Source organism: Pyrus communis, chromosome 12, assembly GCF_041283825.1.
Source record: "Pyrus communis isolate YQ-2024b chromosome 12, ASM4128382v1, whole genome shotgun sequence".
Taxonomy (NCBI): domain Eukaryota; kingdom Viridiplantae; phylum Streptophyta; class Magnoliopsida; order Rosales; family Rosaceae; genus Pyrus; species Pyrus communis.
In genome coordinates this window covers 9806691-9946131 of record NC_142576.1, presented here as the reverse complement: position 1 = coordinate 9946131, position 139441 = coordinate 9806691, and the positions used below count along the sequence as shown (strand labels likewise).

General features: G+C 37.4%; 15 protein-coding genes, 2 long non-coding RNA genes and 1 pseudogene across 58 annotated transcripts in view; 10 read left to right on the top strand and 8 right to left on the bottom strand.

The window, feature by feature from the left end:
* LOC137744359 (putative protein phosphatase 2C 79) overlaps nucleotides 1–6741 on the bottom strand; it is an 8518-nt gene extending 1777 nt beyond the window's left edge. For 2 of the 3 annotated variants that reach the window (XR_015954059.1, XM_088681095.1), the window contains exon 1: nucleotides 84–992. Coding sequence is in view for 1 of the 3 variants with exons in the window: in XM_088681095.1 (XP_088537221.1) it covers nucleotides 84–86 (3 nt within the window). In the remaining 2 variants the exon portion in view is untranslated. Of the gene's footprint in view, nucleotides 1–83; nucleotides 993–6622 lie in introns of those variants that run through there. The other variant, XM_088681094.1, reaches the window with a different exon arrangement.
* Nucleotides 6742–9286: 2545 nt separating this feature from the next.
* On the bottom strand, nucleotides 9287–11549 carry LOC137745021 (NADPH-dependent diflavin oxidoreductase 1 pseudogene; annotated as a pseudogene).
* Nucleotides 11550–12125: 576 nt separating this feature from the next.
* On the bottom strand, nucleotides 12126–13958 carry LOC137745022 (lipid phosphate phosphatase gamma). The gene is made up of 2 exons (XM_068484874.2): nucleotides 13127–13958; nucleotides 12126–12344 (listed from the first exon to the last, which is right to left on the bottom strand). Exon 1 carries the CDS (start codon nucleotides 13812–13814, stop codon nucleotides 13146–13148), a length of 669 nt encoding a protein of 222 aa, XP_068340975.1. The 5' UTR covers nucleotides 13815–13958; the 3' UTR covers nucleotides 12126–12344; nucleotides 13127–13145.
* A 4014-nt stretch (nucleotides 13959–17972) lies between these two features.
* Nucleotides 17973–19066, top strand: LOC137744358 (uncharacterized). The gene is made up of 4 exons (XM_088680907.1): nucleotides 17973–18192; nucleotides 18269–18411; nucleotides 18504–18653; nucleotides 18794–19066. Exons 1-4 carry the CDS (start codon nucleotides 17973–17975, stop codon nucleotides 19064–19066), a joined length of 786 nt encoding a protein of 261 aa, XP_088537033.1.
* A 13239-nt stretch (nucleotides 19067–32305) lies between these two features.
* On the top strand, nucleotides 32306–37040 carry LOC137745254 (importin subunit alpha-9). The gene is made up of 11 exons (XM_068485173.2): nucleotides 32306–32640; nucleotides 33037–33256; nucleotides 33426–33579; nucleotides 33922–34024; nucleotides 34318–34502; nucleotides 34795–34874; nucleotides 35013–35163; nucleotides 35814–35895; nucleotides 35992–36050; nucleotides 36133–36447; nucleotides 36723–37040. Exons 1-11 carry the CDS (start codon nucleotides 32589–32591, stop codon nucleotides 36885–36887), a joined length of 1566 nt encoding a protein of 521 aa, XP_068341274.2. The 5' UTR covers nucleotides 32306–32588; the 3' UTR covers nucleotides 36888–37040.
* A 915-nt stretch (nucleotides 37041–37955) lies between these two features.
* On the top strand, nucleotides 37956–42189 carry LOC137745576 (DEAD-box ATP-dependent RNA helicase 57). 2 transcript variants are annotated; one of them, XM_088681651.1, is made up of 12 exons: nucleotides 37956–38170; nucleotides 38256–38400; nucleotides 38494–38609; nucleotides 38704–38795; nucleotides 38945–39041; nucleotides 39207–39287; nucleotides 39370–39602; nucleotides 39813–40007; nucleotides 40109–40199; nucleotides 40589–40711; nucleotides 41194–41344; nucleotides 41773–42189. In XM_088681651.1, exons 1-12 carry the CDS (start codon nucleotides 38090–38092, stop codon nucleotides 41979–41981), a joined length of 1614 nt encoding a protein of 537 aa, XP_088537777.1. In that variant the 5' UTR covers nucleotides 37956–38089; the 3' UTR covers nucleotides 41982–42189. The 2 variants fall into 2 exon arrangements, with proteins under 2 accessions (XP_088537777.1, XP_088537778.1); XM_088681652.1 differs by having other exon boundaries at nucleotides 37962–38170; nucleotides 38259–38400.
* Nucleotides 42022–45403, bottom strand: LOC137745574 (pentatricopeptide repeat-containing protein At3g53360, mitochondrial-like). The gene has a single exon (XM_068485546.2). It carries the CDS (start codon nucleotides 45221–45223, stop codon nucleotides 42947–42949), a length of 2277 nt encoding a protein of 758 aa, XP_068341647.2. The 5' UTR covers nucleotides 45224–45403; the 3' UTR covers nucleotides 42022–42946.
* Nucleotides 45404–46537: 1134 nt separating this feature from the next.
* Nucleotides 46538–52117, bottom strand: LOC148692314 (uncharacterized). 10 transcript variants are annotated; one of them, XR_015953907.1, is made up of 10 exons: nucleotides 51706–52117; nucleotides 51449–51571; nucleotides 51185–51323; nucleotides 50979–51056; nucleotides 50366–50484; nucleotides 49925–50039; nucleotides 49115–49188; nucleotides 48668–48760; nucleotides 48163–48188; nucleotides 46538–46569 (listed from the first exon to the last, which is right to left on the bottom strand). It is a non-coding gene; the product is annotated as an uncharacterized LOC148692314 (long non-coding RNA). The 10 variants fall into 10 exon arrangements; XR_015953902.1 differs by lacking the exon at nucleotides 46538–46569 and adding an exon at nucleotides 46581–47842; XR_015953903.1 differs by lacking the exon at nucleotides 46538–46569 and adding an exon at nucleotides 50192–50228 and having other exon boundaries at nucleotides 48019–48188.
* A 2379-nt stretch (nucleotides 52118–54496) lies between these two features.
* Nucleotides 54497–57474, top strand: LOC137744357 (beta-1,4-xylosyltransferase IRX9). The gene is made up of 3 exons (XM_068484190.2): nucleotides 54497–55693; nucleotides 56499–56727; nucleotides 57086–57474. The coding sequence occupies exons 1-3, from the start codon at nucleotides 54969–54971 to the stop codon at nucleotides 57233–57235; spliced, it is 1104 nt and encodes a 367-aa protein (XP_068340291.2). The 5' UTR covers nucleotides 54497–54968; the 3' UTR covers nucleotides 57236–57474.
* Nucleotides 57475–68129: 10655 nt separating this feature from the next.
* LOC137744978 (protein IQ-DOMAIN 2) lies at nucleotides 68130–72013 on the top strand. Its single transcript, XM_068484816.2, has 6 exons — nucleotides 68130–68432; nucleotides 68998–69095; nucleotides 69187–69522; nucleotides 69653–69874; nucleotides 70285–70404; nucleotides 71013–72013. Exons 2-6 carry the CDS (start codon nucleotides 69024–69026, stop codon nucleotides 71709–71711), a joined length of 1449 nt encoding a protein of 482 aa, XP_068340917.1. The 5' UTR covers nucleotides 68130–68432; nucleotides 68998–69023; the 3' UTR covers nucleotides 71712–72013.
* A 1236-nt stretch (nucleotides 72014–73249) lies between these two features.
* Nucleotides 73250–77782, top strand: LOC137745959 (mitochondrial import inner membrane translocase subunit TIM14-3). The gene is made up of 4 exons (XM_068485990.2): nucleotides 73250–73404; nucleotides 74031–74209; nucleotides 75594–77220; nucleotides 77406–77782. The coding sequence occupies exons 1-3, from the start codon at nucleotides 73402–73404 to the stop codon at nucleotides 75748–75750; spliced, it is 339 nt and encodes a 112-aa protein (XP_068342091.2). The 5' UTR covers nucleotides 73250–73401; the 3' UTR covers nucleotides 75751–77220; nucleotides 77406–77782.
* Nucleotides 77783–87244: 9462 nt separating this feature from the next.
* Nucleotides 87245–91801, bottom strand: LOC137745800 (uncharacterized). 3 transcript variants are annotated; one of them, XM_088680988.1, is made up of 8 exons: nucleotides 91563–91757; nucleotides 91372–91413; nucleotides 90793–91202; nucleotides 89600–89791; nucleotides 89209–89448; nucleotides 88803–89020; nucleotides 88254–88502; nucleotides 87245–87993 (listed from the first exon to the last, which is right to left on the bottom strand). In XM_088680988.1, exons 3-8 carry the CDS (start codon nucleotides 91196–91198, stop codon nucleotides 87751–87753), a joined length of 1548 nt encoding a protein of 515 aa, XP_088537114.1. In that variant the 5' UTR covers nucleotides 91199–91202; nucleotides 91372–91413; nucleotides 91563–91757; the 3' UTR covers nucleotides 87245–87750. The 3 variants fall into 3 exon arrangements, with proteins under 3 accessions (XP_088537114.1, XP_068341914.2, XP_088537113.1); XM_068485813.2 differs by lacking the exon at nucleotides 91372–91413 and having other exon boundaries at nucleotides 91563–91801; XM_088680987.1 differs by lacking the exon at nucleotides 91372–91413 and having other exon boundaries at nucleotides 91548–91757.
* Nucleotides 91802–95568: 3767 nt separating this feature from the next.
* Nucleotides 95569–110428, top strand: POP4 (ribonuclease P family protein). Of its 16 annotated transcripts, none has more exons than XM_088681022.1 (19): nucleotides 95569–96079; nucleotides 96155–96220; nucleotides 97230–97291; nucleotides 97440–97504; nucleotides 97834–98048; nucleotides 98471–98557; nucleotides 98887–98936; nucleotides 100135–100166; nucleotides 100317–100443; nucleotides 101407–101501; nucleotides 102712–102942; nucleotides 103049–103084; nucleotides 103189–103265; nucleotides 103339–103607; nucleotides 103912–103980; nucleotides 104124–104182; nucleotides 104643–104744; nucleotides 104919–105025; nucleotides 105172–105531. In XM_088681022.1, exons 11-18 carry the CDS (start codon nucleotides 102714–102716, stop codon nucleotides 105014–105016), a joined length of 939 nt encoding a protein of 312 aa, XP_088537148.1. In that variant the 5' UTR covers nucleotides 95569–96079; nucleotides 96155–96220; nucleotides 97230–97291; nucleotides 97440–97504; nucleotides 97834–98048; nucleotides 98471–98557; nucleotides 98887–98936; nucleotides 100135–100166; nucleotides 100317–100443; nucleotides 101407–101501; nucleotides 102712–102713; the 3' UTR covers nucleotides 105017–105025; nucleotides 105172–105531. The 16 variants fall into 16 exon arrangements, 14 of the variants coding, with proteins under 14 accessions (XP_088537148.1, XP_088537146.1, XP_088537149.1 ...); XM_088681020.1 differs by having other exon boundaries at nucleotides 102699–102942; XM_088681023.1 differs by lacking the exon at nucleotides 101407–101501 and having other exon boundaries at nucleotides 102699–102942; nucleotides 105177–105531.
* A 678-nt stretch (nucleotides 110429–111106) lies between these two features.
* Nucleotides 111107–111848, top strand: LOC137744210 (low temperature-induced protein lt101.2-like). The gene is made up of 2 exons (XM_068484073.2): nucleotides 111107–111236; nucleotides 111658–111848. Exons 1-2 carry the CDS (start codon nucleotides 111162–111164, stop codon nucleotides 111748–111750), a joined length of 168 nt encoding a protein of 55 aa, XP_068340174.1. The 5' UTR covers nucleotides 111107–111161; the 3' UTR covers nucleotides 111751–111848.
* A 4405-nt stretch (nucleotides 111849–116253) lies between these two features.
* On the top strand, nucleotides 116254–120960 carry LOC137745846 (interactor of constitutive active ROPs 2, chloroplastic). Of its 12 annotated transcripts, none has more exons than XM_068485876.2 (4): nucleotides 116254–116552; nucleotides 117915–117998; nucleotides 118711–118882; nucleotides 119011–120960. In XM_068485876.2, the coding sequence occupies exons 2-4, from the start codon at nucleotides 117970–117972 to the stop codon at nucleotides 120667–120669; spliced, it is 1860 nt and encodes a 619-aa protein (XP_068341977.2). In that variant the 5' UTR covers nucleotides 116254–116552; nucleotides 117915–117969; the 3' UTR covers nucleotides 120670–120960. The 12 variants fall into 12 exon arrangements, with proteins under 12 accessions (XP_068341977.2, XP_068341976.2, XP_088537749.1 ...); XM_068485875.2 differs by having other exon boundaries at nucleotides 117885–117998; XM_088681623.1 differs by having other exon boundaries at nucleotides 117871–117998.
* Nucleotides 120961–122924: 1964 nt separating this feature from the next.
* LOC137746001 (uncharacterized) lies at nucleotides 122925–127687 on the bottom strand. 2 transcript variants are annotated; one of them, XM_068486043.2, is made up of 8 exons: nucleotides 127045–127687; nucleotides 126334–126531; nucleotides 125957–126220; nucleotides 125500–125534; nucleotides 125327–125419; nucleotides 124884–125037; nucleotides 124136–124770; nucleotides 122925–123886 (listed from the first exon to the last, which is right to left on the bottom strand). In XM_068486043.2, exons 1-8 carry the CDS (start codon nucleotides 127175–127177, stop codon nucleotides 123308–123310), a joined length of 2091 nt encoding a protein of 696 aa, XP_068342144.2. In that variant the 5' UTR covers nucleotides 127178–127687; the 3' UTR covers nucleotides 122925–123307. The 2 variants fall into 2 exon arrangements, with proteins under 2 accessions (XP_068342144.2, XP_088537334.1); XM_088681208.1 differs by having other exon boundaries at nucleotides 126334–126528; nucleotides 127045–127310.
* Nucleotides 127688–128660: 973 nt separating this feature from the next.
* LOC137745095 (PWWP domain-containing protein 5) lies at nucleotides 128661–132093 on the bottom strand. Its single transcript, XM_068484971.2, has 2 exons — nucleotides 131938–132093; nucleotides 128661–131827 (listed from the first exon to the last, which is right to left on the bottom strand). Exon 2 carries the CDS (start codon nucleotides 131795–131797, stop codon nucleotides 128981–128983), a length of 2817 nt encoding a protein of 938 aa, XP_068341072.2. The 5' UTR covers nucleotides 131798–131827; nucleotides 131938–132093; the 3' UTR covers nucleotides 128661–128980.
* Nucleotides 132094–134939: 2846 nt separating this feature from the next.
* Nucleotides 134940–136905, top strand: LOC148692313 (uncharacterized). Its single transcript, XR_015954361.1, has 2 exons — nucleotides 134940–136443; nucleotides 136617–136905. It is a non-coding gene; the product is annotated as an uncharacterized LOC148692313 (long non-coding RNA).
* The last annotated feature ends 2536 nt before the right edge of the window (nucleotides 136906–139441 follow it).

Here is a 139441-nt window from a genome sequence, read left to right as displayed (position 1 = left end):
TTAAACAAAAGAACATATATACGTAAAATGCACTGCCACATTGCGACCTGCAAATGTTCAAATCTACTGGGGTGGGAGACTACCATCTCTACTTTCTTGCAAGGTGGTTTACTTGGGATTGTAACTGCCACAGCTGCAAAAGCACATTACTCAGTACAGAGCGAAAATCGCACTTGACTCCACTTTTTGACAAACTCTGGAAAAAATTCACAAAAAAAAAAAACAGAAAGGGTCTCTTCCTATCCTCCTCTGTCAACAAACTATCCTCATCAATCAGACCATCATCTTCCAACTCAATTTTTGGCAAATCCGCCTACATAAAAAGAAGAGACCAAATTAAAATGAAATCGACTAATTAGCAGCTACCACGATTGGACATGTTCAACAAATCCATGATCAACGCTAACGCACAAATTAATTCAAGCATTATCTCTAAGAATCAAACTCAAATTCGTGGTTGATGAAATTGCAATCAATCGAACACAGCCGTCGTAGTTCCACGAACTTGCAAGAATCAAAGATCTCAAACAAAGACCTCAAGACCGACGGAAAACATCGGTGATACTAGAGTAATTATATTATAGAATGCAAGATAAGAACAGAGAAGAGCAAAACCCTAACCAAACTTCGAAGATTACCGCAATCAATGCGACACTACAACTCAAAAATAATACAATGCAGCATCATATTTTAGCAACGAAACGCAAATGTCAGCGATGAATCAACAGCAGCAGCACACATTTAAAGCAAAGATCAAATTCAGTGACGAATCAATTCAAGATCGCAAGTACAGAAACTCAAATTTCAGCGACAAATCAACTCAAGATCGCAAGAACCGAAACGCAATTTCAGCGGCAAATATCGAAAAGGAAAGATCAAAGAGAAAAGAAAGAAAACGAAGCTATTAACAAATGAAATCAATCACCAACTTTAACAATTGAAGAAGAAAAGAGTATACGAAGAAAGCTTGTAGAAGAAGAAGACTCGAAATCTTTATATCTATTTTATTAACACTGAATGAATCTTGAAAATATAGAGAGGGAAAAAGTCTTATATATCTGCTTCTAAAACTACTAGGCTTCTCACATAAGCTAACATAAAAGCTATGCTGATGTGGCAATTGCTGACATGTCACATATACTCAATATCCCCCCTCAATCGTAACTGGGAAGTCCCAGTTTGAGATTGCCAGCATGTCGAAGAAAATCAGGACCATGTAAGCCTTTAGTTAGAACATCTGCAACCTGATCTTTGGTAGAAACATATTGAACTATCAAATCACCCCATTGGACACGTTCACGAATGAAATGAAAATCTGTTTCTAAATGTTTAATTCTGGAATGCTGCACTGGATTTAAACTAAGGGCAATTGCTGACTGGTTGTCACAATATAATAGAGGAGGATTAGGCAGAACAACACACAAATCCTTTAAAATCAACCTGAGCCAAGCAATATCAACAGCTGCATGAGCTAAAGCCTTGTATTCAGCTTCTGTGGAACTCCGAGAAACTGAATGTTGTTTCTTAGACTGCCAGGACACAGAATTAGCACCCAAGAAAATGACATAACCAGTAATGGACCTCCGTGTATTAACATCAGCTGCCCAATCAGAATCATTATAACCCTTGATGTGCATATCAGTTCCAGAAGTAAAAGTCAAGCCACGGGTCATAGTCCCCTGAAGAAATTGTAATATTCGCTTAACCAAACCAAAATGAACATCTGTTGGAGCACTCATGAATTGACAGACATTGTTAACAGCAAAAGCTATATCCGGTCTGGTAAATGTCAAATACTGTAAAGCTCCAACAAGACTGCGAAAGAGTGTAGGACTAATAATTCCCCTTCAGCAACCAGGACAGAGTTATGTGGCTGACAGGGTGTAGAACAAGGCCTACAATTGTCCATACCAGCCTTATGTATCAGATCTGTGATATACTTTTCTTGATTCACAAAGATATCACCATTAGATTTATAGTGGATTTGTAAACCTAGAAAGTATGTAAGCTGACCCAAATCCTTAAGATCAAACACCCCAGCCAAATCATCTATCACAGATTGAATGAAAACTGAATTTGAACCTGTGATGATAATATCATCAACATAAAGTAATAGAATGACTACATTTGTATTCACTTCTTTAACAAACATGCTGGAATCTGTGAGGGACATTTGAAAACCAAGAACAGTCAAATAGCTTGTGAATTTGGCATTCCATGCCCGTGGAGCTTGCTTTAATCCATATAAAGACTTGACAAGTTTACATACATGTGAAGGAAACTCAAAGTCGACGAAACCTTGAGGTTGTTTCATATATACCTCCTCATGTAATTCCCCATGTAAGAAAGCGTTCTTAACATCAAGTTGCCTAAGAGACCAACGATTTGTAGCTGCCAAAGCAAGAATAATCCTCATGGTGGTATGTCGAACCACAGGACTAAAGGTTTATGTGTAATCTAAACCTTTTTCTTGACTAAAACCTTGGGCTACTAATCTAGCTTTATATCTAGAAATAGTCCCATCAGGATTTCGTTTGATTTTATATACCCACTTGCAGCCAATAATGTTCTTATCAAAAGGAGAAGGAACAAAAGTCCATGTACCTTGATCTTGTAAAGCATCAAACTCCTCTTGCATTGCTTTCTGCCATTGAGGAATTTGAGAAGCAATTTTGAAAGTTGAAGGCTCAGAGACATCGACAATGTCTGCAAGAAATGTAAACCCTCCAAAAAAATGATTACTGTCATGTAATTCCAAGGATTGAATGTGAGGAAACATTGTAGCAAGAGCACTATAATCTTTCTGGGTTATAGTACCAGTCTTTAACCTTGTCTGAATACCATGAGGAACAGAGGCAGGTGACAAAGCTGCAGAACCCAAAGGAACAGTCGCTGATACCACCACTTCCAACCGTCGAGCAGAATGGACAGGCACCACATGGGAATGTGAAAGAGTAGCATCTAAAGGGGAATCCTGTACATTGTGTTCAGAAGAAGATTGACTGGAAGTTGGAGTACCAACCGATGTAGGAGAGGGTGCAGAGACATGTGGAATATCAGTACTAGAAGAGGCAGGTCCTTGTCTCGAAGAAGAAGAGACTAAATTCACAACAATAGGCCGTGTAGACGCATTGGTATTATTGACAGGCCCAGAATTGTCACACTGTGAAGAAACTGAAGTACTAGCAAAAGGAAAACAATCCTTATCATGAATGACATGCCTAGATATTAAAAGCTTGCCTGTAACACGATTGTAACAGATAACACCTTTGTATCCAAAACAATAGCCCAAAAATACACATTGAGAAGATCGAGGTTGAAGCTTATGAGCATTGTAAGGTCTAAGATAAGGATATATAGCTGAACCAAAAATTCTTATAGAAGAGATGTCAGGTGTCTTGTGGGACAAAATGCTAAAATGAGACTTCATCCCAAGAATGTTAGCTGGCATTCGATTAATCAGAAACACAACATGCGCAACAGCATGATACCAGAACTTGAGAGGCAATTTTGCAGCAGTCATCATAGTAAGAGCAGTCTCGACAACATGCTTATGCTTCCTTTCCACTAAACCATTTTGTTGTGGGGTGTAAGGGCAAGAAATAAAGTGTAGGATACCATGAGTATGAAGATAGGCCTTAAAAACATTACTCAAGAACTCCCCACCACCATCAGTTTGAAGAACTTTGATCTTAATATTAAATTGATTCTCAACATAAGCACAAAATCGAACAAAAAGACCAAAAGTTTCTGATTTATTCATTAAAGGGAATATCCATACAAATCGAGTAGCCTCATCTACAAAGGACACATAGTATCGAAAACCCTTAAGAGAAGTAACAGGTGAAGGTCCCCAGATATCACAATGCACTTTATGAAATGGAATATCAACTCTATCTATCTTTTCTGAAAAGGGCAATTTACTCATCTTGCCACTAAGACAATCAGAAGAAACATGAGTAGTTACATCACTAGCTACTAAAACCTGAGAACTTTGTAACATGGCTGCGAGAATGTCATTAGAAGGGTGGCCCAACCGGTGATGCCACAATGAAGACTTAACAGCTTTTCCCAATAATGCAGAAGAACAAAGAACACCTGGAGTCAGTAGCTTGGGGAACACATGTACAGGAATCCGAAACAATTCATTATTGCTACTCTTTCCTTGGTAAAGTACCACCCCTGTGGCCTTGTCCTGCACAAAGAAGTTTAAATCATCACAGATAAACCAACTGTGATTATCTTTGCACAACTGTTTTACAGAAAGAAGATTAACAGTCAACATGGGAACATGTAAAACATTACGAAGATAAAGATTATTAGGTAGATTTTGAATAGTCACAGTGCCAATATTGTGAACATCCAAACCTGTACCATTCCCAACAACAATCTTCTTATCTCCATTATAAGGAACAACAGATTCTAATAGATTAATATCAGGACTCATATGATCGGAAGCCCCAGTGTCCATTATCCAACACTCACCCTCAGAAGCAGATTGTGGAGGTAAATCAGGAACATTTGACGACATAGGAACTCCAGGAATGTCAAAAAACATATTAGACTGTGAAGCCTGAGTCATAAAGGCAGGAGCTGGTGAAAAACCTGAAGAATAAGACTGCGCAGAAGTGTTGCCTGGAAGACCATAAGGAATATGATATGCAGGAGAAGGCCCCGAATGAGGATACTGAAAGATAGAGCTTAAATCCTGATAAGCATAATTGGCACTGAGAGAATGAGGTGGAGGAGCCCCTTGATAGGAAAAGTTTCCCCTGTGTCTACAGTCAACTGCAATGTGACCCCTTTTTCCACAAATCTGGCACTCCTGAAGTGGTTGAGTATTGTTATTTCGATACAAACAAGTGACTGCAGTATGTCCTTTCCTTGAGCAAATCTGACACTCAGGAATAACCTCTTGCCTATTTGATGTATTGCCAAACCAAACATTGCCATTTTTAAAACCATTAAACTTGGATTTAAAACCCCCTGAACCTCTGCCTTTATACCCTGTAGTATTGCCATAAGACCGATTGCCTTGACCACCAAAAGTGTTCCCATTGGGTGGAAAATTATTTCCATGAGGCCCATTAGACGTTTGAGAAAAACCAGATTGTTGAGAAAAACCAGTAGGTTGTGAGAAACTAGGAGACTGAGAAAACCCAACACTGGAAGAACCAGGAGCAACAAAACCATATCCATAATTTTGAGGAAACTGAACTGCAGACCCTGAAGCACTAGAAGAACCAGAAGAACTCGCCATAGGATTACATGTAGGCAAACCAGCATTACCATACATTGCAACCATAGTATGAACAAGAGACTGCATCCGAGTCTCAAGATTCTTTTCAGCCCCTAACAATTGTGCCCGAAATTCCTTCAGTGTAATTGGTGTTTCTCTTGCTAGAATTACTGTTCGAATCATGTCAAAATCAGGTGGAAGACCGGTCAACGCCGCTATAACAATATCATGATCTGAGACTTTCTCACCAGCAGCAACAAGTTTATCTTTAATGACCTTTAACCGCAACAAAAACTTGTCTACACTATCACTACCTTTCTGAATAGTGTGCAACTCAGCCTTCAAATGATTAATACTAGCACTAGAAACAGCCATATATCTGTCTTGTAATGCAACCCAAGCCTCATGAGAAGTTTTACAACCAACTACATGCTCCATAGCATCATCACTAAGTGTAGCAATGAGAAGACTTAACAAAGCCATATCGGCCTTAATCCAATCTTTGTAGGCATTATTAATTTCCTTGGTAACACCTAACTCAGGAGTCAAAACATATTTAGGAGGGCAAACAGAATCACCAGTGAAGTGATCAAACAAATCATACCCACGAAGTACAGAACAAAACTGAAAGTTCCATTTGATGAAATTATCATCATTCAATTTGATAGTCAACATCCCTAAAAGACTCTCCAACTTCACCGATTCAGACATGATGTGGTAGGAAAGAGACAATTACAGAAAGACCCAGATGGAACCAAAATAACCCAGATGAAAAACTTTACAAAAATATCTTGAAATCGGAAAATTCTTCAATCAAAACTGTCAGATCTTGATGAACACAATGGTTATCGACCTTAATTCATCAAACGGCATCGGCCTTCAGAACAAATTATTATCAACTCAAAAACACTATCATCATCAAACGAAACAAGTTTGGCATCGGCCTTCATCATTACAGAAATCAAGATTGTAACAAACAGAACTATGATACTGATTCCAAAAAAAAATACCCAGAAATTCACCTTCACAAAATTCTTGAAACAGCAAAGACCAGAGAAAACCTCGAGAAACGGAGCAGCGGAAATCCGTCCAAGATCAATTGCGCGAGCAAAAAAGGCTCTGAGATACCATATTAACAAATGAAATCAATCACCAACTTTAACAATTGAAGAAGAAAAGAGTATACGAAGAAAGCTTGTAGAAGAAGAAGACTCGAAATCTTTAAATCTATTTTATTAACACTGAATGAATCTTGAAAATACAGAGAGGGAAAAAGTCTTATATATCTGCTTCTAAAACTACTAGGCTTCTCACATAAGCTAACATAAAAGCTATGATGATGTGGCAATTGCTGACATGTCACATATACTCAATAGGACTCACAGGTTTGATCGAAGCCGGATTTGCCATGACTTCAAGCTCTCTTCTCCAAGCTACTTTTTATCGTGAATTTATTTTCCGGTTCCGACTCTCTGATTTGTGAATTGCGGTGTGGGCTTCTGCTTTTGTTATTACTTGGCGGCTTGGCGCCCAATTATTTATTTATGCTTTTTTAAAATGTACTGCACGAAAAAAATCAAAAAAAATCAAAAAATCAAAAAATCAAAAATCAAATCAAAAAATCAAAAACAAAGAAAAAATAGAAAAGAAATTTCCAAATGTTTTCAATTAACAAAGAATGTGTAAGATTCAGATGACAACTTATTAGTGATTAATTCCTTATACTAGTACACACGCTATTTTTAGCCACTTACAAGTTTATGTTCTTCTCATTAGATTGGTTTGACACCATAGCACTAAGATGGAAAGCCTGGTAGGAAGTCAGAATAAGTCGCCCGAGCCCTAGCCCACCCTTACTAAGAGTTTGAATTGCTCCGTAGGGGGATAGTAGGGCAAATGAATCATATGTTCCTGTACAAATTTTGATTAAGATGCTTTGATCAATTGTTAACTCAGCATTTTTCTATTTATTTAATATATCAAATTCGTCTTTGACCAGAATTGAACATAAGATCTCTTACTTACAAATAAAAAGGAACACGACTAAACCGTATGACTAAGTAGAATTTTGTGGCTTTATTAAAATTATTAATTTGGCTTTATTAAAAATATTATTAACTAATTCCTCATTATCTCTAAAAAAAAATGAGTAATGAAGTCATTAATGCTTTCATAAGAAAATTCATTAGTGTGTTAAAATTTTATGTACCATATAAAAAAAAAAACTGTTGAAAACTTGTGGTATAGTTGAAAATAAACGTACCGATCATTTTGTTACGTTCAGATTCTAATGTACCAATAAAAAAAATATGCTAGAAATCCAAATGTATCGTAAAATCAAATATACGCTTATTAAACGTACAAATATAATTCAACGTACCTCCAATAAAGTTATAGAAGATATAAAATGTTTAATCAAATTCTTAAAATGAACAGATGTTTAATCAACAAAATGAAAAATGAAGCATCTATATCAAAATGCCTCCATTTTAAAGAAACACGCCCCTAAATGGTAATAAGTGTCAATGAGTAAAAAGATATGCAATATTACAAATAAAATTTTAAGATGAACTAAAATATTTCTCTAAAGTTGTTTGGGACAATACTTTAGTTTTTAAAGTTGATGTCACATCTTTGAGTTTGCAGGTACATATACTTCATCAACATTGACACCTTTTTGTTGAAGCCAAAATGTTTCTAACTTCTCAAGTACGCTTACAACTTCAGGCTTGAAACTTTTGTTATTTCCATGTTGTAATCCTCACGAATCCTATTTAAGAATTACAACATTCAATAAAGATAAAAGAGTCTATAACCAATATTTTTAACTACACCTTTTCTATGAGTTATAAAATTGATTTGCTCCCAACTTGATTTACTTTAGAAATTTTACTGTAGATAATTTATAATAATGACGAACAACAATGTTGATATGCCTCACCTTAAGTTACAATAATGATTAAACAAGTGCATGTGTTAGTAAAAGGTAACATCGCCACATAACGTTCCATGTGTATTTGAGAAATTACTCCAGTTTTGCAAGCTGCCCATGTAGGTACGTTATGTATTTTATTTATTTTACAATTTTTTTCCTTAGTATATAAAATTTTGCACTTCAAATTTTATTCTTTTTAATTATTTTTTATTTTTACAAACCTTTAGAATTTAGTTAAGGGAGAGCATTTTATGGGTTTTAGAAAGCTCATCCAAGAGACAAGTATTAGTGTAAGGTAACAATATATATGTGTGTGGAATTCAATATTTTGTGGCAGACTCATTGTATGACCCAACTCAATCTTCTGTCATTTCTTTATAGTGGAATACCGTTATAATTTAAAAAAAAACAAAAAACAAAAAACAAAAAAAACAAAAAATAAAAACAAAAAAATAAAAAATAAAAAAAAAACAAAAAAAACAAAGGACTAAGGTTAGAGTGGGAAGGAGAAAGAAAGGGTAATATTGGAAAAACAAGTACATGAGGAAATAAGGATGAGAGTGTAAATTGGGCCCATCAATTTTTTTCAACTTACAAATATATTCTTGTTTGGAGGAATGTGATTAGATAAATAGGTCATACAATGGTCACTATGCTCAAAAGTATAATGTCTTTGCTATTTATAAGATCTCTCAGTTACGAATAAAAAAAATATCATTAAACTTTAGTACGTACTTTACCATTGTATTGATAAAACTAATATTTAGCTTTAATCCATACATTTGATTAACTTTTTTTTTTCTTTAGAGAACATTTTCATGTTTATTTAACCATCTAATACGTTTTAAGATGATTGTAATCTTTTGATTCAACTGGTTCATTCAATCAGTTGTAGCAAGCGATTTATTCATAGTTTAGCACTCATATTATAAATCAATTAAGATTAGAGTCATTTAGTTAATCAACGGTAGCAAATAAATATACGACTCATAATAAATCATGTTAATCATAAGGATTAAGTTAACTTTTAACCAAAAAATGAAAATCACAACTTTATTCAATAGTTGTAAGGAAAATGTGATACTATAGTACTCCTGCCAACGGATGACAAATTCAAAGGAAAACTAATGAAAATGGCTTGAAAACTTTGAGTTTTAATAATAAGGACAAAATAAAGGGTAAAGTGAATAGTACCATGATTGACTTTTTAGTGTAAAAATATGATTTTTCGTTAAAGTGAACAGTACCTTGTGCTTTCATTAAAATTCCCCAACTTCAAAGCTAGTGACAGTGGCAGCGATGCTCAACTAACTCCATGCTTCGACATGGTATTTGCCAGCAGCTTGTATATCTTTAAGACATCTCGCTGCTGATTCCTGTGGAAGCCCACTCTCTTTAGCAATAATTTCCTCGAATGTAGATAATACATCTGCCGGCATTTTTGTAGCCGAACCGGCAACGTAGATAGCAGCTCCTCCATGCCTCAACAAATCATACACCCTTTTGCTATGTTCCCGCATCCTATGTTGCACATAGACCTTGTTATGTGACTGGCCGTCCCTTGAGAAGGCAACATAAAACCCTCCACCCTTTGCTTCCGAAAGAATCCCACCATTTTCGGAATGAGATAACCAAAAGTCTTTGTATAAAAAATCCTTGTCTTTGTTTCTGCAGCCAAGGAAGAACATCACTGGAGCAGTTCTTGTACTATTCAAACTTTGTATGGCTCTTTCTTCCACAAATCCACGAAAAGGTGCACACCCGGTTCCAGGCCCGATGAGAATGAGAGGAAGAGATGGCAGTGGGGGAGGAAGGGAACCTTTTCGAAACCACACTGGTACATGAACTTCTTGTTTGGCATCAAGCTTTGCTAGCCAGTTTGAGCAAAGACCAGCTCGATTGCGTCCAAGGGGTGATCTCCATGAAGCGACAGTCACTGTTAAGTGAACTTGATTCGGGTGAGCTGAAGGGGATGAAGAGATGGAGAAAGCTCTTGGTTTCAAAGGAGGAACCACCTGTACCAGCCATTCAAAGGGGATTTGAACGGAGGGAAACTTCTTCAATACATCGTTTACTGTCATCCGTTCCTTATGAATGTATTTGTGTAGAACGCTTCTCCCTTCAGGTGACACTAAATGTTCAAGTATTCCCTTTTCATGTTCATCTGTTGCAAACATACGCATTACCTCAAAGAAATAGGGTCGAGGAGAAGCAGATGCAACATCCATTGTCAATTCAACAAAGGCTTTCAATTTGATGGCGGTAATACTACAAGTACCAGGAAGCTGGTTCTCCGTGTCCAAAGGATGGACGGTGATGAATGATTCAGGGTCCACATTACAACGAAGTATGAAATCATCTATTGCAGCAGGGTTTTGACAGGGAACAACCTCAAGGAGGTCACCGACATCGTATTCAATAGCAGGCGAAACAAATTCAAATTCCAAGTGATGCACCTCTTTGTCATCTTTACTGCCTGATGATTTAGTCAGTGGTTCATTTTTCACCAATTTGAGAAAGCAGTCGGGCTTATTCTCGTCATGAGATGAGAACTTTCCTGGAGACATTTTGCGAGCCCTTTCAATGTGCAACAACGCGGCCTGATGATTCAAGTCTGAAGTGGCGCAGAATTGTGAATCCAATTTGTCGATTTCATGATACAGAATCCGAATTTTCGGTCGAGCCTCCTTAACCTTGTCATCTGGTATAGAAAATTCTGGGCCATTTGGGAAGTAGTAGTTGGGATGGATTTCATTCAACATATTCCACAAAGATGTCATCCAAGGATCCAAAACAGCTTCGTACCCTGATGGGTGCTGCTCATCTCCTAAACCTCTTTCGACAATAGGGGTTGCCCCAAGCTGCAAAAGTCTTCTGTCAAGCCTTTTTGCAACATAATTAAACTTCTGGTAACCGGAATCACCCAATCCGAAAACAGCATAGTGAAGTCCTTGAAGCCATTGCCCGCTTAGGCTTCGCCGCAGAAGAAAATTCCAAAATCCCTTCATGGTGTCAGGAGTAACCCCCTGGCCTGTGGTTGAAACAACAAAAATTACTACAGTTCTGCTGCCCCCCTCCTTCTCTTGAGCTAAGCAACCAGCGTCGTTTTGGTCCATGGAAAGGAGGTGGACCGGGCAGCAGCCTCTGCGCTCGGCTTCACGACCCACCCGCTCAGCGGCCTCTACAGCGTTTCCGGTTTGAGTTGCGTAGAGTATGAGCAGTTTCTTCGGTGTCTCCTCCATGCCTAATGAGATAGGGCCGGCTGGAATTCGATGGGTACGTACGTGGATGAAGATAGCTGCTGCGCAGAAGGGTAATATTTATAGGGAAACCGCTAATTACAAGTTTCTTAGATTACCCCCTTGTTTTTCTTTGACGTGTTACACAAGGTTTCTTTTTTTCGTCTCCTTATATTGGTGGGATTCCAACTTTGACGCAAACTATGTCAAGGTAAATCAACCTATTCCAAGAGAATATAATGACCTCAAGACTGACCTGAGCAAGATTTACTCAAATCCCTCTGAGCAAGGAGTATCCGCGACGCACCATGGAAGTTTTCGCAGTTTGGATTGGAGTTATGCTTTCAACAGACTCGTGTCCATAACCTCAGAATGTGGCTTCTGCTCCACTTGCAAAACCCGACACTTGCAAACGTTTGTGCCTATTCGACATGATGGTTCATCTAAAACAAATGTCTATGTCGGCATTTGTGCCTATCTGAGCAATTGTGGCAGTAGATCGTGCACAGGGCATGCCTACCAGACTACCAGTTATGTAAAGATTTATGCAAAGAAAACAAACCATGCAAATAGGACCGCTGATTAGTGACATATTGTAGTTGAGCCTACAAGTTACCATAAAGCATTCACAAATTCACGAGCCACGCAATTGGAAAAGTGTGCTTAGCAATTTACGCAAAATTATATTGAATATGTTTGCTGAACAAACATGTAAACAATTGTCAATATAAAGTAACTAATAATCTCAAACTTTCCTATTACAGAAGAGCAGTGTAAATACGATCCGTCCAACTGGCTTCTAGTATAATTATTTTTAGAATTGAGCGATACCAAGTATAATTATTTTTCAAATTGAGCGATACCAAGTGAATAATATCTCATCCATACAAGCAAAGTCCAAATAATTGGATGGAAATCTTGAGCAACCTACCTGGAAAACAAGAAAAGAAGAGCATTTAAATACTAAGTTACAAATAATTTTAAGCTCTAAATATGCATTTCATGCCAGCTTTGCGGCTAGGCACCCTCGGAACTAAAGGGCTAAAGGATTAAGCTCATAAACAAAGCAATGCAACAAGACATATCAACCATCATCAGGGGTGTTCTCTGAAGCTCATCTATAAAAAAAACCCAGGTTCGACATGCACTGAGATATGATGTCACGATTTCTATAGGAGATTACATATAATTACTTAGTGTATTGTCATAACTTCCTTTCATAAAGACCGCTTTCCCATATACACTTCTGTTTCCAACTTCCTCAGGACTCTAACAATCTCCCTTGAGACTTATTTCGTCATGAATAACACCAAAACCGACTAAGTTTACAGTTGAAATTTTAACAGCACAACGAAGCCACACAAATCCAAGCTCAGTCCATGACTCCATAGCTACAACCAAATGAAAGAAGCCTACAATATCCCTGTTCCCTTTCCTCTATTCAACAATCAACAAGAATATTCCTTCCCTAATGTACTCGATCACTGCTCAATCAACTAATCAATCATAAAAGCAACACTAAACTACGACAAAGTATTGACATTCCATTCGACAATCAAAAAGCAACACTAAACTACGATAAAGTATTGACATTCCATTCGATCATAGCTCACCGAAACATATACCAAACGAACATGAGTAGCATCTCAAGTATAACTTCAACAGCTCAATTCAGGAATAAAAAACAAATGGAAAGGTTTGCATCGCACGTACCTGAATGCACTTTCATCAATCAGATACTCTTGGCAGCCAGTTTGCCCCTCGCCTCTCGCGCATTATCATACTCAAACTTCAACACATTGGGTATATGAGAAGTGTCCTTAATATAAAAATACCTCCCAAACCAGCTCTCTTCGATCATCGGAAAGCTCGGGTAAAGCACAGAATTCACAACCCAGAACCACACCGCCCCCAGAAAAACTCCGAGGGCCGAGCCCGCGAACACCTGAGCTACCGTGTGGTAACCCAAATAAACCCTCGAATACATGGTCAGCAGAGCTAAAACCCATGGCGGAAAAATCACAGCCCACTTGTTCGTCGTGTCCGAGAGCCCAATCCCTTTGTAAGTCAGGAGAGTAAAGTAGGTGGCAAAGAAGAACATGTACTGCGAGTGACTCGAGGGCCATCCGTGTGAGTCGCACATCTCGAGCAGGGCGCAGGTTTCCGGCCGAGCTTGCTGGAAGAAATCCTTGATGAGTTCGTTGATGACCTGGGAGATTAAGAGGCCGACGGCAAAGAACATGCCTTGGAGCTCACGACGGAAGAAGAAGTGGCAGACGAAGCCGCCGAGGCTGATGAATACTGGGATTAGGGAAATCCAAGCGAGGAAGTGACCCAGTGGGTCGCCTCTCTGGTACCGGACGTGGGTCAGCGTCACGGCTTTGAGAGACGGCTCAGCCATGGCGGAGACGCCGGGAGAGGCGGAGGATTTCTGGGTTTTGGGTTCCGGATTGAATCCGAGGTTATGGGGGTTGGGGATTGAGAAATGGCGGCTCGCCGGATCTGAATTGGAGTGAATCTGAGCGGGAGATGTGGGGAGTTGAGAACTGGGATCGGAATTGAGTTGGGAAAGTGGGGATTGGAGAATTGTTGACGACTGAAGATAATTGGCTTTTGATTTGGATATGTTGTGCTTGTTTCTCCAGAAAGCTGAAGAAACCGTTGACGCTCAAAGTTCTTTCTTTTATCTTATGATTCGACATATAAAGGAGTATCCATTTTGGCGAAGCTTTCGGCATCCCAAAAGATTGATTATATTCACACTAGGCCTGGTAATTTCTGACACGACCCGATAACTCGACACGACACGACACGAAATTAACAGGTGTTTGGGTCGACACGATAACGAATCGGGTCTTATCGGGTAACCCGATAAGCACCTGTTAAGATAACGGGTTGGGTCGGGTATACACGTGGGTAAACACGATACACGATAAGCAGAATATTATTTTTATAATTTTATAACCCTAAAAAAATACTGTAATAATTATATACATTAATTTTACAATTTTATACCCCTAAAAACTATAATAAATATATATATATATATATATATTAAATTAACTATAAAATTTATAATAATTATAATAATTATATATACTATAATAATTATACCCCCAAAATATTAAGTCTATCTATACTAATTATATATATATATATATATATATTAAATTTTATAAAAACTATAATGCATATTAATTAATAATTTAATATGCATGATCAATGCATTTGCCAACTTGCCGCCCTTTTTGAAAAAACAAATGGAGAGAAAATGAAAATGTTAAGAAAAGTTGAAAATAAAACAAAAAAGTGAGGGAATTAGGGAAAGATGTTGGAGGGAAAAGTGAAAATGATAAGAAAAAGTTGAAAATGAAACAAAAAAGAGAGGGAAAAATGAAAATTAATATAAGTGGTGAGAAATTTTTTTTTTTTTTTTTTAAGTTATTAACTTTTTATCACACACATAACTGTCATGACATATCTCACTATTTTTATAATGAACACGTGACACGTGATGTATGTACTATTCCATGTACCAGTCAATTATAATTTATACGTACAAAATAAATAGATTTAAATCTACTTAATAAATATATATATACACACACACACACGGAACTTGATTGATGGCATACGAATTCTCCAAAACTAATTTCAACGATCCAAACCGTCAAAATTGTTTGTATATGCTTGGAGATCACATCAGCAAAAAATCACAAAAAAAAACATTCAAAGATCAAGTAACGGGACAAAGCTTTTCAACGGTTATAAACGAAAAATCACGATTTAACGGTTATTTTAACTCCGATTTTGATGATTTTTTATAACTACACTCCTTGACCCTATATGAATACAATGAATGAATTCGATCTTCAATTTAAAATATTTACACAAGTGGATACCACAAAATCTTATGTTATACTTAATAAAAGTATAAATAAACTCTAAGTGTTAGTCAATCTATCGTTTTACGAATTCTCCAAAACTAATTTCAACGATCTAAACCGTCAAAATTGTTTGTATATGCTTGGAGATCACATTAGCAAAAAATCACAAAAAAAAAACATTCAGAGATCAAGTAACGGGACAAAGCTTTTCGACGGTTATGAACGAAAAATCAAGATTTAACGGTTATTTTAACTCCGATTTTGATGATTTTTTATAACTACACTCCTTGACCCTATATGAATACAATGAATGAATTCGATCTTCAATTTAAAATATTTACACAAGTGGATACCACAAAATCTTATGTTATACTTAATAAAAGTATAAATAAACTCTAAGTGTTAGTCAATCTATCGTTTTACGAATTCTCCAAAACTAATTTCAACGATCCAAACCGTCAAAATTGTTTGTATATGCTTGGAGATCACATCAGCAAAAAATCACAAAAAAAAAACATTCAAAGATCAAGTAACGGGACAAAGCTTTTCAACGGTTATAAACGAAAAATCACGATTTAACAGTTATTTTAACTCCGATTTTGATGATTTTTTATAACTACGCTCCTTGACCCTATATGAATACAATGAATGAATTCGATCTTCAATTTAAAATATTTACACAAGTGGATACCACAAAATCTTATGTTATACTTAATAAAAGTATAAATAAACTCTAAGTGTTAGTCAATCTATCGTTTTACGAATTCTCCAAAACTAATTTCAACGATCCAAACCGTCAAAATTGTTTGTATATGCTTGGAGATCACATCAGCAAAAAATCATAAAAAAAAAACATTCAAAGATCAAGTAACAGGTCAAAGCTTTTCAACGGTTATAAACGAAAAATCACGATTTAACGGTTATTTTAACTTCGATTTTGATGATTTTTTATAACTACACTCCTTGACCCTATATGAATACAATGAATGAATTCGATCTTCAATTTAAAATATTTACACAAGTGGATACCACAAAATCTTATGTTATACTTAATAAAAGTATAAATAAACTCTAAGTGTTAGTCAATCTATCGTTTTACGAATTCTCCAAAACTAATTTCAACGATCCAAACTGTCAAAATTGTTTGTATATGCTTGGAGATCACATCAGCAAAAAATCACAAAAAAAAAACATTCAGAGATCAAGTAACGGGACAAAGCTTTTCGACGGTTATAAACGAAAAATAAAGATTTAACGGTTATTTTAACTCCGATTTTGATGATTTTTTATAACTACACTCCTTGACCCTATATGAATACAATGAATGAATTCGATCTTCAATTTAAATTTAAAATATTTGTAATAGATTAGTAGTGTATGTATTATTTTTTTTATTAGGCTTTCATTTTCAAGTGTAGATATAGTACTTGAACGAGAAATGTTTTAATGTTTTCAAGTAATATTTATGTTGCAATGTGTGGTATGTGCAAATTGTAAAAAAATATATTTTTTTCTTAACGGGTCATAACGGGTCGGGTCACTTTACCCGTTGGGTAAAGTGACACGACCTGTTAAGGACCCGTTAAGATAACGGGTGTGACACGACACGACCCGTTAAGATAACAGGTGTTACACGAAAACGACACGAACACGACAGACACGACCCGTTTGCCAGGCCTAATTCACACCCTAAATTACTTTTCTCACATTTTTTTTTAATTTTTTTAATATTTTTTACACACCACTGATCCTTGATAGAAAAAATATTACAAAATTAAATAGTGTGGGGGAAGTAATTTGAGGTGTGTGATAGAATTTTAAGTTTGAATCCTATGCCTCTTCACTTGTAAATAAGAGGTCTTAGGTTCGATTTATGTCAAAAACGAGTTTGAAACATATTATTACTAGCCCATTGTGAGCCTAAGTCCACCCCACCCCCTTATACCATTTCCAACCCTTGGCCTAAAACCTAAAATTTTTAGCCTAGAAACAGCTTTTTTGCTCCAATTCTTTAGGTCTAAAATTTTAGTCCCAAATTATTAAATAATGAACTTAGGCTAATTTTTTTAATTAACTTTAAAAAAAAATTAAGTAGAGTATCGTAAATTAATTTTATGAACATTTTAATCTAAAAATATTTAAATTCCGATAAATATTGAAAAATCACTAAATCACTAAATTAATACATGAAACTCATGAAACACTACGGAAGAATATGAAGATCATGATAGAGATGTATAAACACAAAATACATGAAACACATAAGACACACAGAACACATGTGAAGCATATACAAAACACATGTGAAGGACATACACGAACACACCAAAAATATGAAACACACGACACACACGAACACACATACCAAATACATACAAAACACATGAAACGCATGAAATACAAACCTACACACATGAAACTCAAACCTTCAATCATCCTCTATATAAGCATATGTTGAATATCTAACCCTCACAAAACATATTCACCAATCTTCCAACTTTCAAAGTGTTTTTGTTTCCTAAAAATCATCAATATCTCATTAATGGGTGATAGAAGAAGGTGTAGCTTGGCAATGCAAATGGCACAATACCAAGCAAGCCGTGCAACTGCAGATGCAGAGATGAACAACGAAGAAGCTAAATTTGCAAACTCGCTTATGTTATATGAGTACCATGCCGAATCTAGCTATCGTGGTTCTGTCACAGCATTCATTTGTGCAGCATGATAGAGAAGAGTGTCATGACCAGATGATGAAAGATTATTTCATCGAATGTCTAAGATATTTTTCTCATGATTTTTGGAGGCGATTTCAGATGAGGAGAAAGCTTTTTGAAGACATCTTGAATGCAGTTGTCCATCATGACCCCTACTTTTGCAAGGAAGCTAGATATCGTAAGCCGACAAAGTGTATCACCTCATCAGAAGCTCACATCTGCATTCTGGATGCTAGTTAATGGGTGTTCTGCAGACTCAACTGACGAGTATTGCCGACTTGCGGAGAGTACTGCTATTGAGAACCTGAAGCGCTTCTGTAAGACAATTGAAGCCATATATGGAACCACATACCTTCGCAAGCCAAATCGTGAAGACTTGATGAGGTTTCTACGGAAGGCAGACAAAAGAGGCTTCCCTAGCATGATAGGAAGTCTCGATTATATGCATTGGGAGTGGAAAATTTGTCTTACTGCGCTGGCCGATTTAAGGGTCGTCGCAACAAGCCAACCATCGTGCTCAAGGCTGTGGTGTCTTATGACACATGGATCTGGCATGCATTTTTCGACACTCCTAGATCAAATAACGATATCAATGTTCTTTGGTCTTCTCCTCTGTTTGATGATGTTGTCAATGGATGGGTACTAGAATAGAGGTACAAAGCAAATGGTAATAGGCATGCGCTAGGTTACTACTTAACTAATGTATTTATCCTAGTTGGTCTACCTTTGTGAAAAGTTATTGTCATCCCGATAGTGCAAAGATAAAATTATTTTCACAGAGACAAGAGTCTTACAGGAAAGATGTGGAGAGAGCGTTCGAGATCTTACAAGCTCAATGGGCCATTGTTAGATGGGCTACACACTTGTGGAATGTGAAAGACCTCCATTCAATCATGATGACGTGTATAATTTTGCACAACATGATTGTGAAAGATGAGTATGTCGAAATTGAGGAAGTTTCTGACGAAGATGTGGATGATGACCAACCAGCATATGCTAGAGTTATGGCAAGAGATGTTGAATATCTCGCTGCAACCACATACGAGACTTAACAAGATAGGGTCACACTAAGTGAGTATATGAGACATTTAAATAGAATTCAAGCTTCTCAAGGTCATGACACACTTCGCAAGGATTTGGTTGAGCATATATGGCACGAGAAGGAGAACGTTGGTGATGGATAATCTTAAGTGTATTAATGTGTTATGTTATGTAATAATTTTGCATGTACTATGTTGGTATTTTCTAGTAATAAATTGAAGTGTCTTCTTGTGACAAGTCTTTTCACTAGTACGTTGTCAAAATTATTGAAGGCCGTTTGAATTATTGAAGGCATTTATTGTACATCAAGGTGTGCAACAATAAGTACAATAATTATTGAAGGTATCTATATTAATAGAAAAAATAATTAATAAGTCATAAACTTAATACAAACAACGTTTAATAAACCACATAAACTTAATACAAAGGACAATTAATAAACCACATAAACTTAAAAAAAAAGATAATTAATAAATCACATAAACTTAATACAATTGAAAATTCATAAACTACATAAACTTAATAATGATATCCACCATCTTGACTTGGTGGTGGACTTGGGATGTAGCCTTAAGGTGAATCATCATCTTAAAATATACTCCTTGTGGCATACCTTCGCAAAATTTCATTTTGCTTACCACGTAAGAACTTCTTCCTCTCTGGAGTGTATTTGTTGAGGTCTTCCATCATGAAATTAATTTCGAACATCTCTTGATCCCTATCCCCTTCGTGCATCATAGCCACATGCATTCGGGCCGCTTCTTCCTCCCGAAAGCTATGGCTTTCAATCAATCTTACAAATCCGGTAGCAATTTGTTCACTAATGGGATATTGGGACTTCCCTTTTCTTTTTGCTTCCTTTTGCTTATCTTTTCCCGGGGGCCTTGTAAAAGAAGAAGTTGGGCTCATTTGTTCGACACCTTCATTCACACCTTCATTGACATCATTTGTCGATGCGACTTCATGTTGAAATAATCTTCCCCATTGTTGGTCCGCATCGGTTCCCCACCTCGGAGAATCCTTGAGAACGTCCCAAGCATGATGCAACTTAAAAGTTTGTCCTTTTGGTGTTACTTTTGTCTTGTAAATTGCCATTACTTTGTCACCCTATACAAAAAATACATAAAAACAATTAGCTGCAAAATAATATTATGTATATGACAAATAAAATATCAACAAAGAAACTCACAATTTTTGCGGCGCTTCTTCCACTAGCCATGTCAACCACAACTCTCTCCAAGCTTCCCTTCCATAAAGTGCACACTTTGTTGATGACCTTCCACCGATTGTAAATAGCCCCACCTTCCCTTCGACTAGCGTTGGAGTTTTCATGGAACTTATCAACAATTGTACCCCACAAAACCTTCTTATTTTGATTCGTGTCAATGGCACCATCTTCGCTAATAGAAATCTATGCCAAACATAAACCAACATCTTCTTCACAGGTCCAATTACGACCTCTAACATGCTCTTTTGCCATCTTGAAAAATTTGGAAATGGGAAGAAATGGTAGAAAGAAAAAATGGAAGAATTGTAGGAGAAAAGCTTTTGTGTGGATGTTTGAACAAATACATAGGTATTTAGAGAGTTTTGGGTGAATTTTGAGTTAAATAATTTTTTTTAATTATTTTAGCCGTTGGATTTAAATGCAGTTAGAACTCTTTTTTTACCAATAGATTTGATTATATTCGATATCAGCCGTTGGATTAAAAAATATATATATAAAACTTAAAAAAAAAGTTTGAATCTAGGTCATTGGATGAACCAACGGCCCATTTAAATCTAATTGTTGGATCACAAATATAGCCATTAGGGGTTTCGACCGGGCTGACACGCGGAGGACAAGCCCAAGTGGGTAGGGTCCCGTTGGGATTGTCTCTGGCGCGTTTTGCGCGTTGTGCAAGTAGGCACTTGGCATGTGGGCTTCACAGCTCATTTACATGCGCACTAGTGGGGCCCACGTCGAATCCTAGGCTAAAAGCTAGGCGGAATTTGGGTTTCTTTTAGGTTTTAGGTCCAAGTTTCAAGTTGGCTTGGGTTGGATTTGGAAAGGGGAATAAAAAGCTAAAATTTAGCTTTTAGCCTAGGGCTGGAGACAGCCTTAGTATTGATAATATCGTTTGTTAAAAATAATAATAATAATAATAATAATAAAGAATACCAGGTACGCTGCATATGCAGGGCCGGGATCCCTACCTGGTAAAGAGTAGAAACTAGAGAGGGAGAGGCCCAAGCGATTAAGCCAGTATAGACCCTAGGAGGCTTAGACACGACCCAATGAAAATACATAATACTAGGGCTTCATGCTTGTAAAATAAGAGATACGTTTATTATCAAAGGAAAACTAATGAAAAGGGTTAAAAATAAATCATCTAGTAACTTTATTTAAAACGCTAGCAAAAAGCTCTCTAGGTTTCTTGTAAACCCTAGGAGGGCTATTGGCGATTATCAAAAATTTTAGGGTTTTGTGGTTTTTTTTTCTGGCTGCTATTTCACAGTGAGGCGGCATAGGGAGGTGTGCGACTTCTGGCTAATTCATGGTGTGGGGATATCTTGTGCAATTCTTTGTATGGTGTTTCCAATTTTGCATACGCAGTTGGGGCTGGGTCACAAACAGCTTGTTATCAATGGAGGACATGGTGTCGAAATTTGCAAGCAAGTTTGCTATTATGGAGGAAGAATAGAAGGTGATTGTGATTGATAAAAAAAATGAGGTTTCAGCATTGAAGTCCTCGAGAGTGTTCCTTGTGGGAAGGGTGTTTTCCTCTAAACTGGTGAATAAGGAAGGTTTTAAGCAACAGATGAAGAACCTTTGGCGCCCTAAAATGAATGTGGTTCTGACTGATTTAGATTTGCCTTTAGATTCAATTCCATGCAGGAGCGTACCACCATTCTACGAGGAGGACCTTCGTTGTATAATAAGTAGTATCTACTGGTACTTGGTAAGGCAGATAATCTGGCATATCCTGCTAGGATCTCGCTATATTTCTAAGAATTTTGGATACAGTTTAAGGGTTTGCCTCTCTGTTATATGACTCGCCCAACGGGGAAGTTCTTGGGGAACCTGTTGGGAGAGTATGTTCTTAAGGACCAAAGTCGCAAAAAGGAGTAGTTTGGCAGCATTCTTAGAGTCCGGGTGCGAATGGATGTGAGGAAGTCGTTATGACGATATGTGAATGTACAACTGGATGCCACAATGATGAATATTGATGCTCGTTATGAGAAACTATCGTTAACTTGCTTTATCTACGGTTTGATGGATCATGTAGAGGACCAATGTGAGCGATATGACGGTAAACAAGTGGACGATAGGGCTAAACCTTATGGTAGATGGTTCCAAAATGATGTGTTTGAGAAAGATTACAGACGCCCTACAGGGAAAAGGTTTGGGCTCGATTCTGATGGTGGTTGGGTGATGAAAGCGCCGCTATTGAAGGATTTGGATGACCCCATGGATGAGGTAGCGGTGGAACCCTTATTGTGTAGGGAAATTGGTCAGGAAGGGAACCAAATACCTGATCTTAATGAAATTTATAATGATAACGATTGTTTAGCTAATATTATGGAATTACTACCATATATGCTGAGGGAACATGCTTGGACCCAACCTAAGCATAGCTTGTATTACTGAGAGTATTGAGACAATTGCACCACAGTCATTACTCTTGTTTAGGGCCAAGATTACACCAAGTGTGGGGGATAATGGAGCAGCTCAGGAAGTGAACGAGGCTTTTTTAAGGAATTTAGCACTTTCTTTGTCATGAGATGGTCTTAGAGATATGGCTCGCATAGATAGTAGTGTTGCAAGGAGTGATTATCCCTTTCTATAAGGTTTGATCCCTTCAACTTGGCACCGTTCATTTTTGGGCTTGGTGCTGAACATGGTCATCGTCCCACAAGAAGTGTGCTTCGCAGGAAAAAAAGTAGGAAGTCAAAACCACAACCTTTTATCCTTCCGGAGCTTGGAAAACGAGGCATGCATGAGAAAGATAAGCTGGGGAATTTACTGGTAAAGAAATGTGCTACTTCGGTATCGATGAGTTCTACAGTGGCGGTGGCTGATGGAGATCAGCCTGGCTAAGCCCAATGAGTTATATTAGTTAGAATTGTCGAGGGTTTGGGACCTTTCGGGCAATTCGGGCGCTTAAGAGACTTGATTTCTTTAAAGATCCCATGGTGATTTTTCTGTGCGAAACTAAAAGCTTGAAGGAGCATATGGAGAGATTAAAATCACAATTAAAGTTTGATTGCGTTTACAGTTCCGAGTTCGGGAAGGTTGGGGGGTTTATGTTCTATGTGGACAACGGAAGCTAATCTTTCGTTAAGATCTTATTCTCTTAATTATATTGATTTGGAGGTTAGAGAGGTAGGAGATCTGAATCACTGGAGAATCATTTTCTTTTATGGTTTTTCGACGGAGGCGAATAGACACAAATCTTGGAGTTTGCTTCAAAGGCTGCGGGATAATTCGAACATGCCCTGGTGTTGCATTGAGGACTTTAATGAGGTTTTGTGTGCCAAAAAGCAGGAAGGGGGTGATATTCGAAGTGAACGACAAATGGATGGTTTTCATAATGCCCTCACAAGTTGCCAACTACAAGATTTGGGGTTTCTTGGTAATAAGTTCACTTGGGTTATAACCAAGTGTGGGGGAATAAAAGTTCGATTAGACAGAGTGTTAGCAACGCAGAGTTGGGTTGATTTTTTTCCATATTTCAAAGTCAACCATTTAAAGCCTACCTCGTCAGATCATATACCAATTATGTTGGATTAGATTCAAAGGAGAAGAGTTAATTTTAAAAAGACATTTTGATATGAAGAAAGGTGGTCTATGAAAGATGGTTGTGCGGCTACGATACAACAAAGGTGGGTGTCGAAATTCTAGGGCTCACCTATGTTTTGAGTCACAGAGAAGATTAAGGCAACGCGAATCCAATTGGCTAACTAGGCAAAAACCATGAAACGTTCAATTCTTGGGGAGATTTCAGAAACAGAAGACAAGTTGAATTCGTTAATTGGACAACCTTTTACCGAGATAACTATAGCCCAAAGGCATGAGTTATATACATAGTTGCATTCTTTACTTGCACAAGAAGAATCATTTTGGTCTCAGCGGTCTAAGGAAAATTGGCTAAAGCTTGGTGATCAAAACACTAAGTTCTTTCATCAAAAGTCAAATCGACGACAAAGGAGAAATGGATTACAGGGGTTGTTTGATCAAGCTGAGATTTGGCATGAAGATAAAATAGGTATGAAGGCTCTTATTGTGGAGTATTTTACGAAATTATTTGACTCTCAGGGCGCGATGGAAATTTTAAGGGTTGTGACTCCTAAGGTTTCGGCAGAAATGAATCAATAACTCCTTTGGCAAGTTTCAAATGATGAAATTAAGTCTGCATTATTCCAAATGCATCCGACTAAGGCTCGAGGACTTGACGGTATGTCACCTGGTTTCTATCAAAAGTATTGGGAGATTATAGGACAGAATGTCTGTGATGGGGTCAGGTATCTTCTTTCTTCTGGCATATGCTTAGAAAAATTAACTATACCCATGTCACTTTAATCCCTAAGAAACTTGATCCTACCTCAATGACTCAACTTCGGCCGATTAGTCTTTGTAATGTGATTTGCAAGATTTGTTCCAAGGTTCTTACTAATAGGCTGAAGGTCATCTTGTCGGTTATTGTTTCACCCTCACAAAGTGCTTTTATTTCTTATAATTGTTTGGTAGCTTCAGAGATTGCACATTATATGCATAGAAAGAACAATGGGTGTAATGGGGGTGATGACATTGAAGTTGGATATAAGTAAAGCTTATGATCGTATTGAATGGAGTTTTCTGGAGCAAATGATGAGGAGGCTGGGATTTGCTGAGGAATGGATACACTGGATAATGATGTGTGTTACTACAGTGGAGGAACATGGCACGAACGAATCCGCCCCTTAGTCGCTGTCTTAATCCTTTCCATTTCATCAGAATAAATCTGGATTACTTCTAAGATCATAAGTTTTTGGTCTAGTATATTAGTTTGGATAAAATATGGAATTGGAATGCAATTATCATCGATGATGTTTCATTTATATGGTAACTACCAATATAAATGAAAAGTGATGATAACAAACCGCATTCCATTGATTAGTGTCAACGTATAATTGATTAGTCAACTAGAAGAATCAATCCATGACGACTAAGATGAATGAAATAGTGCGTTATGACAACTTGTGGCGTAAAGCTTCTCACATACGCCCTGTGATTGATTACGACATTACTAACATGGTTATAGTATCTTTGGGATCCTGATACGAAACCTACTTGGAGTTTCCAAATGACTTACATGTACTTATTCAAATAGTTGTAGACCACAGTAACACCCTTTCAGTTCTGATGAGGCCTTCACTTTGCGGATGTAGAACTATCCGGGAGGATATGGTATACCCATCTAAGAGAATATTTGATCAGTTAGGGATATATGCCGTTGCGTGTACAAAATTCGAAATTGCTAAAGTTGAGAAAATTGACTTGCACCTAAAGTCAAACTTTAAGATGAATGATCACGGGAGAACTTGACATTACCTTGTCCTGAAGTTTCGAGCTAGTTTTAATGGTATTCTAGTCCACCACTCGAACTAAACCCAGAAGGTGTTATGTCTGAGTATGCCCTGATCGTCTGTACGCTAGATGCAAATGAGACCTTTATGGAAGATATGGAGCATAAGGTTCTATATTGGAACATGACGCAACCATATCTAAGTATAATTGGCGTTTGCTGTACTTAGCTCAATGCACTAGGTCAAACATCTTATGTGCTGATAATCTTTTGGCATAAAGCAGCACTACGCCTACACGTAACCACTAAATTTGGTGTTAAAGACATTTTTCCGTTACTACGGATTTTGGCTTATCTATCCCTATGCATTTCAGAATAAATCACACCCCCTTAATCTTAGGAATGATGTTTACCTTATAGGCTTCACTGAATCAGACTATTTATATGATCGCACAAGGTGCATTCTCGAATGGTTATGTCTTTACCATTAAGGAACACCACAATATCTTGGAGGTCAACCAGATAGACATTTTGCTGCGAAACCTTTGAATCATTCCAAGACTCACTGTATCTCATCACGTAAGAGATATGGTCGAGAACTCTTGTTGAGCATATTCAAACTCCTTGCGATTATCATCTATCGTTGAGCCCCAATAACGATCCATAAAGACAATGTCGTATGTATCGACCAAATCATGATACATCTAACAAGTCAACGCCAAGCATATTGTGTCTATATCAGCATGAGCATCAGAAGATTGAAGTCAAGCAGTCCGATCACAGACAACCTTGCCGACCTTTACACGTCATCACTGTCAAAGTCTACCTTCCAGAAGCTTGTTCGAGGAATTGGTATGCGTAACTTTCTCATTTGCAATGCTTGTAGTTTCATTTGGAAGTTCTGTCAAACTCAAGGGGAGTATTCAGAAGTATACTCACTTGACCTTAATGTACTTTTTTTCCCTATGCTTAGGAGCATTTTCCCCATTGGGTTTTTGCTACCTGACTAGGTTTTGACGAGGCACTCATCCTAGGTTGGTCATACCCTTGTGTACGTTCTACTTGTGTCCCGAAGACATATAGTTTTGACTGAATGCAACTTCTCACTTTTCTCCTTTGACTATGGACTTTTGTCCCACCTTGGGTTTTGCCATAACAAGGTTTTGTGAGTTTAACTACCCATGCATTCTTCCGTTTGTTTTGAGACTCACATTCGCTACTTGTGCCTACTAGACGAGACGATTTCATCAACTACTTCTACATTTGCCTAAAGATCTGATGCGTCATCTACTTGCGTATTTGCACACTCAAGGATGAGTGTTGTGACATATGTTCTAATACATATTGTGATTGTGTAAATCCTAAGCAGAGATAGATTAGGAATCCTTTAGGATCTAAAAGATCCTTCCTAATAGACTTTGTATTACTTGAAGAGCAAGTTTCTCTTTTCCTTATTACTATAAATAAAGGCACAAAGACTGGAGAATTAACACACTAATTCCTCAAGTCTATTCTCCACTCTCTTTCTTTCTATGCCACACCTCACAGTTAAATATAGGCCACAACATGCGAGAATTTTTTCCTCGTGAATTTATATCGCAAGAAGGCCGAAGAGGATAACTAAATAAAACAAAAAAGAATTCAATTAAAAGATAATCTCAAGAAGGCTGAAAAATCTAACTTACCCACTCAAGAAGTTTGACTCTAAGCTCAAGAGTTGATGATTAATTTAATATGCTCATCCAGGTATAACGAGAAAAAAAAAATGGTCACCAAACAATAACACAAATGGGCATAACAGAAATGAACTCGAGGCTAGGATGTGTTGTTCTTTATTCATCACGGGTTATGCTAATCACTCACAGTCATGTATGGTATTGTAGAAATTGGCGTTGGCCACCATGGGAGCACAACTAGTGATTGTTGTACGGATTGCAAATGTAGCCATCACGTTGATATTGCTCACTATCACAACACAAAACTATGTCATTATAGGTGGCTAGCTCTCATGAGATTAACTTGGATACAAAGTGATTAATTAACTTCAAATGAATCTAGGGATCGATGTGGTGCCTTGCTTTTTGTCCCTGTGATTATAAAGTTCGAGTCTAATTAAGCTATAGTCAAGTATGGATGCTGCAATTACATTTATAAAACCATTAGGTAAAATTATACAAAACAATGTTAGTTGAGTTCGTATGCAAAAACCCCTTTTGTTTGTTTCTACATTCCTATCCAGAAAGAATGAATTGAGTTTGTATAGGCATTTTCTACTACTTTGTTTTGTGTTGTTTTAGATGCTGCTATTGAAATAGCTCATCTAGCTATATTTTCTACTACTTTGTTCATTTCATAAAGTATTCAATCAGGTTTAACAACAACTACCCAATATTTAGGAAATCCTTTCCCCGAACCCATACGTGTTTAGGTCTTACTGTAACATGTTTTGTTTGGAAATATGCATACCTATATTTTTCCACCGCGGCATGCATTTCGTGTCATTGCTCACCACCCTACTTCTACTTGTCTAGATGTGATCCAAGCGAGTTCAAGTGCTTGAAGAGCATATCTACCGAAGCAAACACGATTACCTCAATAAGATATTCCTTTCATTCTTCCTCTGTGTTGTTTATCATAATGGTAGAGGAATCATTACTGCAGGGTATAGAGGGGGAGGTCATAAGCGTCTATACTGTTAAATCAATTTTCGAGAAATGAAAATACATATATGGTAGAATCGTAACTATAAATACGACCTGAATCGATATGCATACATTTGTCTCATACATTATGGGGATGGTGAGAAAAGATCTTTACTTAATATCAAGCATGTTGGTATTAGATAAAAAGTTACTCCAATAATTTGTCTATCTTCAACGCCCTTTAATTTGCAGAAATTAGTCACTTCAACAGTCTTCGATGGTTATAGGGGTATCCAAAAAATGAATGAGATGGATGTTTGTTGCCCCAACCATTCTTGTTAGTCCCGATCCTAATAAGGAAAAGGGATAATTTATAACAAAGTTTTCGTGTGTTGATTCCTAGGAGTAGTGCTTCTTCCCCTATGCCCTTTATTGGTGGAGACCTAACCCATATGTGTAACCTTCTGCTCAATACTCTAGAATCGACAATTGAAGCATCTGAGGCTGCATTAATCGAGGATACACAACATAAGGGTTTGCTTTATTTACAAACTTCACCTTCAACAAGCGTAGATTTATTTCAATAATTTTTTTTCCTATCCCGAATAATGTTGTCTTTCTCTTAAGAATGTGAGCAGTAAAAATAGAAAAGAAAATAAATAAAAAATAATAATCAAATTGCACCATCTCTGTAATAGCTGAATGCCTCTTTTTTCTCCCGAAGTTGTCTGAATTATTCGTCTTATTGGAAATTTCCAGATGAAAAAAAAAATCCATTTATAAATCAGTATATTTTTTTTATTCTATTGAGTATATTCTATTTAGAAACAGGGAAATTCATAATGAAAATAATACAAAAATAATACAAATAAAATAATTAGTCTATCTATAAGAAAGAGGATATCATATGAAAAATGTAACCCATTCTTTCTTTTCCTTGGGTAATTGGCCATCCGCCGGAAGTTTTGGTTTAATACCGATATTTTAGCAACAAATCCAATAAATCTAAGCGTAATGCTTGGTGTGTTGATTTTTTTTTGGAAAGGGAGTGTGTGCGAGTTGCTTATTTCAAGAATGGGCTAGATACGACCAACTGTATTTTTTTGTTATAACTCAACAAAAAAGGTGCATGATTCCGCGAATTTCTTATGCAAAAAAAAAAAAATTTGAAGAACCATAGCATTTCACGATTCATAGGTAAATCTACTTTGATTCTCTATCAACTAATAATGTAAACCATTAGCAGGGTTAAAGCTAAACCATTTGAAGTTCAGATGTAGCATGGTAATCTTTCTACTACTATATTAGTTAATAAGTTAAGACAGAAATGGTTTTAAAACAAATAGTTGGAATTTTTTTCGATATAAAACACTCATGTCGATAAAATGATTTGAATCTGTTATTTAATTGGAATGACCCAATATATCTAACAAGTTGCACTATACGTTAATCCACAATGCATCTTCCTCTCCAAGACCTTCGAAAAGGTACTCTTGGAACACCAATAGGCATTAAATAAAAGAAAAATTAAGTACTATATCTCACTTTAATGTGAAAGCGTAGTAATGGATTTAGGGTGCGTTTGTTGCACCGGACTATTTTGAATTGGACTAACTTCCGGGCCTAACCTAGACTGGCTTAAACTAGACTAAGCTGGACTGATTTAGTGAAGTGTTTGGCATAATGTTGGACTAAAAAATAGAATAATAATAAAATCTAATATTAGAGTCTGGATGCTCTTTGTGAGGATCCAGGGAACCGTGAATCGTGTCTGTTCATCGTACATCGTGCGGTCAGAAATTATTTTAAATATTTTTATTTAAAAATAAATATAAACAGTACTTAACAAAAATTTACCACACAATGTACGATGAACAGACACGATTCACAGATCCCCATGATCCTTACCAAAAGGATCCAGAAAGGATCATGTTGGCTAATATTATATCATTCAATTCATATTTTATTAATATTTTATTCTAATTCTAGAAAACTCTTTGTTTCCTCAATTTTCTCAGTCCCCTTATTCCTTTTTCTCTACCCTCTCCCTCTCTGCCTCCTATCTCAAGTCACAGAAAAGGAAGAAACTTACTCTAATTCTCCTGCACTTGAGCTTCAAGAATGACCTAAAGTCTTGAGCGATTTTTTTTTCTTTATTTTTTGTTTTTTTGTCAATTCACTGTTATCTTCCCCGGGCCCCAGATCTGGCCGACCCAGACTCTTCTTGGAGCTGAAGCCTCGCAATTTAAGACCTGTTAAGGGAGTTGGTGTGTTGAGTAGACGATTCAACGGAAGAAGGTGCTAAAGTTCAGGCTTTCCCAATGTATGTGTGGTAGGCACGTGGTGATTCAAAGGCAGAGTCATCGAGCTTCTTTTTGGGAAAATGAAACCCGTTTTTCGGTGGAGTTGGCGAAGGGAAGCAAACAAGCGACAGAGGAACGAAGCAGGTCTTAGCTAGTCCCATGATTTTTGGGGACTCTAGCTAAGAACCTCTAGTGACGTTGCTAGTACCAGCGAATCCGGGCTAATCTCATTAATCTTAGCCCACATGATAACAAACACAAGACTAGACTAAAGGCTAGTCCAGTCCAGTCTAGTGAAACCTAGTGAAGCAAAACAAACGGGCCTTTAGTGTCCTACTAATATTGGCCTTTATCACATTTTATCCATAGATTGATTAAGTTCATAAAAAAAATAAAGAAGACAAAATGAATAAAGGAAAATTATTACAAATAAGTCTTTTGAATGATGAACAAATATATGTGTGTGTGTGTGTGTGTGTGTGTGTGTGTGTATGCACTCACTCATATAAAATGGTATCAACTCCCTTACCATTGCGTATTGGTACTTATTGGGTGTAGAATAGATCTGCTTCTTTTTGTTCCTACAAACAAAATAATTTCATTATTACAAAAAGTAATTGAAAAGAATCAAACAAATCAAACAAATATTAATTATTTCCCCAAGATAATCCACTAAAAAGAGGGTCCACAACATAGTTTTTTTTCCAATGCAATAAAGTTACATTGTATCTATTTTTCATTGATAAATGGGTATTTCCATAGGTTTGCCTTAACACACAGGGTTATGACTCGTTTGGAAGTGCTTTTAAATAGCTGAAAGTGCTTTTAGAGAAAATGTTTTTGTGTTCCAAAAACACTTTAAGTGCTTTCTGCAAGAAGCACCAGTTATGTGCTTCTTCCAAGAAGCATTTTAAGTGCTTTTCCAGGATTTACTTGCATTTTTACTAAGAATTGGTTACAAAAACATTTTTACCAAAAACGCTTTCAATTATTTTAAAAACACATCCAAACGATCTCTTAATTAGCAATGGATTCAATGTCCGAAACTAAAACCGAAACCGACCAAAGGGGGATATGTATTTTTACATGGGCAACAATAAATTACTATGCTCTAAGAGTAACTACACCGGTTTGTCAAAAGGCAGGGCAAGGGCGGCTCAATTGCCTAAAACCCACAAACCCTTGCTCTTGTCATTTCTAAACACATGGACTTGCACAAACCACAAAAAAATTATAAAAAAATTATAAAAAAAAGGAGAAAAAAAGGAAAAGACAAATACAAAAACCTATTTAGACTTTAGAATAAATAGTAAGGACAATTCTCATGTCTTGCCCTTACCCACCTAAGAGCAACTCTAGCCCACTCCCATCCCCTGGTAATGGGCTACAAAATCCCTTCAACCCCCCCTTCCAAAACCCCAAAAAAAAGCCCCTCCAGCCGTGATGCGACATCATAGTGATGTCAGCTACTATTAAAAAATTATAAAAAATTAATTAAAAATACAAAAAAATAAACTAATTATAAAATATTAAAAAATTAATTAAAAATACAAAAAATTATAATTTTTTTCCATAAATATCTAACCATTTTCTTTTACCTTACACCATATTTCAATATTTTCAAATACTATCAAATTAATCTTTTATTATTATCTGAAATTAAAAATAAAATTATTTTTTATTATTTTATAAAAAATAATATTTTAATACAAATCATCTGTCTATTAAATTTAGTGAAAGGATGCACTTGAACAACTAGTGTTCATTAAAGGTAATTCCGGTTTTTTTTTAATTTGAAAATGATCACGGTTAATTTGAGGTGGTTGAATTGCTTATAGCCGATGAAGACTTTATGGAGTGGAATTGCTCTAAAACGGGTCAATTTGCTACACATCGGTGGTTTTTTTATTCTGACATCGGAATGACGGCGTTTCGGCAACGTCATCACCTCCTAAATACAATTTAAAACCCTCCTTTCGTAATTCGTACATTGCTCTGCTCCTAGGGTTAAAGCTAGTTTCGGAACTCTCTATCTCTCTAATGGCGGATGAGAGTATGGCTTCCCATAGAAGAGACCCTATCAAGTCCTCGGGTGAGTTCTTTAACGCTATTGGGTTGCTCATAAATTAAGGAAATAGATTGGAAAATCAAACTTTCATGGAATTTATGTTGAATTCTGTATTGGGTCTCTGTGGTTTGTGGGTTCGGTTCAATTCAGTGTTTGATTCTTTAATTTTCCCACCTTTTTTTCTCGGCATCCAAACGGAAAATCAAGCAATTAAATGTTAAGGAAGAACAAAGAGGGGATTAGTTAAATTGGGTTCTGTTCTTTGAGGTCCTAAACCTCTTAACAATTAATTAGATACATCAATTTTGAACTTTTTATCATTGGTCTTGCGAGCGAGCGGACTACTTGTAATTTTTGTTAATTTTGTTGGAGCTGTATTTAGTTGTTCTGTGTACAATGCTGATTGTGTGGAAAATTTAGTTGCCACTGTTGCGGGACAGCGAAGGCGGCAGCAAGCAGCTTCTGTAGGAAAGGAAAGAAGAGAGTTGCTAGTGCGTGCGAAGCGCTTGTGCAGAGTGGGGATTAGCGGAGATGGTGATGATACGGTTGAGAGTGAAATGATCATTGATGAAGAGCAATCCATCTTGGAGGCTCAAACTTCTTCAGCAGTGGAAGGGTTGAAGTCTGCGGTTGCATATCAGTATGTGAATTTAATTTGTCTGCATAAATACTGTGAGAATTTTAGAGGAACATCAGGCTCAATTTTGTGAAAACATGAAACACTTCATTGAAAGATATGAAACATGAAACCGTTCAATGGTTTCTTCAAAGCAACCCATTAAACACCATTGTCGTTGTGTACTTTGTAGGGGAAAAGGTGCATTGGAAAAGAGGGTGAGTGCCCTTCGTGAACTCAGACGCTTACTGTCAAGATCAGAATTCCCTCCTGTTGAAGCTGCCCTTAAAGCTGGAGTAATACCTTTATTAGTGCAATGTCTTTCATTTGGCTCTCAAGACGAGCAGGTTGAGCCAACTTTTCGTATAATATGGTTTCATTTGGTATTATTCTAATTTGTATATTTAGCATAGACTTGATAAGTAGTGCTTGTATGGAACTTTATTTCAAGGAAAAAGGGGAAAGAAGGAACTTTTATGTTATTTTCTGTTAGGTTCCATAGTAATTAGCAGCTTTCAGAACTTCTGGTTTCTAAAAACCCATCAGACACACCTATGGAGTTTGGTCACTAAAGTATCATACGCCAGGGAATGTTTTCAGAAATAATTTGGAATTAAGAAACTTCTTGAGTAAGAATTAAGGATATATTCTGCCTCTTTCACCTTTTTTTTTTTTTTAATATAATGCAGTTGCTTGAGGCGGCTTGGTGCCTCACGAACATAGCAGCAGGGAAACCTGAGGAAACAAAAGCTTTGTTGCCCGCTTTACCATTGCTTATTGCTCATCTTGGAGGTTGGTAATGTCTTGTGTGCTCCTTTTAGATCGCAATAGCAATTACTTTCTCCTGTTTAATTTTCTTTATCTTCGCTGATATGTTATATCAAAATTTTTGGCTCTATACTTTGCATAGACTTTGCATGTGTAATGTGATATTGGTGTCGGTAGTGCTTGTAAGGTACCACCTAACCTTTTGAAGTACCACTTCAAAGTGAGACATTGGCATGCAATACTTAGTGCAGAATTTTAAGCTGTCTGATCAGATGGCTGCTTTTCATATTGCATCTATAGTTGCACGTCTTTTGCAGAAAAAAGTTCCCTGCCTGTTGCTGAGCAATGTGCATGGGCATTGGGAAACGTTGCTGGTGAAGGGGAAGAGCTGAGAAGTATTTTGCTATCTCAAGGTGCATTACTACCTCTTGCAAGAATGATGCTTCCAAACAAGGGTTCAACTGTGCGAACAGCTGCTTGGGCACTATCAAACCTAATCAAGGTGCTAAAATATTCACCTCATGAACAATTTTATAGCACCATGCCATTTTCTTCACAATTCGAGCTCTTTTTGGACTTCTGTGGCCTCTTTGCCCCATTTCTGAGTAACCATTCTTACCTGGAAATTAGTGTGACATTCAGGGCCCCTTGCTTTTGCACCAATATTGTGTGTTTTTCTTTTCGTTTTTCACTTTGTTTTCGTTTGGTTCTTGGTAACGTACCACCATCAATGTGGACTTACACATCATCTTTGAGAAGAACTTATAACATAACCTCAGTTGCTAAATATGCAGGGACCTAATCCAAAGGCTGCAACGGAGCTCATTAGAGTTGATGGGGTATTGGATGCACTTATTCGACACTTGAGAAAAGCGTAAGTTGTGGTTCTTCAATCTAAGTAGATTACATTTACCCTATAGTTAATTCTGGTCATCATGATTTCTTGTCATTAAAATTTTGGACTGCCTTTCCTTATGATGATAGTGTACCATAAACTTGTTCTTGAATTCAGAGATGATGAGTTAGCAACTGAAGTAGCATGGGTGGTTGTGTATCTCTCAGCCCTTTCAAATCTTGCCACCAGTATGCTAGTGAAGAGTGATGTCCTTCAACTGCTTGTGGAGAGATTGGCAACATCCAATAGTTTGCAGTTGCTTATTCCGGTAAGGTGGAATTTAAAAGTATACATAAGCTCTTTATTGACCTTCTCTTTCTTTCAATAATGGCTCATGGAGCAACTATATGTATCAAATTGAAAGTTATAACAATTTACCTTTTTGATTGTTTTATTTGATTAATGGCTGTACTAGTTCCAGTCATTATCGCTATGCTTTATTTGTTATCTGTATGGATGTACTTGTTCCCACTGCAGAAACCTACCCTCTGGCTATTTCTCTTGAAATTTTGTACCACATGCGATTTTTATGTCAAGTGCCAATATCCCCTACCCTGCCCTAAGCCAAAAGAAAAACCAGATTCTATGTGTTTCTTGACCTATAAGATGCATCTAGATTTATCCTGATGATGAAATCGAGCTGAACATCAAATACTACATGTTTGTATATACCCTTCTATCTTTCTTATTGACAAGGGAATTTAGAGAAGTATGACACGGTTCCATTGTTGAGCAAAAACTGTGATCCCTTAGTTATCGTGTATCATATCTTCAGAGTTCACGTGATATATGATGTACCATCTTAAGTTGATCCATTTATGAGGAGATGGCATTGTAAAAGTTTTTTAGAGTACATGGATTTGAGATGCTTTAATATTTCTAGTATATGGATCGTACTGACAATTGGGTTCCATCTAGGTGCTAAGAAGTTTAGGTAACCTTATAGCTGGTGATTCACAGACAACCCAAGCTCTTATCGTTCCTGGGCATGAAATCACAGGCTAGTCCATTACCCCTTTGATGGGAAACTGTTAACTGTTCTGAACACGTATTTATAAGACAAGTTCATTTATATGTATAATGATGAAATTTTCAGGAAACATAATTGAAGTCCTGGTGAAATGTTTGAATAGTGAGCACCGGGTCCTGAAGAAGGTATATAAGCTTGTCATTAATGTTATGAGATAGATCTTTTACTCACCCATGCTCATTCAAAGTTCAACTTACATTAATGTAGGAAGCAGCTTGGGTGCTATCTAATATAGCGGCTGGTTCTGTAGAGCACAAGCAGTTAATATATTCAAGTGACGCAGTGCCAGTGCTATTACGCCTCCTTTCCACAGCCCCATTTGATATAAGAAAGGAAGTAGCATATGTACTAGGCAACCTCTGTGTTCTTCCTATTTCACCTACAGAATGTGATGGAAAACCGAACTTTATTCTGGAGCACTTGGTTTCACTTGTTGGTCGAGGATGCCTTGCTGGTTTCATTGATTTGGTTAACTCTGCTGATATTGAAGCTGCAAGACTCGGACTACAATTCACGGAACTGGTAAGCAAACATCTATGAAACATTGGCTTCCCACTATACGATTCACTTTTGGAGGAGTTTACAGAATATGGTTCAGAGTAAAATTGGTTACGCGACTACTGAATGATTCATTAGGTACATTTGTTTTCATAAATTGGTATGAAATGGTGTACCGTAAATGAAAGTTTGCCACTCCTGAGTGAGTAATGAAAATCCTTGACAACTTAACCACAATATAAATCCTCTATCTTAGAAAAGAAGACAAGTGGTGGTTCTTATATTGCTAGTTCATGCAGGTTTTGAGAGGGATGCCGAACGGTGAGGGCCCAAAGCTTGTTGAGAAAGAAAATGGGATCGAAGCGATGGAAAGATTTCAGTTTCATGAAAACGAGGACTTGCGAAATATGGCGAATAGTCTGGTGGATAAGTACTTTGGGGAGGACTATGGGCTAGATGAATAGGCAGACTGATGCATGGGGTTTCCAACGATTCTTATCTTGCATCTTTCCATGCTTGTATGCCATGGATGATGAATTGTTGTAATAAATGTAAAGTTTTGATGATGAAGTGGTTTCTCTTTAAATATGAGGAAAACGAGTACAATTTATGATTTATCCTTTGATTTTAGAGATTCCAAAATTTTCTCACACGATTGAAGAAATTCTTACAATTTTGTCCACAGAAATTCTTATTGCTCCCAAAGAAAATGATAATCATACACATTGTGGTCTATTTTTCGTCACGTAGTCTAAATTTTCTAAGACTTGAAAGTCACTCATCCAAACATAACTTAGTCCAAAAATTATGTAAAAAATAATAATATCACGAATCCATCCCTACACACACATATATATACATATTTAATTCATATATTATTTTAATTGTCGTATACTTGCCGTCTCGTGTCCGTGCAACATAACCGTTCCAACCAAAAAAATTAGAAATTCTGGTTTAAGTCAATAAATATTTTCATATTTCAACAATGGTTAATGATCATTTTATTTTCCAGAATAGACTAATTGAAATAATTTTTTAATTTTTTTTGGAAAACGACTAATTGAAATAATTATCCTCTTCAACCAGGGTTGTTTCCTTCAACTAAGGTTAATAAAACAATTTTCTTTCCAACTAAAGTCAATACCCCTTCTTAATACACACACACACACACACACACACACACACACACACATATATATATATATATATATATCTTTATAACTTGACTCAACTCTAACATTCAAATAAATTACTCCTATTACTCAGTACTACTGTCTAGTAGTATTCCTTTTCACTTGTAAGTGAGAGGTTTTACGTTTGAATTTCGTGGTTGGCGAATTCGATATCAAATTAGGTTACCCATTTTACAACTTAGCCAAACTTCCTGCTTCTCTTAGTGTAAAATATATCAATGTACCGAAAAAATTGAAATAAATTACCCCTAATTAAAATTACGTTAATGCAATTTAAAGTAAATTTAGGGGCAGAGATATCATTTTCAAAACGTTAAAGGATGTCCGTGTAATTGACAAAAACAGCGATTAATGTTGGCACTCGCGGGGAAGAGCAAAGCCGAGGGTTTAACGAGCGACTCATAAACCCGCAAATTGTAACAGAGCTTTCGCTTCACCTTGGCCAATTCGCCGCCTTTCACCCGCCGCCAATCATGGAAGAAGGCACTTCATTTTTGTTCGCCGGCGTCAACTTCAACCGGAAAAAGTTCTCCAGGGACTTCTCCAGATTCCAGGTCTGATTCTTTTTTCTCAGAAAAGCATATCACAGTGTCGATTTTTCTATTATTTTGTTGAATTAAATTTTCAAATTTGATTCAGAAGAAGAACATAGAGAGCGAGAAAGTGGTAGAAGATTCTAGCTTGTTCGGAATTACGGAATCTGCAATGGAGCAAGTGGCGGCGGAGGAGGAGGAGGTGCAAGCGGTGCCAGTTAAGAAGAGGAAGCGGAAGGGGGAGGTTTCTGGTAATTTCATTGCTCTCGGTGTTGAATTTGTATGCAGTTGAAACCCTGAGATTTATTTTTGCTAATGATTTGTTTGATTTTGTGATGGAATAGTGGAGGGGATTAGTGTCTTTAAGACCTCAAAAATGGCGAAGGCAGCGAAAGCGGAGAAAGAGAAGCCTGGAAATGAACTATCCGAGCAGAAGAAGGAGTTAAATAGGCAACTTGAGGTTTTGCTTCTAGTTCCTTCATATTTTTCGTGTTCGTTAATTTCCTTGTGCTTAAATTAAAGTTCAAGGATTTATACTTTTCATTGTGATTCAGCGGGATTCGCTGCTGCGAAAGAAGTATAACATTCATGTGAACGGGAATAACATCCCTTCGCCGCTTGATAGTTTTGCGGACTTAACCTCTAGGTATATTCCTTATTTTCTTTTCATTTTAGTGTTTCTTAGGTAGGATATCTATGAATGCTGAATAGATTTTCTAAGCTTTCTCGCTTATAAGCTTGATATTGCGAATGATAATATGATTGAAATGAGAGCTAATCTTTTGTTATTTTTAGATATGGGTGCGAGCCATATTTACTTCAGAATTTGGCGGAACTTGGATTTAAAGAACCAACGCCAATCCAAAGGCAGGCTATTCCAGTCCTCTTATCTGTATGGTCTCTTACCGATGCTATCTGCTACTCTTGTAAAGTTTACGTTGTTTTGTAAGAGATCACCTGGTTATTATAAGGCTTCAGTTTCAGCAGTACTTCAGCATGGGTTGACATGTGGTTTTGAAAGATGTTCTCATCAACTTTGTCATCGTTTTTATTTTAGGGTCGGGAATGCTTTGCTTGTGCTCCGACTGGATCTGGAAAAACCCTTGCTTTTGTTTGTCCCATGCTAATGAAACTTAAGGTATTGCTCATGCATTCAACTGTTTCTTTCTGCAAATGTTGATGGCTGAGCTTTTCTGATGAAAATTTTCCCATATAACCAGAATACATCTAAGGATGGCATCCGAGCTGTTATTCTGTGTCCTACACGAGAATTAGCTGCTCAGACAACCAGAGAGTGCAAAAAGATGGCAAAAGGAAATAAATTCTACATCAAATTAATGACTAAAGACCTGGCAAGAAATGCAGATTTTTCAAAAATACGCTGTGATATACTCATTTCTACTCCACTTCGGTTACGGTTGGCTATCCGGAAAAAGAAGGTTGATTTAAGCAGGTGTGTTCATCTTTTGTTCATAGAAACTCAAAGAGGCTGGTAGAAACAAGAAATCAATGTGTACAAATGAGATTTTGGGGCAAAATGATCATTTTCAAAATGGCTCAAGAAGTGAATTTGATGAATAACAAGACTAGTTAGTCTTTGAAGCACTACACAAACTTCAGATACATTGATTATGTTTCCTCTTAAATATTTTGTGTTATACAGGGTTGAGTATCTGGTATTGGATGAGTCTGATAAGCTATTTGAGCTTGGCTTGTTAAAGCAGATTGACTCTGTGGTCAAAGCATGTTCAAACCCTTCAATTATTCGCTCCTTGTTTAGTGCTACTTTACCTGATTTCGTTGAGGAGCTTGCCCGCACTATAATGCATGATGCTGTTCGAGTTATCATTGGCAGGAAGTGAGTTTGACTTTATCTTGTTGAAAATCATGGAGTGGCTCCCTTGACTTGCATCAGTGGTTCCATTGATTTGCATCTTTTCTTCATATGTTTTCATACAGAAATACTGCTTCTGAGACTATCAAGCAAAAATTGGTCTTTGCTGGAAGTGAAGAGGGGAAGCTGTTAGCACTTCGTCAAGGCTTTAAGGAGGTATGATAGAGGCAACATTTTACTTTTAAGAACCTCTTCTAAATAACTGCTTCAGGATCCAGTTCAATGATGATATGAAATACAAGTCCTCATTGTGTATCAAATGGTATTCTAAGGGCACCTCATACAGTTTTGTACCTAGTTTTAATTGAATAAGGCTATTATCTAGTGTACGTCCTTGCAAATTTGAAAAAGCTAAAAGATCTAGATAACGACCAAACGAGGAATTTTGTGTAGAAGTTAACCAAATGTTACTGAATAACCACCAATTATTAGATCATTTAATCCGCATACTTGACATATATCTTTTATCAGTTTAACATTCCAGACTTTCACCTGGATCAGTTTTATTTGACCAATTTCTTGTTATTGTTTTATATTGTTAGTAGAGTCTGAATCCACCAGTGTTGATCTTTGTACAAAGCAAGGAGCGAGCTAAGGAACTCTACGGAGAACTGTTGTTTGAGAACATAAGAGTTGGTGCCATACATTCTGATATGTTCCAAGCACAGGTAATTTATTCCCACTGTTATCAGAGGATCAGCCTTAATCCTATGGCTTGGCATAAGTGTATAATTAAGGAATTATCAGAGGATCAGCCTGAATCCTATGGCTCGGCATAAGTGTATAATTAAGGAATTATCAGAGGAGCAGCCTTAATCCTATGGCTCGGCATAAGTGTATAATTAAGGAAAGAAAACCTTAACTGATGTTAAGACCTGATTATGCACTTGTTTTCATGGTATCGTGAAAAAGACTGGGCCTGAATATCTGTGTATCCCGAGGAGGTTTGCATGAAAATAAGAAAGAACTGGAATTTTGACATTTTCTTTCTAGCATTTTCATTTTACATTGGAATTCCATTACTAGTACTTGGGCCTATGTAATGTTTAGTCACTTGTAACTGTATATCATGCTCGATTTCTCATGTTACATACGTTATACTTGAACAATTTTTCCATCTCCTTTATACTAATTATAAATTGGAATACAGCGAGAAAATGCTGTAGATGACTTCAGAGCTGGGAAAACATGGGTTTTAATTGCCACTGATGTTATTGCTCGGGGTATGGATTTCAAAGGTGTCAACTGTGTAATTAATTATGATTTTCCAGATTCTGCAGCTGCGTACATTCACAGGATTGGTATGTCTCCCCATCCCTATGATTGTAATCTATGTACATGAAATATGGAATGTGTTAAATTTTCAACGGTCGGTAGTTTCTTTCAGAAAAGAATTCTATAGAAGACATATCATATATGGTTTATGAGAATGTATTAATAGAAAATTTGGTAGATGATTAATTTGGAAAGCTATCGAACAAATATGATACTTTTTGGGTTTGTTCCGTAAGACTTATTTGTTGGTTCAACCATCACTTCATAATTTGTAGAATTTATATATCAAATTGAAGTACTTCTCTTGTTTTATGTGGTAGTCACTTGATTGTGTCACTTTTTCCCGAGACAAGCAGTGCAAGGCTACTTCACGTTATTGCTACAACTATTTGAATTTGTTTTTGGGGAATTATTTTACGGTGCCACTGAATCTGTTAGTAATTTTTCTGTGAAGGTCGGTGCGGACGAGCAGGGAGGAGTGGAGAAGCTATTACTTTCTACACAGAGGAAGATATTCCATATCTTCGGAATATAGCTAATGTGATGTCAACATCAGGTTGTGAAGTTCCGTCTTGGATCATGGCCTTGCGCAAACAGAAGTGGAAAAAGCACCGACCCCGAAGAGAATCGATATCAACCCAACCGAAAGATGAGAAAGAGTGAAGCAATTGTCATATCGTCGACCGGATTTTGCAATTTTGAATTGGAAGTCCTCAAAGCAACCATTTGTTATGGATCAATTATATTTACAAACTGAAGAGTTTGGGATGCTGTACGGATCGAAATGTACAAGATATTTACAAATTGATGTCGAAAACAAATTCACATCTATTTCATTCAATTTATGAAACAACTCAAAGCTCCTTTATCATGAGTATAGCCATCAATAAGCTGTTCATAATTTAGTAACCCAGTTTGAACGTTCGGAATGCGAGGGAAAATGACGACTTGCATCCATCTGAATGGTCCAAGTTAGTTTCAGAAGTCCATAACTGTGAATGTATGCCCCTGCCGTCTAAAACTTGACAAGAAAACATCCTCCTTTGAAGGTAGCTTGTCCTTTGGGTGCAAGTACCCAACACGAGCGAAAATTGTCAATTCAACAGCTGTAGAAGAACCAATACCAGCGAAAATTGTCGATTCAACCGGGCAAAAGAATGCAAGTCTTTGTGGACTTGTAACTCTAATGATAACTTTACCTGCTGGAGTTCAAATCCGGTCACCTCATCAAGTATCGTTTTGCAGTTCATAGTTTTATGCCTTCAACTTTGCGAACGAGAAAAGTTTTCCTCTTGATATGCAGACTTAGAGTAGACATTGTATGGTTGAAACTTGAAACTGCTGCTGCGTACTACCCTGGTGCTGCAGGTCTGACCGCTGCCTTCTTATCCAACTGCTTCAGTCAATGTTAAGGGTCTTAACGCTCTCTACTGCTGTGCAGCCTTAACCAGTCCCTAAGGTGAGGGCTGTGCCGCCCTGCCTTTCAATCGAAATGCAGTTTAGCATTTCTTGGGGTCTTAGATCACGACTGACTGATGCTATCTTTTTTAGACTAGGAACGTTCAGAAGATCCTGGTATCCACTTCCTCTTGTTCCGGAAACAATAATTCGACGTTGTTACTTAAAGCCTATGCCTGAAGTGGGTCATAACCATCATCCAGCATCTGCAGCCACAACTCCTCTAGCATTGCATATATTTTACCTCTCTCAGGATGCAGGCAATCTTCAACAAAAAATACATGGGCCCTATCCTTAACCTCAATCCAGCTCTGCCCTGGGACTTTCCTGACGTCCCTTTCTCTCATCAAGTTCCTCAACCTGGCAACATCATCCCAATTGCCAGAAGAAGCATGGATGTTGCAAAGCAGCACGAGAGCAGCAGAATGGGAAGGATCTAATTTTAGTATATTCTCTGCTGCCTGTTTTCCAATCTCAATGTTCCCACGGGTTCTGCAGGCAGCAAGTAGAGTCATCCATACCAGAACGTCAGGTTCAAATGCCATTTGCTTGATGAATGCCTCTGCTTCATGTAAGCATCCGGAACGAGCAAGTAAGTCAACCATACAAGAACAATGCTCTATCGTCGGTACAATCCCATGCTCGGATTCCATGGTTTTATATAATTTCCATCCTTCTTCTACCAGTCCAATATGACTGCAAGCAGTAAGGACACCCACCAGTGTAACTTCATTGGGTTTTATGCCCAATTCCGTCATTCTTTTGAAAAGGTCAAGAGCTTCCTCTCCATATCCAAACTGAGCATAACCCACGATTAAACTACTCCACGAGACAACATCTGGATCCTCCATCCAGCCGAAGAGCTTTTGCGCACTTCCAATTGATCCACACTTTGTATACATGTCAATTAATCCATTGCTGACAGTAACATCAAGCACAATCCCACTTTTTACAGTAAAGCAATGAATCTGATTCCCAACCTCTAGAGATGATATATTTGCACATGCTCCAATCAAATTACCCAAAGTAATATGATCAGGCGTAGTTTCAGAAATACGCATTAAATTTAGTAATCTGAAAACCTCCCCGGCCTGATTGTGCTGCATGCACGCACTAATAATAGCATTCCAAGTAACTAAATCAGCGTCATTTCTCATATCTTCAAACACAAGGAATGCATCATAGAGATTTGAACACTTAGCATACATGGTTAGCAAACTGTTGCATACAATAACGGTAAAATCAAAGGCCCTCTTGATAATGTAGGAGTGGATCTGCTCACCCTGATAGAGTGTTGAAGGGCTTGTGCAAGCAGTTAGTATGGGGAGAACACTAACTTCGTCGGGGATCAGTCCCTTATGCCGCATCTGAGAAAAGAATGATAATGCTTCATTCGAATCTCCAGCATTCGAAAACCCGGAAATAATTGCATTCCAGGACACTAAATCGGGCCTGTCTATCTGATAAAACACTGTTCTTGCAGATTCCAATTGCCCACATTTTGCATACATGTCACAAAGGGAGCATCCAGCAAAGATGTCTCTCCCCAAACCAAATTTTATGCACATCCCATGCATCTGCTTTCCATATTCAGGTTCAAGAAGGCCGCCACACGCACTGAAAGCACTCCCAAATATAAACTCATTCGGCCGGTAAGCACCCTGAAAGAGCATGTCTTTGAAGTGATCCAAAGCTTCTTTTTCATAACCAAGCTGGGAAAACCCTGCAATCATCGAACCCCAAGAAATCAAGTCCTTTGTCGGAACACGAGAAAAGACATCAAAAGCATCTGCAATCAGACCGAACTTCGCGTACATTGAAGTAAGGGCATTCTGTGCTATAGGGTGAGAACCAGTTTCTGATTTAACAACATGGGCATGCAGCTGTCTCCCCAGCAGTTCATTCCGCAAACCCGAACAAGCTTTTAGGACACTTCCAAAGGTGAAGTGATCAGGAACACAACCTGCCCTCAGCATTTGGAAATACAATTCAATGGCTTTATCCTCTTGACTATTCTGAGAGTACCCAGAAATCAGTGAAGTCCAAGAAACAACATTTCTTTCAGGCATTGCATCGAAAACCTTGCGTGCTTCCGCGAACGACCCACATTTTCCATACATGTTGAGAACATGATTCTGAAAAACAATGTCCGGCTGGTAATTGGATGCCAAAATATGGCCATGGATTCTCCGGCCGTATTCGAGAGACCTCAACGACGAGCAAGCATAAATCAAATTTGTGTAAGTGCTGGGAAATATTGGGAAGTTCGTTTGACCTTGTAAAAACTCAAATGCTTCAATGGCTTCTCTGTAAAGCTTTTGCTTGCACAAGGAGATTATGTAGTTGTTGCTAAACTGTTCGTTGTTGAAGTCTGGTAAAAGAGATGGAGGTTGACTTGGTTGACTCTTATGGAATGTCAACGGTAGTGGGGATTTTAATCTTTTCATCGTGGTCAGAGGAGAGAGATTTCTCCCGTTTGTTTTTGGCTTATGATGTTCGTTCGTCTCATCTGCCGCTCTTTTGTTTGAAAGAACAATGATTTTCGCACATCACTCAAACTCAGGAAGGATTTTAGAATAAAGGAATTATTTCCATTCAAGTATGCCTTCTCATATGTTACATCATAATACTATTAGAGCAACTCCACCCAAAAAAACCAAGTTGGGCAAGAGTCCATTCAATCCACCCATATAAATAGCAATTGACTGTAATGAATAGTGATTGACAAAGTGCATCTCCACCCCTAAATTAGTTAGCCTAATCAATTCCTATTAAAATGTTATTAATTTTTGTTATAAAATAATAATTCTATCTTTAATTTCTGACATTTTCTTTATTTATAAAAAAAAAAAATTATTAATTTCTGACATTTTATTTATTATTTTTTTTTAAAGTTTTTTGGTTGAAAAACCTGAACCTTAATCTGAAAATTGAACATTGTGCCACGTCACTAGCCATTAGGTTTGAATTTCAAAAAAATTTTACCCTTGGAAATCCAACCGCCACGCATCCCCACACCTAGTATCCTGTAGTGGGCCTGCATGGCGGCCCCCCCCTCTGCGAGCTGTCGGCAATGCGCACCCACACGAGCATGTTTTCCAACGTGTCTGACGCAAAAAAAAAGGAGTTCACATGGCTGAGGTCAACCAGACGTCAGATGGCCCAATTTCTTGCTCAATCCATTATGTGTTAGGCTCAAAGCTGACCTCTACTTTGGCCAGCCTATTAGGTGGGGTGGAGTGGGTTTTTGGTGGGCTAGGCTGGAAAAGTGGACTTTGGGTCAGCTCATTTGGTAGAGGTGGACTTGCTCTTAAATGATTCATCTTTGTCTAGTCTTGTCATAATCTACTATGCTTCTACACGTTTCCATCTAATCTATTGTTGGGTCAGTATTGATACTTAAGCTCTTTCAAGTCATCATATCTTCTCCATGAATTTTGTTCATCCCAAAACAAAAGCTCGTGTTCATGATGCCATGTGTCGTGCAGGTATACATTTTGGGCATTATTTACTCCGTAGATACGGGCAAGCCATTTGTCTGAGAATGAGGCACAAAATCCATCGTTCTGGATTATCATGGTGGTGATTATGTAAAACTATCAGGATTGGAAGAATGATATGGCTCTAGAATTCACTTCGCCGACATTGATGACTGTTGGGCAAGTAATTTGTTATCCGTCTTCTAAAATTTCGAAAAAAAATGAAAAGAAAAGAGATTTACTACCCTTGCGTGACTTTCCTAAATGCCAAATTAGAGTTGTACAAGAAAGTTAGCCCGCGCGATGCTGCGGGTCTAAAACAATGTTAAACATATAAAATATATTAAAATATATTTACTTCTATATCAAAACATATTTACATCTTTATGATACATGTTTGTACAATATATTACAACACTCTAAGGCTCATGTATTTAGTTCTAGTGATTCATACTTCCTCAGCAAATCAACCATTTGTTCTTTACCAATGTCCAAGGCCTGTTATGGAGAAGGCAAAATGGAGTTATATATGTCAATGGGGCTACCAACACGTAACATAAATTTAGTTACGATAGTATATTAAATTTAAAAGCTAGAAATTAGAATATAGCTAAATCATGTAGAAAGTCGTAACAATAATAATAATAATTTAGACGACACACATGAAACTGGAGTGGCCTTAATGCATTTATATCGAATTCAAAATAGAAGAAAATTCAATTAGGCTGGAATGGAAAATTTTAAGCTTCTAACATAATAAATTCGCCGGCACATATTGCTCATTTGATATGTGGTATGATAAAACTCTAAAACTTATCGAAATTTACACAATCATACTTGGCACTCGTCAGTTTTCACCTTTACAAATGCAGAGCAGCACTACATTCCAAAGTTAATTTCAATAGGAAATACTACTCTCCAATGATTTTTCCAATCAAAGGAAAAGAAGTCTCCAATGATTAGGTGATGTGACTCAATCGACAAAGTCAAGCAGAGATCGCCACCTAACTATTCCAAAGCTAAAATTTCAAGTGGAAATCTATATAATGATTTGATGAGATGACTCAAATGTGAGAACCAAGCAGAGAGCACCGAAAAATAAACCTCAGTAATCGAGCAACAAAATCACAAACCAAGGGATGCAGCTATTAGGATGTACTCGGTTATCTTTTAAGAATATGTAACCTACTACCTAAAGCCTATAATGTTACATCACCAACAGTCATAGATAAGAACCAAAATCAGCACCATAATCCAAAACACATGATTTTATCAAGCAAAGAGAGGGAAACATTTTCACCATAACAAAATCAAAGGCCAACAACCAATCAAAATAACACCACACAAACACCAAAAGTTGCACAAATTCCACACAAAAATGTAAACTTGTACGGAAATTACTACGACTTGAACAAAATTCAAGCTACCCATCAACAACTAACAGAAATACCAATATTTCCAACAACGAAAAAACAAAAAAAAAAAAAACAAAAAAAATTTAGTAATGGATTAAAACTAACATGTAATATAGAACTTCTGTGCTTTACTTTCTTATTGGTCCAAGGCTCGAGAAAAGTATTTCATGAGCTGCCAAAAAAAAAGTCAAGAAAATGAATATAGTTGTTCTATATCATCCTATTGAAACCATTAAAATAGTTTTTACATTATGTGAAGCAAATTATATGAAAGTAAAATTCAATTGAAATGTCAATTAACGGATGATCTAAATTGTTCATATATTAAATCATCATATAAGCGGAGGACCTTTTTACCACAACTTGATCCACACTGTTAGCAACTGAAACAGTTTGATTCTTTATAAACAAAAGGAAAAGGAAAAGAGAAAGACAATCAGCATTTGAAATCAAACGATCAGATTGAGATACAAAAACTTAATACGTGCTTACCCCCTCCTCTTGACTTTCAACTCCCCCTGCATATTTAAAAAAAAAAAAATATAGATTAAATTAAATAAAAACAATTCAATAAAACTAATCACAAATTTCATTTGAGTAATCATCAAAATCGAGAGTGTATATAGGTGAATTATGGACAATTTACTATGGCTCAGTCAAGTAAGGACCAATTGTAAAAAGTAACATGAAGTCAAAGTGTAATGAAAAAAAAAAAAGAAGAGGAAATAAAGATGGTAATATTATCACAAAAACAGCAACAAGAGACCTTAATTAATTAAGGTGGCTTATTTTAGTGAGCAAAGAATAGCTAACAATTAACAAAGCATGGATTTATTTGAGAAAAAAACACAGGATGAAATAACATTCTCTTTTCAAAAGAATATAAAAATACTACCAGGGATTCAAAAATATTAGTTAACGCAAACAAACAGCAACAAAAGCCATTAGACATAAGGTAAAGTTCCAAAAACTTGATCCAAGAAAAAGAATCATTTACCTCTACGGCTCTAACCATGTGACGGGGAACTTCCTCTTTCCCATTTAAATGGTGGATTGAATACCAAACATGCTTCTTTCCAAAGAGAAGTGCCTGATGAAGATGAAAAAAAATATAATTCAGATTACATCAAAAGAAGTAATAAAGTGGATAAGAATGGCAAAGCATGAAAATTGAACACCATGAATTACTGACACGATTAAATTTTCTATCTTCAACTCTGCGACTAATTTGATATAGCACAACAATTAACCGTTTGAAAGAATTGTGTAAAACATTATTGATTTTCTGAATTTAGTAGACATACAATATCTCTTTGCTTCAGTAGTTGAAAAGAGAAATGGAGAAAGCGTGAATGTGTATATAAAAAGTTGAACCTTATGGGAGACGAAGAAATAACTTTACGGCTAGCAAACTATTAGAAATCCTATTTTCAAACTCACTTACAATATCAACAATGCCAGCATTTGCCTACTCTCTCCCTTTGCGTTAGGATGTATAAGTTTGTCTTAAATAAAACCCTGTAAGAAAGGGAAAGTCGAAGAAAGTTTAGGGAAGTTAAAATGAAAGCTACAATATGCACAAAACGTAACTATTAGTAATAATAACCAATGTAATCAAACATAAATAAAATGGTATGCTACAGTTTTATCCTTTTTCATACAATTCTGAGGTTTGAGTCTTATGAAATGGCAAGTTTGATACAAATTATTAATGAGGGAATGGATAGTTTTATTCTCTTTCATAAAAGTCACATTCAAAACTAAAATTCAATGCCAAAAACCAATACCACCATGATTCAAAGAACCTCAATCTACTATCTTTAACAATTGAAACTATATTGCATGATGTTAAATCTTTAGTCTTAATTTGAAGACTGAAAATAAAATACTTTGAAGCTACATTGATTAGTATTAAGCTTAGCCTCAAATATTCTAATGGCTCCTTTTTATAAAGAGATTATCATCAAAGCATTGCTGCTCAACACCCAAATCATCAAATGTGAGACAAAACAAATTCTAATGTTTAAAAGGAATTCCACAAAATAAATAATGTCTTTATCAAATCTTTAATTCATTACAGCAAAACCCAAAAATCTAGAAAGTTTTAACTCATGAGCAAGGTCAAGGCAGCAAAACCCAACAAACCCAAAATATTCAAATAAATCCCACACAAAAAAAATCCATTTGAAAAAACCTACAAACAAAATAATTCACTACTTTTTCATACGAATTTGAACGGAGCTATAGAACATACCAATTTGAAGCAAGAAACCTCGGTGAAAATAGTCGAGGAAGCCATGTCGATCTCAAGAAGCAGAGAAAATTAGGGATTTTTTCCTAGCTCCAAATCATCCTTGGACGCCGTTACTCTTTTCAAACAAAAAACAACCAAATTGGGGATTTTTTCAGTAAAGAAAAAAGAGAAAATTAAAAGAATGATCCTTTAATGTACACATGCATTAAAGATGTATTGCTCCGATAAAGATAATGAAGAAGATTGATCCTTTAATGTTAAGCTTACTGCTTGTGGAAGATCTCCTTAAGAATTCTGCCACCAACTTTAACCATATAAGAAAATATGGTTGGACAGAGTTTCATAAGAAAAAAAGTCAGGAAAGTGAATTTGTAAGGAGCTCAAAGGCATTCGATTTGGTCATTTACATACAGCAATAGCAAAAAATACAAAAAACTATACCATCTCGCTTTGATCATCTCCTGCAGGTTCTGAAAGACCACTTGGTTCGCTAGGTGGCCAGGCACAATGAGAATCTGGAACTGGTGGAGGGCATGGAACGATCTTCTTCCCTTTCCCTGCTGCAGACAAACATCAAAACCCACAACCAAGTTCACTAAAAATGCACAGAAAAAATACAACTACCAAACTCACAAATTTAATCGAAGTACTCTACAAAATCTAGACGAAAAAAAATACTAAATCTCAGATAAAAATATCAAAAAAACCCATAAGTTTAATGACGGATCCTCCAAAAATCTGAAATTTAGACGAAATTTTTTACAAAAGCATGAAAAATTATTAACATTCAATTATATCAAATCACAATGGGGAATTAATTTGGTTTGTTTTAATTAGAGTATGAAAAATTTACTATAATTCAATTGTGCAAATTTACACTTCTAAACACATAATATTCAAATAAAGAAAAATTTGAATAAAAAGGTACTGACATTTCAACGCCCATAGCTTGGATAAAATGGAATTCTTAGAAATTCATGGAAAATCCTTAATGAAATACTTCCAAAAGACGAAAAGCATATAATTTTAAACAGAAAAAAAGTACGAAAAGTGCCTTAACAAATCGATAAAGCTGGATGATCACAGCATCTTCTCTTTCCTTTATCCTCATACTCTCTACCCGCGTTCATGCCTGTACAATGCTCAAATACAACCTAAATTAATTCAAAGGAAATATGCACAACCCCAGCGAAATTAATGAATTCAAATAATTATTCGCTTCCTCTGCACAACTCAAATTAATTCGAAGCTTTTTCATACCTCAGGGAAGAGCACCGTCTCTCAATTTGGGTTGTGCAGATTGGTAAAAGTGATTGGGGAGGAATAGCAGAAGAGTCCACTGTCTCTCAAGCTCTTCCCTCTGAAGAACGGTAAGAGAAACTCACATTTACCATTCCACCTATTCCCATTAAAAAAATTAAAATTAAAATTTTGAAGAAAAAACTCAACAGAAAATCACTAATTTGTTCAATAAATTTGGAATCCTTTGTTATTTTGCTGAAGAAAAAAAGGTGGAAACTTTACCTGAGGAACTGAAAGAAGTTGTGATGAGAGCAAGGCAGATGGTGCTGGAGAAACTATGGAGGGAAAAAAATCAAAACCGATAGGATTGAATAAATCAGTCGGAAAACTCAGGATGTGATCAACCTGTCGTTGCCGAGTTGTATCCACACAAAAACCAAACAAATTAATCCCAAAACCCGAACATTCCAAATCCCAAATCCCAATCTCAAAAACAAACAATCATACAAAAAAATCGTCAATTAGATTCGATAGCATACCATTTCCTCAAGATCGGTTGGAGACCAGAAAACCATACATTTTCTGGGCTTGAAATTATATTCGAACCGACACCAGATGCATTGGTTTTCAACGATAAGGCGGAAGCAAAAGCAGAGAAAAAGGAGATGAGTAACGTGACACGCGTCCCGCTCAACACGCGTCACTATGCTAAGCATGCCAGGTGATAGAATCATTACTGTAGAAAGAAGTCTCGTGAAGAGCCACTTGTGTTTCTGAGGCAGGAGTCGAGAGACATCTATTGGACGCAGAGGGCCAAAACCGTCATTTTACTGTGTAAAAGACCAAAAAAGCAAGATTTGAAGAGCAACTGAAGGGTAAAATTGGAAGAACACTGGCGAATGAACAGTAAAAAGGACACAAAGGGAATTAATTGATAAGTTAGGCGTTTAGTATATATATAATTTCTTGTCAAGGCTTCAGCCTTTTCATGTTCGAGCTGCTCCTATACATACCGGTAAGTGTCACATGGTTGGGTTTCATATAAATATTTTTGACCTCAAGTACAAAAGAAAGTGGATGGCGTTATAGGCGTGAGCGGAGGTTGCAAGGACTAAGAGAGATGAGATGTAGGAGGGAGGCTGAGAGAGATGAGGAGGCCAGGATTCTGGTGTTAGATTCATCATATATGGTCCTGTTCGATTTTTTGGTAGAAAAAATGGAGAACCAAATAATTTTAAGCTAAAATTGACCACTCCTAAGAGAAAACTAATGAAAATGGCCTCATCACAAAACTAATTTTTAATGAAAACTCTTGATGAACTTTTATTAATAATAATGATAATAGACGGTTGCAATATTGTCATTTTCTGAAGTTTTGTGGCACTGATGACTGTTTCTTAAGAAACAGTTATGAATAAATAACTGTCATCAAATTTCAACTTGTTTATAATATTGTCATTGTTCTAAACTTTAACTTATTTATGATGCTGTCATTACCTCCAAATTAATTTTCACTTATTTATGATATTGCAATCACCCGCTGTTTTTGGCCTTATTATTTAACAAAATTTAATTAAGTGCTTTTCACTAAAAATTAGTTTTGTGAAGCGCTTTTGAAGAAAGTTGACGTTCTACAACAAAATAAATTAGCAATATGGAGAGTAACCTAACTTACTCTTAATTGTTCGTACAAGGTATCTCCTCCTATCAATGTGAGACTGATTATCAACACATTTTCATTAAAAATATTTAAATAAAAAATTAATTACATCTATGTGTAACATCCCACATTGCCTAGGGGAGTGAATCTTGTAAGCCTTATATGTATATTCTCATATCTACTTAGCATGAGGTCTTTTGGAAGCTCACAGGCTTCGGGTTCCATCGGAACTTCGAAGTTAAGTGAGTTTGCGCGAGAGCATTCCCAGGATGGGTAACTTACTGAGAAGTTCTTGTGTGAGTTCCCAGAAACAAAACCGTGAGGGTGTGGTAGGGACCCACAGTAGAGTCGAACTCGAGATGTGATGGGGGCCCAAACCGGAATATGACATATGCCTTCTGAAATTTAATTTAAATCTCACTCAGAAAAACATTCACTCTTTCAAATTTTAAATATATCTTCCAAAAGTTTATTAACCACCAAAAAAAAAAAATTTCCAGTTGGAAGCCTTTTCAATGGTACTCAATGTGTAGTGACATCAATGTTTGTTGCCTTGGACCAAAATATAAGGAATGAGATGATGTGTCAGTTTAATGGCTCCTTCAAGTATCAGGAACGGGGTACGTGGTAGAATTTTCATATCTAATTTTAAGCTTAATAAGAGGCACTTGAGCAATTGAGTTTTGCTTTCATTCGACAATCATCAGCTTTACATATGATTTTTGAACATTATGATGAAACTCAAAATTCTTACGACTCATAACATCACGTTTATTTTGGCTGTTATGTGTGTACAACATGTTCTTGTTAATCTTGCGGAAGAAAGACTTGTATAGAATGAATTACAGTTTTATTGTGGCGTTTCATGCTAATGAAACAAACATGTGTAAATTGTTGTTCATGTATCTTTATTTCATTAACAGAATGCTAAAGTACGTAGTAGTGTGCCTTTGTGTTGATGATCATCAAATAGAATAAAGTAGGATGAAAATAACACAATTACGTTAGAGATACTTGTGGATGCAAATTTTGTACACGGCTAATTTGAAGAAATTCTACTTATAAGAGAACAAACACCATTAGCCTAATTGACAAATGCCCTTAAAAAAGGGAGGGTGTCCGCCAACAATCTTCCAATGCCTAAGTCAAAAAAGTAGTAGAACATACTAGGCAATCCTTAATGATACACGACAGTCTCTGCAATCCTGCCATCTAACAGTTCTGAAGATCCCTGTTGGTAAAAGTGCAATTTCCAGACATCTAAGAAGAGACTGTGGAGAGTTGTTGAGCTTATAATATATGTCATGAGCAGCCCGTAAAGCCCATGGCCCGCACCATGGGTGACCCGGAAACTCCATGGTGCATTAGTGCCATAAAAGCCCAACTACCTTAGGCCAGACTATGTCCTATTCCCTTAGGTAATTATGTGGTCTACTCCTGACGTGAAGGTAAAAACCGTCATAGTGAGCATATTGTCTGTGCGTCCTCCTCCAATTTGAAGTGATTAATTTATGTCTCCACAATACGTACACAAATAAAACCGATTACAATCTTTAATTAAACAGTGGAGATAACTTACCCACTAATTCTATCTTTAAGTAAAATTTAAACATGTTCTATTTGAGTGTATTTATCCTTATTTAAATGGCTTAGGGACTCTGAAAATTCTTGCCCTTTGATCCACTTTCATGTTCTCTGTTCTTTTCTTTTTTTTGTTCCTTTCTTTATATATAATTTGGTTGACTCCAAATTACAAAACAAACCCTAGCAATCGGTTGAATTTTGATGCCAATTAGTTGATGGGTTTCTATCCCAACAACAATTTGGTGCAAAGACAGCAACTAAAGTTTCCGATTTCTTTCCAACTCGTTTTTACTTGAAGCAACAACCTAAAAAAGCAAATTCCTCACCTAAAGAAACACCTCAAAACAAAAACAAATGCGCTTTTGAGTTTGCCAGTACCATTCATAACCAAGTTAGCTAGCTCCTTCTCTTTTTTTATAAGAAATTTACTCCTTTTGTTCGTAAAAACAAAACTGATATAAAATTTTACACATAGATTCCGACATCATATATTATACTGACCAAAACCCACCGAAACTCAGTAACCCTAATACCAAATTTAATAGCTTTTTCAAAGAAATGGGGACCACAGAAAGAACAAAGAAGAGGGCTCAATTATGGAAGAAAGCAGCGGTCCATTTTGCTTTGTGTTTTGTTATGGGGTTCTTCTCAGGCTTTGCTCCAACGGGTAAGGCTTCACTTTCCGCTAGAACCGCTGCCGTGGTTTCCTCCAATAAACCACAGCACTTTCCGTTGCAGTCAGTAGAACCACCGCAAGAAGTACCGGATGCTATTAATAGAAGTTTGATAGCTACAGAGGCACAGAATGTGTCAATGGCGGCAGCAGCAGAACCTGCAAGGCATAAAAAGTACTCCGAAAACACGAGGTTCATGTCACAACATGAAGAAGTGGAAGAAGAGAAAGAACCCGAGGTGATGACAGCGAGAAGGTTCATAATCATAGTCACTGCAACAGCAACAAGCACGAAAGACATTAAGTTTAAAAGTGTGTTTTTGAGAAGACTGGCCAATACTTTAAGGTTGGTTCCTCAGCCGTTGCTTTGGGTTGTGGTGGCGCCAAAAACGGAGACGAATGAAGTGTCTGAATTGCTGAGGGGAACGGGGATTATGTACAGGCATTTGGTTTCGAGAAAGAATTTCACAGACGCAGAAGCTGAAAGGGATCGCCAGAGGAACATTGCTCTTAAGCACATTGAGAAGCACAGGATTAGTGGGATTGTTCACTTTGCCGGGCTTTCTAATGTTTACGATCTTGGCTTCTTCGACCAGCTCAGAGAAATTGAGTACGTCAATGTTCCTTAATTCCTTATTTTTCTCATTCGATTAAAAATTTTACTTCGAATATTATGTTGTATTATTAATTTTGCCTAGTATTATGTTGTTAGAAATGGATCTTGAAATCTTGAAAATTTCAAAAATTTTCTTTCTTTCTTTGAACGCAAGAACTTATGGTTCTTTATCTGAAGGGATGGAGGTTTCGAAGTTCGAGTGGTGTCTAAGAAACTTGTGATTGCCGGAAGGGGAAAAGAAGTGTCCCTTATTAGGACTAAAAAGGTTGTGATTAGTGAATTTTGTTGAACTTATATTCTAGGGTGGTGCTATCAACACACATTTCTAAATTTTTAGTCGTCGGATCAAATGAACTGAAGAGGATCAAAGAACATAAATTAATAAAGGTGTGTAAAAGGTAAAAAAAAAAAAAAAAAAAAAAAACATGTGTGGATAGCACCACCCATATTCTAATGTGCATGTGTCTAGTTTCTCACTATTCTTATTCCTAATTCTGAGGTTTGAAACCAACCATAGATCTTGCAGTGGGATATACGTGCATCAATAATTGATACATGTTTACGTGTGTGGTTTGACTGTTATATAAGTATAGTTTTTCATTCGAAATTTCTGAATAAAAACCACTACATATAATTTACTATGATTTTTATATTACTATACATAAATGGATACATTCTTGTAATATCTAAACAGAAATCTATTGAAGGAGAATCTTCTGTAAAGTAGTATTTGTTTCTACTGCTTTTTGTGTGTGTTATTAATTAAACATGCATGCTTCAATTGTATATTAATTTGCAGGGTTTTTGGGACATGGCCAATGGCACTACTTGAAGCAAACAGAAAGAAGGTGATCATTGAAGGACCTGTATGTGATTCTTCACAAGTCATAGGATGGCATTTGAAGCAAATGAACAATGAAACTGAGACTAGGCCTCCCATTCATATCTCAAGTTTTGCTTTCAATAGTTCAATTCTTTGGGACCCCGAGAGATGGGGGCGCACTTCATCTCTTCAAAGCTCCTATCAGGTACATAAATTTTCTCCTATCATATAGTTTGACGTCAATATTTAAGTTATGACTGCTAAATATATAGAATCATTTTTGTAAGGGTAACGTCTTGATTCAAATCTAATAAAAATAAAACCATGCCCGAAATTACAAAGATAATAAGATTATTGAATTGATACGATATCAAAACTAATCATATCTATATTTAGGTAACTCTCTTTCAATTTTTATTTGAATTATAAAAGCATGTGGATGCTTGTTTTGCTTTTGAATATATGTTTATTAGTGACACCTATACATTAGTACAGACAAACACAGGCGTTTAAAAATATGCTTATATATTTCTTGAGTTTAATAATTGCTGTTTTGGCAACAGACGATCAAATTTGTCAAGCAAGTGGTTCTTGAAGACGAAACAAAACTGAAAGGAATCCCACCAGAAGACTGCTCCAAGATCATGCTTTGGTGTCTTCGTTTTCATGCCGCAGGACCATACCAAATCAATCAACCAACAAACGGAAATTAATTCCATCGGTGGCAAACCAAAAAGACAAATTACTATATCTTTTTTTCTTTTTTTTTTTAATCATGTAATTCTTTGTAATTTTATTAGTTTTTTTTTTCTTTTTTTATATTTTTTGGAGTAGATTTACACCGACAGTATACTTAAGTCAGTGGCTTAAATCATCATATCATACGAATTACCTTTCTCCCATTTTAGAGCAACTTTCCCAAGTTACAATAAAATAGGGTTGTTACTCTTTTTTTTTATTTTTATTTTTTATTTTTTACGTGTTTATATTTATACTACCAAAACCATATTGTTTGAGTTTGATAAACAACATTTATAATTGCACGAGGTCTTTCATTGAGTAATCTTAATTACAATCAAGTAGATAAAGAGACGTGAGTAGACCCAAAGTATACTGTACATTGGGAAAAAAAAACACAATTGTGGACTCACTTATATCGTCCATAAATGAGTCAAGCCAAATCATATATCAATATTTAAGATTGGCTTGTTTAATATTTTTTGAGATCAAATTAGGCTTGGTTTACTTTCTATACGAGTCGAGCTTCAACGAGTTGAGCTCCATTAAGCTTAAAAAAAAATTCAAGCTGACTACCTAGTGTGACAGCCCGTCCCGAAAATATCAAAAACGTACGTGTGAAAAGACTACTTTGCCCCTAGTTCGCTTCTTTTACGTTTATTGGTTGTTTTGTGTGGTGTTGGCATGTGTTGGGCCACACACTCACACTCTCACTCTCCCTAACCCTCTGTCTCTTTCCCTGTGATTGTCCCGAGCCCCATTCCTTCCCTTTTCTTCGAAACCGTACGGACACACACATAAGCACACTAAATCTCCACAGATCGAAGGAACTGAGTACACATTTGAGCTCGTGAGGCTCGTGGGAGTCCAATCGTACTATTTTCAGGTGAGAACTCCATCGTTTTCACGTCGATTCGACGATGTCCGATTTGGGTACTATTCATGCAAACGTGATTTCTCACGTTTTAAGGAAAATGAAGCTTGTAGGTAGCTTGGTGGAGTCCCAAGGAGACTCGGAGTAGTTCGTTTGAAGGAATTGGACGTCGGGATCGTTGGGTTCGAAGTTGGCCGGAGTTGGATCGATTTTGCAGGTGAGATTCCATGGTTTTTAACCCTTAAAAGTTGTATGGTTGTGTTCCCCTAGTCCTAGGCTTCATTTTGGTGCCAAAATTATGAAATTGGGATGAAAAACGGACGAGATTTCGAAGTTTAAAGTTTTCGCGATTTTCCGGCGCCGGTGACGGTGCTGGAGGCTCGCCGGAAAAGGAGACGGAATATTCCGTCAAGTCTGACGGAATATTCCTGACGCCGTTAACGGAATCCGTTAGAACTGATGGAATATTCCTTACGGCGTCAGTTGACGCCGTTAGCGTGCCAGGCACGTGCCTGCGCGTGGCCGGCGCGTGTGGCTGTGCCTTGGCCAGCGCGTGGGGGCGCGTGCGGCAGTGGAAATTTTTTCTAAAAATTTGGGTGTGATCCTGAGGTTGTGTAGAGCACGTTGGTATATTCATTTGTCCAATTTGAGCAATGTATGAGAAGTTATTACGAAAGGTAGGTTATGTGCTTTAAAATTAACGTTTTTGTAGTTGTTTCGCATATAGGTGATACGTATCCCGAGGACGAGCGTGGTCACTCGAGGCAGGGGGCTACGACCCTTCCACTTACCAGTGAGTGGGCTTTTGGTTTTCCGTATATACCTATATACTTATATTTTCCCAGAAATTGATTTGAATTATTGTTTGCCATATGTCATGCATTATATTATCGTTGGTTGTGCATTGTTAGTACATTATTAGTTGCATATATATACATATGCATATTGGGTGCTGTGGACGCACAGGTAAGTGCCAGATAAGTGTTATTCATGTTTATATTTCAGTAGTGGTTTGAGATGCTTAGAGAGCTCATAACCTGCACCCCCGGTGTTAGTGCTCCCGCCCAGTGTAGGGCACATTCCTTCACATGATGTTCACCTCCCGCACCACACGCTCAGCTTGGATCCAAGTTAGGTGCACAATCTTGTCGTACAGACCACATTAGGTGGTTCCGACTCGTAGGTGACCCGCGATTATTCGCACAGCCTTCACGTGATCGTAGCACTAGAGCGTTTATATGTTTTACACCCAGACCTGTCGTACAGACGACTTTAGGTGGTTCCGACTCGTGGGCAGGTTTAGTATTGATATTGAGATTTGAGCTCTACATGCAGCCGTACAGGTCACGTTAGGTGACTCCGGCTGCCAGATTATATGTTATTGATATGATTTTTTTACCTGAGCACTTGCATTTCATTCTGAGGTTCCGACATGGCATATTCTTGAGCATGATTGGCATATCTGTATATACGTATATATGTTTATTTTCTGGGAAGTATACAGGTTTTACGGCGAGGGGTTAGAATCTTGTTTATGAAATGGTTTTCGAAAAGCTTTGTTTTTGCCCACTCACGCTTTTGTTTTGCGCCCCTCCAGGTTCTAGTCGTTTAGCAGGTTTGGTGGTTTCCCAGAGGGCTTTCCCGGCACTTCTGACAGACGCTCACCAGCGTAGGGTCACCTTCGGGTGTACTATTGTCGTATCATTTTCTTTTGGACTGCTGTAAGCTTACGCTCTGAACTTGTGTCTCACTTACACTAGCACTTGTTTTTATTACTTTGTATGCTAGTTTTTATTTATTCGTACTATTTGTATTACTATTTTGATTAGCTTCCGCACGTGCACATGGTTACATCACCTCCGCGTGGCGGCCAGCACGCCCTGATCTCGGTCGGGGTGTGTCACCTAGCTCAAGCTTTTTACTATTAATAACAAAACTTTGAACTTAGCGGTACATTTTCACACTATAATACACACTTTACAGTAGTCTTATAACATGTCATCTTCGTTTTTGATTTTCTGAACCTAGTGGGAGGCGGAGCGATCACATTGGTAATTTATGTAGGGCGTCCAATATATGAGCTAGGCAATATCTCTTTTTATCCTACATTATTGGCATCATTAGCTCCCCTTGAAATTGTGTCATATATACTTTTATAAACCTCACTTCTCAATTTTTTTTTTTTTTTATCTTTTTTCTAATGTAATCCAATTGATCTTCTCAAAGTGTTGCATAATAATCTACCAAAAATTGTTGGAACAACCTTCCTCCTAGCAATGTGTCTAACCTATGAAGGCTCTCATAAGTACTTTTCCTCTTATATATTCATAACCTTTAGAATCATTGTTCCATTTTAAATTAGATTTGTAACACCTAGACTCTCCAACTCTCTCATCCTCTTCGTAGAAGCAAGCAACTCCATCTCTTTTTCATGAATCCGACTTTGATTCTTCCATCTGGAACGGAGTCAAACGAGCTCACCTTCGATTCCCAACCTTTGCTTTGAACTTAGATATGCCCAAGGCGAGCCTCCAGCACTCGAACTCGAGACTCCTTAGCCAAGAAGGCATTGCCAATGCGATCTTGTTCGGCAGTAAGGGAGGAATTATTTTTCTCAAGCTTAGCGATAGTTTGTTTCAACTCCCGAATCTTGCTCCGTAGTTCCTCATTTTCTGCTTTAGTGAACAGATTTCCCTACAAATTTAAGACAAGCCAAGGCACTTTGATTCTAGGAACTTTCACAGGAAAGTTGTCAGACACACACTCTTACCAAGTAACGGCCCATGTAGCCCAAGAAAGGTAGGTCCTCTAATCCCTTGCTAAAGCTAGATCTCCAGGAAGGTAGGCTACCTTAATCACTGTAAAGGCAATGTGAAGTTGTCCAGCCCACTCACGTCCACTGCCAACACGTTTTTTTTCCAAAAATGGGCTCCAAGACCAAATTCGGAGCCTTTCCAAGTGTAGCGTGACAACAATGAACTTCGTCGTTAGGCATGTTGGCGGGGCACAAAGTGGATACCTCCAAAATACTCTGTGCTATATTCACAAATTTGGGATTCTCTGGTTGGTTCCTCAATTTGTTCGCCCTCTTCGACCATTTATATCCCCTTATGCTCTAACGGGGCATCATCTTTAACCATTCTGCCGATGCCACCCTCAACACTATCCACAACATCTTTCTTAGCACCATCTACATCTACATCAACACTCTTAGCATCATTCAGAACATCTTTAACATTACCCTTGGTTGTATCTCTAGAAGTATCTTTAGCAGCTTCTGCGAAGTCCTCCACATCCAATTTTTTTTTGTGAAGGTGGAGTGGAACCACACTGAAGTCCCTTCGTCTCCGCTACAAATGGCTTCTTAGCCTCGAGCTCAACTTCCGCAGTCACTACTCAACTAGCACTTCAATGACGAATCCTCTTCTTGATGATGGGTCTTTCCTTCTCTGTACGCTCATCCTGAGCCTTGACTTCATTAGTTGTAGAAACCACTTGCTCAAGTCTCTCAACATGCTTAATTGACTTTAACTTCATTGATATCTCAAAAACATTAGCAACTTTGAAAATTTCCACCATCTTCAATATGGCCTTCTTCTTTTCCACCCTACAATTTACTGGCACGGACTTTTCCTTTTGCCTGTCTTGGGCTCAAAAGGTTTTATTGTTTTCACTCGAGAGTAGTCCCTGATCATCTCCGACATTTCTACCTCAAAATACTTCTTAGTCACCTCCACCAAATCGCCGAGCCTATCCCTATCAAGGTGGACTATACATTGCCAATCATTGTGCACCTTGGGATCACTAAATATGCCTTATCAATAAGGTGAGGCCAAATGACTCTAACTTTATCTACCGGATCTTGAGTGGTTACTGACTTAGTCAGGGTCAACTTGACTCGATGGCCAGGGATATCTCTTTCCCATGCCCTAAAAACCACCAAGATATTCAAATCATAATGCTTGTCCTTAGTGGGAAAATTCTTGACCCAATAACGATTCCATTTGCCCACAGTACGACTCTAGAAGAAATACCTATAGCTCGCAAGGATCGGCTTAAGGAAGTACAAAGCTCGAAATTATAAGAGTCCTATGCTAGTTTTGTAAAATTGATTTGAGTCTCTTAAACCCACTCAGGACCTTATATGCAATTGGCATAGGATTAACGGGGTAAGGTTGTAGTGAATCAAAACCTTATTCACAAACCCGTTTATTAGGAACTTCAACCCAAGGCTCAAGTACCATTTGTGAATCCTAATGTAAGATTGCTCCGAAATTTCTGATTCTGGCAGTTTGTCGTAAATACTAGAGCCCTAACGCTCTAATCGAATGCTTCAACCACCCAGAACTTCCTTGTGCGCCTCCATGAACCTTTGAAGTGCTGCTTCATCCCCCATTATATGTGTCAATAATAGAGATGCACTTATAGTTGCTTGAGACGATGACAGTTTTGGGTGGAGTTTTGGAAATAGTCAAGGCTTTGGAGTTTGGAGATTCAATCGAATCTGATTAAGGGTAGAAAAATTTGGATGAATGAAGAAAAATTCTGGGAATTTTAGGAAGAAAATCGAGAAAGAAAAAATGCCAAAAGTTCTAGTTAGAGATTGAGAGCAGAAAGAGAAAGAGAACAAGAAAGAAAGGAAAGGGCTTTTATGTGTGATTTCAAAAAAGACTTGTTCATGAGCCAAGTATCGTTTGAGGAACAAAGATCGTGGGGCACATGTCATTTTCCAAACCACAATCGATGGATTGGATTGGGTGCACGCTCCACCACTTCAAGCAAACATGTCACCAAGACTAATCATGGCGAGCACATGAAACGAAGCGACCTAACAAACTATTGGAAATGATGGTTATCGAGTCTATACACGCTTCAATATTGATGTCAAGCATTAACTACTGACTCCACTTGTCTAGGTCGCTTAATATTCGCCTCAACCATTCTTGTTTACAACACCAAGTGTTTTTCACTGCGAATTAACGCCCAAACAGCATCTCTTAGAGTCGTCACGACATGTACTCTACGCCAAGCACTTAATGTCAAAATGAAAATTCTTCAACTATCACCAGGTCATATAGGGTAGGAACAATATCCCCTGAATAACCCAACTAGCCTTAATAATGCTGACTTCATTCCGGACGAGATAATGTGATCTTCTCTAACTACACATCTAAGGCATTCTAAAGACATAGTTATGGCAAATGTGAGATCATATTTTCTACCTCTCTAGAACATTGAATATGCCAACTAATTCCGTCGATCTGTTCCGGAGTGAGTAAGGTACTCTATATGTCACAATGATGACATATCAACACTTGCTAGAAAGATGAGACACTCGTCTAATCCTGATAATTTCGTGAAGCAAACTACCGAGGCGCTAAAAGATGGAGTACTAGCTTCCATGTGTCCAAGTTTGATTCTGGTAGAGATAACCATAAAATTGGATCTAAAATAGCTTGCTGAGCATAAGGAGACTTGTAATGGTCTTAAGTTGTCTATGTATTCAGCCATGCATGTAATACTCTGAAAATTTAAATATATGAAATAGAATATTCATAATTATGAATATGTGGAGAAAATTGAAAATAAATCGATTTATGATTATGAAAATTTAATTGAGGAATTATAAAATTTTGTTACTGAAAATTATTATAATTTACGTATTTGTATTAGTGAGATTTTATATTATTTTTCAAGAATTTATATTAATTTATTTGAATTGAGTTTTAAATTAAACTTGTAATACCCTGGAAAATTTAAATATATGAATTGGATATTCATAATTATGAATATGTGGAGAAAATCGAAAATAAATCGATTTGCAGTTATGAAGATGGAATTGGGAAATTATTATAATTCACGTAATTGTATTATTGAGATTTCATGTTACTTTTCAAGAGATTATATTAATTTATTTGAGATCAGTTTTAAATTAAACTGGTTACGAAGTTTGGAGTTTGTAAGTTAATTATTTAAAATCCGTAGACCATTTGAGGTCACAATTTATATATTTGAATAGAGCTTGATCTCACGAACGCGTAGCTACAAACCGTTCTTGAAATGGAGTTATAACGAAAAAGTTATTAATGTTTAAAGTTAGAGACATTTTTATAATTATGCCCTCATTTAGAAGAATATAGATTTTCTAGAACAAAAGCTTTGCCACGTGTGTGGCTGAGATGAAAATGAATAAAGAAATGGATGGCTGTGATGGAAAAGAAAGGGGAGAAAAAGGAGGGACACGGACGAATCAAGGGGAGAAAAATGAAGGAAATGAGGGAAAAATGGAGGTATTGTAGTAAGAAACTCAAAGGGTTGCTATGAGTGTTTGCCACGTGGAGGTTCTTATTAAATCGGTAGCCCATGCCGTCCCTACCTAACCAATGAATGTTTTCCTCTTTTCGGACTCTGTATGCAATGATATTAATGCCGTTATTGCAAGGTTCTGGTGGGGTCAGAAAAAAGGGAATGGTGGATTCATTGGGTTAGCTGGGAAATTATGGGTAAGGCTAAGATTGATGGAGGTTTGGGCTTTCGAAATTTGAAAGAATTTAACATGGCCTTTCTTGGCAAGCAGTGTCGGCGTCTAATCCATGAGCCTAATTCTCTATGGGCTAGAGTTATTAAGGGCTGGTACTTTCCTAATGGGTCTTTTGGGGAAGCCAAGAGAGGTGGGAGAGCTTCGTGGGCCTGGTCAAGTATCTTTGCAGGCTGGGACTTGTTGCTCCAAAGTTTTTATTGGCAAATTATGGGCGGGGCACAAACTAAGGTATGGGTGGATAAATGGATTCCTACCTTACCAACGGGGCACCTCACTCCTTTGTTGGGGACTTCAACAGATAACATACTTGTTGTTTCTTCAATTATTGGGGACTTCAACAACCCACACGAGCCTGTTACACCTAGTGGCGTCACCGATAGGTGTATCCTATTATTAAGCTACTCTCTCTAAAGGAGCATGCAACCATTCTGGATACACTTATTGGTGACCCCACTAGGTGTGACATGCTCGTGTGGGCTGCTGATCGTAGAGGTAGGTACTCGGTCAAGTTTGGCTACAGGTGGCTGCATGATCGTAATGCTAGAGCTCGATCTTATCTTCTATTGGCAGCTAATGTTGTTGAATCAAGGGTGTGGAAATGTATATGAAGTATAGAGGTCCCCTCCCCCCTCCCCCCAAAATTCAATATTTTATATGGAGGGCCCTTAGGAAGGGGCTTGCCATAAGACTAGGTCTATTTGTTAGGCGGTGTGCCTTTTCACCATTATGCCCGTTATGTAATTCCCATGAGGAGTTAATGGAACACCTTCTGTTACTTTGCATGTGCGTTAAAAGTGTTTGGTTTGGTTTGGTTTGGTGGGCCGTTAAAAGGGTTTACTTTGCATGTCCATAACATCTCTGCAGGCCTGGCTTATGGGTTTTTTGGGTTCAGATCTTGGCTCCGTGGAGGAACGGATGAAATCTTTGTCCATAATTGCTTTTACATGCTGGAACATTTGGAAGGCTCGCTGTAATGGGGTAACCCTATCCTCTTCTCAAACTATCCATGCAACGGGAGTTGCAATTACCTCCTTCTTGGCTGCCCATTCCAAGTTGGCCCTTCTTCTCCTACCTTGCAAAAGGTCTCCGTGTTCGCCATCTAATTGGACTCCTCCTCCTGTGAATAAGCTAAAGATTAATGTTGACGCATCGTGGACGAAGGGCCTTGTGGGTGGTCGGACCGGTGGATTTGCAAGTATTGTAGTAAGAAACTCAGAGGGTTGCTGCATTGCGATCAGTCGCAAGGAGGTTTGGGCCCCAAATGTGTGTTTGGTAGAAGCCTCAGCGGTCCTCGAAGGGTGCATGTTGGCCTTGCAGCAGGGTTTCTCTGATATTATCATCGAATCTGACTCGTTAGAGGTGGTGTCTTGCCTAAATGGCCAAATTAATGATTGCAGCTGGGAGGCATTCCTCATCTTATCCCGCATCCGTGCGTTGAGGAATTCCTTCCATGCTTGCGACTGGTCTTGGGTCCCAAGATTAGCTAACTGTGAGGCGGACTATGTGGCATCTCATTCTGGCGCGGAGATGTGCGATACCGTTTGGGTTGAAAGACTCCCATCTTCACTTGTGGGCATTCTCAACAATGATAGCCTTCCCTGCCCGTCGAACTAGTCTTTTGATGTTGAGATATTGGGTTGACTCCAAGGTCTTGTGTGTTTGTTTGTACCCTATGTCTCTCTCCTAGTTGGTTGATCTCTTTGTTTGCCTTTGTTGGCTTTCTGCCTGTGTGGGTTTCTCTGGTTAATATTTTGATCAATTTCCCAAAAAAAAAAAAAAAAAAGAAGTTCGCAAAGTCCCAATTAGATTACAATTCTCTAATTGAAGATCACAAAATAGTAGTCCAGCAACAAGATCAAACACACTCACTTGAGTAAAAATCCCCATTCCACATAGACGAAAAATCGACAACCCAAGTCGAACCAACAATTTTCTGGTACTCTTAGGGATAGCAAAGAATGTTTGATATTAAAATAACATTTTACATAAAACGGTGGGTGATTTTTGATAAGCAACATGATAAGTCAGCATAACAAATTAATTTCAAGCTCGTCGTTTACATAAGTCAAACTTAAAATATCCTGATGAAAAGAAATAATATTGTTGCGCAATACTAATCAACTACAACTTTAGTTCAGCTTAATTGAAAGTAGACATGCAAGGCATTTGGATGCTCTTCCTAAAACGCGTTATACAGCATGATGAACATGTTGGGTTGCTAACGAACAGTTCACTTTTTAAGTCAAATTAATTAAATCAAAACCAAATGGGGGTCCAATCTTAAACCTGCTTCAATAATTTATTAGTTATGAGTTTTAAACACGAAGATTACTCATTTAGGGTAAGAGTTTTGGACTCTTAACTTATAAATCTGTTTAAAGAAGTACGCTATACCCACTCCTAATATTATTAAGAAATATCAAAAACCAATTCCTAACAATTAAAATGCAAACTAGCCACATATCAATACGGTACAGTGGTAAAGTGAATTTAAACCATATTATTACTAGTCTATTGTGAGATGAAGTCCACATTCTTCCTATTAGTGTAGATAATATCGTTTGTAAAAAATGAAAAAATAATAATAAAAAAAAAGCGCAAACCAAACACAATTAACATTCTCAAATCTTAATTAGCGTTTGCTAATAACACATGAGACGTTCACCATGCAACCACAATTTGGTACGGACGTTAATCTTATTTCCTATTTTATATGTGGCAACAAAATGTGAAAGGTTAGCAATCAAATTTAATGAAAAAAAAATTATAACTTGATAAAATTAAACGCATCCATTTGCATGTAACATGTTTAATTAAGTTTAAGTTCCTAAATCTTCTGACTTTACTAATAATAGTTTAATGACAATATTCTCCTTGCAAGAAAACTAGATAACCTTAGCGGTAGAGCATATATACACACACAACGAAAGTTCGACTAATTTCCACCCAACATTCTCTTATGTTTTTGGTTCATATTTCTTTTTATTAATTTTCACCCAACATTCTTTTTTATCACGAGTAATTGACAATGATTTATATTTTTGTATAGACCATGACGATAAATATTGTTTGCGAGGGAACTAAACTAACGGTGACGGGAGTCAAATTTACGTACAGTAGGATACTTAAACGTTACCGTTAGGGGGAAGGGATCTTCTTCGGATCTCTTCCCCCAAATCATTTATATCAATTAATTCAGATTCTTGAAATTTGATTTAATGATTAAAGTTATTATAACTTTAAAGTAGACTCCTATTTATAATCGTTTGATCAAATTTTAAAGAATCGAATTAGTTGATGAGAGGATTTGATGGAAGGAATCTAAAAGAGATCCATTTCCCGTCAAGGGACGTTACCGTGAGGGACCAATCAATGAAAGGGAAGTGTCGGAGGGCAGAGCATCTGGTCCATACACACGCCAAGATTAAAATCCATTTCTTAAATCCTTGGGCCCAGATTGGCCAACCCGAGAAAAAAGGGACCCACACTAGCAGAACCCAGCTGGTCTTCCTCATATCATATTCTTCTTCCCCATCCTTCAAATTTTCCTTGTCAAGATCTGATTTTTTTGCTTTTCTTTGCCCTTTACAAAGGGAAAGACAGGAGGGCAGGTGGAGCCCTATTGGCTGTTGCTCGTACCCTTCAAGCTCTTGCAATACTTTCTGTTTGGTTGGTGGGAAAATAGTGAGGAGAGGAGAAAGAGGAGGGCCAATCTCTTTGAAGTTACCATTTGAGATCTGCCACTTTTGTTTACAGGGTAATGCTCTGATTTGCTCGTTAATTTGGAAACACCACCCCCATTGTAGCTTTTTGTTATTTTGAATTCACTATGTGGTGCTGTTGAATGTTGATTTTTCGTTGGCATTTGGGTTACTAATTGTGGATAAAGAAGCAATTTTTAACATCTGGGTGGCAAATTTGATTTGGAAGATAACCCAGTTACTAGTTGGACTTTATAATTGTGGTGAATTTTCTTTTTGGATAAAAATAGGCAATCTTCGCATCTGGGTGTTCTTCCATTTTTTCTTTTGAAGCTACCCAGTTGCTAGTTGAACTGGATGATGGTAAATAGTTTTCATCTTTGATTGCTTAAATTTACTGGCATTTAGCAGAAAACTTGTAAGTTGCCATGGAAAGTTAATTATCTAGCTGATTTGTCTTTCCTTTTTTGTTTCCCTATATTTCGTTCGATAATTTTTTCGGTCATTAAAATGCTGATTTTGAAGGATGTGCCTTGTACATTTTATAATATGTAGAATTAGATGCAGTCATAATTCTATGCAATTGAAATTTGGAAGTGAAGTTTGACTTGTTTTTCACAGGGATTAGTTCGAGGAATGTTAAGGAGATGGGGAAGAAAGGTTGGTTTTCTTCAGTAAAGAAAGCTCTGAGCCCTGATTCCAAGGAGAAGAAAGAACAGGTTTGATGATATTCGAATTCCTCTTAACATTGTATTTTATTGTATATTCCATTACCAGTCTCTGATGTTTTTTGTAACTTTTTTTTTCCAGAGATCAGATAAATCGAAAAAGAAATGGTTTGGGAAGCAAAAGTACCCGGAATTCGAGTCTACCTCTTATCAACCATCCACTATATTGCCACCTCTTCCGCCACGAGAAGAGGTGAAATTAACCAATGCGGAGAATGAGCAGAATAGTGATGCCTACTCTGTTCCAGTCACCACCACAGTCTCCACCACTGCAGTGGCTGAGCCTGTGGTTTCTCTGGCTCCTCCGACTCAAGCGGCTGTGGAGGTCGTCAGACTTCCCACAATTACTCATTATGCTGGAAAATCAAGGGAGGAAGTGGCAGCTATCAAAATTCAAACCGCATTTCGAGGATACTTGGTATTGCTTATAGAACTTTATGTTTTGGTCTTTGATATCTTTGATGCCAGCGTTCATAAGTTTACAAATGGATGCTAAAATTTAACCTGATATTTTGAAATTAACCTGAGTTAATTTCTGAACTCATCAGGCAAGAAGGGCATTGAGGGCTTTAAGAGGGCTGGTTAGGCTGAAATCATTGATAGAGGGGTCTGTTGTGAAACGGCAAGCCACAAATACCCTCCGATGCATGCAGACTCTATCTCGTGTGCAATCTCAGATACGTTCAAGGAGGATTAGGATGTTAGAAGAGAATCAGGCTCTGCAAAGGCAACTCCTACTGAAACATGCAAAAGAGCTTGAAACTTTGCGGGTCTGTTTTATCACTCTTAGTGTGTTATAATCTTTACTACTAATTACAGTGTGTTACAAAGTCTAACCTGTTTTCCTTTGGATTTCTCAATTCATTTCCATATTATTTGTAAATCCTACGAGCTGTTTAAGAGACAAGTCCTATTGGCTAGATTTTTATTTGAACTCAATTTCCAAACCTTTCTTTTGTGAATAAACTAAACACTATGGGTTCAAAGTTTTTTCTCGAGCTGGTGCGAGAAATGCAAGTTAGAATTATTGCGTTGTTGACCCATCCAAGTCAAATGGGACAGTTACAAAGGTTGAAATCAAATCAAAAATTCCCAAACAGCTCTATATTTGTAGTTTAATTGAGGGAACTTTTCATCTAGATGAATCTCAGCGGTTAACGCATTTTGAAAATTGATACAGCTCGGGGATGAATGGGATGATAGCATACAGTCGAAGGAGCAAGTTGAAGCTAACCTATTAAGCAAACATGAGGCAACGATGAGAAGGGAAAGAGCACTTGCTTATGCATTTTCTCATCAGGTATCCTAAATCTATTCTTTTACATAACATAAATGAATTGAAAAGATGAGGGAGGAGTAGCCTATGTATTCAACTAATTTTGTTACTATGCTATTTGAATTGTTATGAGCCTTGCTATCCTTTAGGTTTTTTCATCCAAGCCTGAAACTTAGTACCGCACATATCATTCTAAGCAATTCCCCGATATTCAGGAGAAGTTACTCCTGTTGACTTCTTGTTTCTTTTCATAATTGTTAACAAGGTTGTCAATTTTACTTTTATCACACGGTTTCTATACTTGGAGTTAAAAGGTGTAAGCTTGGTCACCAGTGTTATGGTGCATGTAAAATTAGGTGACATAGAGGTAGTTTATAAATGCAGCTACCCGAGCTACATTAAGGTCTGTAACATCAACGGTTAGGTTTTGGTTTGACAAAAAAAAAAAAAGTAACTTGGTTTCCTTTTGCATAGTTTCCTTTTCTGCGGGTGGTTTGATTGGTCGTGTCCTGTTGTGTGTGTGATATAAAACATGTAATAAATACATGTAGCGAATATAAAGTACATGGTCTGTGTTTTCCTGAATCTTGAATGGGCCTCATTCTTGGTCTAACCTCTTGATCACTCTACAGAAAAATGGGAAGAATACTACAAAATCTGTAAACCCTATGTTCATGGATCCAAGCAATCCCACCTGGGGATGGAGCTGGTTGGAAAGGTGGATGGCTGCCCGGCCTTGGGAGAGTCGTGGCATGACGGATAAAGACATGCAAGACGACCATGCATCTGTAAAGAGTGCAAGTCGCAGCATGTCTGCTGGAGAAATTAATAAGTCCTATGCTCGCTACCTCCTGAATTCCGACAAGCAATCCCCAATAGCCAGTGAAAAGCCAAGCCATCCTGGGTTCCGGTCCCCTTCAACTCCTTCCAGGCCAGCTTCGAAAGTAGCTCGAAAGTTAAAGCCAGCAGCAAGCCCAAGGGGAAGTAGGGGGCCGGATGATGACACGAAAAGCATGGTGAGTGTCCAATCAACTCAGTTTAGGAGGCACAGCATTGCTGGCTCCTCAGTGAGGGATGACGAAAGCCTAGATAGTTCTCCAGCAGTTCCGAGTTACATGGTACCAACTAAATCCGCAAGAGCTAAGTCCAGGCTGCAGAGCCCAGCAGAGAAGAATGGGATCACCGAGAAGGACTCGCCGCCTGAGTCAGCTAAGAAACGGCTGTCATTCCCAGCCTCACCCGCTCGACCAAGACGGCATTCTGGTCCACCAAGGGTTGACAGCAGTATAATTACAGAAAACAAAACGACCAATATTGGAGTGGAAAGCTAATTATTTCCAGCACAGAGAAGAAGAGTGGAAGAAAAGCTGTTTCATGGACCAAAAAGTAAAGAAAGAAATAAAGGTTTATTGCATCTGTGAATTGTTTAATTTCTTTAATTTGTTATTCCTGAAAAGTTGTTGGTGTGGGGTAAAATTGAGTCCCAGGAGTTTGCTTGTGATGCAAGCAATGGGGCAATTTGTTGTTATTTATTCATATTTGTTTATTTGTATCTGATATAATTACATCTCTTATCCGGGTCCTTGCCATTGTCAGAACCCATTTCTTAAAAGACTGATATTGTTGTGTTGAATTTCTTGTTTCCTCGAATTGGTGATTAAAATTAAAATTTATATATTATGCATTTAATTTATGGATTATTGTTAGACTAGTTCATGCCACTAATAAGTGACAACTGGGTGTGATGTGTTTGATCATATGTTTATGCTGATGATTAGAGTTGGAAAAGAAAATTGACACGTCCCAATCCGGATATCCAAATGACATCTGGATGACACGTGCATATGACAATAAAATTGAGAGTGAAGGAATCGAAAAACTCGGAGATAGTAGTAAGGAACGGGAATCGGATCACCTAGGCCCCAGTTGATTAGTTTCCTAATTTTAAGACAAACTTTAAAAGAAGACTCGCATTTTTTTTAATTTCATATATCTTAGAAAACCGAAGGAGTGATACAGAGTGAATTGAAAAAGAAAAGCATGTGTGCTTCCCGAAAAAGCTTTTTGAAGCAGCGTCTAATAAGTGCTTCACCAAAAACGCTTCTATGAAACATAAAACATTTCTAAATTTTTCCAAGCAATCTCGTACATGCCTTTTATAACCGTTCAATATTCGACAATTAATAGCATTATTAGAGATTCAAAATAACAAAATGATTTTGTAGCCCAAGTTATTATTTATAACCTTCGCATTTATATTAATAATAAAAAAAACCTTCATGTTTATAAAATAAAAATTGAGTTATTTTTACTTTATTACCCTCAAATATAGTGAAAATATTCACTTCATCGCCCTTGGTTTTTTTCGTCTCAATAACTTTGATTTTTATGATGGTTTTATACATCTGTTAGGTTTTCTACTAAATTTTTCGCTAAGTGATAATGTGACATAACTTTGGGCCTCATATTTGCTAATAAGAAGTATCACCCAATGACTTGGATTTACTAGACAATTTCACATTCATATGAAAACTGTGATGGCCAAAGTTATGTCACGTCATCACTTAACGAATAACTTAACTGAAAACCTAACGAAAGTATTAAACTGTCATAAAAATCAAACTTTAAGTATGAAATTGAGACGAAAATTTTTTAAGATATCAAAATACAAATTTTACGATTCTTGAGGATACTAAAATAAAAATCACCCAATCAAAATATTAAAATACAAAAAAAAAAAAAAAAAAAGCCAAAACAAAACAAAACAAAAGTCCTTTTCTTTTACGGCAAGTAGTTTCCTTTGGCTTCTTCTACAAGTGCTCGGCTTGTGGTTGTTGGCGGCCTTCTCGTTTTGTAATTAGATATTTACGTTTATTTAACCGCCAAACAAACACGAAAACATTAAGTTTTTTTTTTTTTTTTTTTGCGAAGAAATACCTCCCGGAAGGAAAAGACCATAAACCCTAGCGCTTGCCCGAGCCCTAACGGAACTGTTTCTCCGATCTCGAAAGAGCTGCACAAATGGTGAGTCCTCTTCCCAATATCCTCAATCTTTCTATGTATATATTTGTTTCGATATGCGAATCTAAATTTCTTCATATCCGAAAGGGAAGTAATTTGTAGATTGGGATTATCTGGGTGATTCCAAGCAAGGGTTTAGCGTCTGTTCTCGATGTAATTAGGGCTACACACACCTTCGGATTCAGATGAAAAAGCTTGGGAGCTGAAAAATTTAGAATCTTTTGTCTACATTTGAAAAATAAGTTTATTTTTTCAGATTATTTGCTTTTTTATTGCCTAATGAGCGAGGAGTTTTAAGAATTTTAATCTTTATGGATCGTGGGTGTTGATCATTGAACGCTGTCTCTTGTTTTTTTTTTTTTTTTTTTTTCTCGTTTTGATTGTTAGAATTTAGGTGTGGTACTGTCCATATTTGAGTAGGGAATTTTATGCTTTGTGTAACTCGGAATATAACAACAGAAGATTGTACAGTTGAGCCTTTATGTTTGATTTCACAGCTATGTACTCTGTTTTTCGAGGATGAGTTAACCGCCCCTAGTTGCAAAATAGTTTTCTTTTTTATTTTTTTTTTTGCTTGTGACATTGCTGCACACGCTACCGGTGAAGCTTATGTATAAGATTTGCAACAGGTCACGCCATTGGTAGGAGGAATTGCTGTAGCTGCTGCTGCATATGCTGGTAGGTATAGCATTCAGGCTTGGCAAGCGTTCAAAGCAAGACCACCGACAGCTAGACTGCGGAAATTCTATGAGGGTGGTTTTCAATCTACCATGACCAGAAGGGAAGCTGCTCTCATACTTGGAGTGAGGTACCACCAACTGGCCCCTTCTTGAAATATATATGAATCTATGTTGTATTTGAGTCATGGAAACTATATTGCGACAGGTTAATGTACATTATGGCGATGATTGCAAAAAAATTTCTTCGAAATGTTCCTGTTGCTAATGTTTCCTCAAATATGAGTCTATTATTCGGGTGTGGAGTTTTTCAAGCAATTGCAGCTCTACTGCCTTACATATATAGAAATTAATAAATGGATGAGGCTAGGTCTATTTGGTAGTTGGACTGGTTAATCCTTAAGCATGTTCGAAGGAGCTTATTGCTTATTTTAGAACCCACTATGTAATTAGCAGTTCCTCCCTTAGTTGTAGTTGTGGAAGCCGGGTCTTTTTATTTCGTATTGTACCTATTGGTATTCCTTGCTTCTTTCAGAACCTTGGCCCTGGCTTCTTTACATTGTTTGAATTGCTCCTGTTTACCAAACAATTGGGTAGCAAAGGACCGAGGCCCATCAATTTCTGCACCAGTTCCGGAAGAGCAAAGAAAAAGGGGCCCAAGAATTGCGCTTTGGGAACATGCAAAGAAAGAGGCTCAGGAAGAGGAACCTCTGACCCAGATCAAGAAGGGAACTCTATCCTTAAGCCTAGTCTTTCACCATTCAAAGTACTACCTCTGCCTTCCCTTTCTATAACATACCTGGGGTGCCCTCCTTACCAATCTAATCAAAGCCCTACAGGAATGTTTCGTCTGTTACTTAGAATTACAAAATTAACCTTAGATCAGCAGCAAATATGTGCCAGCAGGCTGTGGTTCATTCCTTTCACCCTTCTTTGCAGCCAAAGTTGGGTTATTTAGAATTGCGAAATTTGTTACTTTTTTTTTTCTTTAGGCATATATGTGTCAAAATGTTCGTCCTGTCACTGATCTTTTAACCGTAGCCGTGGTTTTAACCCTGTATATACCTGAGCCTTGAGGTTAGCTGAGTAGCATCCAATATTTTAGGTTCTGCTCAATTATAATTTTGGAGAGCTTGTGGGTGCCTAGTACAAAATTGGTTATCTGTTCTAGGTCCTTTGATTTTCACAAGAGATTTCTTCATTGGCGTAAATGACAGGAAGCTCAACTAGTGCTGGCATGTTTCCTATTGTCGGTTTTCAGTAGCTTAAGCTGTGTTATACAGTGAATTTTCCAAGTCTTGATATTGTGCTCAGAAGTTCATATTTTCGTCAAAATTTCAAACTTTTACGCCTGACATGAGCTCAACCCATGCACACTTGGTCCTGCTCAATTACAGCAAGTCTTGAGCTGTAAGACTGAGAAAAAGTGCAAGCTGTGGGATACTGTTTTATTATCCTTTTGCTTATATCCTCTATACGTGATGTTCGTGTATATATATTTTGTATTTTTCTCAGGGAGACTACTCCTAAAGACAAAATCCGGGAAGCACATCGGAGGGTGATGGTTGCTAACCATCCGGATGCAGGGGGTAGTCATTACCTTGCATCCAAAATTAACGAAGCTAAAGAAATGATGCTTGGAAGAACCAAGGGCACCGGCTCTGCATTTTAATTGTATTAACTTGTCCTTTCCGTTGCATCAATGCCATTCTTGCGAAGGTTTCACATAGTGAGTTTTAGGAGTGTTATCTTTGTTTCGGATCAATAATTTTCGGCGTATATGAACGATTCTGTAGCAGTGAAATTATAATTTGAGGATCCTGTAGTTGGTTCTAATTGGAACTCTTGTACGTTTAATTTCGTGTGAAAATTCTGTAGCAGTGAAGTCATATTTCTGGGATCTTTGCTAGTTTGCTTTGCTCCTCAAAACTCGAACTCCCCAATACGACACGTATTTTTTTGCTGTGACACGCCTGTCAATATAATTTTCTTTCCTAAACAATCTATTTAATACAGAAAATAAGTTGTGGAAAAGACTACAAACCCTCGTCTTCACTAAAGGCCAAACAACCATAACGTTGGGATACTTTCTACTCTTAGCTATTTTTCTTTGTAATTTTGGGGTACTTTTTGTCTTTTAGGATCCGTCAATGCATATGAGTCTCATATCTACTAGAAAGATGGTGCAAGTGATAATATAAATGTGTGGTACTTTTTTATTTTTAATCATTTTCCTTGTGTGTAGAATGAAAAATTGAGCGTAAAAATCATTTCTTGTTGATTACGCACCTAGGAGTCAATTTTAAAGAGAGTGAGGTAGAATATTTGAGTGATTCGGGGATGGTGGATGATGTGTTGGAGATTTGTGATTTGGGAATTAATAAACACATTTTTAGCTTGCCACACATCTTTGTTATTAAGTATATTGTTTCAGTTTGTTTTATGCAATCCAAAGGTCAAAAATAAAGAAAAAGTGTGTGAAAGCCAAATAAGGTTTGTGATAATCTCCTTCGTTGCAATTTTTCTTCGTTACCTACAGGCATTGAGAGCCGATGTTTTTGAGCCGTTAGACCAAATTTAATGGTCACTGTTCATTTGTTTTTTAGCCTTTGAATACAATTCAACAGTGAATTACGATCTGTGTTGGTAGGCACCGAAGAAAAATCAATTAGGAGAATGAATCGAGAAGTGTTAGAAAAGACGAGAGCCACCAAAAAATGCATTTGTGACTACCAGAGGTCGTGGTGGCGACTTCGAGGTAATGGACGTGGTGTGTCTCCGTCTGCACGTGGTGGTGGTGCTGCCAACCAGCGAGGTTTCTTTCCTCGCAGTAATAATCAACGACTAAACTCGGCTTGCAATGGTGAGAAGTTCACGGCTACAGGTGAAAGACTTACTTGTCAAATATGTGGAAAACAAGGGCATCCTGCCCTAGATTGTTATCAAAGAATGAATGTAGCATATGAAGGGCGCATTCCAGCCAAGAGACTTACTGCTATGGCAACATCACCGGTCACCATCAACAAGCAATCTAATGGACAGTGGTTGCTTGACACGGGTGCTAATGCACATGTCACTCTAGATCTTCAAAATTTGATCAATCCAAAAGAGTATAATGGTAATGAAAATGTTGGTGGTGTAGGTAATGATACTAGTCTCTCTATCTCTCATCTTGGTTCAAATACAATTCAAACTCCGTCTTGCTCATTTGAATTACAAAATATTCTAAGATGTCCCACTACCTCCACCAATATTATTTCTGCCCATAGGTTTACCCTAGATAATAATTGTTATTTAATCATCTTTCCTCATTTTTTTCTTGTTAAGGACCTCAAGACCCGGAAGACGCTTTTCCACAGGAGATGTAAGAATGGCTTATATCCATTTTCTGGTGGCGGTGGACAGTTCAATTACCCTATTTCAGTGTGTGTAGGCATCCGAGTCTCGGCCCAAAAATGGCATTCACGCCTTGGTCACCCTTCATCGTCTATTATTAAGTATTTAATTTCAAATAAGCGAGTACCAATTCATGGTACTTCTGATGCAATGTTTTGTCAATCATGTCCATTAGGAAAGAGTACTAAACTCCCCTTTAGTGCTTCTGAGTCTGTTTCCCAATTTCCTTTGCAAATTTTACATTCGGATGTTTGGTGTTCTCCAGTTGTTTCACATGAAGGTTTTAAATATTATGTCTTGTTTGTGGATGACTATTCTCGATACTCTTGGATCTTTCCCATTAAAAATAAGTCTGAAGTGTTTGAAATATTTGTCGCATTTAAATCTAAAGTGGAAAATCTGTTCAATACTTCCATTAAAAGTTTTCAGTGTGATGAAGGAGGAGAGTATAAGAGTCGTGTTTTTCAAAATTTTCTTGCACAACATGGAATTTCTCAAAGATTTTCATGTCCCAAACATCCTGAGCAAAATGGTATTGCAAAAAGAAAACATCGACACATTGTCGAAACTGGTATTGTCATGCTTTCTCATTCTCATATTTCAAACAAATATTGGCCTGATGCTTGTTTAACAGCAACTTATTTAATCAACAGGCTGCCAACTCGGATTTTGTCCTATAAATCACCATATGAAAAATTATTTGGCAAATTTCCCAAATATGAGACGTTTAAGGTATTTGGTTGTAAGTGTTTTCCTTGGCTTGTGCCTTATTCCCAAAATAAACTTCAACCCAAGTCAAAACCGTGTGTATTTCTAGGATACTCACTGAACCATCAAGGGTCCAAATGTTTGGACTTGTCCACGAGGCGAATATATTTGTCTCGCCATGTTCTATTCAATGAGGACTCATTTCCATTTAAGGAACTCACATCTCCACTGGAAAACGTTGATCAAATAGGTATTGCTACATCCCCTGATCTTTTGTTCACTTTTACTATTTTAATATCTTCCACCAACTCACTGTCTTCATCCCATAACTTAGTGACCTTGCCTCAATCAATTCCCGCTGCCACTGCATTGACCAACCCTCCACAAAGTCCAAACCTATCACTACCTACAAACCCGCCACTTACCTTATCTTCACCTAACCCTATCTCCACTCATCCTAATTTAAATGAGCAAGCAGAAGTTTTTGAACCACCCCTACATCCGCCCATACCATCTTCAGATCATGCCCATACTCAGATAAGTCAGACCTCTGAGCCATTGCAATGCATGACAACTCGTTCGCAGTCAGGAATACTAAAACCTAATCCTAAATATGCATTGCATGTTTCTACTGATTTTTCTTTTGTTGAACCCACGTGCTATAGTCAGGTAGTCAAGACTAAAGCATGGCGAGATGCCATGGTCCAAGAGTTTAATGCATTGCAACGTTGTGGTACGTGGAAACTTGTTCCTTATCATCCTAATATGAATCTGTTGCCAAATAAATGGGTGTTCAAGATCAAAAAAGGGCAGATGGCTCGGTGGAGAGGCACAAGGCCAGGTTAGTTGCCAATGGATTTCATCAACAGTCTGGTATTGATTACACAGAGACCTTTAGTCATGTGGTCAAGCACAGCACTATTCGACTTGTTCTCAGTTTAGCAATTTCAAAAAGGTGACACATAAGACAACTGGATGTACAAAATGCTTTTTTGCATGGCTTTTTACAGGAGGATGTATATATGCGGCAACCTACTGGCTTTGTTGATCAGCAGTATCCTAATCATGTGTGTAAATTACAACGCAACATCTATGGCTTGAAACAAGCCCCTAGAGCGTGGTTCCATCGATTTTCAGAGTTTCTTCTTCAACAATTAGGGTTTCACGGGTCAACTTGTGATTACAGTTTATTTGTTTTCAATCACCGTGGGGTCTATTTGATTTTATTGATTTATGTGGATGACATCCTGTTGACAGGAAATAGTCCTTGCCATATGTCGAGATTGATCAAGAAATTGGGTACTTTATTCTCAATGAAGGACTTAGGTCCTCTCCATTATTTTTTGGGGGTCAAAGTTAATTATTTTGGTCAACAAATGCATCTCAATCAAGCAAAGTATGCATTGGATTTGCTGAAACGTACAAATTTTTTGGATGTCAAACCAATTTCTACTCCAGTTCTTAGTGGTCACAAACTTAGTGCATATGATGGTGAGCCACACAACAATCCAGAGATGTACCGGAGTATTGTGGGTGCCCTACAATACTTGACAATCACGAGACCATACCTTTCTTATGCTGTGAACCAGGTATGTCAGTTCATGCATTCTCCAAAAACTACACATTGGCAGGCCGTAAGGAGGATTCTTCGGTATGTAAAGACCACATACAATCATGGCCTTGTCTACAAACCTGGTTCTACTCATCTCATGGCTTATTCTGATGCTGATTATGCTGGTAATCCAGATACTCGACATTCAACTGGTGGTTTCTGTATTTATTTTGGGTCCAATCTCGTGTCCTGGAGTTCTAAGAAACAAAAGACTGTTAGTAGGTCCAGTTCTGAAGCTGAATATAGGCAGCTTGCTTACACCGCTGCAGAAATTTCGTGGCTCAGGTCTTTATTTCGAGACTTGAACTTGCATCTTGACATACCCACAATTTGGTGCGACAATATTTCCTCAATTGCTCTTGCTTCCAATCTCATGTTTCACTCAAGGACAAAGCACTTGGAGGTTGATTACCATTACGTTCGAGAGAAGGTGGTTTGTCGTCAGTTACTTGTTAATTACATTTGTTCTCAAGATCAGGTTGATGATCTGTTCACAAAAGGATTATCATCAACAAGGTTCAAGCTTCTTGTTTCCAAGCTTTCCGTTGTTCCTCCACCTGTTAGCTTGCGGGGGGATGATAGACCACGTCAGTCTGTGATTCTCACTTCCGAGACTTCAGGGAGTTGTGATCGCTCTAAACTCTTATCCATTAAGAGTTAGCTTAGGTTACAACTCTTTCAAATGTTTGTTGGTTCTCGGATATATATATTTCCTCCAGTTTGTTGTAATCTTTAAATTTTGAAAAGCCTTGTAAATAGGGATTGCTTTCCCTGATGTAATCTAAAATGCAATATAAATACATGCAGCCTCTCGTTAAGGGGATATGCAATTAACGTGAACTCTTGAGCATTCTTAAGTTTTACATCTTCTTCTTCTAAACTCACAACAACAACAACAAATTCGAATCCAGATTCTTGATCAATATGATGACGACCTCCATTCTGTTCCTAATCTTGATCACCTTCCTCTTCCTTTTCACCACCATCACTGTCTCCCAACCCATTACTTTCCCCATCCTTACCATCCACACTACCAGTGTCCTCCAATGACACCACCGTTGCCGTTACGCCAACACTTTCAACCTCTTACTTTATGGAGGCCCAAATTGGGCTTCCACGGTTTCTCGTCAAACTGGCTTCAGCCAAGGGATCTTGGGGATTGACACCTTCTCATTGGTGTCGCGGCCATCCACAACCAGTCGACTGCCGTCCTTGAAGATAAACCACTTTATCTTTGGGCTGGGTAAACAAAACCTCATCGGTTTTGGCGCGCACAGTTCCATAGTCGGACAGCTTGGCCTCGGAAAGGGCCACCCTTCTTCCACCCTCTCACAGCTCAACATCAGCCGCTTCTCCTACTGCCTTCCACTCTCCAATTCCAACCCCCAAAATACGAATGCAACCCTCAAGTTTGGCCCCAAAGCCGGACTAACTACTGCCTACTACTGCAATACCCCGATTATTGAAGGACCCCCCGACCACCCATTCGACTATTACCTTAACCTCACAGCAATTGCCGTCGACAACGTATTAGTTTACACACCTTCAGAACGGAGAGAATGAGGGGAACTGGGATTTGTAATTGACGTGGGAACCACGGTCACCGTCTTGTACAAGGAGGCTTACATCCCGTTGAAAAAAGCTGTGATGGAATATCTTTCCAGTCACTTCGGACTGTACCCGGTTTACCCCTCCCCACCTGAGTACGATCCTCCAGCTTATGAGCTCTGTTATTACAACGAGGATCTTGAGTCCCTCACCACCCTCACCTACCCGAACATTTCCTTCCATTTCGAAGGAGGAGCGGTGTTGCAGCTGCCAGAATCCCAAGCCTTCCACAACTTTGTGGATGAGCTTCAAACGTGCTTGGTAATGATCCCCAGGACTGGGACAGAGCCAAGCCGGCTGGGTGCACCACAGCAAAAAGGGTGGAGATTCACGTACGATCTCCTCCATTCGGAGCTGTCTTTCGCTCCAAATGGGTGTTGAATCATCCGCCTCTGGGGTTTGGAACTAATAGCAGAGTTAGTCCCATTGCAAATTTCATCAACAATTATCGGTTTATGTTGTAATCAAGCTACTAAAATATTGAATTGGTTTATCTTGAAGAATATTAGGTATATGTTAAAGTTACTAAAATATTGAGCGAAAAATAACTTATTAGTCATTGCCAATATGTTTGTTGTAGTGTAAAGGATGGTTTTCGATCATCCGTGCATTTGTTCCTATTCTTAAAAAACACGTGTGGAGATTAACATCCTCTTTCGTCCAAAACTAAACTTTACAACAATTTTACATTAATATATATACCAATCAATACAATGCAATGAAGCTTTCAAATCACACACACAATTCGAAAGTTATTTTGTTACAAATTTAGGAGAAGTTACTCTCGGATGATTCACTCATGGCCTGTTGGTAACTATCCATTTTCAAAGCGAAGTGCATTCACAGAGGCATAGTTAGGAGCAATTGTATAACCATGATTTTCTAGGAGCATGACATGTGCATCTCAGGTGGCAAGACTGACCACAGCCCATGGAGCATAGTTCCGACAAGTTAGGCTTAAGCCCATTAAAGATATTACTTGTCTCTCAAGTAAGGAAACTCTAATTCAAGTCAAATTGGGATACCTTCAGGATTAGACAACGTGATCCTAGGAGGATTGGTATCTTATCCTAAATTCCCTCCTAGATAGTCTCCCTATTTAATTGAAATTATTTTCTCAACGAAGACTCAAGATCAATACTCTAACTTATTATTAATCAAGGGACCTACTTTGGATTCTCCATCTTCTCCGATATACATATATTTTCTCTACACCTAATCTTTTTCACCATTTTAGGCCCAAATCAGGAGAGATTTTTCAGTGTGACCGTCACATGAGGTAGTATACCACATGGCTCTATATAAATGGTAGATTATCTGTGTTAAAAGGTTAATAACTTAAAAATTAAAATTTTTCACCACTTACATAAAAACACATGGTATACCATCTGTGTTCTTGTCACAACTAAAAATTTCTCCCACATCAAGGGTTTGTTCATTTGGAACTGGAATCCAATTTTGGCCCAAATGGGTTCTCTCTCTTAGCTATAAGGCCCACTCGAGGTTTTGCCAAGACTCTTGAAAGTATGTTTTATGAAATTTCTAATGATATACGTGCGCTTTTATTGGTACAAACAAGGAACGTTGGACTGGCACCCCAAAACATGCAAATTAGTCAGCCATTTGCATTTTACCTTCAAGTTTAACATAATTGTACAACTGCTATTTAGTAATACGGTCTAGTAATATTTTTCTTTACTTGTAAACGATAGATCTTATGTTCGATTATTGCCGAAAGCGAATTTGAACCACATTATTGATAACCCGTTTTAAGGTTAAGTCCAACCCATCCTCATTAATGTAGATAAGATCATTTTTCCCAAAACAAAAAAACGTAATTATGCAACTAAGTTTTAGTTTTGGTAATATAGTTTTTCAAAATTTGCTAATTTTGACCGTTGCAACTTGGAAGCCAAACTTGAAGTCTTGAACCGTCCAATGTATTAGAAGGCTAGCATTACTATAACGTGTTGGAAGAAGTTGGGTCATCTGTGTCCTATTGTATTGTGCTTATGACATTAGTATTTCGAAAGAGTAATGCTAAGTCGACTAAATTTATAGATTAAAAGTATAAATTAAATGATGTGTCACTAATAAAAAATGAAAACGTTAATTAACACAGTCCTCTTGCTTACCACAGTAGACAAAACAGAAGCAGTCAAGGATCCATTTATCTAACTGAGAATCATTTGATCTTGTTGGATCCACGCAGTGTACGCAGGATCCACAGTGGTAACACCAAGCAGGTTTTTGTAAGGGCATACCAAAGTGCCATCCACGTACCCCATCAGATCTCTACTCTTAAGAATTGGGAGAATTTGAGCCAACCACAGTGGGTAGTTGGTTTTGTCAAGCTTGATATTGACAACAGTGGAAAACGGATGGAAGGGAGTAGTGGTAGGTGTGTTGGTAGGTGGGTTGGAGGATGTGGAGTTGGAAGAGTTGACATTGTTTTTAGCCATTGAAGCGTGGAAAAAAAACAAGGATCTAGTCGTTAGACACTAAGGCTCAATACCATATAAGAACTTTAGCACGCTCAGGATTCATTTCAATTGCATACCCAGTTAATGATGGGATGCATGTATTTATATTAACTTGAGGATTATAGAAGGGGTTTGAAAACCCGAGATACATGGAGCTTTCAAATATACAATTAGATAGCAAAAGACTGCATGCGCAGCTTAACTTACAACAAACATTTGAAAAAAAAATCCTATAAACTAGGAACAGCTAAAGGATAAGAGTTTGAACTGATGAAGACTCCTCAAGGCGCGGGAATCACAAAGTGGGCTTGACTTCGTCTAACAGTTGTACACCTCTGTCAATTTAATTCTCTCCTAAACAAACTATTTAATATGGAAAAATAAGCTGTGAAAAGACTAAAAACCCTTCTCTTCACTAAAGACTAAACAACCAAGTTTCCATTATAAATAGCCAAAAGTAAGAGAGAAAACATTTGCTATAGATAAAAGCAGAACGGGTGCAATGTATTACATTGTTTATTTTCGTAATTGTATCACAAAAGGGGTGCACCGTGCATGTAAAGAGGGAGAAAGAGATATTAATATTATTACTTTTACTTTTGATCTGGTGTGTTGTTTGGTCATACACTGTATGCTCTTTATATAGTCATTTACGTGCATAAGTCTACAAGGCACATTAAGGCATGTTGAAAACCAAGTCATACAAGTTGAAAATCATGTCATCCAACAATAACAAATTTGACAATACCATCATTTTAGTTATCCTTACATTTTAACTTTTGACTAAACTATGTGGGCATTCAAACCCACAGCTTTTACAACATTTTCTTTTTTGTAATATGGGACAAAGCCACAGCTTTTACAGCATTTTCTTTAAAGATAGCGTGAGAGAATATTTACACTGATTTGGAGACGGCGGAATATGTAGGTGATGTGAGGTAGATTTATGATTTGGAAAATAATAAGACATATTTTTTAGCTTCTCACATATCCTCGTTTAATCAGCATGTTATTTTAGGTTGATTTATTCAATTTACAAGCTAAAAATAAGGAGATGTGTGTTATAAAAATCCCTTAGCTTGTTTTTTATCGTTACCTACTTTCAAGTCATTTGATCAAATTCAATGGTCACTGTTCATTTATTTTAAGCCATTTAATAAAATCAACAGTGAATTCCAATCTGTGCTACGCACCGAAGGTAAATCGATTGGGAGAATGGAGAAGTGTTGGAACTTGAAAGAGACGAGAGCCACCAGAAAACTCACAAAATTGGAGAGTAGATGATAGCTCGGACACCAAAAACAAAGTGCCCATTCGATGCCTTTAACTGACTTTATTTACAGTTGAAAATTACACATTCAGCGGCATCCCATGTGTCAATATTTACCGCACGCCCATCTTCATTTAAATTTACTCGGTTAATAAATATTAAAAATAAATACATTGGACGGTTGTGATTTATCCAAGATTTGTATAAATTTGGCTCCCTCCATTTCTCTGCGTTCCCACGTTCGACCGCCTACAGTCTCGATCCTCACTCATCTTCCTCTGCTTAATTCACAACAACAACAATTTCGATTTCGAATTCACCTTCATCTTCCTCTTTGCCACCAATCTTCTTCTCAGTGTCACTGCCTCTGCTGCCTCCCAACCTCTTACTTTTCCTAGCCTTACTAACCCCAGCACCACCGTGTCCTCCAATGACACTGCCGTCACAGTAACGCCGACACTCTCAACCTTTTACTTTGTGAAGGGCCGAATTGGGCTTCCACGGTTCACCGTGACACTGGCTTTCTCTACGTCATCCCCAACAACCTGGGTGCAGTAGGCTAAAGGTGTAGTCTGTTTGGACGTCCCCTCCAATTATATGAACTTCAAAACCTCAGATGGTTTCAAATCGATTCCCGGGGAGATGATGCCAAATATTGCAGTCCCTATGTCGCCAAAACAGCCACAGCGGCAGATCCGTGTCGGTACGACCTTGGCTTCAGCCAAGGGATCATGGGGATTGACACCTTGTCATTGGTGTCGCCGTCATCCACTTCTAGTCCACCGCCGTCCTTGAAGATCAAACACTTTATCTTCGACCTGGGTAAACAAAACATCACCATTTCGGTGGGCACAGTCCGATAGTCGGACAGCCCCGGTCACCCTCTTGTACAAGGAGGCTTCCCACTCCCACTTTGATTACGAGACCCCGACTTACGATCTCTGCTTTTGCAACCAGGATCTTGAGTCCATCACCACCCTCACATACCCGAATATTTCCCACCATTTCGAAGGAGGAGCGGTGTTGCAGCTACCGGAATCTCAAGCCTTCCTCACGTTTGGGGCTGAGCTTCAAACGTGCATGGTAATGATCCCGAAGACTGGGACAGAGCCAAACCGGCTGGGTGCGTTGCAGCAAAGAGGGTGGATATTCACGTACAATCTCCTCCAATCGGAGCAGTTTTTGGCTCCGAACGGGTCTGCCGCTGTCCAACTATCGGACTGTGTGCGCCGAAATTGGCGATGTTTTGTTTACCCAGGCCGAAGATAAAGTCGTTTATCTTCAGGGACGGCGGTGGACTGGAAGTTGATGACGGCGACACCAATGAGGAGGTGTCAATCCCCAAGATCCCTTGGCTGAAGCCAAGATCGTACTGACACAGGCCTGCCGATGTGGCTGCTATGGCGACAGGGGATGCAATATCTGGCATCGTCCCGGGAAGGGGTGCAAAACCATGTGTTGAAGTTCATATATTTTGAGGGGACGTTCAAACAGACTACGAATCGCATTCAGCACCCTGATTGTCGGGGTTGACTTAGAGAGAGCCAGTTTCACGGTGAACCATGGAAGCCCAATTCGGACCTCAACAAAGTAATAGGCCGAGAGTGTCGGCGTAACGGTGACGGCAGTGTCATTGGAAGACATGGTGGTGGTGGGGATAGTAAGGCTGGGGAAAGTAAGAGGTTGGGAGGCAGAGGCAGTGACAGTGAGAAGAAGATTGGGGCGAAGGGGAGATGAAGGTGAATTTGAATTCCAAATTGTTGTTGTTGTGAATTTAGAAGAGAGATGAATGATGATCGAGACAGTAGGCGGTAGGATGTGTGAACGTAGATAAATGGAGGGAGCCAAATTTTGTACAAATCACAACCGTCCAATATTTTTGTTTTAAAATGTACTAATTGTTTTGCAACTCCATGGAAAACTCTATTTACCGTCAAGAAATCAAAGGAACGAACGAAAACGACTTCCCAAGATCTGCCAATCACCGTGATAATTGTACGGCTTTGTTTTTTGCTTTTTTCACTGTGCCATTTGACTTAACCTTAACCTGGGCGTGAGCAAAAGAATTTAAATCAACTCACAATCTACATTGCATTCAAATGGAAAACGGAAAGCTTCCACTTTTTATTACTGTCAAGAGTATGCAAATCCGAACGACATTCGGGGCACACGTCCTCACAAAAGCAGCGAAACATTACGTTGTTTACCCCTTCGTGGCCTTCGATGTTTAACAGTTAGATACAAACATTCGTACGAGTTATGATTCCAGAAGAGAGAAAACAACTTCCATTTGTTGAATCACATATGATACAGTGAGTCGTGGACGGTGAGAAAAAACCATACCACCAGAGGAGACGCAAACTTTACAGAGACTGCGGCACCATTGCTTCACAGCATCTCGTCATCAAACGTGCTAATCCTCCAAAACTTTTCGAACTCAGCTTCACACTCTGCTGAGCAGAGGAGCATCCTGCGGTTATTCTATGGTATTTACATCAGAATTCTACGTAAAAGGAACCAATTATCAGAAACGATGCGCGCGAGAGAATCAAGCAATTGTTGATCTTTCTTCCCGAGTTGATCTCTGACAGAGTATCAAGCATTTGTTGCTATCTCTTCTGAGTTACCTTCCAATGACGTTGTATCTATATCCAATTTTTCGACTACTGGACCTTGAGGGCTTCCAAAAAGAGTAGTGAAGATCTGTCTATGGCATTCATCGCAGAAGTACAAGTACGAGAAGTGGCCTTCATTTGGCAGCTTATGCACGTAAGATCCAGGTAAAACCCGTGCTATATAATCAGTCACTGATGGTGGGACTACCATATCATCCATTCCCTGCACATTTTTCATTAGGCATAATGTCATTAACAAAATTCTCGAGCCAAGTTGCACTGACGTTAATGCATGCATTTTGAATGAGAGTAGTTCTTAGTCCTGGGTTAGGAATTTCAGTATATGATATAACTGACCCCGACAAAACCAGCCGCATACAAAAGTAAAATGTCGCAAGATTCATAGTAGAAACACCAGAGCAGCAAACGTTGGATAGGCAATTAAGAAATACGAGGGAAAAATAATAAAATACATTAACCAACCTGCCATATGTGTATCTGGCCTAGAAATCCAGTCAGCATGCATTCTGCCTCACTGTTCCAGAGCCAAGCAAGAAATCCTCTTCGTTGACACTGTTTCTGTGCCTGAAGATCTGCCAGACTAAAACCCCACCGTGATACTTGTAGGACAGCTTCCTCTATGAAGGGTTTGATACTCCCTTGGCGGATCGACTCCTCTATATCCCTTTGCAAATGTTCCTCAACTTTTGGATCTTCAATCAGAATTTCATCCTGCACGTATCAAGAATATGAAAGTTGACACCTTGTGCAATGAATACACCTGAATATGTGTGAAGCGGTACGGAGTGCAGGTTTTAAAAAGTGACTAAAAATATGAAATTGTTAATCTACCAAATGCAGAAAAAAGCAGTCTTATTATAAACAAAAAAATATACTGGCATGCATGATCATGCCTTGCTTTAAGAGAAATGAGAAACATAGAAATCTGTTTAAAGCTGGCACTGACTGCGGGGAATAAAAAGGTTTTCAACCTTGCAGGATATTTCATGGATTAGATGACAATGAGCTTACCTTCTTCCCCAGTGAGAGAGACAACCATTTATCAATTCTGTCATGTTTCCCTGATAGGAAGCTTCGGCGATAAAAAGAGGACAGAAATTTTGGAAATCTACGAGCTAAAAAATACATTAATCTCCTTCGTAGAACCCATGGTTCCCAAGTCTTTTTCTTCTCCTCTTTAGTCATACCCGGCTCATAGGGATTAATCATTGGGCCCACCATGGCTGCACCTGCAAGTTCACTCAAGATTCATAACACAGCAAGTTATTCCTGATAAATCTTTAGAAAGTGGTAGAATATAAGGGTGCCCATAAATAAGGTTCGGATTTTGGGTGTTAAATATTATTATGCAAGCATCCACAGAACCCAAATAGAAATTAAACCATGGTCGTAAATTTTCAGAAAACAAGTAATATACCTGCAACTCTGTCAGGAATGTATCTGAGAGAAGCCCAAGCATGCATCGTTCCACTTGAGTGGCCCAGCACCCAGAACTTGTCATCAACACCAATAGCATTTGCTAAGTATAGCATATCCAATGCCGATGAGTTAAGATTCCTGCTGGGATGAGGATCACTCTCCCCAAAACCAGGAAGATCATATGCGACCAAGCGGATACCAAACTCTACAAGCAATGATATCTTTATTCCTGGTATACCTTTTGAGAAAAAAGAATAATAAATTGGAGAAGGAGGAAAAAACCAATGTATGATATCTTTATTCCATATACTCTTCAGCAAGAGCATAGATTATGGTTTCCGAGATTCTAACCACCTAAAATAATGTAGCAGTACCAGTGATTTATTTACCTGCAAGTCGAGATGAAAGAAAAGAATGTGGAGCAATCAGTAAAAATCGAGTGCTCTTTGCTGGGACACCTTGTTCATGATAGGCCAATCGTCTCCCGTCTGGAAGTAGTACATGGCTAGCACTAGGAGGATGTATTTGCACTTTCTTCACTGATCGAACCAAGCTGTCATGGTTGGTATTGACATTTATAGCTGCACATGATTAGAAATGTAGACACGTCAGATCATGCTTATAGCACGAAAGAACACAAATGTATACTGCAGTCCAAATCAAGTTTTGGAGCTCCTACCGAAAAAGCTTTCTTAGTTCAAAAGAAAAACAATGACTAATCTAGAAAAACTTTACTAGGACAGTTGAAAGTTAAGAAATAATAATTCCACTACATACAAAAAGGCCGAATAAGAATACCAAAACCACTCCATCGAGGACTGATTCAAGGAATTTTTTTTCTTATATTTATTCATTCCACCAAAACTATCAACATTCAGAAGACTAGTATAGCCTTATCCAGAGGAATACAATCCTTTCCAGCATGGCTCCAGGAATCGTAGAGCACTTCTCTCGTTAACTCCTCGTAAGATTTAATGAAATGCAACAGAGTAAAGTTGCATCACCTAGAAACTATTTAGAGAATGCACAGAGGCGAAAATGGAAACCCCAACATAGCATCGCAGATTGAAAAAAAGGAAAGGAGACTGCTCCGTTTTGAAACCACATTTCCCTTAACAGTCTGCTTACATTTGGAATGTTCCATGCAAAAATTAATCATGCAATTTTAAGCATCAACTTTCTGCTAACTGAATGACAAGCAGTCCAAATATCAAATGTCGCCACTCATGATTCCATTGATCAAGCGGCGAAAGACTCGAGCTCAAGAACACGTTGTTCAACCGTTGAATAAGGTACATCAAAAGAACAAAACCCAAACACTAACTGAAAAACATTAGGAACAAAAATAGAACACGAAAAATGCGAAAGCTCTATCCAAAAAAAGTATGTAGATCCGTAGTAGCTCCTCCCAAAACATTTCGAAACAGATCAAAAACCTTAATCACAAAAAAACACTTGAACAGTAAATTAATAGTCTTATGAGTAACAAATACAAATATTTATGCAATTATCACAATCAAATTAATGCAACAAGTGCATAATCAACAAACATTGAACATTTAACAAATGCAAAACAATATACCTGAAAGTGCAAGAATGAACACCAAGAGTATAACCGGCCAAGCGTGAGCCGGATCGCGATCCTCCGGCAAAAACTCATTCAAGTATCTCAATTTCGCAGACGCCTTGGCGCAGGGATTCCGAAGCTTTTGGACAATGTAAGAGTCCTCAGTCAGAACGTTCTGCTCCACAATGTCCTTACAGCCTCTTGCCAAATCCACAAGTATCTCGCCCCAAGCGATCGCGAATCCCTTAATCTGATCCTTGAAGTTCTCCGATTGCTCCAATTCTTCGCGGGAGGCGAAACCAGCATCAAACGAAGCCGTAGAGACTTCGATAGGATCGGCCGCCGCGTATCGTATCCCCGAGTCACTCACCAGACTCGCCAGCTCGTCCCTCCACGAGCTCGATCCTCTCACCTCCGACATTTCTCTGAAATTCGAATAACACAGTCGACAGAGAGTGAGAGTGAGAGCTCAGAATCGTCAATAAGCTTATACATACATATATACATACATACATACATATATAAATATACATAGAGAGAGAGAGGAAAGAGAGAGAGAGAGAGTTGCAGAGGCAATGATGTCAAAACTGTTACTTTCCAAGCGTGAAATTGAAGCTTGGTTCCAACCTAATTTTGCTATAAAAAAAACAACAAGAAGAAAACCGAACCGACCACCGTTCAAAAACGAATCGGAACCAACACAGAAAAGTGAAAAATAAAATTATAAATATTCAATGCATCAAAAAGCAAAAGCCAAAAGCCAAAAGCACCTCTGCATTGCTCACCTTAGCTCAGCGGCGTTTTAGCTTTTGCTTTCCCCAACACTGAAACCGTTGCTTCTCTGATCTGAATCATTCAGCTTTTTACTGGAATTGACTTATGCACTTCTCGTCGGCCCTTCGCCAACGCTGGTTTTCTGCAAGCACTTCATACGGAAAAGCGTTTTTCGGTGCTTGAGGTTGAAGATGCTTAGTCGAAGACGAGAGCCGAGTTTACTTTTGGTGTGAAGTGGAATCGGACGGTCTGGATGTGTCCACGTCATCAGCTGCTATGCCGTGATTTAAACGGCTGGAGACCGGCTCGGGCGGTGCGTGTCGGGCGGTTCTGCCCACGCTGTCTGTCGACCTAGAACTGCCGGTTTTCAGTGTACGTCGCTGGGCCCATGTGACACGGGAATGTTCTTTTTAATTTATTATTCTCTACCGCCAGATAGGTTACATTAATTTATGCCTGGTTCGATCTTAACCGTTAGTTCCGGTCAATGCATGGTGTTTTCCAAACCGTCTCTTCCAACGGTGTTTATTTGACTAGGTTTGTGAAAGGACGTGAGTGATGACGAGAAGCTGATAGCTTTTCTAAGACCATCTTCAAATAAAATGTTAAATTTTAAACACAAAATTTAAATTTGAAGGTTTAGACCATCTCCAACAATGAGTTAAATGCCAAATTTCCCCCTCAAACCCACTTCAACCCAAGCTAAATCTTTAGGCTAAAAGTCAAATGCCAAAGCTGGGCCAAATACCCCTCATGCAAGTGGACTCGTTGGAACTTGGGCCACTCTTGACCCGCCCACACGCACACGCACCCCACGCACTGGACCTGCAATGCTTTCCTGACAGGGGTGGGTGACATGCCCCGATCTCGATACTCCCCGAATACCAGGATAGGCACGTGCTAGCCGACACTCGAGGATGACGAAAGCCATTTATTGAGTGCAAATGTTGAAAACAAGGGATAGATAAGACTTATAAATATAAAAAAATAATGAATATGCATTTAAGGAACGTGTTCAGAGCATACAACTAACTAGAATACTAAAAGAAATAATATAAAATTGAACGAATAAAAGAATGGGTCCTACGCTGAGATGACTCGAAGATGCCGATGCGGAAGTACCTTGACGCCAAGATTGTACGTCTCGATTCTAAGTCCTGAAAGGGGGGTGCAAAACAAACATAAGTGGACCAAATTGATATATATAATAAAACAGTTATCAACGTACTAACCCCCAGGTTTTATGAAAACACATATATATCATGATAAACATAGGTTTTCCGAAACCTAGCATGCCATGCAATATCACAAATCATAACTTGTATATATAATAATCACTAGTGAATGTCCGATAACCCCCAGGCCTCATGCCGGCTCCCTGTCTCTGAACAGACAGTCAGATGAAAATACACTTTAAGCCTCATGCCGGCTCCCCGTCCCTGTGCTAATAGCCAGAGGAAACACACTCCAGACCCTATGCCAACACCAAACCATCGCCCAGGACGGAGTGGAATCTATCCCTACGTCCCGTAGCGGAAATGACCACTAGGTAAGTACAAAATCATTGAACATACATATATTGAAAAACAACTTCATAGTATAAAGTCATCCATCATCTATACTATGAAGAGGTGTTCTAAACATGTTCTAAATATCATATCGTCATCAATCGGATATTCTATAAGAACATGGGTTATAGGAAAAATAGTAATAATTCAAACTAGCCTCAGTAAGCATGTTATCTCATAAAACATAGTCATCGAATCATGCTTTTCATGTATGCATTTCTACTATCAAAACATGCATTTTTAGAAGGGGTCCACTCACAGTACTTAGCCGTTGAAGAGCCACGCAACTAGCGAAGACAAAACGCTACAATTAATTGCCCTTAAGCACATAAAGGGTACATTTAGCCAAACTCTACTCAAACGAATTAATTTGGGAAAACAAATGTCAGAAACGGATTCAAGACATCGAAATTAGCCTAAGAGGGGTCCCACAGGAAAACCCAAAAAGTTAACGGTCAAAGTCAACGAATCCGGGTCAAGGGTATTGGGTTGGACTAGGTTAGGTCAAAGGGTTTGGACTTGGGTTTGGGTTCTGATGGGTTTGGGTTTTAGAATGCACGGGCCTAAGGCCCTAAAGGGAAATGGACCAAAGGCCTTTAAATTAACAAAATAAAGAGAAATAAAAGGGTTCAGTTGGGCTGCCCATGGTTTTAGGCTTGGCAGGAACGGCCCGAAGGCCTAGGAGGTTTCTTGGGCTGGGTTTCACGCCGGAGAAGAAGCCCGGAATTCGATAAGAATTTAGACAAACTTTGAACATCCATAACTTTGTCAATACTCAAGGGAATCGAGTGATTCAAAAATGAAAATCATAGCTCTCGAAAAGACGAAGAGAACGGTACCTCACAGGATGGCTAACTCACTGTGGTTTTGCCGGAGGTCGTCGGAAACTGGGTAAGATTCAAATGGATATAACTTCTTCAATACTCAACGAAATTGGGTGATTCAAAAAAGAAAGTTGTAGTGCTCAGCGAGACGAAGAGATTGATACCTTGCATGTTGGCCAACTCGTCATGGTTTGGCCAGAAAGTGGCCTGAAAGCTATGGGTATTTTCTGGAATCTGGGTTTAGTTCTCTGAGGTGGTTTTCATGTGCCAAAACGTCCCCAAGACAATACCTATTTTCATTAAAACCACCAAATTGTTGAAAATGAAGAATGAGTGATGGTATTTCGAGCCTCACCTAGTCGGGAATAGTAGAACTCGCCGGCGTGGATGTGCTAAGCATGGTTGGGTGGTCTCTGTGCTTCACAGATGAGGAGGGAGAGAAGAAAGGCCCAACAATGGTGGTGATGTCGTCGTGTGTTTGTATGTTTGTGTGTGTGTTCGACGGTGATGAGGGAAGAGTAAAGTCAAGAGAGAGATGCAGAGAGTTTCAAGGAGAGAGAGAGAGAGCTAGAGAAAGAGTCATAGAAATCAGAAAAGAAAGAAAATAGGAAAGGAATCGGGAGACAAAACAGGGGGTGGGCCCCTTGAGCTCACCAATCAAGAACCAAAAACCATTATTTTAAACAAAAGAAACCCAACCAAAGTGAAAATACGAAAATACCTTTTTTGTTCTGTAAATCTCGGGACAGGTTGTTACAGTGGGCCCCGCAGTTAGCTGGTTGTTGGCCAGCATCATCATCCCAATGACTATAATTGAAATCCAATGGCTGGGGTTTAAGGACCGTTGGTTGATCCAACGGTCCTGATTCAAATTTATTTTTTTTAGAATATGTTATTTTAAAATACATTGAATCCAACGACTGAGATCGAATATAATCAAATATAACGGTAAAAAAAAAGATCTAACGGCCCAAATTTAAATCCAACAGCTAAAATAATTTAAAAAAATTATTTAACTCAAAATTCACCCAAAAACTCTATAAATACCTATGTATTTGTTCAAACATCCACACAAAACTCAATTTTCTCCTACTAATTATTGTTTCTATTGAATTCCTACTAATTATCGTTGTTTATGTACTTTATTAAATTTATGTCTTATTAATTATTGTTTCTATTAATCTAGATGCCTTCAATAATTATTATACTTATTATTCCACACTTTGATGTAGAAAATTTGGTGTTGAACGGTTGGTGAATTGAAAGTTAGCCCATGGTTGAAAGATTGGTGAAAGTTGAAGGCTTGCTTTGTGGAAAATTTAGTGATTTTTCAATATTTATCAAAATTTAAATATTTTTAGATTAAAATGTTCATAAAATTAATTTACGATAGTCTACATATTTATTTTTTTAATTTAATTTTTAAAAAAATAGCCTAAGTTTATTCTTTAATAATTCCAAGCTAAAATTTTAGCCCAGAACGGTTAGAGCAGAAAAACTATTTCTGGGCTAAAAGCTAAATTTTCCGAGCTAAAAAATTTGGCTTTTAGCCCAACCATTGGAGTTGGTCTTATGTGGCACATTGATCTTTTTATAAATTTTGTTCTCTAACCGATATGTCAAATTTATCATATATACTAAAACCCTTAGGGGTTGGGTACTGTGGATGACCGGTGTCCGGACGGAACTGCCCTCGCTTCTCTGTTTTCTTTCCGTTTGTGTCCCTGTTTTCCACGAGGCGCTCATCTTATTCTCTCGACTTCGAGAGTCATCTTGAGTTAGGGTTTTGTTCCTTCGTTGCTTTTCTTGATTTCGGCTTTTGCTCTTTTCGTTTTGGCTGTTCTTTCTTCCAATCCTCTGTTTCCTGTGATAACCGTGCTTTCTTTCGCGGAAAGGGTTGCTGATTTTCGTGGTTTAAGGGATTTTGTGGTTACCGGGCCGTTGTGCGTCTATTTAGATTTGGGATTTTTTGCGTTCCGAGGGTTTCGACATCTCTAATTGGGGTAAAGAATTCCTGCTGTTTCCCCCTTTTTCCGTTTGGGATTTCTGGGTTGTGGCTGGGTTTTTGGTCGATTTCCATCCCTTTGGGCGCGGCCTATCTTCAGATCTCTGCAGAATCAATCTTATATAGCTAAGGTGTGTTTTATAATGATTGTTTAGGATTTTTTCTAATTTGGATGAAACCCTAACGATTTTTTCTAAATTTCCCAGAAACTCCAGACTTAGAGAGAGCAGTTGCAGTAGCTGTGACTACTATTTGTTTCTCTCTTGAAAAAGGTATGAACTCTGATTACTCTGTCCCGGTCAAATCTTACAAAGTTTTCGGCTTTTTCCGATTTTAACTTCTGGGTTACTGTTCTTTCATAATTTCGTCATCTGGGCAATCTCCAATTTTCGTGATCTGGGAAATCTCCAATTTTCGTATTTTTATGTGGTCGTTTGGTTTCCGTTTTCGGTCTGAAATATTCAAATTTTTATTTGAGTTTGCTGCGATTTATTCAATTGAACTAGGGTGGGTTTTTCAGAGATGGGAAAGAAGATATGAACAGAGAAAAAAAAGGAGTTGAAAGGGAAAGAGAGGGGAGACAGAGATGGGGAAGTTGGAAAGAAGAAAAATGTTTTCGAAATAGGCGGAGAGGGTGAGGAAAATGTGGGTTCCTCCTAGCCTAACCTTTTATTTTGTTGGGAAATTGATTGAGATGATTCATTTTTTACGATTCGGTTTCACCCTTTTTTTTTTTTTTTCAATTATTATTATTATTTTATTTTATGAAATCCTGTTCAGTGAATTTATTTTCTAGGCGATTCAATTACCCAAATTGCCCAAATATAGATATACTGTTTGAGAAGGCAATTAAAAATTTACCCATTTCTAGAATATGACGAAAAATAGATTGTATATGGTTTGTTTTATAAGAAAGTATATTACCATCATCATCCTACTCTTTGGAAAATTTAATTGCAAGCTAAGTGTGAGATTAGGTATTCGGAATAGCAATGTTGTATAAAGAAGTCACTTATCCATAGAATTTTTGTAAGGTAAAAGATGCTTATTGGGGTCAAGAGATTTTAATAGTTCTCTTTACAGATTATTTGTGTTAGATATACTGTATTGTTATAGTTTAAGAAGAACTAAAATGTGTTAGATCATTTGGTTCTTGATAGTTTAATTTAAGTTTTCATTTCTTTTCCCAATTATGCAATGCTTTCAACGAAAAAAAGAAAGATCATTATAATACTATTTCTGTTTTGTGTATCTCATTGGTGACTGCATTTTCCATTGTAGATCATTATCAAAGCAATTTATATAAGCTACAAAGTGCTTTTGCTGAAATTGAAAAAAAAAAGGTTAGCCAACTTACTAAGTAGTGTTAAGTTCACAATTTATAAATTTTTATTAATCGTATTGATAATTATTGCTTTAAATAAAATAAAAAAGGATTATTACAATGCTATTGTTTTGTATAACTTATTTATACTATGTTATCTATTGCAGATTATTGGCACAACAATTTATATAAGCTACAGTGCTTTTGCTCAAATTGGAAAGAAAAAAAAAGTGTAAGTGATTGACAAGTAGTGTAAACTTTAGAATTTACAAATTTTTGTTAATCATGTTGATAACTGTTTGTACATATATATAAATATGTTCTGGTATTTGTATCACCTTTTAAAAATTTATGTATATCAAATATCATCATGTGTTAAAGTTGTATTTGTATTTATGTCTTTTATACTGTGATTAAGTCGGTTCTTTCTTTTTTACAATGAGATGTGATATTTTTTTCCTGTGATTTTGCGGGTTTTAGAGCCTTGAATTATGCATCCAAAACTGATACTACATATTGAATTGTTTACATTATACTAAATATTTTGTTTTTTAATATCAGGTTTGGGTGCCCCTCTCAATGTAGCAACACGAAAAATTATCTTCAGTAGCTGTTTATTGATCCCAAATTCTTTAGTCTAATAAATTGCAATTATCTTCTTTTATGTATTTATAAACATGCATGATCAAGGCTACTAAAGTTGCAAGAATTTCTGGGGCACCACTTAGTATGGGGGTGGAGTCAATCGACTTGAATTGACTAGAGGTTTGACAAAGGTAGATAATTTTTTTTTTTTTCCGTTTTGTTATTGTGTTATTCGGTTGCTCTTAATCTTGACAATGAATTTGGTTTTGTAATAATTTGTGAATTCTTGAGATTTTTCAAATTGATTAGATCACGCCTTTTACTTTTGTTTCAATACGCCAAAAAACGAAAAATTTCGGAATTAACAAGTGTAGAATTTGGCTGTGTAAATCCATAATATTTTATACTTTCACCAGGTTAACACTTTGGTAATGAATGCAGTGCATTCTTTAATAAGATTTGTTATCATCCCTTCATCGTTAATATCCTTTTGGTATCTTGCAGATATAAGCAAAGTGAAAAGTTTCGACTGTGGATTCCATGAGCATTTTGAAAGTAGTATGCTTTTCCATATGTGCTTTTTCTCTGATTGTGTTCTAACTGATCATTGCAGTTGAAAGATTTGACGGTTAAGTTACTAACAAAGCAAAGACTGAGCCATGGTGAGACACAAGCTTTCGGCACACCTTGCAGACTGGTGGTAAGATTTGAAAATTAATATGGTATTCTTATATTTTTGTTTCTTTTTCATTTCAGTTATTATTCTAGCTGATTTCAGTAGAGTTTGATTACTGGTTGGAGCTATAAGCTCTTTGTCCTGTTGTACCAATTAAAATTCGGGGCTTTTTAGACATGTTCCAAGTCATGGTTTAACCAAAGATTAGAGATAGTCTCGAGATATTCTTAATTGAAGTGATGTACTTTTGAGTTTTAAGTAGATGTTCCAAGTCATTGTCTAATTTAAGCATGCATGCTTAGCGTCATCCAATATAACTTATTCAAGGATTAAAATGTTCTGATTTGGTATAGGTAGTCTTGGTTTAGCAAATTGGCAGCAAGATTGCACTCCTAACTACGTTGTAAGTTCGACTGACTCATTTTATAAGAATTGTTTCAATTTATGTTTACGGTTTCCATTTAGTGTAATCCCGCTGCTCAGTTTCTTTTCAGAATTGATTTCTATTCCAATTTCGCAATGTTTATATTTTTCACCATGTTGGAAGTTTTAGGGTCTATGATTTTCATTTTTAGTGATGAATGTCCATTTATAGCTATTATTTTTTTAATTTAGATCATTCAAGTACGAAGCATTGGTGGTGGAAATAAATTTGTTGCAATGAATTACAACTCATAAACAAACGTTTCCTGATGTGGTAAAATGGTTTTACCAAGTCTTTTTCCTTATAGGTAATAGATCATCTATTATATATAATAAGGACTGAATTTGTTTCCTTCATAAACAATTTCTGAAATTCTTTTTCTGCTTCTCTAATAATTTTAGTCAACGATGCTAAGCAAAATGAAAACAAGCCCATCAGATTAAGGAAGTCCAATCCTACTTATTGTTCCTTATTGTAGATAGTGTTGTAAGTACATTTTCCACATGTATGTAAATAGTATGGCATATCATATATACATTTAAAACTTTCTACATGTTTTGTACAGTTTGAAAACCCGCAGCACCGCGCGGGCACTCTTGCTAGTATATACTAAAACCCAAACTTCTGGTTACTGTTCTAGAGCAGTGTGCGGACCAAAATGCCCCTCAATTCGTTTGTTAAGTCAATTTTTTGCCATCTTTGCTACAGTGAAATGGCATCGCTACCCTCCTTTGCCACGCGTTTGTCGTCGATGATTTCAGAAGAGGGTATCCCTTCTTCGTGGACTACAGCTTTTCTCTTTTCTGGACTCTTCTTTCCAATTCTGTCTCTGTCTCACAAACCTTCTCTCAATCCTGGCCTTGCTCTCCCATCTCGAGTTCTCTCTGTGTCTCGGCTTTTTCCAAAAAATGGTTAAGTCAGTAAAATTTGTTTAGATCCTTTTGTCGGAGGCTGCAGACGACAACGCTCGCTTGCTAAAAAATAGTCAGTTTGGTCTCGATTTGCAGAAAATTTGGAGCGGATCACGTTTCCTGCTGCCGATTTGGTATGGGCTTTGAATGTTATGTGCTTGGGAGTGTAAATTTGGATTTATAAACGGGTTTTTCATTTAAATTTTTTGGTTGTGATTTTGGGAATTTTGGCCTCAGATTTAATTTGGTTTTCTTTTTGGTTTCAGGAGATCCGGTTTTTCGGGTTTCTGACATTAAGGTGAGGAGTTTTGAAATTCTACGTTTTTTATTCGACTTGCAGCCTGAGATGTAATTTTAAAGCTGAAATTTCCGACTTTTTTTTTATTAATCTTAAATCAGATTAGTTAATTATAGTTAAATAATTTTTTTTTTTCTTTCTGTTATGCAGCTGAAGTAACTAGAGTTGAGAAATAACAATTGGAGCTTAGAGTCTTTGCATATGAAAGTTGAATATGAGCCTTTGAAAGGCTTTGTAAACGTGTTCTCAATTGTAGGGCATTGGATAGCAATTTTGGGTGAGTCTTGATTCCCCAGTGCACATAATTTTGTTTCAGTTTATTTGTCTACTTTTGCATTTCTGTGGAATTTTTTGGAAACCCCAATGATTCAGAATTGAAATTTATGTGTAAATTGATAAGTGTGGGTATGTCTAACAGAGTAAGAGCAGTAATCCAGTTTTGTGTTCAGTTCGATTTAGGGGTTTTGATTCAGTAAGGGGTATGGATAGTGTGTGGACAGAGGTTAAGCTCTGTGGTGGGCAGAAACTATAGTGTGTCTCCTACGGGGTTGTCTTTTTTGGAATCTCATTGTTTAAATCAGTTGACAAAGTAATTATTGTCCTCACATGTCTTCGTAAACTACTCATGAAATTAACATTGGGACAATTATGGGATCCTCTACTTGCACATTTATTTATTCGTATTTAGAGTGTTGATGATTTAGTCAAAGAGTTAGTCAGTGCATGGTCTTAATATGCTTAAATTCTTTTTTTTTTTTTACAATAATTTTTGTTATTCTTTTCCGTTTAGTTCATTTGAATTCGTTTTTAAAGTCCATTTGATCAATAAGTGTAAAAACTGAACAGCTTTTCTAAATGTATTTTATTGGACTTTGGTGGACAAATGTATCTTTGTTGATCAATCTTATCTTTGTGTGGTCCTTCTCTTGATGTTATAAATATTCAAGGCTGCAATTTTTTTCTATCTTTGTGATATTAATTTTTTTTTGGTCATGATTGCAGGTTTTTATAAAAATTCACCTTCAAAGATTGAGTAAAAATATATAAAGGTTGTTGATGATCGGTATAAAGACAATAAAAAAGGTATGAATAAAATGTTTGAGATTATATGATTTGATTTGATTTTGTAATGTACAAAATTCTTTTTATATTTTTCAGATTAAATAGGTTTAGGACTGTATTGGTTAAATCTAATTAAATTTTTGGAATTTTCTATGAACAATATTTTGTTTCATTACAGGGTTTGGTGGTTCTACTTTGGGTTGAGAAAGGATAAAAAAAAAAAAAAAAGAAGACCATTTTGTTGGCAATCAATATAAAGACATAATACAAAAGGTATTCTTTAATGATATCATTTGGTTTCAATTTGTGACCTATGATTTGCAATATGAATTAATAATTTGAACAAAATTTGTTCGCGCTTATTATCTATTCTCCTTTCATACTTTTGCATTCTAAATTATATTTGGGATTTGCTGAACATTTAATCCGCTCTTGTAATTAGATTCAAATTTTGATAGGATCCTGCAAATGGTTAGGTTTTCACTGAATTGTAGTTCGGTTGAGGGTTCGGAGGAGGTTGCCCAAGAAAGGACAGTTTACTAATTGGTTTCATTGGTCCTGGGATGGCTCTTGTGGGTTTTGCTTTTGGATTCCTAGGCTTAGTTTTGGCTGATTTCACTCGTATTGACGAGTATGCTTCTCTCTCTTTCTTGGAAATCCTATGTTGTAATGTGTTCTTTTTGCTACTCTTTGCAATTCAGTTACTTAGTAGATATTTGACGTTAATTTGTTGGAAATTGAGTTTTTGAGACTTCATCTTGTTCGGTTTGCTAATAAAGGTATCATCTTTGTTTCTGAATTCTCATTTCTGCGGTGGTCTTGTTGTTCATCTTATCTGTTAATGTTCTCTATTTTTTGTTTTTATGTTATTTTTAAACCTCATATTATCTTCAGGGCACATTTGTAAGATTCTTTGATATTTGAATTATGCCCTTTTGATTTTTCTATCATTCATTAACTGGGTCATGATCTGAAGGTGATCTAATTTCTCAACTAGAAGTTTTTGAGTTTCAGTCATCCATTACTTCATGTCTAAATGTTTCTTCTTCAGCATCGAGGTCTTTTCATTTCAAGTAGTACTCTCACAAAATGAACTACATAATGAATGATCCAAGAGTTTACTGGGATTGACCTTTGGTATATATCTTCATGATTTATTTTCTTTTCGTTATGCTTGTCTTTCTGCATAAGTTGTTTGTTGACCAGTTGGTGTTTGATCAAATGTTTGGATATTTATAAACATATTAGTTATTGCATATGGACCATTCAGCCAAAGGCTCTATTAGTATTGTGTAGTTAAATGGATATCATATTCTGTAGTTTTGTTCATTGCATGCTAGTTCTTGTCTGATTTTATTTTTGTTATGTTTTGTCTCTTTGTCCAATTACTAGCAAGAGATTCCGTTTTGGGTGTAGGGCTGTTTTCAGTTGATGGGTTTGTAAAAGGGATACTAAACCAATTTTCCTTAGTCTTTTCAAGCAGCCATGGCTGGTGAAACAATTGTTGACGATCAACGCCAACGCACTTTGAAGGCATTGGAACGAAGGTTTGAGGCTGCCCAAGTCGAGCTCGATTTACATCAAAAGAATACTGTCAAGAGATCAAAAACCGATGAAGCTGGAAAGAAATCGCAGATTGCAAGTTCTTCGGCTGTTAATTCTTTACCAAATTTAGCAAATCCATCGGCCTCAAGTTCAACTCCATTTAAGAAAGGTTTGTGAAAATCTTAGTTTCAGATATTTAATTAATTTTTTTTTTTTCTGTTAATGATTTTGTATATTTACGATTATTTAATTTTTCTCGTCTTTATTCTTAATAGGAGCTTTCACTTTTTCGGGTTATATTAATTCACAAGGTACTGTTTCAGTTTTAGTGAATCGAGGCAAAATTTTTTGGTAGTTTAATTTAAGAGATTAGGATTGAGGTTATATGTTTATTTTGCTTGTATTTGTTATTCAGAGATCGACGAAAGTGGTCCAACATATGCAAAACTAGTTCAATCTGTTGATGAGAATCTGCTGGCAACTAGTGTTGAGGTACTTTTTAGTGAAGTTGAAGCAAAAATTTTGGTTTAAGTCGTTGGTTTAAGATCTAGTTTGTGAAATGCAGGTCTCTGGCGGTAGAAAGGAGAGTAAAGTTGATAAGGTTTTGCACGAGCTTCTTCAGAGTGGAGACTCAGCTCAGAAGTACATGCAAGGATCCAGAAGTAAGAGAATTGACAATTGGATTCTCCTCGATAACTATGTGCAAGGACGTGGCGTTTCAACTGGCTCTAGTGCCAGGGCGCTGCAGATTCATTCCAAGCGTTCTAAAAAGCACATGTCAATGAAACAGCAAAAAAGGATGGGATTGTTTGATTTTCCTAAAGATTTTCATAGGTGAACTGTGTTTCTCAGCATATGTTGCCATTTGTGAATCTGTGATACTTATTTTTCTTCTTCCAACAAGTGAATAATAATAATGATACGCTTGGCAAATTGTTTTTTCTGATCCTGAAGTTACAAGCTTACAATTCAGAATGGCTTGTTTTTACTGGTTATCATCAATATATTTCTCTTTCAATAACTGGAGAGATGTTTTCCGTGATTGATGATAAGATCTTAACAATTTTTTTTTTTTTTACTCGTTATATTTTGCCATCTATGGGTCACTCTCTAATACTTTCTTTTGTTTGGATCACAGCTTTGATAAATTTAAGCCAATGCATGAGATGTGGAAAGGCTATATTATGCAACTCTTAAAAACTACTGGGTGAGTATATCTTTCTCATTGCAGATATCAGAGTTATGTATATATTTTAATGGTTAATCATTTCTTTCTTAAGCATCTATAGTTTTGGGGGGCAATATGCTTTGCATTTTGTTAACTAACCACAAGTTCGTTCAATCCTGCAGAAAAAATCAGCTGGCTCAGTGTATTCTTAGTGCAGATCTACATGGTGCTATTATTTCAGGTTTATTTCTTACTTTTTCATAACTTTCATTCATAACTGCCCATTCTTGTCCTTAATGTAAACATTGTCCATACTGTTTGTTCATTATTCACCTCTAATCATCCTCCAAGCCATATTACGAATTCTTATCACACCAGATAGATCACATGTACTATGGCTTCTTGTAATTCCAACATGTTCAAACATCCTAAAATTGAGAACCTTTTATCTCTTTTGTCGATCAAAATTGGGAATTATTTAGGGCTTTAATTCTGCTCCTTTAAGTTATTTTGTTCTTCTCTTATGTGAATGGCTCAAGGATACATTATTCTATATCAAGTTATGAACTTATGTTCAAATGCACGTCCTTTGAACTATCTGGACTCGTTCCTGCACATTGCTTGGCAGTGTCAAATACGCCCTCATCTACCCTTTTCTCTCTGTCAATACTTAGTGTAGTTCCCTGTCTATTTACTGGCAGTTGCCGAGTGTAAAGTAACTTCATACACTGGAGTGAGTGGTATCATGATTCGTGAAACAGCAGAAACATTTGGGATAATTACACAGGATGATAAATTCAGAGGTAATTTCAAACCTTTAATTTATTTAGATGTTCTTGGTACAACTCGTGTTGATAGAACTTTGAACTGAACCTTTTGAACACGTATGTGTTCATGCTATGATTTCTTCTTCTCTCGTCTGTGAATTGATAATGGAATGCTGATGGTTTGATTATCTGTATGGGGCATATTTGCAGTGGTGCCCAAAAAGTTTTCTGTGTTTATATTTCAAGTTGATTGCTGGAAGATTACCTTGCACGGGGACAAACTCACTTCAAGAAACTTGGGCTTGTAATTGTTTCAGGTGATCTTCTCCACTATTTATATGGGATATAAGAACATGGCAAGCTATTTGATGACGAATCAATCAACTTTAGTACGATCGACGTTGTTTTCATAATCAGTTTACTTGTTAACTTATTCCAGATTTCCAATTGTGGTAAATTGCAGAACAGTTAAAGAGTTTAACAATATCATTGACAGTCGCTCGACAATGTTGGTTGGTGGATGAGCGGCTGAGACAGCTTAGGCATTGAACAATCGAGAAGAACTATGATCACAAAAGGAAGGGGAGTGGACTCTTGCAGGTACCAGCTGGTCTTCAGTATGCCGCTTTACAATTCATTGCTAGGCGTCAAATACAATTAATTGGGAGTTTTTCGTTAAAGTTCCCAATTAATAGATGTATGAAGCTGTGCAATTCTATAGTTATCTCTTCCATATTTCACTATGGCAGCCCATCTCTTACATGTTTCATAATCATGGAAGATGTTTTATTTTTGACGTTATATATGATTGCAAAGAATGGAAGCACTGCCTCCAAAATGGATCACCTGAACCAGCACGCCAAACATTACAAAAAACAGGCCTTTCATATGCCTAAATGGATCACATTCACATGGGTGGTGTGCCTTTCTCATCACCCCACTAGTAATTAACACCGTCTCAAAACGAACTTATGAGTCTCACCAACCGTAGGACTCTGACATGCTCTGCAACGTTCTGGATTATAATTAACACCGTCTCTAAACACACTTATAAGAGCGCACATTTAAGGGGCTTATAGATTTTAAGGCTTAAATAAGAGTTTGTAACCTGAATAGTTTTATAAATCTAATTTAAGTTTCTATTATTAAAACTTACCATATTTAAATATTTATAGCACATTTATTATTTATAACTGACCATCCGAAATTGTCTATCCTTCCATAATTAATGTATTTTCTTGTGCTTCCATCATATAAATAATAAAACTTATTAAAATTCAATTTCTTATCTGCACGTAATTTTGGTACGATTGTATCGGTATATAAATTTTAGTATAATGTACCGGTACAAAGTTTATGTACGATGCATGAGTATATAAGTTTTGCTACGAATGTATCGATACATAAGTTTCGGTATGAATGTATCACTACAATTGCATCAGTATATAAATTTCAGTACAAATGCATCAGTACAAAAGTTTCGGTACGGATGTATTAGTACATATGTTTCGGTACGAATGTATCAATATATAAGTTTCGGTACGATTGCATTGGTACGTAATATGCATATACATATATATAGAGAAATTTACGCACGATAAAGAATATATGATATATATATATGACATTTTTTATTATGGGACTTAATAATAATTGTCAAATAATATTTTTATTGTTTATGAGGATCAATATATAACCTATATACAAAAGCTCAATAATTATTACAACCTAATTAATATAAGCTCAATAATTATTACAACGTAATTAATATTTGATCATTACAACTAATCCCAAAGATTAAAGTTAGTTTTTAATCTTACACATGATATTATTCTAAAAGTAATCTTCTTCAAGGATTGAAATAGAATTCTCTATTTTATTAACTAGATTATATTTATAAATCAACACTGGTACAGTTGCTATTACGTTTGGAGACCGAACAGAGAACACATTATGCTAGCTTTGGTTTGGAGCAAAGGCCATGACAGAGTTGTTGAGATCAAACAAAAACCTCTCTGTCGTTTGCTGTATGACCCCTATGATGCCATGGCTCCGATGTTGTCGAGTACTTGGCCACAAGTTATGGAGTCATACCTGTCTCGGATAGCAAGACAAGAGTTGACTTGTGCTACGCCACAGGTGATTTGGTCAGACTTAGTGGCGACGGCAGGGCAATGAGGGAGTTGTCTCAGGTTTTTTCTGAATTTGCCGAGGAAAATGAAATCTGCATGATTAATGTCCAGATCATTGCAGTTGGACCCAGCATCTTAGAGGCCATAGAGCAGATCAAAGTAATTCGTGTGAAATTTAGGTAGTACTTGAAGTACTCCTCCTCGACCGGGCCTCGGATGATCGGAGTGAATTGGATTCCCTTGCTATGTATACCCGCCTCATCCCTAATGTCCAGTGTTGCAGCACCCTTGTCAACGTTGTTGGTTCTTCAACGGAAGGAAGGCAACATGAGAACAGCTCCCATTCCGTAGTGGTCAGGTTCGCCTTGATCATCCGACGCATTGTAGATGTGGGGTGGCCTCACCCAAGGCCCAACATTCACTTATGGCCAACCTATTATCTCCGAAGACAAGGTGGTTGTGTGTTGTGTGTACAACAACCTATGACGAATCCCTGGATCACCGATCCATCTGCATTTGAGAATGTGTCCATTCCGAGAACTCCTTGGGTGAATCCAATGTCATAGACTCATTTTTCTCCTCGAGATGAAGGGTCCGGACCAGCAACTGCCAACAGTTGCAGAGCCTGGCAAGAACTGGAATGTCTAGGAGATGTTCGGGCTGAAGTTTTGAGATGGCACCTCAAAACACTCTTGGCAGCCGAAGAACTGAAGCCATGTGGCAGCTTTGGAGTGATAATAAACTTGGTGGTGTTGGTGGATGAGTTTGAACTGGGTAATGAGATATTAAAAAATTTGTATCTTGTTGAGGATCATGTAAATTTTGTATATTCATGATTTCGTATTCAGTTCGAGTTTTGAAATTTTTTTCTACTCCTCCAACTATGTTGAGGATCATGTAAGTGTAAATTGCCAGATATACTTATTTCAGTGACAGAGAAGATGAATGAAAGAGGAGAGCGGGAGAAGCAAAAGTTTAGGGTCTAGGGTTAATGATACAAGCACTGTGATACAAATGGTTGGAATACTGTAGCATTATTGTTAATCCGCTGTCATGTACGCCAGCTAACCCTTGGAATTTATTCCACAAAACAATGCATAACAATGCATGCATGCATATATGGAAGTTACGTCTGAAATAATACTTGCATATATAACTAGCAAGCTAGCTAGGTTACAACAATAATGCATGAGACGGACAAATGATTAACCAATTGGCAGCAACTTGCAGGCCAATTTGACACTTAATCTTCTAGTGAGGGACCATTCTACCTTATAAATTGGAATGCCTTCACTAGTTGAGCTTTCTAGCTATAGCTAATTTTGCCACACAGATGACGAATCTTAATTTATCAGTGTGAGTACGTCTTGTAAATTTGTGTCGATATCGATATTACAGTTTTCACAACGTGTGCATGTAACATGTTGGTGTTGTAGAACATTATAATATATAGCTATATCCTTAGTGTAAATTTGTAATCATGTAATGCATGGTATACTCTTTTCTTTAAACAAAATTGAAATTATCTCGAAAATTTTCGAACATAGCCTTTCTCCCCCCACCAGCCTCGCATTCTCTCTTCTGCCCTTGTGCCTTAAATTGGCAAACCCACCCTTCACATGGATGTCAAACGGACGGTCCTAAACAATCATCACGTCACGTGGCACCTCCCAACAACTCTAATAAATACAAACCAAAATATCTAATCTAACAAATATCTGGTCTCAGTCAACGCACCTTCATTTTTAATGGTAGTCTAGTTGTGGGGCTCCTCGAGATGCAGTCGTTTGTAGAGCATCATGCCTGCTAAGCAGTCCATATGCTGAGCATTCTTCTGGTGATCTGCCTAGCATTGCTCTGAGAGCCAAGCAACTTGCTTGAGCTCGACGATCCAATTTTGCCTTGTGTCTCGTCATAGACTTTGATTGATTGGTAATCATCACATGTCCTGAGTTGATGGTTAAGTAAGCTTGTTTCTTGAGCATTGTGCCATAAAGTTGTCAATTAGCCCACGTGCTCATGTCATTCGACATCGAAACTCAACCTGGCAGTTCAAACTTAATGCATAATCCGTCGGTCGAATGTAACGGTCGACCTAGATCACTCGGGAATTCTTTCTTTTAGAGCTTCATTTTGGGCTTCTTGGTGTCTTGGGCTTGCGTGGCTTTACATTGGGCTTCTTCCCAACTTCTGTAGTCTTCTGGTAGGCCTAAAAGAATCCAGCGTTAATAATAGTATTAGAGTGAGAATTTGCTCATCATCCTTGCTTGGTGGTGAGCGTGACCACTCTTCATAAAACGTTCCATGTGTCTTTACTTAACCATTGTTAAGTAGTTATATTTTTAAATACATAAGAAAATAACTTAAATAGCTGTTCCTTCACCTAATTGGTTCCCTTAAAATCTTGAAATTATTTCCTGTAATCAGCAATATATCGTTCTTTCCTACTAGGACAACTTATGTTAATGATACTTTTGTTTACTACTGGTACAAACGTATCATTGAAACTCTGCAATATAGTGTCCATTCCATGATTCTTTTACTCTTTGAAACATTTAACGTTTAGCTTGAAAAATACATTTTATTGCTCAACCACATAGAACGGCACGAATTGCTTCTGTAAATTACCGAATCCACTTTTTGCTACTAGCACCTTTTCTCGCCCATCATTTTGTGGGCAAATATTTATTCAATGGCTTTGTTGGAGCCTCCGCCCCAAATCAAAATTTGTACTCCTCTCAAGCTCCTCTCAAGGTTTTTACCCTTGATTTGGGGCCAAATTTGTGGGTAGGTTGGTTTTTTATTTGGGAACTTTAACAAAAAAAAACTCTCGGTACTGTTTACTTTAACGAAAAACCACATTTTTACACTAAAAAGTCAATCATGGTACTATTCACTTTACCCTTTATTTTGTCTTTATCGTTAAAGCTCAAAGTCTTCAAATCTTTTTTATTAGTTTTCCTTTTTTATTTTTGGTGGATCAGATCCACCTCCTATGGCTTGGTCTCCACGGTGGAGTTGTTCTTCTTGAGCAATTAGCGGGGACACCGCCTTACCTAGCCAGATTTGTGGTGGCTTCGCGGTGCTTTTCTCTCGGTGGTTGCGGATCTCTCTAGAACCGGTTAATTAAGTCGCAGGTGGTCCTAGCTGGGTGTTCTTATTTCGCTGTGAAGATGAGCCAATCAGTGGCTCCTGTTTTCGCAGTAGTGTAGGTTTAGTGTACTTGTGTTTGTACCGCATCTAGCTGGTGATGTCCCGACTAACAAGCAATGTGGCATTGTTTGTTAGCAATGACTTTGTGTGGTCTCGCTTATTGTTGATGACATTGCATGTTCCACAATATAGGTCTCTTGAGGCTGCCGTATTTGTGGCAGATGTGTGATGGCTATACTTGAGCTGGTACCGGTAGTTCTTGTGCTTATGGTAGCCATTTAGAGGACTATAATGTTTGCATGTTTGTTTGTGAAAATTATCCCCGTAGCAATATATTGGTTACTTTAGGAATATATCTACACGGCAACCCTTGTAGGCTTGTAGCTATTCTTGTATATCAATGGAATATCTCTATATTCTTCTAAAAAACAAAAATATACAAGTGAGCCTAATTTGTTTTCCTATATACTTACACGGCAATCTAATCTGTATTCAACCACACTCCACAACCAACCCCATCTACCCTCGTCGGAGATCATGGACAATTGTAATTGGATCTCGTCTCTATTAAGGGATGTGCACAAATTTGGCTCCAACATTGGTGCTTTCAATGAGAGTTGAACTCAATTTCCTCCAGCCAATGACCTTTGCAATGAACGATAATTAAAACTAAAGGACCCTGAAGACGGAGCTTTGATTGATGCTCTAGAGAACATAACTCCCGCAGTTTGTAACAATCACAAATTATAGCGACTCACACGAAGATTGATTTTTTAATGGACTTAGTTGCTGCTACCGTCCATGATCAAGGACTAGTTTTCCCCATAAAAACACCACATGAATCGGTTTCTAATACCTTTAGTTGTTTCTTTAAATATCTTTTGGTGTTCAAACTTTTCCAATAACGAAAAGGGATGGTTTCTAATACTTTTTGGTAATTGGTGTATGATCCACCCGTCAAAGCACACCAAGCCCATAATCCTAAAAAGTAAACCCACCAAAGCATTGTTTGGTGGAATGATAGACACGTGTATTGCTGGCCATGCAAACGTAGCCTTAGTTCCTGCGGCTTTCCACAACTAATTTTGCATGTTCTTCTCATCGGCTCTCAGATTACAAGGCTTCTCCCACAAACGAATTAGCAATAAAAACTCAGTTAATTAATAAGATGAGGACATGCGTAGAAGTCGTATGTGCCATAATTCTTCCACCAGTTGGTGTCATCATTCGCTATGGCTGTGCGGTAAGTCACGTTGTCACCATTTGTATTGAATGAGAGTTCTTTTACATTTACCATTTCAACTGGCGATCTAGTAATCTGTCTACGCAAAGTTGGAATCTAATGGGTATGCGTTGAAATACTTGTTTTCTTAATATTGATTGAATAGAACTGTATGTTTATCTTCAAGTGTATGCAAATCATGCAGTTATATATCTTCGTTTGGCGATCGTAAGAAGCTAGTTTAGCAAGTTATGACGAAAACAATTTTTGTTTATACAATTACATGATTATCTTACCCGTTAACTGGATATCTTTCAAGTTATGTGGCTAGAGTCCGTTGAGATGGTACTAAAAAGTATTATCATCGCTTTTGTGTGGTGTTAGGGGTTTTTTATTTATTTATTTATTTATTTTTTATATAGGTTTGTTTGTGAAATTGCAGGTGGAGTTTTGGATTGCCTTATTGCTGACGCTATTTGGGTATATACCAGGAATTATATATGCACTTTATGTCATATTACGAGAAACTTCGTAATTATTTAAGTTTACATTACATCTTTAATTAGTGATCAATTTGTGTAATGTGTGATCTGATGGACATATTTTAAGATATAAATCTTCATTTTTGTTAAATTTTCATCGTGTTTTGTATAATTAGTCCACCTTTATATTTGGACTTTCTAGATTTCTTCTGTTTCATTGTCTTGTATAAATATTGGACTTTGCCCAATTGTTCCTGCAGAGCATGTTTGGAAATTGGAAGTGTGTATCAAATGCTTTTGGTTCAAGTGCTTTTAGGGTTGAAAAGCACTTTAAGTACATTTTTAAGAAGTACTAGTTATATACCTCTTTTAATTAGGAAGCACTTTAAGCATTTTAAAATTCATTTATATTTTTACTAAGATAGATACTATAAGCACTTTTACAAAAAGATTTTCAACAATTTTAAAAACATTTCTAAACAACTCATAATTAACGCCTTGGGCCGAATGAGACTTTGTGAATTGATGAGGAGGGAACCCAATCCCAAAATGACTACATACCATCCTACATTGCACTAAGATTTTGATTTGATCAACTCCAAAAAAACGTGACATTATATATGTTTAATACTAAATGAATATCAATTTTCTAATCATTCGAGATTCGAATTTGATTTATTTTTTTATATGGTGCAAACAAATACCACTGAGCCTCAATTAGTAACAGTGATTTGATAATTGTATATTGACAGATCTTAAGATTCTTATTTTGAAGACTTGTGATGTCCTTTTTATATGAGCTCTTGGATTAATCTTATGGTAAATTAAACCATCAACTTATATAATTTATGATACACGAAACAAAATAATTTTGCGAAGTGATTAAATTAAAAAAAATTCTCGCATGAAGTCTTCCATCTTCTTCCCCTACTATCTCTCTAATCCACATCCCCTTCCTTCCTCCATCTCTCTCTTGATGATTCATTCTCCTTTACTCCACCTAAGTTTTTTGTTGTTTCCTTTTCGCCTATACTCCACCTAAGTTTTTTGTTGTTTACTTTTCGCATATGAAAAAAGAAGAGGGATCTATTTTAAAATTTTCACCATCGTCGAAAAATTTCATATGAAAAAAGGGTTCATGTGTTCAAGAAGAAGGGGATCCCAATTTTCGAAACCACACAATCTCAAATTTTTGTGTTTGTAACTAACTAGATTTGAATATTATTGATAAAAGATTCGATGAAATTGGATGTCTAAAGTTATTAGGGTTTTATGCAATTAGATTTTCTGCGTTTTTATATTCAATGAGGAGACTAGGTTTTGTAGATGGAAGAGATTCGACCTGACGTGAAACCTTCTTCTTTCTTTTTCTTTTTTTTTTTTTTTTTTTTTTTTTTTTTTTTTTGGTTTTGTGAATTAGTGTTTTGTTTCAGTGTAATATAGATTATTTAAGTTGATGACTTAATTTACCATAAGATTAATCTGAGGACTCATATAAAAGGGGTCTCACACGTCTTTAGAATGAGAATCTTAGAATTGTATATTGATAACAATATAAAACAATTATAATGCAAAATGCATGTTTGTTAGTTAAGCAAAGGCATTATTTTTTTCCATAGCAGTTTGAGAAATGATGTAATTTACAGACAAACAAGCAACAAACTAATTTACTTATTAAAAAACAAAACCCTAATCGGATGGCCAGCCTATGATACATCAAGTTGTTGTGGACTAATATGTATTAAAATACCCCATCCCTCTCAGAGAAGTCTTAAAACAACAACCAAAGCCTTATTTTCTAATCCACTTTTGAGCAACGAGTGTGACTTTCCCTTTGCTTTCCAAATGGATATTTTGTTTTTGTTAGTTGCTTTTACCTCTTTTAGTTCAAAGAAATGAACAAAATTATACCTTATTTTATATGATACCAACTTGCTTTCATTGCAGACAAAGCAAAGGGCTTTGTACAAATAAACATATGGATTGCCCATTTGTCCTACAATATAGGACGAGTACATATCAATGGGTGACCTTTATTTCCACTCACATTTGAAATGCCACAATTAAAGAAATAAAGAATGATACCATTCTTTAATTATATCAACTCATGCCATGCACACTACAAGGACACTTGACAATACTTTGGCATATATGTGAAGGCTATCTTCCATTGTTTTTCACATTTTTTAAGCTTTTACTGTAGGCTAAGTTGGGTGCCCATGTGTGCGTTGGACGAATCCTAACTTTGGATATATTGTCATTGTGGGTCTTGTTTGCTTCAATGAGAAGGAATCCCATACTCGCGCATGGACGACTAGCTGTAGTATTAACACAAAATAATTTTTGTGTGTGGTTATCCATACAAGGCACTAGACACAAGGAGGACGAGACACTTTGTGTGTGCAATCAAACAATTACGTGATTTAAGCATCCACATTTAAGAATTTTTCTCATGTAGTGCTATTACTTTGAATAAATTAGAGTGTTCAAAGTAAACTTATGCTTCATCTTGACATGGGAATGTAGCGACAATAAATAACAACACTAGACTCTTTGAGTTTGATGATTGGAATGATTGATTGTAACAATAACAAGATAAAATTTGTTTTATCAGACAAAAAGAGGTAGGTGCACAAAAGAGGGGGATTGAGCACTTTAAATATGTAATCAGATATTAACGTGGTTTGAACTTCTGTATCCAAAAATTTCTCCAAGAAGACAACTCGTCTGCTTGATATGATTGATCATGCAGAAATGAAGCGGTTTGCCCATGTTGTTCTTTGTTAGTATCCTAGTTTTGGGGGCCCATTGGTGCAATTTCAGGGGGACCCCATGGAAGAAGGGAACTAGTTAGCTAATTACCAGCCATTTGTGTCCTGTAACCCGAAGCAGAAGACTAAGCACATGTGATGGTTGAAAATGCATCCAAAGCCTAATCAATCTGTCTTGTCAGTTACTAAATATCAGTTGCATTAGTTTCCCCCCAAAAAAAAAAAATCACTTGCATTGACCAGGCAAGAGTCCTAGGTCAATGGAAAGACAGATGTTGGAGATCCACAAATTGGGATCTACACAGTGATGAGTTTATAGCCAATGGGGTCTAAAATCATTGACGAAAACTTTGAAAAATTGAAGCTTTGACAAATCCAAGTGTATCCCAATTGCCTGTGCAAACCAGCTGTTTAGAGGTGGGTATGTGAAGGATGATATGCTCTAATTCAATGAATCAAATTGAAAACATGGGAATTGAGAAGAACTAACAACTCTCCATTATTTTTGAGTAATTATAACTTGAAAGTCTTATTCACACTATTGAAAATCGGGGTCATGAATAATCTCCTAACCTAATTAAGTATGCAATCTTTATTAAGTAATATTATAAGGCCTTCCGCAATAAGGACAATTAAGTTTGATTCGAATTGTATAAGAATCAAACTCTTGCACATTGCGGAAAATAAGTTTATGGGACCGATTTCAATTCTTGAGTTCTATGGGAGTAAAGCTTGGAGATTATAAGAGGCTTTTATCCAAAATGATCTTTGAAATTGGTATAACTCTTCACTTTAGTCTCTGAAATTTGAAATTGATAGAAATGGTCACTAAGATTGTCCACTATCAATCATTTTAGTCATTTTGTGAAAAATCTTCATTAAATAAGGATAAAATGACAAAAATACCCTCAAATTTTGTCAAATCATTTTGGTTTATTGTTTATTAAATTAACAGTATTTTTGTCATTTTAGTCCTTATTTAACAAAGTTTTTTAACAGAATTGTTACAGAATGATCAAAATGATTGTTGACGGACAAAATATATATATATATATATATATATGTGTGTGTGTGTGTGTGTGTGTGTGAGAATCAAACTCACCTAAAACAATTGTAAAATGCCAACGTTCAACACACACCAATAAACAACTCACGCTAATGCATGCATACCTGAATGATTGTCATTATCTTTTTTCTTAATCAAGATCAGTTACGTATATCATGAAGGGTACCTAAGATTCGTTGTACAACCAACTAAATGAGTTTTATAAGGGAATTGAGAGACCAATAAATCATGCATAGGGGACCTAATGGAAACAAATTATTGGAGATTAGCTTAAGATGGGAGAGTACACTATATATAATCACTAAATAACCCCATTTGTTCTTGGATGTTGGAACTTGAATTAAGCCTTGCTCTTCGCCCCAAAAACTATTTAAAAAAAAAAAAAATTAATTAATGATTTCGTTACGGTAATTCATCATTTTTAAGATTGAAAAAATTAACAGAAATATTTCAATTTCACCTGATTAACCTTCGTGTGATTCACTAGTGTTTGAAATTAAACTCAAAATGTACAATATGAATTTGAAATTCATCTCTTGCAGCTAAGCCATCCCATGATAATTACTCAAAAACTATTCGGGTGGCTGTAGCAATCACAGAAGGTAAGACTAAGACCTACTATCACTCTATCAGCAAACCCATGTGAGTGGGAACGTGTGGATTAATAGGCGCGTGAGGGTAAAAACATTTATAAATTTCTATTAGCCAATTTAGGCATTGCTTTTGTCTGTTGCTCACTTCCCTCCCTCCACTGACAAATACAAAGAAACGGAGAGAAAGAGTCTCACTCACTTGGGAAGTGGGCACACAGAAGCAGCTACTGCAGAAGCTACCAAACCCTCCCAATGCTACTGCTGCAACTCTAAACCAAGCAAGCTCTAGGGTTTTCTGCCATTTCCAAAGCCTCTTTCTTTTTTCTTTTCCTTTTTCTTGTCTTTTGCCAAACATCTGCTAATTAGTACTATCCAACCTGAGGAATATTAGCAAGCCACCCTAGTCAGAGGCAGAGATCTTTGTGGTAAGGCCAAATGTCAAGGTTTTTCTTTTTATTTGAACGACATTCTAATCTAATCTAAACTACGAAGAGGAGGAGGATTCTAACGGTATTTTGATGTCATGGTTTTCGTTGCAAAACCTTTCCCATTTGATACTATCCTTTCAACTTGAGTCTACTCTTATTTTTTACCTTCTGGTGAAAATGTGTTGTCTGTTCTGGGTTTTTAGAGCTTGTTTTAGTCTATGAATTTCTGGGTTCTGTTGCTTTCTTATGGAAAATATGTCAACTTTTCTGGGGTTTATTTTTGGGTTAATTGCTTTTTCTGGGTTTAAAGAGCTTGTTTTAGACAGTTAATTTATGGGTTTTGTTGCTTTTAGTTTGTTCTTATGTTATGTTATTTTTTGGTTTAATTTAAATGTTGGGAACTTGTGCTTTTAAATGAAAATGTTGGTTGGTGGTATTTGAACTGAAAGTCTCTTACTTTGCAAGGCAATTTCTGAAGAGTTGCTGGAGAAGAAGAGCTAAAGTTTCTTCCTTTTCATGTTTTTTCTTTCAGATTTTTTGTTCCACCGCAAAAGATTTTATTTTTCCCTATTTTGCTAAGCAGGAAGCTCTATTCCCATGGCCTCTCTTTTGAGTTTTTCCTGTTTCAATTTTTTTCTGTAGATCTGTTGTGCGAATCTGGGGTTCACAGATCTATGGGTTTCATTAATATATTGGTTCTGTAATTTACTATAATTTAAGAACGCTTTGATTGCATTTTATTGCATTGCTGCATTTCCAAGAATATTATGTCATAGTTTTTAATTTGCAGCTAAATTTTAAGAGAGTGGATTTTCATCAAAGAACAGAAATGGGGTTCATTTGTGCTTCCGCTGGGTTCAGTATGCCCACACTTAAATCAGTTATTACCGAAAGATCCTCCTTTTGTCATGAGCACTGATGCAAATTAAAAATTAAGCCACGGCAATCGCACGTGGTTATTGTTGTCATTTTCTAATTCCTGCTGGTCCCTTGTGGCTTAAATCATTTTTTTGGAATGTAGTTTAAAGGTGGGAAAGGGAGAAAGGGAAATTAAAAGGTTAGCTTGTTTAATGAGACTCGATGAATCTTGCAGCTGCAGCGTTCTTTCTTAAATATATATTGAATATTTAGTGGGATTGGTTGGTAGTAGTGGTGTTAGCTTACTGTGGGATTTCTTTGAAGGCAGGTGTTGTTTGTTTGTTTGTTTGTTTGTTTGTTAGTTTTTGTACTTTATATGGATCTAAGGTGGCCATCTTTAGTGAGCCATTTTTCTTGTGTTTTTTGTGTGCATATATATATGGTAATCTCTTTGAAGTTTCTTTATCTCAGCCAAAGATCGTTTCTCCGAACTGCTTTCAGGGATTTGAAAGGGAGATCGAATTAGGATAACACAATCAGCACTTATAACAAGTAGATGTTGAAGATGCAGACACCAAAAGCAAAGTAAGTTCAACATTTATTTGCTTCTTTTATAAGAATATTAACTTTGTTTAATTTTATAGTGTTGTTTGCTTAATTTTATAGTGTGCTAATAATCACTCTTAGACTTCAAATTTTCTGTGTTCGTTATGGGAAAATTTTGACATATTGGGTAAGTAATGGTGATACAATTAGCTGAGAAAGCAAAATAGGATGGTGTTCTAAATGATACTTGTCATCGAAAATCATATGCTTCAAATTATATGTAACTATCTAGAATAAAGCACTAAAAGGAAAGCAATAAACAGCTTGAGAAATATTTTACTTTGAGTTTTTTACAAAGTTTATAAACCTCATCTAAACTTAACTGAGTATGAATTCGGATTTATATCTATCCATGCGGAATTCGTTTTATATGCCAGTATCATCAGAATTGAAATGCTGATTTGTAAGTTATAATTTTGTAAAATACTTCTCTCTTTTCTGCTTAAATTATTATCGCTCTGTATCTGAAAGTAAGTTAGACAAATCAACGAAGGTATTGCTTTGGTAAATGGTTGTTATGCAGTATATGCTCCAGATATGGGTGAATCCATTTGTAACAAAGTTGTATCCGCATCTATCTTTTTTTCTGTGTTTCGTGTTCTTGATGCAACAATTTGTGAAACTTATCTTTACTTTGAGTACTTTGATGCATGTCTTCTAATATTTAACTTCCTTTTCGTATTGATAGCAGAATTGGCTCTTTGGAAGTGCCTCAAAGAAGATCTCCAGTAAAGCCTCGAACTACCAAGACGCCTGGATCAGAGCCGGTTTCTGTATCCTCTCCAAATAGGGCGACTAAGACTCTGAAAAACAGAAGTCCAAAAGTCAATGAGCGCATGTCACCAAGAAGCCCTGTACCTGAGGTATTCCATGATAACTTATGTCTTTAAGAGTTGCGACTAGAAGGTTATCTAGTGTGGTTTCTTATCATTCAATTTGAAACGATTGTAGTTTCTCATTTACTTCCCTTTTCCCTGGTTTTGAGCTTCAGAAGAAGCAACCGAAAAGAGTGTCAGAATTGGAAACACAACTTGCTCAACTCCAAGAGGATCTGAAGAAGACAAAGGACCAGTTAAACACAACTGAGTCACTGAAGAGACGATCCCAGCAGGAGGCTGAAGAAGCGAAGAACCAGATATTAGCCATGTCTGCAAAGCTTGAAGAATCCCAACAGCAACTGATGGAACTTTCTACTTCTGAAGATGCTCGTCTTCAAGAGCTTCGTGAACTGTCTCAGGATCGGGATAGAGCATGGGAGTCTGAACTTGAGGCTGTTCAAAAGCAGCGGTCAATGGATTCTGCTGCCCTGGCCTCTGCCATGAATGAAATTCAGAAGCTAAAGGGTCAGCTCGAAAGGGTAGCCGAGTCTGAGGACACTCAAAACAGGCATGCAGAGTTGGCATATGCTGAGATCCAGACCTTGAGAAAGGAACTTTCCGAAACTTTTTCCCTGGTTGAGAAATTGAAAGCTGAGCTCAATGAATGCAAAGAATCCGAATCCCGGGCAGTAGAAGTTATACAAAGCACTCATATGCAATTGGAAGCGGCAAATGCAACCATAGAAATGCTCAAATTGGATGGGATCAAAGCCACAGAGTCTTGCAACTCCTTATCGTTGGAGTTGGAGCAATCCAATGCTCGTGTTAAATCACTGGAGGGTCTTGTGAGCAAACTTCAAGCAGAACTGATTAATAGGAAAGGCAATCATTCGGTAAACTCTACAGACAATGTAAAACTTGTTAAGGAAGATGAAAATGAAGAAAGAAAACAGTTACAAGCAGAGCTGAATTCTTTGAAATCCGAAGTGGGTCAGTTGAGATCTGCATTGGATGCAGCTGAGGTCAGGTACCAGGAAGAATACATTCAGAGCACATTGCAGATTCGGAATGCGTACGAGGAAGTTGACAGTGCAAAATCTGAAGCGTCCGAGAGGGAAGCTGAACTGACAGCAGAACTGAAAAAAGCGAAGGATCATATTGAAGACTTGAAAGCACAGCTAATGGATAAGGAAACTGAAATTCAGAGTGTATCAAAGAAAAATGATGGGGTGGCCTTGAAAGTTGAGAAAAATTTATCAACTGAAGACGAATCTGAACTTGAATTGGAGCTAAAGAAGTCAGAGACTGTGATGGTAGAGTTGAAGGCAAGTTTGTTGGATAAGGAAACAGAATTGCAGAACATAGCTGAGGAGAATGAAATGCTCAAGATGGAACTAAAAAACAAGGAAATCGAGAGGAATAAAGTTAATGATGAGGCTGTTTTTTCGGAGGAAGCTGCAAGGGCTGCAGAGGGAGAGGCTTTGGTGAAACTTGGCTATGCAACTGAGGAAGCAGATAAAAGTACCAGGAGAGCCGCACAGGTGACTGAGCAGCTGGAGGCAGCACAGGCTGCAAATTCTGAACTGGAGACTGAGTTAAGGAAGTTAAAGGTGCAGGCGGATCAGTGGAGGAAGGCCGCTGAGGCAGCTGCTGCCATGCTTTCAACTGGAAACAATGGGAACCTTGTTGAGAGAACAGGTTCTCTTGACAGCAACAACTACAATCCTATGAATTCACCTTATTCAGAAGACATGGATGATGACTCGCCGAAGAAGAAAAATGGGAATATGTTAAAGAAGATCGGCGTGTTATGGAAGAAAGGCCAAAAGTAGTCAGAATTATGTGACAAGTTGCTCATCGTCGCTTGCTATTATTTTGTTGGATTCAGTATGTTCTGTTGTAATCTTGACAGGTATTTTGGAGGGTGCTAGGCTGCTAGCACCCGAGTTTCGTGTGGAGTTAAAGACCGACATTTGCAGACTGTATAGGTATGTGGAAACTGGTGAACTTTGAAGAGTCCTTTCTCACATGATGTATCGCTATGAAAGACTTGGATTAATGTTGTATTTTACTTTGAGCCTTTCCATTTTATGTTAATTAAATCAGTTTCAGTATTGGATCAATGCAGTTTGCATTATGTTAATGTTGTGCTAAATGCATCCAGTCCTTTGTGCCGAACTGACCTTCCGGATTCAAGCCCGGGCACTGTCCATTTTCCAGACGAAAGAGTTCAAAATGCTCATGCATCTGCTTGCCTTTGCGCAAAGTTTTCGCCTTTTGAAGTTAGAAAGATGAAAGAAACCAGGTGGTGGATTGTCTTGGCGAATGTCATTTTTCTTTAACTCATTTCGTTTTGGGTTCAAATCATTCTCTCCTCTTAGTGTAATTTAAAGTTAAAGTAGTAATATCGCTTGTAATAAAAAATTTTAAAAGAAAGTTTTGAAAGGGAAAACAATAGTAGTGTTGTGGGTTAGCTGAAAGGGAAAACATTAGTGGCATTGTGGGTTAGCTGAAAGGGAAAACATTAGTGGCATTGTGGGTTAGCTGAAAGGGAAAACAATGGTAGCATTGTGGGTTAGCTCAAATATAAAAAGCAAGTGCTTCTCTCAGCAATCATGGATGCCAAAAGATAAAACTTACGAAAAGTATTTGTTTAACATGAAGTATTGTTCTCTCACTAATCATGGATATCAAAGGGCCCTAGCATGCATAAATGATTATTATGTGTACTAAAAGCAAACTAAACACAAAATATTTGGATGTGTTTTGAGTCTTGGATTGAAAGTGAAGTTATGCTAAAGATAGGATTCAATTGAGAAATGATAAGCACACGTAATTTTTTCTATTTTTAAACAGTTTTTTTTAATTTTTCGATATCATATTGAATGAATTAGATTGAATGACGGAAGAAAAATAGTGTGTTCATATTTCATTCATGTACTTTTTGTGAATCTCTTTTCTTCTCCATGTGAGGAATTTTATTCCAATAGTATCATACTTTATTTTTTTGTTTTTGTTTTTTTGTTTATGGGAAACTCCAAAAGTATCATACTTTATCAAATGTTAACCAAAGCAATTTTGGGGCCTATATTGATAGAGAATGAACTTTAGTAATTGCTGGTTTTCAATAGGGTAGAGAGTGAATATCACCATCAGTCAACAGTAATGAGCAAAAATATTTTCAATTTATTTACGGAGTCTTTTTTGGGCGAAAAAAAAAACAACAACATGCCAAGTGAAAGAAAACCTCGTTACTATTTAAGCACCAATGTCAAATCATGACCATCAAAAACCAAGTACAGTAGAATCTCAATAATTTAATGCCTGTTAAATTAATAACCTCAATTAAATAATATTTTGCAACTTAAAAAATAATATGTTAAATTAATAATTCGTCAAATTTATAAGATAATATATTTAAAAAAAAAACCTCATATAAGTCCCATATAATATATAAACTAATAATATGTATCATAATTCTTATGATTTGACTACGAGGCTTTTCTAAAATATGAGTCAATCATCCCCTTGTCTATCGAGTCATTGAGCATATTCTTGGAATAACTCCCCGGCCATCCACGCTCTGGTTGTTGGTTTTATACTCATAAAATTCATACCATGCAAGTTTAACAATCTTGAAACACCGCGGTTTAGCATACTTCCCAAATAATCCATAAAGGAGTTACAACAAATAACAATGGTAAGTTTAAGTTCATGAAAATCACTTTACCGGAACGCTAGACCTGATAATATTTATGTTCCTTGTAGATTTCTTTTCTCATTGATGATCAACGTGTAACTCAGAGTTGTTGTCTGGACAGACATATCCTTAAAGTGTCATCTCTTATTGTCGGTATACAATTAAGGACTAGGAGCAGTCATTGATGGTGTTAGTCATTCATTCTCGTGTGGTGATTTGTCATCTAGATTCGTTAGGCTTACTTATAAGCTCAATGTTTAGATCTTATCATCTTTTAGTGGGCTTTTTCAAGGCCCATCTGGTATGCCCAAAACAATTGTATATTATTTAGGGTGTGAAATATTCTAACGGTCGAATTTTATGAGAGAAGAGAGAGAGAGAGAGAAGGCAGGGGAAATGCAGTAGACTTAACGTAATATAGAATAAGGGTACACGAAAAACCATTTAATTGGCAACTCAAATGCGCTCTTCTTGTTGATATATGCACCAAACAAACAATTTCAATGCAAAGACCTACAGAACAATCCTATGCAACAAGACCACTTTCAACGCTACTGCCCTAATCTCGGCTTGTTCTCCCTTCAGCACAGGTGATCCTCTTGAATTATCAACAAACCCACACGCGTTGCAAAGGTTCGTTACAAGAAAATGCTACTCTTTTAAATAAACACCATCTCTGTGTCTATGTTCATGGCTCCAACTTGTTTGCTCAAGCCACTAACCTGATCTTCGAGATGGGATTTTTCCGACTGCTTGAAATCACTTGGTTCCTATGTTGCATCACCCAATTTATCAGAAAGGGGGATGTTGTCAGCATTACAAGTGGAACTTGTATAAAAAATAGTAGGAGACCCGCCATTAATAGGAGTGACTTTTGCTGCCTTCCCATGGGAATGAACCTTCAATTGTGGGCTCACTTTATCTTTTGAGAAAGTAGGGCTGCCCCTTAACTCTACAACACAGTTTTCTTGCTCATTAATGTCAGTACCATGTTCTTCAGTTCCAACTTTCTCATCCTTCAAGTGATTTTCTCTGCCAGATTTATGAGGCCCTTGACTTGGAACTTTAGGAGATATGCTGTTCCTTGAAGGACGAAGGACCTTTGCAGCACTGGATGCTTGCTGGAGTGGTACTGGAGACTTAGGTTTCGTGCTAAAGGACGTTTTTTGAGCATCCGTGGTCTTATTCCCCAATTTAGATACATTTCTAACAGGTAAAAGTTTTCCCACCTTTCCCTTGTTTTGTCCCGCACTCAGGATAACACTTCGCACCCCACTTTTAGGCAAGCCACTACGTACAACAGGATGAGGCTGCATACTTCCCTTTGGGGAGGACACCGCTGTTTTCGCCTGCATAAAGTAAAACACCAGGCGGTTATTTTTTGAGGGGACCAGGTGGTTATTTAAAAGAGAAACAAAAGAAAAATAACAAGGTGATTTTGCTAACATTAGTTTCGTCACATTCACAAAAATGCTACTTTGAAGTTATTTAGCCTAGGCCTTCCGGTAACAGCATAGTTTATCTTATTCAACTTAGGAGACTAGAGATAATAATTTCCCATATAGAACACAAGAATGAAGAGGCAAGGAAAAACGAACCCCATCAAAGAAGCCAATTTTGGGTGATGGCAATCGTAGTCCGGAAGGTTTTGAAGCTGGAGGAAGTCCACTATTTTCGGTTGAAGCTTTCACATCACACTGACGAAGCAACCCAGTCACCTGAGTCTCATTTCCAATTGAGCTTTGATCATAAATATGGTTTTTCAAATCTAGAATATCTGGTGCTTCACCACCTACGGAGCCGCTTTTGGACGATCTTGTGTCAAGGTTAGCTCTTGGACTGTATGACATTTTTTCTAAAGTTGAAAATGACGACGATGACTCTGAGGACCATGAGTGAGCAGGGGATGTGCTAGTAACCAGCTTTGTCCCAGGCACGTTGTTAGTTGACAGAAGAGATTTTCCAGATTGACATTTATTTCTTGGCTCAATTCGTGATGGTGTTTTGCTGGTAGAACCGGAGGAAGGGGGATTGGCAGTCCTGGAATCAGTTTTTCTCTTGGAGTTGCAGGGACCAATGTTGTTAGAAGTACTGCCAGAACTATCAAATGAGGAAGGAGCTCCTTCTCTCCTGGTTCCGGGTGAAGTATCCAAAAAGGAAGATCTAGCTAATGGTCCAGGCCCAGGTAGAACTCGTGAACTTGAGGGTATTTTTGGCAATGGAGCCCCTCTACCTGCAATGGTCAAACTAGGATTAGAGAATGATAACTTTATACCACAAGCATAAACACTTCGGCCTTCAAGGAGAAAAAAAGAAGAAATATAATCAAACAGAAGTTCTTGTTACCAGTTGCACTTTTGACATTATCCTTTTCCCTTTGGATAAGTTTGCTACCCAGAGAAGCCCTCTTGGTTAAAGGTTTTGGGCTAGGTATAGGCTTCCCTATCACCTTTGTTCGCTTCAAAAGAGATGTAGATGTGTCTCCACGTGCAGAATCAGACTTCATTTAGAGAACATAAGTGATGTGTCAATTAAAGATATCAAGACCAGATCTCTTTTTAATACTGTTTAAATGACTAAATCAGCATAGAGAAGAAATATGATCTCTGTAATGTTGAATTCAAATAGCATTAATAGCTTCATAGTTGGTTGAATCGTCGTTATACTATGACAAACAGATTCATTTCCCAGTAGTATTTGTTCCAGAACTAACTGCTTGTATTATAAACAGTGAGTAATTTTGATGGTATAGCATAATTGGCATTGATATCTATGTTTGTTTCACATGCCTGTGATACGTCTGGACATGTAGATGCCTTTTTCACTTTCCCTGGTTTTTGCACACTGACAGTTGGCTTCTTAGAAGCAAATCTAGGCATCACCTGAAATTCACAACATTATCTCAGATATTCTTGTGATCGTATCAGTGAAACTGAAGCTTGCACGCATTAACTCGGCATACCTTGTTTTGAGAAACAACATTGATCCCCTTCGAAGCTGAAAAATGACTAGACCTGGTTAGTTTGGAAAATAAGTTACCAAGAAAATTGGCTGGTATGAGAAGTGTGAAGGCAGTGGTACCACAAAGGTTTCAAAATAGTTTCTAAGTTCCCTCAACAAGGGTATTTTATGTGTATATATATAACACCAACATTACTTCTCTAGAGAGAGAGAGAGAGAGAGAGAGAGAGAGAGTATAGTAAAGAATCGGTTACATTTCCTCTATCCCTTCAACTTCCAATTTATGTCTATGTGCTTCAAAATAGGGACAAAAAGGAAGAAACAAGTAAATCTGTGGCCCTAATTCCATTTCTGCTTCCAATCCTGGTAGTCAAGCACAAATTTGCGAGCACCTAAACCAGGCTAATCCACACACTTTTTTGTTTCATACAGAATACAAGGTATAGAAGTATACTTACTGCCACTATTATTGGTTTCTGTTACTCCCGAACCATCTTTCATACTTTCATTCACTGCTTTGGATGCTTTACTGGATTTCTGGATTGAAGCTCTCACATCTTCAAACAAATTGGCCTCACTACTTTCTAGTGTCAAAGTATCACTTCCTAATGTGGAGATGGAATCGGTTGATCTGTGAATTTCCTCTTGAATTCCGGGTAACATCTTTTTTCCAGTCTTATCTCCGTCAATCATGCAAGACAGCTCCTCAGGATCCAGAACACCTGAATCCACAAAATTTGTATCACCCGCTACGAATTGGAATTTGCAAGATGGAAATAACCTGAATCACATTGACTGAAAACCTTCTGACAATAAAATCTACACACAAGCGTACCTGCACTGGTGAAAAAGGCTCTATCCCAAGCTAAACTCTTGCGAAGATTGCACTTGCCACTTTTCTTTGTCATTTCAGGTTCCAGTGATTCAGAAGGTTCAGTTACTTGCTTGGTTAGCTCAAAGTTTTCAGGCACATCCTCTAATTTGTTAGCAGTCATACCCTCAAACAATTGAAAACTTCTGTTTTCCTGGTCTTCTGCATACCACATTGCGAAAGATTAGATAAAATGCACCAACCAGAGTAATTTTTCTCATTCACTAGCGAAGGCAGAAATATAGAAATTATAAAATTACACAAGAGTAATTTTTCTCTCATTCCTCCACACTCAGCCCATGCAAAACATAAGGTGTCGCCGTGCTAGGAAATCGAATTCCTTGCTTCCCTCACACAAAATTAAGATTTCATTTTCTAATTTAACACCTAATATTGTGCTCGAGAACAATTTCCCACTTTCCCCCTGTAGATAACAATGAAATATGCCTTGGTGATACTCTAACCTAATCAGCTATCGAAAAGCCCTGAATGTGCATATCGAATGAACGTAAAGTGTCAAAAAATTCATGTACTTTCAAACAACAAAGGAATCAATTCAACCATTCCGAGCATTGCACGAACAAGATCATTCAGCTTCGAAGAAAACCTCAAATTCCTACAAAAATTGAAAATAAATCTAAAAAAATCCTAAAAAATGGTGAAATTGAAGGGGACCTGAAATTGAAAACATGTTGTCTCCAGCAAACGAATTGAGGAGCGAATCGTCCTCAGCTGAGACGTCAATGAGGCTGAGCCGCCTCGATTGGGTGGAATCGGTCCTCTTGTTCGCCGACTCGGACTCGTACATCTCGGGCGAAATCGAATAGGATTGGATCGGGGTTGCTGCAGTGATGGAAAAAGCACAGTCGTTCTGTGGAGAAGGTGAAACGAAATATTTTGAACAGCGAAGAAGCGGCGGTTCAAAATTGTAATAATTTAATTAAATAAAAAAATGGGGAGCGTCTTGTGTGGACTTTACTCTGACCGGATTAACGGTGTTTTACTTATTGCATGGGCACACCAGAACATGGGCCCCCATATTGATAAAAAAGTAGGTGATAGGCCTAGATAAGGCCCATCTCTCATTTGAGATTTTCTATTGTATTATGAAGCATAAGATATTCTGAATGTTGAATATTTATTTAAAAAGACAGAGTTAAGATCTAACAGTTAAAAATCGAAATATTTTGCCGCTTAATATTATGATTTAGTGATATCCCTTTTCATTTGTGAGACGTATCATGTTTGATTCTTGCCAAAGACGAATCTGAATTACATTATTACTAGCCTATTGTGAGGCTATGTCAACCCCCTCCCCTTTAGCGTAAATAACATCATTTGTTTAAAAAAAAAATGGGTCATTTACTTTTCATACTCCAGAGTAGCTTAGAATATTTGCTTCCATCCTAACCCCCCTACGTATTTTATCAACATTTAAAAATTGAAAAAATAAAATTCGAAAAAACAAACAATATTCTATTTTCTTATCACCAACAAAATTCTATGTAAACATTTAAAACGTAAGGAAGGCGATAGAAGAAGCACATCTGCTTTACCCAATGTTTTTCTCAATTATACCCGTGTTGACCAAATTTGAAAGAAGATGATTATGGTCTAAAGAAAGTAAAGAAGAGTTTCTCTCAAGCATTGATCAAATATCCGTACCCACATTTCGAGCAATTTTTTAGTGTGACCGTTATTACACTATAGCGGGTCTTTTACTAATTTACTTGCTATAACATGGACGTACGGATGGTTGATCTCATGTTTTCTTCAATTTGTTCTTTATCAACTATTTTACTCTTGCATCGGAAAAATAATTAAAAAGTGGAAGACAAATAGATGACACGCTTGCTTGGGTTGGAAAAAGCTAAGAATAAGGGAAAGCTGGAATGAGATCAACTCACCTCAATCAATCAATCTAGCACTTGGCTTTTCAGATCCAGAAATACAAATTGTAATGTGTGAGCCCCATATATTTTGGGGTTGTCTTCAATGGTTCGCGAATAAACGGTAAAGATTGACGAAAATTTCCATAAAGTCAATCTTCATCGTTCATTTCCCGACCTATTGAAGAAAAATTGTATGTTTTGATTCCTATGCATTAGTAAACATAACAGAGAAAAAAATGGAAAATCAGGATTATAATAAATCCCATAATTACACATTCCAAGCAAGTAAACATGACACGAACAAGTACTTCGAAATTTGAAGAGCGGACGCATACCCAAACCTTGAAAAAATAGAATCAACAGAAAATCAAGGGAGATGAAATTTGCCCAGGAGACAGGTTTAGCTTCACTTGTGTTATATAAAAGGTTCAAATCTACTCTGATGGTGGAAATGAGAATCTGAGACACTGCTCGAAAATATGTCAGACACAGCAAGAGAACTATCCTAATTGTACCAGATAGTTACATTATGAAGTTCTGAAAGCCGATTACGAAATACGCTACATGGATATACACATATTTATTTAGCCTTCGTCCTATCAATTTCGACAAAAATACCGAGTCAACTACAAATTCATATGGTTTCTTGCTTGAAAGTTTCGTTAAAGAAAAAACAGAACAGTAACTTCATTGTTGAGCTTTTACCTGAACAGAATGTATCACTTAGTTGCATTGCCTCCAGGTGCTGTTGCACATTTTCTGCCACGTTTTTTCGCACTGGTTGAAGAAGCAGCTTTACTTGGTTTAGACGGCAGGTACTTGAGGCTGTAACCGACAAGTGAAGGTCCAAAAGTACTGTATTTCCCTGTGCTGCTGAAAGCTGTTTCAGCATCAGAACGTTTCTCGAAAACCACTGTGGCCCGGCGGTTATTCCTCATCACTTCAGTCAAAGGCCCATAGCGGCTAAATATTTTCTTCAGGTTTTTCTCTGAAGGGACGGACTCCAAATCTGAAAATTTCAAGATCAGAGCTGTCCGAGAGAGATATTCATCACAACTCTCACTTGAGACAAGAGCTGGCTTCACTGTTTCTGACTCAATATCTCCACCAGCAATTTTCTGTTCAGAATCCAAATTGGGATCCGACTCAAGACTTGCTTGCTGTTCATCAGTAGAGGTCTCTATATCACTTGGAGCTCCAGGCACTAACCCTTCATTTTCATTTCGACTCTTGAGTGATGATTGCGCAGGAGGAATTTCTTGTGACTTGGATTTTTCAGTAATGCCGGAGCTCATTGATTTCTTCCCACTCCTGATTGATTTCTTAACCAGCTTACCACCAAACATTTGTTCCAGAGACATTTGATCCTCCTTTGGATTGGAATGGTCCAAGCATATAGTATTCCTAAATTCCTGGAAGCAAGTAATCATGGAACTCAAGAAGCTGTATCCGTTCATGGGATCTATAGCCGCCAAGCAGACCTGAGACAGCATCTTATCAGGAGATGGGTACTCAGTTCCTTTGCCTTTATCCTCAACTTCAACTGCTCCAGATGTTGCACTGTAATTCTTCAGTATTGAGCTCAATCCACTTAGTTGGCTTGCAACCCTGCGTATCCTATCTCCAACTTTAAAAGTCTGTTTATTTTGTATAGAATTACTATCAGCCCCTGTCGACGACTCAATTTTCTGTTGCTTTACTGCCGAGTCATCAGATGTAGCATCAGCTGCCTTTCGTTTCTTACTGGAAGATTGTGAAATCAGTTTACTGCCCACTTTCCCTTCCAATCCTTTCTCACTCACTGGAGTAGACAAATACTTCTCAGCCACTACATCTGGTATACTTCTCTCTTTTTTACTCGGGTGCATACTATCTCCAGACATGTTCTTGCGCTTCTGCGGTAAGTTATCTTTACTTTTTGATTGCAGCCCCAAATCCTCATCCTTAATTACTGGAAGTGCATTTTCACTTGCTTCAGCACACTGCTTCTCTCCCAATAGTAATATTTCAGCATCGGTCAGCAACCCACCAAGTATATTGAACTCTGGCAGTGGAGGACAACCCTTCCAGCAATTGAAGGCTGATAATTGGGCCCTTGATGTCACAAGTTCTAGTCTGTCAACTTTTCTATATGGAAACTGAGCCAACTTCTTTACAAACCTAATGAGTTTCACAGGTTCAAAAGAAGCAGCACTTAAAGACTTGTCGCCACCATCTCTTCTACTTGCTTCTTCACTGATTCCAGCATTTTCAATTATCTGAGTTTTGAGTTTTTCATATACTTCTTTGGATATGCAAGAACAGCTCAGCCCTAATTCTACCCGCCTTGAGACTTCATCCAAAGCACAACCAATTGCATTGTGGAATTCTTCCATGTTGCTTTGTTTCTCCATTTGTGAAAAGTTCTCAAAGAAGGGCTTAATCCGCATTGCTTCATTCCAAGCAAATGTATTATCCCAATAATACGCTATTAGATAAGTGCCTCTTTTAAAATACTTCTTTGCCTTCACTGATGCAGCTGAAGGATCACAGATCTGCCCAGGCCACCAGGGATGACTCCTTACCTTTCCCCATACTAGATCAGAATCACGGAATTCTAGTTCTGTGGAAGCAGACTTTCCATTTCTATCACTTGACACATTCCCATCTGAGGAAGTAGATTTTCCATTTTCAGTATTCTGCCGAACCGCATTCTCTGAAACATCACGGGTCAATTTGTTCTCATTTGTCTGTGCTTCCACATTAACTTCCATGGGCTGATTTTCTAGTCCATCATAGGTTTCCATCTTAGACTGCGTGCTTACATTCAGGTCTTTTTTATCCAAAGACTCACTATGATCAACAACTTTCACTTCCATAGCCGGGGTGCCTTTTGTTATTTGTCCAACAGTTTCCAAATACTCAATGTCACCATTGCCACGCATAGAACTGGAAGCATCAAGACTCTGGTCTTCAACTTGGCCCTGCTCCACCTTTTGATCCATTTCTATTTCAGCAGGAGCTAAATCAGCTACTCGAACAACGTCCTCTTCTTTCTCATCTATCATGATGTCATCCCTTCCATGAACTGCCACATTCTGCTTCGCCTTAACACTCACCAAATCTCCATCCTCAGAACCCACAACTTCATCTTTTGTCCATTCCCCTAAAGTCGCATCCTCCCCTCTACCCCTTCTGGTTTCAACGTTCCTCAAACCATCCTCAGATTTCAAAATCAACCCATTAACATTTTCTCCAACCACATCCCCAGCACCAAATTGCGGTCCCTCCAAGCCCTCTCTACCTTCCCAGCCATTAACCGCCACCTCTGACGAAACAATGCTCCCTTTCCCCTCAACATCCCCATCTAACAGTCCTAATTTCAATTCAGAATCATCACCTCCATCCACCACTTCACCTTTCTCCTCTACACCCCCATTCACTCCACCTCCCACACAAGCCATTTCATTCACTTCGCCCACCATTCCCAGCGCCGGCTCAGAGTGGTGAACCCCGTCACTCGGGTCAGCCAAAACGACGTCGGCGTTCAGGTCCATACAGTCAGGTATAGTCAAACGTATACAACCCTAGAAAGCAGAATAGAAATTATGCTACAACAACATTCAGGAAACCCTAACCGTGCAGAATATAGAAACCCTAGAGATGCAGAGAGGACGATGGAAGTAGCAAGACGTACCTTCCGGGTTGGCTCGGCCGGTTCGATTGCTTCGGCTGTCAGCTCCTTCAATGTGTCAAATATTTTGAGGGCTCCCTTTCAGAACTACAGGGAATAACAGAGGATTTCCGTTTCAAATCGATGACACGAGGAAGGCCCAGAGATATTAGAGTGCACGTGGTAGAAATCGGCGGCTGTTATATTTTTGTGCGCATATCTTTCTTTACCCGTCTTTTCCTTTTTTATTTGTTTTAATTCAATTTTTTTTCTTTGACCAAAACAAAACATAATTATTTGAAAATTTTTATTTGAATTGATATAATTTTTTTCTACTCCATTTAAACTATACATAATTATCATCTTGTACGAGACAAAATTAATAATAAAAAATAAATTTATAAATAAATTCACATTTAATATTCAAACCCTCATCACTACGTAATTTTTTACTACGTTATATTCTGACAAAGGCTTAATAAATTGGCTAAGGTTTAGTTTGATATTGATGTGCTTTTAAAAAACCTGCTTCTCGACTAAAAAAAAATAAAAAAATAAAAAAATAAAAATGCTTCTGTTGTGATGTGAAAATGAGCTGTAAAATAAAGTTGTTAAGTGTTTGAAAAACCTTTTTTTTGTAGAAGTGCTTTTAATTAAAAAAAAAAGTGTGAGTAATTGGTAAACTTTTATATAAATTGCTTTGAATATGTTAAATGACTAAAAATGATATAGTATTTAATGAGATATAATAATTGTCAAAAACAATAATGTAGGGGCAAAGATTGTAATTTTGTAGAACATGTGGGGTATTTCCCATTTGGAAATTTCATGAAAGATTAATATGCTTTGAAAAAAAAAAGTAATTTTTTAGAAGCATGGTAGACCTCAACTTCTACGTTTCTACTTACATTGACAGCATTTTTTAAAAATTAATTTTTTTTGTTTTGTTTTACCAAACACATTTAATGTTCCAAAATTTTTAATAAGCTTTTTTAAACACCATAATCCCAAACCAACCCTAAGGCTCACTAAATTGGCTAAAATTAGCACTTTGTTCCCTGGATGAGTATTGAGATTTAGAACCGTCAGTAATGATTTAAATCAAGTGCATTATAGTCACATAATTTTAATTATCTGATGAGGTTAAAATTTTGTGTGGACCAATTCCTTGATTAGTTAGAAATCACAATGATATTGAAGTGTGTTGGAGAAGCCTTACAAAGTGGACAAATCGCAATAACATGGTGAACTCAAACTCAAATGTATGAGAACACTAGTGAGTGTGTTGGAGAAGTCAAAATAAATGGAAGAGGATAGTTTAGAGGGGACGGCTTGTTTGACATGGTTAGGCAAAGCAACTTGAGTTTTGTTGAGAGCTATACTGGAGAGGGTGATGAAGACTCCATCAAAAGCAATTGTAGCATAGAGAGAATGGCCAAGCAGAGAATGTTTTGATTTTGGTTTTTTTATTTTTCAAGTGGAAATAAAAGACAAATTTACATATTCAACTAGGTTTGTGGGGACAGTTTAGGTAGTAAATTTGAGTTTAAAGAGATACTGATAATCTAACGAAAAATAATGTGGGTGTAAGAGTAAGCTGGATGTAGAACGAATTTGTACGGATTCAAATAAAATTCTCTAATTATTTTTAGGTTAAGTCCAAATGACTACTTATTGGAGTGATTTTAAATAGATTCTAATATTTTAGAACATTTTAAATAATTAACTAACGTTTTGAGAAGTGGACAATTATTAGGTTCACTAGGTGTGTTTTTGCTTGCCATCTCGAAGTGTCAGTCACGCTCACCATCCTACTTATTATCATTGGGTGCATTTAAATTTTAAGATTAATATGTATCTACAGATCTCGAAATTTGAACTTATCCAACCCCGTGATAAATAAAGTGATAAAGAACAATATTCGTCACTTAAGTGATAATGTGGACAATAAGTTGGTCATGTAGTTCGACATACAAAATCTTCTCTATTTAACAAGATATTGCTGCCACTCAGTACTATGGTCTGATGGTATTCCTCTTCACTTGTAAGTGAGAGGCCTTGGGTTTGAATCTCGTAGACAGCGAATTCAATACTAAATTAGGTTATCCATTTTGTGGCTTAGCCAAACTCCCCTCCATTTTTTGTAAATATAACGTTGTACTAAAAAAATCAAGATATTGCCTTCTACTTCAAACAACATCAGAGAGTGCAAAAGACATAGATACTAGTGGAGAAGGTTATTTGGTTTTAAGATTGAGGCTTGACCCACAAAAGGATGTTGATTTTGTTCCATTACCAGTACAACTTCTCCGTGAGTATATTGCTTATGCAAGAAAAATTGTGTGTTCCTAGGTGAATTTCACGACCTTCTGCAACTCTTGTGCATCCATTTTCTCTTGCAAGAGTTATCAAATGCTTCAGTTTTTATACTCTAAATTTTCAACTTTGGGTGAACCACGATTTCAAAGCCTACAACTGCAAAAATCTTACTTAAAACCGAGAGACCACGCTATGTCACTAATAACAGCAAGACAATTAGAGAGTCTGGCAAGGTTGATCGATGCTTGGGCAAGGCTGGATTTTAGAGAAGAAATAATAGCCCAGGATGCAATGGTTAGTTCTTATTTTTCTATCTAACAAATCTATTCAGTTTCCTCTTCCTCTTCTATCTAGCAATAATGTGGTTCAAATTTTCTTTTGGCAAGAATTGAATCTAGACCTCTCACTTACAAGTGGAAGAATACTACTAGATCGTAGTACTGAGTGGCACAAGAGAAGTACTATTTGTGCTGACGTTAGGAAGAAAAGCACTACTGGACTAAGGAAAGTAGTGACTAGTTGGTGCTCAATGTTAAGAGAAATACAATCTCACACGACAACAATGCACCTAAACCACCATATTAGATTCTAGCTTAGCTGTTAAGCTTAGGATGATTAGTGATTAGTTATACATTATGCTGAGCTGGCATATATTGTTGGGATATGATATTTATGTATAAATACCTTGTGTAATGATCTGTTGAGTTAATGAAAATCACAATCTTATTTTAGTCACTATCTACAATTCTCTTTCTCTATAACTGAATCTCTATCTAGATTCTTAGTTGCTACATGGTATCATCACCATTGTCCAACCGACTACGATTCGACGCTTCCCTCTTCTTCTTGAAATGCGTTTCTTAAATTTTCTCATCTCCCAAACAGGTCGCTGATTCTCTAACTTCTTCTCCTCTTCTCTCAATTAAGCAAATCTTGATATGTCGACTGTTGTGAACTCTTCAAATTCTACTTCTCTACTGATTCCTCCATCTCTGCCAAACACTAATTTTCCAGTGCATCCCCCTCACAGTGAGATCTCTAATCCTCCGATCATGTTGATTTAATCAATTTCCATTGCAAATATAGTTGGAATGGTTTCGACGAAGCTCAATCGTCAGAACTACATCACTTGGTGAAGTCTCTTCATCCTTGTACTGAAACGATTTAAGCTTTTTGGACTCATCAATGGAGAGGATCTCTGTCCTCCTGAATTTGTTCATAATTCCACTAGAGCTCGTGTTCTCAACGAATCTTTTGAGACCTGGTGTGAGCGTGGTCAAATCCTTATGATTTGGATTAACTCTACGTTCTCTGAAAATCTTCTTCCTATGATTATTGGAATAGATGACTCTCGATCTCTCTGGCAATCTCTTGAGCTACGTTTCTCTGGTGCTTCACGCATACATGTTCACAGTCTTCGATCGAAGATCCAAACGATTTAGAAAGGTGACTCATCCATGATTGATTTTCTCAATTTGATCAAAGATATCTCTGATAAACTTGCTGCTACTGGTAAACCACATTCTAAATCCGATCTTGTAACATACATTATATTTGGACTTTCTAATGAATATGAGTCTTTTGTTGACTTTACTGAGATTTGCAATGAATTTGTGACTGCTGATGAACTTCATGGTCTCCTATTGAGCAAAGAGATCTCACTCCAAAAATGCAAAGTCAGAGTTTCTTCTTCATCTTCTACACCATTTCATGCCTACGCTGTTCGATCCAACAATTCTAGTGAAAATTCTAACAAAGGCAATTCTCGTGGTCGTTTCCAAAACCGAAATTGGTATAATCAGAATCGTAATTTTGGGGAAATAAACCTAACAAATACAAAAACACCTCAGGTGGCTTTCTTGGTGCTGGTCATTCTCGACAAAATTTTGATCAATTTTCCTTCCCTAGTCATTCTATTCAATGTCAGTTATGTATATAATATGGTTATTGGGCTCCTACATGCAATCATCTCTCTCAATTTTCATCAAACTCAGCTTATGGTCAAGTTTTCTCCCCGGCACCTCCTACTTCAAGGTCAAGTTTTCTCCCCGGCACCTCCTACTTCAATGTCTGCCATGACCTCTCATGCACTTCCTAGCTATTGGCTCACTGATAGCGGTGTTTCTTATCATGTCACACCTGATCCATCCACTCTCAACTATATCATTCTCTATTCTGGCACTAATTAACTCTTTGTTGGTGATGGAAAAGGTATGTGCATTTCTCATATTGGTTATGCTCTTATTTGTACAAATAATGCTACCTTTAGACTGAATGATGTACTTTTAGTCCCTAAGGCATCACATAACTTGTTATTTGTTTACAAGCTTGTATATGACAATTGGTGTTCTCTGACATTTAATCCTTTTGGATTCTATGTCAAGGACCTAAGAATTGGGAAGATGATTTTCCAGGGCCCTAGTGGAGGATGATTATACTCCTTCTACTGGAATGCTTCAAATGGTGTCTATGGGATTGCAATCTCACCAACAACGTTGATGATTGCCAAGGCTGATATACATATATGGCATAAAAGGTTTGGACATCCTTATGGTGGTGTTTTACATACTATTGTGAATAAAAATCATCTCCCTGTAATTGTTATTGTTAATAAATTATCAATTTGTACTGCTTGTCAATTAGGGAAGACCGATTGGTTACAATTTTCATCTTTATCTTGTACTTTCACTAGACCATTTTAGTTGCTGCATACTGATGTCTAGGGCCCTTCTCCCACACCTTCATGTACTGGTTACAAGTTCTATATTGTCACATCCCGGACCCGGCTCCACTCCGTCGTAGCACGATATTGTCCGCTTTAGGCCCCGACCACGCCCTCACGGTTTTGTTTCTGGGAACTCACACGAGAATTTTCCAGTGGGTCACCCATCCTAGGAATGCTCTCGCCTGAACTTGCTTAACTTCGGAGTTTCGATGGAACCCGAAGCCAGTGAGCTCCCAAAAGGCCTCGTGTTATATGGAAGTGGGCATGTACATATAAGGCATAGAGGATTAATTCCCCTGGGTGATGTGGGATCTAACATATATCATAATAGTTGATGATTTCACTACATATAGTTGGCTTTATCCTTTAAATTTCAAGTTTGATGTATAATCCACTCTCAAGACTTTTATTTTAAAGGTTCAAACTCCTCATGAATTTAAAGTTCAAATTATAAGATCTGATTCAGGGGGTGAATTCTTGAATAAACCACTCCAAAGTTTTCTTATTGATAAAGGCATCACCCATCAGTTGAGTTGTCCTCACACTCCTGAGCAAAATGGGTGTGCAAAGAGAAAACATCAACATGTAGTTGAAATGGGCAGAACACTGTTATCTTATAGTGGTTTACCTGCACAGTTTTGTATTGAAGCTTTCCAAATTGCAATCTATTTCATTAACAGATTACCTCCTCAATCTTTTGTGATCAGTATTTGGGAAACTTTGTTTCATGCTCCTCCTAAGTATCATACATTGAAGACATTTGGATGTGCCTGCTATCCATGGTTGAAACCAAGGTTCTAAAAGACGCTAGGTGCTAGTTGAGCAGTGAACTGAGGGTAGGCGGAGCCTAGGCGGATTTAATGAATTTATTATATATTACATAAAATTAATTAGATTTACTATGTAATATATAAATAAATATGAAACAATATGTAACTTTGTAAAAAGAATAATATATGTAATGTAAGATTTCAATTATATTTGGTCTTAGAAAAAACAATAAAGCATTAAAACAAAACCCACGTAATGACCCATGCACTCCACTTGTTCCGGATCACTCCCAATCGATGGAGCCCTACCTCTCTCACATTACCCATGGTTTCAATCTCATATCAAAGGTTTATAGTGTAAAAAATGTTCAAGAAATCAATTGTCTATTTAATAATAGGGCTAGTGGTGGACATGACAATAAATATAGCAAAGTGGTACACTCTTCAACACCTTTTGATGCCTTGAAAACCGGAAAGCTCTTTATTTTGGGTTTTCTTCTATTTCCTTTTCCTCCTTTCTCACATCTTCGTTTCATTTCGTTTTTTTTCTTTCTTCTATTTCCTCTTCCTCCTCTCGCAAATCTTCTTCCATTCTCTTCTGTAAATTCCTTTCTTTTTCGAGTCTGGCATCGCAAGTGTTGGAGTTGAAGATGCGAGTCTGCTTAATCAAGACCAAATAACATGATTTAGGGCAGAAGAGGATACAATGACGAGAATTGTGCACAGAGAAAAATAGAGTTCAAGATGAAAGTTGCAGAGCCAGCTATTGAAGAAGACAAGATTTAATCTGCCTAGGCCGTCTGGACCGCCTAACTCCCCACCGATTTCTGTAACGATTTGCCTTAAAATGCATCAGGGCTCCACCGCCCAACGCCTAGGCGCCGCCTAGGGCGATTTTAGAACACTGGTTGAAACCTTATTCAAGTGACAAGTTGGATACAAAGAGTAAACAGTGTGTGTTTCTGGGCTACAATTTGAATCACAATGGTTATAGGTGTTTGGATCCTGCTACTAACAGGTTATACGTATCAAGACATGTGGTGTTTGATGAATCCTTATTTCCCTACAAGCATTGTTCTCAGGTTTTAGTTCCAAGAACAACTTCAAGTCATCACTCCACTGCTTATATTTCTCTTACTATTCCAATACCTATATCACATTCTGAGAAGTATGTCACACCTGCAGCTCTATTAGATGCACCCAATTCAACTATGTCTTTAACAACTTCTCATACTCTAGATGTCATTCCCAATTCAACTATGTCTTCAACAACTTCTCATACTCCAGATGTCATTCATCACACAACAACATTTTCTAGCACAGAAGCATCTCACACTACATCTCCTACACCAGAAACATCTTATTCAACATCTTTACATCCTCCAGCTCCTGTTAATTCCCATCATATGATTACAAGAGTAAAAGAAGGTATTCATAAACTTAAGGTGTTTACTGCCACCAAACATCACCTTTTATCTATTGTTGACACTTTACCAAATTACCTACTACTCCCTCAATTTTTCTTTAAGCTTCTAAGCATTCCCACTGAATGGAAGCTATACAATATGAGTTTCAGCCTTGCAGTCCACTGGAACTTGGGAATTAGTTCTTAACAATCAAAATTACAACCTTGTAGACTTCAAATGGGTCTTCAAAGTTAAACACAAACCAGATGGCACCATTGAAAGGTATAAGGCAAGACTTGTTGCCAAAG

What these genes read in the sequence shown, in the direction of transcription:
- LOC137745022 (XM_068484874.2), bottom strand. Translation starts at nt 13,814, where the DNA reads ATGGCTGAGCCGTCTCTCAAAGCCGTGACGCTGACCCACGTCCGGTAC.
- LOC137744358 (XM_088680907.1), top strand. Translation starts at nt 17,973, where the DNA reads ATGCCGAATCTAGCTATCGTGGTTCTGTCACAGCATTCATTTGTGCAG. An exon ending in TTGCAAGGAAGCTAGATATC is followed by an intron (nt 18,193 to 18,268) that starts GTAAGCCGACAA and finishes GGTGTTCTGCAG; the next exon opens with ACTCAACTGACGAGTATTGC. An exon ending in ATGATGTTGTCAATGGATGG is followed by an intron (nt 18,654 to 18,793) that starts GTACTAGAATAG and finishes TTATTTTCACAG; the next exon opens with AGACAAGAGTCTTACAGGAA.
- LOC137745254 (XM_068485173.2), top strand. Translation starts at nt 32,589, where the DNA reads ATGGCGGATGAGAGTATGGCTTCCCATAGAAGAGACCCTATCAAGTCC. An exon ending in GCTTATTGCTCATCTTGGAG is followed by an intron (nt 34,025 to 34,317) that starts GTTGGTAATGTC and finishes CGTCTTTTGCAG; the next exon opens with AAAAAAGTTCCCTGCCTGTT. An exon ending in AGCACCGGGTCCTGAAGAAG is followed by an intron (nt 36,051 to 36,132) that starts GTATATAAGCTT and finishes ACATTAATGTAG; the next exon opens with GAAGCAGCTTGGGTGCTATC.
- LOC137745576 (XM_088681651.1), top strand. Translation starts at nt 38,090, where the DNA reads ATGGAAGAAGGCACTTCATTTTTGTTCGCCGGCGTCAACTTCAACCGG. An exon ending in GGGACTTCTCCAGATTCCAG is followed by an intron (nt 38,171 to 38,255) that starts GTCTGATTCTTT and finishes AATTTGATTCAG; the next exon opens with AAGAAGAACATAGAGAGCGA. An exon ending in TGCGTACATTCACAGGATTG is followed by an intron (nt 41,345 to 41,772) that starts GTATGTCTCCCC and finishes TTTTCTGTGAAG; the next exon opens with GTCGGTGCGGACGAGCAGGG.
- LOC137745574 (XM_068485546.2), bottom strand. Translation starts at nt 45,223, where the DNA reads ATGAAAAGATTAAAATCCCCACTACCGTTGACATTCCATAAGAGTCAA.
- LOC137744357 (XM_068484190.2), top strand. Translation starts at nt 54,969, where the DNA reads ATGGGGACCACAGAAAGAACAAAGAAGAGGGCTCAATTATGGAAGAAA. An exon ending in GACCAGCTCAGAGAAATTGA is followed by an intron (nt 55,694 to 56,498) that starts GTACGTCAATGT and finishes ATTAATTTGCAG; the next exon opens with GGTTTTTGGGACATGGCCAA. An exon ending in CTCTTCAAAGCTCCTATCAG is followed by an intron (nt 56,728 to 57,085) that starts GTACATAAATTT and finishes TTTTGGCAACAG; the next exon opens with ACGATCAAATTTGTCAAGCA.
- LOC137744978 (XM_068484816.2), top strand. Translation starts at nt 69,024, where the DNA reads ATGGGGAAGAAAGGTTGGTTTTCTTCAGTAAAGAAAGCTCTGAGCCCT. An exon ending in CCAAGGAGAAGAAAGAACAG is followed by an intron (nt 69,096 to 69,186) that starts GTTTGATGATAT and finishes TTTTTTTTCCAG; the next exon opens with AGATCAGATAAATCGAAAAA. An exon ending in CCGCATTTCGAGGATACTTG is followed by an intron (nt 69,523 to 69,652) that starts GTATTGCTTATA and finishes TGAACTCATCAG; the next exon opens with GCAAGAAGGGCATTGAGGGC.
- LOC137745959 (XM_068485990.2), top strand. An exon ending in GCTCTCATACTTGGAGTGAG is followed by an intron (nt 74,210 to 75,593) that starts GTACCACCAACT and finishes TATTTTTCTCAG; the next exon opens with GGAGACTACTCCTAAAGACA.
- LOC137745800 (XM_088680987.1), bottom strand. An exon ending in TCTTTCATCTCGACTTGCAG is followed by an intron (nt 89,449 to 89,599) that starts GTAAATAAATCA and finishes TTTTCTCAAAAG; the next exon opens with GTATACCAGGAATAAAGATA. An exon ending in GCCAGATACACATATGGCAG is followed by an intron (nt 87,994 to 88,253) that starts GTTGGTTAATGT and finishes AAAAATGTGCAG; the next exon opens with GGAATGGATGATATGGTAGT.
- POP4 (XM_088681025.1), top strand. Translation starts at nt 102,714, where the DNA reads ATGGCTGGTGAAACAATTGTTGACGATCAACGCCAACGCACTTTGAAG. An exon ending in CAACTCTTAAAAACTACTGG is followed by an intron (nt 103,981 to 104,123) that starts GTGAGTATATCT and finishes TCAATCCTGCAG; the next exon opens with AAAAAATCAGCTGGCTCAGT. An exon ending in ACAGGATGATAAATTCAGAG is followed by an intron (nt 104,745 to 104,918) that starts GTAATTTCAAAC and finishes GCATATTTGCAG; the next exon opens with TGGTGCCCAAAAAGTTTTCT.
- LOC137744210 (XM_068484073.2), top strand. Translation starts at nt 111,162, where the DNA reads ATGAGGACATGCGTAGAAGTCGTATGTGCCATAATTCTTCCACCAGTT. An exon ending in TCATTCGCTATGGCTGTGCG is followed by an intron (nt 111,237 to 111,657) that starts GTAAGTCACGTT and finishes GTGAAATTGCAG; the next exon opens with GTGGAGTTTTGGATTGCCTT.
- LOC137745846 (XM_088681620.1), top strand. Translation starts at nt 117,970, where the DNA reads ATGTTGAAGATGCAGACACCAAAAGCAAA. An exon ending in ATGCAGACACCAAAAGCAAA is followed by an intron (nt 117,999 to 118,707) that starts GTAAGTTCAACA and finishes TCGTATTGATAG; the next exon opens with CAGAATTGGCTCTTTGGAAG. An exon ending in CAAGAAGCCCTGTACCTGAG is followed by an intron (nt 118,883 to 119,004) that starts GTATTCCATGAT and finishes CCTGGTTTTGAG; the next exon opens with CTTCAGAAGAAGCAACCGAA.
- LOC137746001 (XM_068486043.2), bottom strand. Translation starts at nt 127,177, where the DNA reads ATGTACGAGTCCGAGTCGGCGAACAAGAGGACCGATTCCACCCAATCG. An exon ending in AGAAACCAATAATAGTGGCA is followed by an intron (nt 125,535 to 125,956) that starts GTAAGTATACTT and finishes GTCATTTTTCAG; the next exon opens with CTTCGAAGGGGATCAATGTT. An exon ending in CATGTCCAGACGTATCACAG is followed by an intron (nt 125,038 to 125,326) that starts GCATGTGAAACA and finishes CTCTAAATGAAG; the next exon opens with TCTGATTCTGCACGTGGAGA.
- LOC137745095 (XM_068484971.2), bottom strand. Translation starts at nt 131,797, where the DNA reads ATGGACCTGAACGCCGACGTCGTTTTGGCTGACCCGAGTGACGGGGTT.